Source organism: Larimichthys crocea, unplaced genomic scaffold, assembly GCF_000972845.2.
Source record: "Larimichthys crocea isolate SSNF unplaced genomic scaffold, L_crocea_2.0 scaffold539, whole genome shotgun sequence".
Lineage (NCBI taxonomy): Eukaryota > Metazoa > Chordata > Actinopteri > Sciaenidae > Larimichthys > Larimichthys crocea.
In genome coordinates, this window is record NW_020857047.1 from 1 (window position 1) to 132,081 (window position 132,081).

Genomic DNA, 132,081 nt, shown 5'->3' on the forward strand with positions numbered 1-132,081 from the left:
TCTGCCGTGGCGCCATTCCTATTCCTGACCTGCTCGTCCCTGGCAGGTTCCAACATCACACAAAAACAGAAACTTCACAACAACCCTCTACGGCGGGATCGAGGCGGAAAACAATCCCAATCCCCAACAATAATAACAAGCATAATTAACACAATTAAAATTAAAGTTACCTGTATCTTCAAGATGCTGTCAGTCAGTTCAGTCTCACCGTCAGTCAGCTCAGTCTGTTCACTGATATAACAGTGGACGTTAGACGTTAACTGCTCTTATCATATTGCAGATCATTATCGTATGCAGATAAATCGTATGCAGTATCGCAAAATTGTGCCCCTGGCTGGTGAAAAAAATACCATAATCATAATGGCTACACGGAGGAGTAGGTTGTTGTGTTGTCACTGGTTATACACAAACAACTTTGGCATACTCATATACTACAGTTGCACAGTGCGACTTGACGAATATTGTTCTTTCTACAACATGCGTGTATGTTTTTGTGTCATATGTTAACCTAGGTATTGTTTGTACTGCAGTTATTTACATGGGCTGCTGCTTTTTCTCATGACGGCTCCTTCCCCATAGGAAAAAGCTACAACAAGCTGAAGGGCCAGTTGTTACTGGCTGGCAGCCAGGAGACTCTGAAAGATCAGACAGATAGATAGACTATTGTTTTTAGAAAAGCGTTTCTTTTTAAAAGTCTTGTTTCAGTTGTTACTGCCTTACTTTGTCTTTGGCTGTACTTTGACAAGTAGTAATGTAAGTAGGCATGCATTCTCCAAAACGCAGTAGTACGCAATGACCTTCAGTGTAACTTTCTCACTGCCCTCCACTGGCTCCCCCTAAGTGTTATAGTGGATCTAAGCTTTTCATACTGTAGCCAGACTTACACCGACTGACACCCATCAGTGGGTAACTTCTCTCTTTCTCTTTTTCTGATGTTTCTGTGGGATTCTAGGATTGTTTATCCCCCTTGATGCTGTCGTCCTGGCTCCCCCTCACCGTAGCGTGTTCGTTTTTGCAGTTTGATAGTTTCCTATTTTTGTGTATTGTTGCTAGTTATTTCTAATGCGTCCACTGGACTGAGATCCGAACCTCAGTCTCTCGTGTCAAAGTCAGCAGCATACCACGGAGCTCTCCCGTGAGCTGTCATCACTGTCATCCCCCTCTTGCCCCAGTGTTTTTTCCTACTAGTCTTGTTGGGCGGTCTCAAACTCAGTTTACCTGGGGCCACGGAGGTTTAGAGTCTGGGGTGAGGCTGGCGTGCATCAAGTTCCTCCTACAATAAAATGGGTTTCAGGTTATTCTAAAAAACTTCACTTCACTTGAGTGTTTTCATACTATCGCATTTCTTTGGACCTGTATATTGACTGCGCGAGTGAGCGACAGAGACGAGCGTGGAGGACACCGGGCGATCACGGTACAGAACTGAAACGGGCGGTTAGGAAATGAAAAAGACGGAGATCACAGCAATCAGGATTGTCCAGGACCTCAGGACGGCTGAGGAGGGTCGGCATGTGTGGCTCCAGGGAGCGATGAGGAAAACTGTCACTGACACTGTCTGTGCAGATGAGGTTTTGACGTCACATGGAGCACAAAGTTAACTGCACAAGTGAACTTTTCAGGAGTCCAGCATGCTGAGCCAAAGATCCAGCCAGTGATGGACTTTCCTTCAGGGGGACCTGCCGTGTTTTCATTCTCTGGTTCTTCAGTCTGTTGGAGGGTAATTTCAACACCAAACACTCCAGTACACACATCGATTTGTGCTATTGTTGGAAAGAAGCAGACGCTAACATAAATGTACAGCCACAGTGAGGCTCTGTGAGGCTACAGAGAAAGCACGGCTTTCTCCCTTTCTCTACTTTTCACTGTTGTTCATGTTTGTTTCTGTTTCTTGTTTCCTTGCAGAGCAGTCACAGTTAATTTTTCACATCAACCAATCGTGGCCCTGGCTGGTGATGATGTCATTCTACCATGTCACCTTGAACCTCCCATGGTTCAGGTCAGAGTGGGGTGTGGATCAGAACTGATTTAGACCCAGATTACATCCATTTTCATGAAGATGGACGACGGTGTACTGGGATCAAAATCCATCTTTTAAGAATCGCACCGCTCTGTTTGTGGATGAACTGAAGAAACGGAAAACGCCTCCATGAAAATCTCAAAGTTGAAAATCTTCTGATACAGGAAAATATTTGTGTATCTTGAATTCACTGATGAAGGAAGTGTTCATCCAACTCACTGTTGGTAAGTCAGACTTGCTGCCACGAGCAGTTTGATACAAATCAGGTGGGACGTAGTTATAATTCCTCCTCTCTGGTCATCAGTGTCGTCTCCACGGCCCGTCATAGAGTTTGTCTCTCAATCAGAGCAGAGAGGTGGTTTTACAGTGTGAGGCTAAAGGCTGGTATCCAGAGCTGAGGTGTTCTGCTGGACGCTGAGGGCACCCTCCTCTCTGCTGGACATACAGAGACAGTCAGAGGTCCTGATGACCTCTATACTGTCAGCAGAAGATTGACTGTGGAGAAGAGCGACAGCTCTTCTCCACAGTCCAACAGAAGAACACAGAAGAACATCAACCAGACCAGAGAGACACACATCTATGTTCCAGGTTATAAAGAGTTCAAAAGAAATTCAACATATTGTTTCTGTTTTTTAACAGTTGAGGTCGAGTTTTCTATAAATATCATGCTGTTTGGTTTTTGTCATTTCAGCTCATTTCTTCAGGACCTTGATCCTCTCCATCACCATCATCATCATTATTGTTGGATTCTTGGGGGTGATGCTCAGATTATTATGGTTAAAAAAACAGGCCTGTACTTACTTAGGAGGAAGGAGACGGGAGGACCAGCAACCAGCATCAGATGTCGAGAAGACAAAAGATGAGACGCTGCTTTGAACATGGACTGAAACCTCCCAAAGTGACCAAAAACAACCAGGAGGTGGCAGAAAAGAACATCTCAGGAAATCTTTGAAAAACCTATCCACGCTGTTAATCCTGCATAACTTTAAGTCTTAAAATAATTTGAACAGGTCAGTTCTTTATAAATTCACCATCAGTTCTGCCTTCTGCTGTATTCTTCATGTTTAACTTTTTTCTATGCTATTTATTTTTATATTGTACTTTTCTTCTTATGGTATGGTGTATTTACCATACTCTGTTAAACCGCTGCTAAAGTGCTTACATGACCTTTGAGCTTGGATGGCTGTACATTTTCTGAATTTTAATGAACGTCATGTCCCAATTGTAAAAAATCTGGGGGTAAAAGTGGACGCAGATCTTAAATATGACAGCCAGATTAAAGCTGTGGTGAAGTCCAGCTTTTTTCAGTTAAGGCAGCTGGCAAAAATCAAACCAGTCCTTCAGAGACAGCACTTTGAGACAGTAGTCCACACCTTTGTGACCACTCGGCTGGATTACTGCACTTTATTTGGGGGTTAGTGGGTCCTCTATTAGTCGTCTTCAGCTGGTACAAAATGCTGCTGCACGTCTTTTAACTGGCACAAGCAAATATGAGCACATTTCACCTGTTTTAGCTTCACTGCACTGGCTGCCTGTCCATTTTAGGATTCATTTAAAAATGATTTTATTTGCTTTTAAAACCTTGAATGGCCTTGCCCCACCTTACCTCTCTGAGCTGCTGCACCCCTATACTCCTAGCTGATCTCTCAGGTCAGCTGACCAGCTGCTCCTGACACTGACTAAAGCTCGGCTTAAGCTCAGAGGGGATCGAGCGTTTGCCGTTGCAGCTCCAAAACTTTGGAATGAATTGCCGCTGTACATTAGACAGGCCGTCTCTCTGTTTCTTTTTAAAACCCACCTCTTCACATTGGCTTTTGACAACATGTAGAGTGTTGATTTATGTGTATACATGCACAGTTTTTTTATTTTGTTTATATTATGTCATTTATTGTGTTTTATCTTGTTGTGCAGCACTTTGGAAACCTTGTGTTTGCTAAAAAAAAGTGTTATATAAATAAAGTGGATTGGATATTTACCATACCTGACCTGATGTGTGTGTATATATGTGGAAATATTAAACAATTCTACATTTTCATGAGAGATGGGCTCTGAGGCTTCACTTTTTTATTCACCTTTAGATTTGTCACGTGCACTTGGGCTACTTTCATGATTTTATTAAGAATTATTATAAAGATTCAGGGCGTCCCGGTAACCATAGTAACTTTACACCTGAGCGGTGACCATAGCAACTGTTGTGACTACCAAAATAAACTTTATTAGTCACTAATGGTGGTTTGAGATTTGTTCTTCACTCGGTTTAGGCAAAACAAAATAATGTGCAAAGGTTTCTTCTGTTTTTGGGTGAGGTTCCCATTTGTTGCAAACATAAAGAAATGACAAAACAAAACATTACCATGTAGGTTGTTGGTGACTGGAACTTTGACGTGAAGCTGCTCCTACTCTTAACAGCCCATCTTGGAATACGGGATCCAACCTGTAGATGTCACTGTTGGTCTGCACAGATGATGCTCCTTTCTCCAAGAGAGACATTTCCTTTTGAAATCTTTGCTGTTGACAGAGACGAACAATTGCCAATTCTGCATTGTGTAAATCATCCCGGGTCAATGGTTGAACCTTTATCTTTGTGGTGCGGTTTTGCTGTCTTTTGTTCTCACTGCATGAATGCTCAGGAGTTGATTCACCTTGGTTTCCTCACTGCATGAATGCTCAGGAGTTGATTCACCTTGGTTTCTTAGCTCTTGAAGGAGATCTTTCAACTTCAAAAGCCAAGCAACTGAAGTTTTCCCCAATCTGAAAAGTAGTTGAGAAGTTTGTTCGTAGCATTGGATGCATCCTCAACAACACAAACATTAACCATGATGTCTTGTTTGACCTCAGGGTCATCCAAGGTGACAGCAGGTTTATTCACCTCCTGTTTTGGCCAATTCTTTTCATCAGTCAGCAGAAACTTAGGTCATCGCTCACGTTTTAGAAAATCATCAGCTGACAGTGCTCTTGAGGCCTCATCAGCAGGGTTCTGTTTAGATCCTATGTACCAGGGCACCAGAGTTCAGGCGAAGAGCTACTGACCTTTAACCTTTAACCACGTGTTCGCTTCATGAGCTCTCTGATGTCTGCTGCTTCAGGACGGATGATTTAATGGTTTGATGGATTCTGCAGCGGCTTCAAGAAATGATGCACAACACACAAACAAATGTACAGTGTGATGATGATTTGTTACACTTTATATGACAGTAGAAAAAGAGCGATTTGAGCCCTTATTGGACTTTAAGAGTACTCTTGATGTCTCTGTATCGGCTCAAACTGGATCTTTTTAATGTAATAAAACTTGTGTTGTGATTGTGAGCAAGTTTTACACACTGAACAAAACTAAATCAATAAAAATGTACATTTATATTTAAAGAATTAAAAACTCTCAGCCCACATTTGCAGCTTTTTGTGTGTCACTGATTTCTGACTGAACGGGCACAAATAAATAAAGGACACGTGTCACATTTTATTGCATTTTTTGTCAACAGTCACTGATGCACAGGACAAATACTGATTGACATACAGTACATTTATAAAAATATTTTAAAAAAATAGTATCAAATTCAGCAACAATACTTGATTATATAGTAAATGTAAAAAGTAGACTCCTACTGATAGTGTTTGGTTGATTAAAATACTTACTGGATACTGAAATGTCAAATTAACTTTCTGTGTGTGGAATGGTTTATCACTAAACTTCTCCCAAACAGTCGAACAATAAATTTGGACTGAAGGCTCAAACTTCTTCCTCTCCTTCGACCTCCTGCAGGGGAGTAATCAGTCGTCCTGTTTTGGCCTTTTTGATCATTAGGCGTGTACCGACAGGAGGAGGAGGAGCAGGAGGAGGAGGAGGAGGTAAGACTCGGATGAAATGTTTCCGCAGCAATAAAAAAGGCTGACAGAGGAATGTGCTGCGTGTGTGTGTGTGTGTGAGAGAGAGAGGGGGTGATGTGAGTTTTAGACTTTGGCTTTCTTGGTCGGAGGTTCAACGGGAGCGACGCGAGGACCAACAGCTGCCGGCGTGTAGGGGATTCGTGTTATGGGCACTTTCTTACCGATGGTCTCGATCTGCGGAAAGAAAATGCAGCATTATAATAGACAATATTACATATTTTTAGTGTGTGTCGAGTGTGTGTTGCGTGCTTCTTGTCTGCTCACCTGGAAGCCGATGTCCTGGAGGTGAGCGTGGAGGTGGTCCAGCACCCTGCGACCATCAAATATAAAAGCCGGCTTCAGCATCTTCTTGTAAATCTTTTCGTAGTCCAGCTCCTACGGTGGAATCAGAGAGCTATGATGAGACTTAAAAGGTTTTTTTAAAGTAATTTATTGATTAATAATTGTTGATATTAATTGATCGGGACCTTAAACATGTCCCACTCGGTGCAGATGACCAGTGCATGTGCACTCTGGCAGGCCTCATAAGGGTCGGAGGTCACAGTCACCAGCTCCGACACTGAAAAATACAAAACAAGTCCGTTAAGACAGACGTTCTCATCTCAACAAGTCATTTCACATTTTATAAAGACCGTTAAGAGTTATGAGGGACTGGGAATTATTTTTGTTATGCTGATTTCAGTGTTCAACAATCAGTTACTGAAGGACTTCTTGAACTTCTATCAAAGGCTGTGACTAAATTATTCCATCCATCCAGTTTCTTTACAATTTTTCCCCATCACTTGTGAACAAGACCCCGAGATACTTGAACTCCTACCTAAATTAGAAATGAATCTAATGTTCTCAGTAGAAAAATAATGAAAAAGCCAAAAACCAAACATCATAGAAGGCTCAGAAAATGTTATTTCTTGACGTTTTTCTGACTATAATTATCAGAAAAGTTGATTTTTCTGCAGGTTGTACTGGAACACAGGCCTTTCAGACAACATCACGTCACAACTTTCAAGTCCAGCCTTCGTCGCATGTCACCCCCACCTTATTTCCTGTAACTTTCTGCTGTGCTTTATGCATTAAAAAGACAGAAAAAAATCCCCTTTGCGAGCTTTCCAGAGCTGCATTTAAACCTTGCTAAAACACACACACACACACCTCTCTCTGGGTTGTCCTCCGAGATGTTGGGCTGGGAGAGGTCGTGAATGATTTGTTCTTTGAGGACTTTGGGGTCGTAGATGAACAGCTTGGCTCCCTCGTCCATCAGATATTTAGAGATGTAGATACTGGACGACTCTCTGGGAGTTGCACAACACAAACACGACTGATCAGGGCCATAGTTCAGGTTCATGTGATGTTTTACATGTGCAAAGATCAAACATGGCAGCTGAAAGGCCTCTTGAGCATATTTACAAATGATTAGAGATTCATGCTGTTGAAAACGGGTGGAATGTCTACAAGGGGCGGAGGAGAAGGGAACACAGAAGACATGAATTGAAACTGACCTCGTGTCTCCTGTGTCTTTCTTGAAGGAGAATCCCAGCAGAGCAATCTTTTTACCAGTGACCGTGTTGAACAGGCAGTCGATGATCCTGCAGGCAAACCGCCGCCGTTGATACTCGTTCATGTCTATCACCTGAGGCCATGACAAACAGATTAAAGGTGATTAAAGAGAGCAGTTACTTCAAAAAAAAAAAAAAGATATATGTTAGCTGCTTTGCGCCGTCTCACCTGCTGCCAGTACGAGGCGACCTCGGGCAGGTTGAGGGCCTCACACAGGTACACCAAATTCAGCACGTCCTTCTGAAAACAGCTTCCACCGAAACCTGACCAGGGTGTCAGAGAAGCAAAGAGTTAGATGGCGACACAACAGGATTAAAAACGTGCACAGAGGTTAACGTCAAACGCGTTTCTTACCCACGCTGGCTTTGAGGAACTTGCTGCCTATTCTCTGGTCCATACCGATCGCCTTGGCGACCTCCTCCACGTCGGCCCCGGTGGCCTCGCACAGAGCGCTGATACTGTTGATGCTGCTGATTCGCTGTGCCAGGAATGCGTTGGCCGCCTACAAACACACACAAATTTTTTATTTTTGGGATCTACAAAAAAATGTAAAGGCCACTCAAAGGAACACAACTAGGTTCAAGCTTCTTTCTTGGTCACGTAAGACACATGGGGTGCACGCTCCGCCTCGTGAGCTACTGGGGCGACCCATCAACACAATTTCTCAAATTTCATTCATAAAACATCCGAATTAACTAACTGAAACAATCATCAGCAGCTAAACTGATGAGTAGTTGCAGCTCTGCACTCACCAGTTTGGACAGCTCGGACGACCACGTGTTGGTGGTGATGATTCGTGCTTTGGGGACCCAGTGTTCATAGACGGCACACAGCGCCCTGATCGCCCTTTGACCTTCGGCTGTTTCGTCTCCACCAATCAGGACGCGGTCTGGCTCCTTCAGGTCCCGCACCGCTGTCCCCTCTGCAAGGAACTCCGGGTTGGACAGCACCTAAAAGCGTCGGCACGACTTTAGAAACTTACAGAACTAAAACATAAGAGTTTCACTGTAGTACAGTAATAATAATAATACAAACTTGTAGGTTGAGGCTGGGCTTGGTGTTGGCATCAAATATCCGTCTGATGCTCTCAGCAGCTCGAACGGGGACCGTGCTCTTCTCTGTGACGATCTTGTAGCCATCGGACACCTCGACGATCCGCCGAGCACACGCCTCAATAAACTTGAGGTCAGCGGCGCGACCCTTCCCCATCCCATAGGTCTTAGTCGGCGTGTTCACCTGCGGAGGACGATCATAATGAATGAATGTATGTTTGTGTCATAAATGTGTCTCGGCATGTGTGTGTGCAGGGGTTAATTATGGACTCACGGAGATAAAGACGAGATCTGCGTCCCGGATGGCTGAGTCGATGTCCGTAGAGAAAAACAAATTTGTCCCCCGGCATGATTCAACCACCTCTTTGAGCCCCGGCTGGAAGAAATGGGGAAAATAAGACGTGGAGGGTGTGTCAGCGAAAGTGTGCGACACACAAACGGTTGCGCAATGCCAGTAATTCGAGTTCTCAATGACTGGACACTTTTTTTTCTCCTGCTAGTCATGATGATGTAATACCCTGTGGTTGTTGTTGACGTACTGAAGTTGCGACACTGGGCAATCTGGAACCAATTTATATTTCAATCCCAAGATGGAGTAATGTTGTACCCAAAACAATGACTGGAACAGTTGCCTGGCTACGTCCCCTGCCCCCACCCACTGTTGCTAAGTTTAACTAATGAAGCTGAACACTCCTTCGAGATATCTGGCTCTCAGAAGTGAGATAAGAATGTAGGAGAGAAGACACTCTGACCCTTGTGAAACTCTAACACAAGTCAGGCTATTAGTCTTCTTTGAATAGATTCACATAGGATACCTCGTATATGGGCAGAGTGTCCGAGTTCCAGGCTTTGATACGCGACTCGTTGACGTCCACGACGGTCACGGTGATCTCCGGACACATGTGGGCGATCACGCTGCATGTCGGGCCTCCTACATAGCCGGCGCCGATGCAACAGATCCTCTTTATTTGAAACATCTGCAGACGTTTAGAGGGAGGACACAAGAGTACGGAGAGAGAGAGAGGAGGTAAAATAAATGAAGACAGATCAGCCCGACCAGTTTATCGCTCAAGAAAACCCAGATCCTAAACAATCGGTCTTTTAATTAACTAACCGACTGACATTTAAGCGAAACGCCCAACGTTTACTCAGATATGAGGATTTGCTTCACGTCTGAGACCTCACAGTTCACTTCAACCGCTTGATAATAAAGATATTATTCAGAAAAAGCACATTTCCACGCACGAACATGTCATCAGGAAACATATAAAATACATAAACATGTGCTAGAGCTGCAGACTGATTCAAAACCAGGCAGAAATATACTCTGGTGGTGTGGTGTAGTTTCACTAGGAGGGTTTAGGGTTGGCGACTATTCAATGATCATCAATGAATTCATTCATTCACCTCCTCTAGCTTCTCAGATACGTGGATTTGCTTCTACTTAGACTTACAGTGACTGTTAGTCTGATAAATTCACTGATAAATGAAGATATTAAATCAGTTTCAGTCCAATTATGCACTTTAAAAAACACATTTACACTCATTTGTTCATGCTAAAGTGTCTTAATAACTACAAATATCACCTCTACATAATCATCAATGAATCATTTCATTCATTTTGCCGCAACATTTACACGCTTCAGCTTCTCAGATACGTGGATTTGCTTCTACTTAGACTTACAGTGACTGTTAGGCTGATAAATTCACTGATAAATGACTATATTAAAATCAGTTTCAGTCCAATTATGCACTTTAAAAAACACATTTACACTCATTTGTTCACTCAGATATGAGGATTTTCTTCTTCTCTGACACCTCGGATGATGATAATTAAGATATTAATCAGCTGTAGCTCAATGCTTACACTTAAAAAACACATTTACACTTGTTTGTTCATGCTAAAGTGTGTCAGTAACTACAAATATCACCTCTACAGGCTGATTTACTACAGGCAGTAATCATAAATGAGTCATTTCATTCATTTTCAAGCAAAATGCCACAACATTTACACTCATTTGTTCACTCAGATACGAGGATTTGCTTCTTCTTAGACTTACAGTGACTGTTAGGCTGATAAATTCACTGATAAATGAAGATATTAAATCAGTTTCAGTCCAATTATGCACTTTAAAAAACACATTTACACTCATTTGTTCATGCTAAAGTGTCTTAATAACTACAAATATCACCTGTACAGGCTGATTTACTACAGGCAGAAATCATAAATGAGTCATTTCATTCATTTTCAAGCAAAATGCCACAACATTTACACGCTTCAGCTTCTCAGATATGAGGATTTTCTTCTTCTCTGACACCTGGGATGATGATAATTAAGATATTAATCAACATAAGTACATTCATCCTGTGCTGAGACGTGTTTTAAACGCCTCCTCGGTCTCTCTGTAACTCTTTAAATGTGTGTCTGGCTGCACCGGTCGGTCCGTCAGAGCCTGGGCTTGAAAATAAAAAGAGTCTTTCATGGAGACTCAGCCACGTCCCGACAAAACATGTCAGCTAAGCCCCGTCAGCTGTGTGTCACCGTCTGTAAAGCAGCACTGGACGTTAACGGAACCGTCTTTAGGTCGGTGTACCGCTTGATTTTAACGTTAAGTTCAGAGAGAGCTGCCGTTAGCTGCCGTTAGCTGCCGTTAGCTGCCGTTAGCGGCCGTTACCTCTGCCAGCTCGACGGTTGAAAGTTCAGGAAGATTTTCTGTTTCTTTAAGAGTCCAAACTGACGTCGACGTCGGTTCCGGATGAGCTGGTTCTGTTTCTTCAGTAAATTATAAACACTTTAAACTAACAGAGCCTCTCCGGACTACAACAACTCCTCCCGCTGCTGCCTCCTCCTCAGACTGAGCCGGAGCAGGAGGAGCAGGAGCCTCCTTCAACACCAGGAGCGGCCCAGGAGACTTCCCCTGCGAGACTTTCAGAGTAAAAGCATGTAATATAAACAGGTTTCCAAAATAAAAGACGTGGTGGTGTAAGTCTCACCCAGAGTAAAAGTAAAAAATCAGCCTTGTTACAACATTATAAATATGTATAGAAGATTCAAACATATTTTCTTATATTTCATATTGTGTATTTTATTTTTAGTCTATTTTGTGTTCTATGTTTCTTCTCAGGGCTTTTGTTTAGTCTCTGGGCATGGAATACATCACTGTGTCAGTGTGTGAGTGGCGTCGGGCGACACAGCTGCTGTCCTACATGACACCATGTCATTCACATGTGTCTGTCAGGGAAATGTGGAGAAATGTTTTCCGCCTCCCGTCGCTCTGGAGTCAGCCAGACAAACAGCCAACACCCAGATGACATCAGTTTAAAGAGAGAACGTCTTCCTTACCCACATAGATCCACCTGTGAAATAACAAGGGCAGGACAGGAGGGGATCTGAACAAAACAGGTTATCAGTCATGTGCAAGCTTTGTTTCATTGGGTCGTCTTCATGGTTGGTTAGACTTACCCCTAAAACACACAGCATGCGGAACGACTCCGGATCGACTGCGGCATCCGGAGGCCCTCCGCAACACAGAGCAGACCGTGCGGGGAAGGAAATAGGCTACAAAATACAAACTAAAACCCTGGATGATTTTCAAAATAAAATACTTGGGCGGCAGTAGCTCAGTCCATAGGGACCTGGTTTGGGTATGGAAGGTGGACTGGTAGCTGGAGAGGTGCAAGTTCACCTCCTGGGCACTGCCGAGGTGCCCCTGAGCAAGGCACCAACTGCTCGCCGGGCACTCCTCAGGGAGGCTGCCTATCACTCCACCCTCTCTCTCCACATTTTGCATGTCTATGCCCTTGTACTGCATGTGTGTGGGTGTGTGTCCGGGTTAAAATGCATGTAAAAAATTAAATAGAGTGAAAAAAAAATTTCCCCATCGAGGGATTAATAAAGTATATCTTCTTATTCTTCTTCTATTAACTTTTTCTTACATACACATACACTTGTATATACATACATGTAGTTATATCAAATATGTAGGTCCAACGAAAGCACCTGTTGAGTGTCATAAACAGAACAAAACCGAACAAACAAACATTACATATACACATCACGAACACTCACTTCTCATCCATGAAACATTTTATGCATAATTTAAGGGCTTAATACAGCTGCGGGTATTTGAACTCTTTAGTCCTGTTGTAAGGTTTACATGACTACTTATTCCTTCTCATTGTCATTAAATCAATGCCATTAACAAACATATTAAATGGTTTCCATATCTCTTCGAACATATCTTGCCTTCCTTTTCGCTTGTATGTCACTCTCTCCAAAGGAAAGGTTGCCAGCATCTGTTTCAACCAATACGTAACACTTGGTCTGTTTTTTTTTATTGTATTTCACGTCTTTATCTTATATTATGTCCAACATGTTTTGTTTTTTTAGGGATTGAAGTGTTTATTTCGAATATGCAAACAAAAATAAAAAGAAAGTAAGGCAAAACATTTAAACATAGAAATACATATTCGAAAATTAGTGAGAAGAAGAATAACTTATAAACTCCCACCCCTTCTCTTTAAATAATGAATGACAATACCAAGCTTCCTTGCAACTTGTTTAGATATACCTGATACTTATAGATAAATAAAATATATTCCTGACTTTGTACTACAAAAAAACAACATAGTATGAAACACAAATAAAACTAAAATGATGATTTCTTATATACAGTATGTGTTATGATGGCCTGCTTCTGTTTTCTTTCAGGTCTTCATCGTTGATTAATGTCTTTATAAGCTGTAAGCAGCTCTTGCTCTTGGTGCTCTTGGAGCTTTTAGTGCTCACTCACTCTGGTTTAGCTCTGGTTCATGTTACACCTAGTTTAAGTCAGCACATACTTTCATAGCACCCAACACCCACACTCACTACTGATTACTCACGTAACGCAGTATGGTTTGCTTAAGTTGAATTTAATGAATCATTTTTGGCTCACTTAAATTGTTTCTATGTGTACCTCTCTCTTTAAGCCGGGCATAACAGTGTCTTTTATGACTGGATAGGTTTTTCCCAGCCTTGTGGGCGAGCCTTTTATTGCTTAATAGAGTAGAAGCAGACCTAACAGCAGGCCATAAACAAATGCCTGAACAGCAGTCATTCATTAAGACGATTAGTTTTCACCGTGTCCGAGTCGTAAATCCAAAATTCTTCTCTCTGCAGAAACTTGTTTGAAGTCTTCGTGCTGGTAGGAACATGTTAGATCACATAAAATGTTAGGATGAAAACAAAACAAAAAGGTTTCACCAATTAAATTAAAAATGTTTAGTGTCAAAGAGATCACACAAAAAAACTTTTCAACAGTCAACACTAGTAGTTTAATTAAATTAGCCTTTTACATCCATATTTCTTCTTACTGCTGCTCCACATTCTGATGTATAACCTGGTGATAAGAGACCACACATTGTCACTGCAAGTAAATGAAACATAAACATTTTCTAAACCTACTGCAACAGTTCAGACGCATATAAAAATATAAACTCTACCAGAGCTGCTGCCTACAAAACCTGACAAAAATATACAATCTAACAGCTTCAATCGACTATCTTTAAAAAAAAAAAAACACACAGAATGTAACATACACACTCAGATATTCTCGTGGTGGCATGTTACATTTCAAATGTCATTTTCGAAACGGTATAGTTTTATTGGGAGGGCTCCATGGCGGAGGTGGACTGTCTCTGAGTATTGCTCTGATCCGTCTCTCTTCTTTTTGTCTCTTCTGTTCTAGATCTTTCCGTACCTGTTGGAAAAAACAAATAATAAGAGAGTTTAACTCTAGCAGATGCCTTCACTATAAACAGAGTCAGAGTTCACACTACATTAGTTTAGTACATCTACTTACCAGCCAGTTTTCATACAGCTCCAGAGACATTTTATCTCTCTCTTCCTTCATGTATTGTTCCTCCTCTTCTTTATCTTTCACCTCTTTACGCTCCATCTGGATTTTCTCATGGACCACATCTTTCTTCTTTTCCTGCCTTCATCGTTTTAAGAAAGAAAATGATGAGTGTTGATGATTTTCTGACTGAAATGGAGGTGATGAAACATCGTGCTCTGGCTGCCATCTAGTGGTCGATCATTTAGACAGCATTGTTCAGCGTTAAAAACCTTTATTTTGTAGAGGTTTGAATACTTCCTTTCAGAATAAAAGTACAGTAAGACAGTGTTGGCAGTCCTGCCACTCTCACCACTAAAAGTGAAAAACATATGAACTATCTATCAGCAGACTTTCGATGCACAGAGAGGTCGTGTTTAATCGCCTTTTGAATAAATAGTAATGAAAAACTCACCAGTTAGAAAAGGCAGATTTGCTGTCTCTCTTTCTTTCTTCCTCCTCTTCTTGCTTTTTTAACTTCAGCTTACGCTCAGCTTCTTTTTGCTTTCTAAACTTTTCTTTGAGGAGACGATCGTGCTCGGATTTCCATCTCTCAAACATCTGTAACGTTTATGAAACCATTAATTAACATTACGTCCTCCCACAGAAACTGCCTGTTAGAACACCGCTCAGTAAAACATCAGTGCACCTGCTGAGCAGATTGTCTTTTTTCCTCTTTCTCTTCAGTCGCTCTTTGCTGCTTTCTGATCACGTCTTGCATTTCTTTGGCTTTTGCTTTCAGACTCTCGGCTTTCTTTTCTTTCCAGGCCTCGTATGACGCAACAGCGTCTTCCTTTTTGGCTTCTTCTTCCTGTTTGTGTCATAAAAAGTTAGAATATATGTTGAAAATAACGTGTTTTCTTTACAGTGTTCTAAAGCAGTTGAAAAGATGACTCACCCTTTTCTTTTTCTCCTTCAGGAGATCCTCTTTCTTCTTCAGCAGCATGTTCTCTCTCAATTTTTCTTTCTTCTTTTGAAGCCATTCCTGTTAAAGGTACATGTCGGATGAGATTTTAGTTGACTGAGAATGAACTGTAGATACTCTGAAGCCCTCGACATGAATAATTAGTACAAAGAAAGGTTCATTACGACACTGACCTGGTAAACGGCAGCTCTGAGTGAATCTGCTGCTTGCGGCTGAGACTCCTGCAGAGAAACTTTACGATCCAGAACTTTGAGAGATCCCAAATACTTTGATTCCACTCTCCTGGAGCACGCGCTCTGAGATCTCGGCGTCATTTTGGAGTGAGAACTTGATGTCCTGATTTAAATGAAAATGACAGTCAGTGAAGTGACGGCCTGGTTTTATCTGATGCGTCTATTCTTGCAGCTCGTTTACCTACCTGGTATCAAATGATTTTTCATGGACATGAGAGAGCTGATCAGAGTGATCTCCTGAGTCTCGCTGTAAGAAAACAATAAACACATTAACTGATGTGTTACTTGGTAATAACAGTCACACCTGACTCCTGAATGACTTACATTAAGCTCTTCAAATGACGTGGAGTACTTTCTCTCCTGCTCTTTGCTGTCATCGGAAATAAAGCCATCTAAAACAACAAATAAGAGGATTCATGAGATAACGGTGCAGTAAAATAAAACAAGGTCATGGTGCCGAACCCTCAGTTATTACCTCTGGATCCAGAATCAACCGTGGACTTGGTGAAGTGCTGCGATTGTTCACTCTTGCTTGAATAGGATGTGTGATCTCTTTCTGTCCACTACATGATGAGACAGCATAACAAACATGTGCTATGATTAGAAAAAAACAGAATAACCGAGCATTAAAACACATGTTTGGACTGCAGCTCCTTACTGTGACGTTGCTGGATCTGTCAAAGGAGACAGGAATGGACGCAGAGGAAGTCTGAGGCCTGCTGAGATCCTGAGATTCAGCATCTTCATCTATCTTCTCCGTAGCGCTCAATCCGAGAGTCCTTTGCCTCGGTTTAGGCCTGGGAGGCTCCCTCTCAGCAGCATCATCTGAATAATAACAGTTAGTAAGTAGCATATAATGTGCCCGTTGAGATTTTTGCATGAAACTGTGTAAACAAACCGTCAGCTGCTGATAACTGTGGAGACTCGGATCTTTCTTCCAGAGCACAGTCGCTCTTCTCCTCTGGAGCTGGAGTATCAGACGGTAGAGGTAAAGGCATGTCCTGCAGAGTCTCTCCTGATGTTTGATATGACAGAGACTGACTTGTGCTCTCTCTCGTGAGCTCTCTTTGAGGATCTGTAGACTCTGCATCGCTGGTTTTAGATTGCACGTTATCTTCGCTGACATTCATTGAGTGTTGTGAGTTATAATCGTTGTGTCGATCTTTTGAAGAGTCAGGCGGCTCGTTTTCACGCGACTCTGACGCCGCGGTGTCCTCCGTGGGAGAGCTGATTCTTTGTGTTTTCAGGAATGAAACTCTCTTCGTCTTGCTGTGTTTGCCCTCGTCGTCTGAAATATCAAAGTCGTTGATTTTGGCTTTACTCTTCCCGGACTTTTTTCTTCTTGATTTGAGGAGTTCGTTCAAAAAATCTGCGAAATACAGAAAATGACAAGATAGATTAGAAACATTGAACTGTAACGATTCAACTAAACAACCTCCAACAAACTCCATCCTCTGAGGAAGAATGAGAGATGTGGATGAAAACTAACTCCAACTTTCCAACTCACAATGAATCTAATATGAAATGTTCTTCTGACTATTTGTGTCAATGTAACACCAGATTATGCTGAAAATCATCCACAACAATCACCACTATCTTTGGAGTAACATCATTAATATTCCTCTTCTATACAACATATTAACATTTTTCTTTTAAAATGTGTTTAGTACATATATTATATTTGTTTATTTATGTATCTTATATCTATTTTTTTGGGGGGGGGGTAATTTCCCTAAGGTAATATCTTTTCTCTTTTAAATGTGCTCTTGGTTCCAGGGGAGTTAGGGTAGGATCAGGGGTGGGTACAATGTGGGGTAATTGTTTGTAATGTTTTGTAAGTTCAGTACGTTTGTGTATATGTTTATATAAATGCAAAATTTAAAAAATGAACCTAACAAAAATGTGATAAAAAGAAAAGTAACTTGCACAAAAAGTGATACACAGGTGCTAAAAGTAAATAACCAACCTTCATCATTAAAAACAGACAGAGGTGATACAGATAAATATTACAATGTAAACAGAGTCATAACAGTCAGACATCTCACCATCTTCCTCTTCATTGAAGTCTTCAGAGTGTCTGTCCGTCTTTGGTTTGCTCGCCCTGGCAGAGACGGCAGCCTGAAGTTCATCCTACAACAACAACAACAACATCATCATCAACATCAACAACAACTTCAACAACATCAACAACAACATCAACAACAACATTAACAACAACATCAACAACATCATCATCATCATCATCATCATCATCATCATCAACAACAACTTCAACAACAACTTCAACAACAACAACATTAACAACAACATCAACAATAACAAGAACATCAACAACAATAACATTAACAACATCAACAACATCAACATCAACTTCAACAACATCAACAACAACAACATTAACATCAACAACAACAACAACAACATCATCATCATCATCTTCATCGTCATCAACAACAACTTCAACAACAACAACAACAACAACATTAACAACAACATCAACAATAACAAGAACATCAACAACAATAACATTAACAACAATAACATTAACAACAACAACAACAACAACATCATCATCATAAACATCAACAACAACTTCAACAACTTCAACAACAACAACATTAACAACAACATCAACAATAACAAGAACATCAACAACAATAACATTAACAACAACAACAACAACATCATCATCATAAACATCAACAACAACTTCAACAACATCAACAACATCATCATCAACATCAACAAGAACAACATAAACAATAACAAGAAAATCAACAACAACAACATTATCAACAACAACATCATCAACAACAACATCATCATCAACAACAACAACAACAACAACAACAATAACATCAACAACAACATCAACATCATTTCATGTCGACCTGATGCTCCATAACTAATCCCCTCACTCCGCTTGTCCTCTGACAAACAGGTTTTACCTGAAACTTCGTCCTCCTGGATGTTTTCGGGCTCCTCGTGTGCGCCAGAGTCCTGAAGTCTCGATCCGACATCCTTAAAAACTACAAACACGTCCTGAAGTCTCGATCCGACATCCTTAAAAACTACAAACACGTTAGCATGCTAACTAGCTGTCGGCTTAAGTTAACTGTAAAGAAGTAGCTTAGCTTCATTTACCTCGCTACCTATGCATTTACCATTATAGCACCATAACTACATGATCAGTGTGCGAGGTTTGATTACAACCTCGCTGTTTATTCTAGTTTTAACACATAAAACAAAGCTAATAACGCTACACGGCTACAATGAGCTAACGGGCTTGTTGACGGTAACCCAGGGAAACGAGTTCCGTTCACCACTGCGCATGCGCAGACGAGGCGCTCAAATTTCAAACATTCAGTTAAAAAAAAAGTTCAAAATAAAATAAAACACAAATATATACGAATAAATATTAATACTAAATACTTTTAGTGAGTATATATAGCATGAACATTTAAAAAAATAATCATTTATGTGCTTGTTTACCTTTTTAATTAAAAGTATTATTATGGAAGACAGGCATCTTATACACCAGGTGTGTTATATGTGTTAATTTTCAACAGAAATATAATTTTAAAATACTTAATCACAAGTTCAAATCCTTTAGTGGTCTTCAGCCAGGGGTCTGTGACCACTGGGTCCACGAATTCATAATTTTCACTAAAATAATTTGTGAGAATTTAAAAAAATATAAGCATTAATATGCAATAATCAGTTACTTTTGACAAAAACTATTTACAAAATAAATGATGCCACGATGCATGACCTATTTTATCAATCCTAAACACATACAGGCTAATAACTCAGTATATAAATAGGTCAATAAGGTGAAATAAAAGGTGAATAAAGTAAATATAAAAGTTATTATAGGCCAATGTGACACATTTTAAAAAAATGAATTACATGCGGGGGTCCCTGTTCTCTTTGTCTCTCATCTCATGTATGTCAGCATGTTTTTGTTTTAATTTAGTTCAAATCAGTCGATACTACTGATGCATTAAAATGTAAACAGTATTTTTTCACAGGTTTTGTATGTGAAATCTCACTCAACGGCTGTCTAATAAATGCAGAGGAGTAAAAAAATGTATAATATACGACTTTAAGATGAAGTTGAATGCACATACATCAACTTAAAATGGAAAAAAATCCCATTTAAATACAGTACGTGAGTAAATTACCTTCACCACTTGTTATGTACTTATTCCTTTACTGCATTTATACAGCTGGGGGTTCAGCTTAATCCACTTACTGAGGAGACTGAGGTACAACATTAAAAATCTATCACGCTGTGGTGCCGTCTAAAATATTCTGTGCAGTCGTCTGTTGACGTCATGACTTTCTTACTTCTTATCCACCTTGTGTACAAGTGAATTTCCCCGATATGGGATCATTAAAGTTTGTCTTATCTTATTTATAGAGTGAAACCCTGAAATACGTCTATGTGTTTGTGTTGGTAATAAATCACAGAGCGGCATTAAGACTGAATTCTTTTTATTTTTTGTTTTGTTATAGGAAAAGTGCATAGTTGAAGCCCTTTTTCTCTTAGACAGTAACAGTGTAAATCAAGGTCTCCCATGGTACCAGATAGTCCACTTGTTCATCTCAACAATCCAGTTTGGCTTCCACCCGGGAATTATCCAGAACTACTCGTGATTCACGTCACTATTTTCCTTCCTTAAATCTCCTGCCTGCCAACTCCCGAGCGAGAACAACAAAAATCTGAGGAGACATCTGTTGATGTGGAAATGAGCAGCCACTGAAGACTGTTGGGATGAACTCAGCGCGCAGTTGTGATCATATCCAGTTTCTTACACCATATATTCAAAGAGCCTTCAAATTTTTTACAACTAATTCGTGTAATTTCTGATACCGCAAGCACCCTGGAACATAAACCAAGACCCAGATATGCTACTAAAAAGCCATGTTTCTATAACAGGAGCATGAAAAACGATACGGTCAGCGACTAGAGAAACTGGAAACCTACTATCTTGCACTGCAATACAATAGCCAACAATTGAAAACTCGAGATTGTATCAACGATGGGTTGATGCTCCTCCTCTCCCGTCAAGGGTTTCTTTTTTATCTGTTCACTTATTGTATTTAATCTAGCTCGCAAATCTCATCATTTCGTTGTAAAATTATAAACTTATTTTGCAAAACTCTGGACCAAAAATCAACAAATCCTGTAAGAAAAGAAGCTTTAAGTGTGAATGCGAGAAAACTACAGAGATCCTGTTCCCAAGCTGTATTGCTGCTCTAAATAATGAGCTATAAATTCACATTGGCACTGTTTGAAGATGTTCATTTTCTTGTTACCGTAGAGAAGTCGCTGTGAAGTAGAAACTTTGGATGCTGTGATTCTCAGTAAGAAACGAAAAGGCCGTCCCGTCATGTTAACACCTTCAAAAAAAGGATCCAACAACTAAAGTGCTAGTAAAATATCATTCTACTAATAATCAATATACAATAATCATGTTTGTCTTTTAACCACAAAACAATTACAGTACAAGGGATCATCTCAATATGATTAAAACCTATGCTGCTTATGCTGAGTATATTGTTTTACAAAGATCACACCTATCTGACCCTCTTCACCGAGCTGAAATGTGAAACGGACTCTTTAACATCTGTCGCCGCCACCTTAAATCGCTTCTACTATAATAATCAAACCCACGGTTACATGAAGGGACAGACACGGAGTTAATATAAGGAGACGATTTGCTGGATGCAGGCCTGGATGTAAACACAGGAGATAAATATGCCGTGTTATTGCACGCCAAAATCCTTATTCAACCGTATAAATGTGATCAGTATGCTGGTTTTTATATGCGATTAAAATATCGTGTGATATGAAGAGTTTACTGGCACTGTTTAAGAGCTGGAAAGTGGAAAGAGTGGAATGTTTCTGAACTGAACCCGCCACCCTTCGTTACTCAGCAAGCACTCGGATAAGAAATTCAGCAGTGCACAAGGGAACTCTCTGCTACGCCTCCCTCCCTCCCTTCCTTCTTCTTCTTCTCTGTCTCCTCCACCCAGATAACACATTCCTTCATTATGAGCTCCCGTCTGAGCACCAGAACTGGGATCAGGGACTGACTCACAAAGATAACAGACCTCCTGCTTAAAGACAGAGCCCAGCTGATGTATCAACAAGCTGATGTCGTCAGCCAGTATCATTTGGTTTCATCACAGACGTATGTTACATATTCAGTAGTTATTTCTCTTAAATTCAACTTTAATCTTTGAGAAAGTGTCATGATCAAATCTTATCCTAATCTGTTTCTTTGTCAAAAACAACCTCTTGTTTACGTTGTGCGTGTTTTTTGTTTTTTCCTCTTTGTATCGGCCTCATCAATCCAGCTTCGTTTGGGCTCTAGTAACAGGAATCACAGACAAATCCACCCCAAAAACACAGTGGCATTAAAATGAGAGAGAAAAAAGCAGAAAGATATTTGAATGGAGGTCGACAGGGAGATGGCGCTGTCCTGGTCCCAGTAACTAGCTAGCTGTGCAGTTCCAGTTAGAGCAGGTGGGTGAGTGCTGCTTCTCCGGCTCCACTGCTAATCAATAGGTGGTGCTGGAGGCTCTCTTCTGTCGCTCTGCAAACAGAGACAAGAGCATATCAAGATATCACAGAATAAACATTTAGTTTCTGCTCTCTCGACGTATATGCAGGAACCCTGAAGTTATTTTAAAAATACCTGCTAAAACAAGTTCTTCATCAGCGACACACTTTAACTTACGTTTACTGTTAAATGTAAAATAGTAAACAGTTTTAGTTGGAACGCTGTGTCAGTGCCCATCGTCGTTTTGAGGTCAGCGGTAGATGATGAAGCGGCGGCCAATGTAGTAACCACCAGCTGCGGTGAAGGTGTGACTCGGACCAGATGTACAGTCGTGGTCAAAGGTTTACCTACACTTGTAAACAACATAATGTCATGGCTGTCTTGAGTTTACAGTTATTTCTACAACTCTCATTTTTCTCTGATAGAGTGATGGGAACCGATACTTAAAAAAACATTCATGAAGTTTGGTTCTTTTATGACTTTATTATGGGTCAACTGAAAATGTGACCAAATCTGCTGGGTCAAAAACATACATACAGCAATTTGTTAATATTTGGTTACATGTCTCTTGGCCATTTTTTGACTTTCTAAGTCACTAAAATTGCTAATTCATGTTGCTGTATGTATATTTTTGACCCAGCAGATTTGGTCACATTTTCAGTTGACCCATAATAAAGTCATAAAAGAACCAAACTTCATGAATGTTTTTTTAAGTATCGGTTCCCATCACTCTATCAGAGAAAAATGAGAGTTGTAGAAATAACTGTAAACTCAAGACAGCCATGACATTATGTTGTTTACAAGTGGTATGTAAACCTTGACCACGACTGTATAACACGTGTGTACGCACAAAAACATCTGTGCGTCTTTACCGTCATGAAATGACCTCACACAGAGTGGTGGTTTACTGAAGCATTACTTCCCTGTTCATCATACGAAGGTCAAAGTAACCTGAATAAAACACTTTTAATTTCCACATTAGCTGGATAGTTAAACACCCACAATGTTATCCAATCGGTCAGCGGGTCACTGATGTGGTTAACGTCTGTCCTTCTGAGAGGATGTCAATCTAGAGGGAAACACCTTAGTAATGATTAACTCACAACCTCTTGGACAATATAACACATAAAAAACAAGCTAAAAAAATATCTCCAGGGTTTTAATTGTTGCTAAATTGGATTTATCACCTTTTAGATAATCTTGTCAGACATGTAAACACCCGTTTGAAACAGGAAATACACACTGGCTAGGAAAAGTTCACAACAAAAGGAAAAATAATATTGCACAACAACAACAACAACAACAATAATAATAATAATAATAATACTAATAAACTGACAGCTGTCTCTGGTTATTACAGCTGATATTTAAAATGCACAAAGAGAACATAGAGGCTTATTGTTATAGTAAAAACACAGGTGTAAATAATGGCTGTATTCCATTTAGCTGCTTCAGTTCCAGGGCCCTGCGGCTGCTCATGCTGTCATAAACCATCATTAATAATGAGGAGTAACACCTGTGCTTCTCCTTTTCCTACTGTGCCACGTGAAAAAGTCTGGGGCTGTAAAAAGAATAAAATGTGATGACACGACGACAACATCATCGTCTAAAAGCAGAAAAGAAAAGAAACTATACAACACATGCGATAAGAGCTTCAGCAGCCTCTTTGGAGTGGTAATAAAAGATCTGTGATCGTTTAATTTTATGAGCTCACTCCCACAACATAAGCTAAATGCATATTTTTTAACCACCAACTATAAACGTAGGCACATTCTCAGCAATTCATCTCTGAAAAGAAAGAAGTGAACACTTCTATTAACTGGTATTCAGCACCACTAATAATGGCATTGCTTCTTTCTCTTGATTACTCATTTTTATTTCTTAATTTGGGGTTATAGTTTTCATCAGATTTGAATTTTATCTTCGGAAATGACCACACAGACACATTTTGAGTCAAATTAATGTCACGTTAAATGAAAGGCAGAGTGTGATTGGTACTGACATTGTGGGGTCCAGGGGATTTGCCTGTTGGGCGGGGACCCCTGAGACTGGATGGGCGAAACAGAAACAGGAGCAGAGCCAGCACCATCCATCCCATCAGAACCATGGGGAGCGTCAGGTCATCTCCTGCTCCGCCGCCGCCGCCGACTGATCCACCGGGACCCGGCACTGAAAGCAAACACAATAAACAACAACGTCTTTGCACTTCACACGCGTGATCGACAGACGTGCTTCTCATTTGAGAACATGCAGCCAATGGAAAAAAAGGTCTATTGTGGTCATACATACATTCCTGAGGGCAGTCTGTGTCTGTGCAGTAGGACTGAGATTGCCTGAGCTGAAAGAGAGATTACAGAAGGAACACAGTGGATGTAACAGAAGAGCAGAATGGGAGAAATATAAACTCACTGCTTACTGTTACCAACATTCATTCACATACAGATGCTGCGAGGCAGCCACCTGAGCTCTGCCCGGCTCCTAAAGTGTGTGCAGATACTTTAGTTAGTTTGGACAACACCCTTTTCCTCCTTTAAAGCAAAAAAAACAACCCCGAGCTCTGAGCCAACTGCAGCTCGCCATGCAAGTAACACCTGTGGACAAAGAGCCAATGAGGTGACCTGGAAACTGAGACAACATAATAACAAGCTGCGTTCGTTCTTTGAAAGTTAGTTTCTGTGCATTGTTTTTACAAAAACACCTTCTGTTGAGAGTATATTTAGAAGTCCGTGCACACTTGACAGCGCACGGTGCAACAGAGTGACTCGTCTTTGCCAGGCGGGACTCAAGATAAACACTGAGCAGGAACCAGGATACACTGCCAGTCGTCAGCTTTTCATTCCCCTTCCCTACACACACACACACACACTTGCCGGTTGTTTCTCACGTTAATCTCTTTGCTTCTTCCTCTCGACTTCAACAGGAGATATTTTTTTACTTGCATACTTTGAATACTGTCACCTGCCCTTGAATCTAATCTCGGTAAAAAAATCAGAACATTTGACGTCAAACTCGCTGAACCCGCTTGCACGGCTTACCAGGTTGAGGAGACGCCTCATAGCATACTCGTGGGTGCAGATGCACTCGCAAGGGTCAAAGCCTCCCTCTGCCATTTTTCCCCTCACCAAACGTCGTCCACCTGGGAGAACAGGAGGGGACAAAGTGCCGTGAGAGAAACCCAACGCTCCTCTTTCCTGTCCACACTGTGCTCTATTGTTGTTTCACACGCAGGTTTAAAAAGGGAGGAGACTGCTCGGTTAGGGACAGTCAGCACACTCTGTGGCTCGATTATCTCTGTGGTAATCTAGATGTTTGTTAAGAGTGAGGCCTGTCACAGTTATCTCTTTGTTTAAGCCCGGCTGGGCAAACTAATATAAATATTTTAAAAGAAAAATAGGTTATTGAAAGTAATCTAAAACTTTGTTACTGTAAATTGCCATATTTAAACAACAAATAGAATATTTTAATATAGTTAATTCTGGTGATTATCTTCATGGCACGCTTCTCTTTAATAACACTAATTCAGAGTGGCTTTATATGTTGAAAGTCAGTCAATAAATTGGTCCATGAATGCAAGAATTTAGCTAATTGGTACTAATTGCAAGTGTTGCAAGATTTATCGTCCTTAAAAGGAGACACAGGCTCACATGAATACACAGACCACAACATAACCACAAAATTAAACATTAAATAAATTTTTCCGCCCATAAAACTCTCAGTACATGGTGACCGGAGTACCTGAGGAGGCAGCTGGGGTCACAATGTTTGCATTAGTTGTCGGATACAGTCGAAATAAATGCACAGATGTCTGCTGCAGATATGTCCAGGGATATACCAGTTATATAAAGACACTGGTTTGATTGGCTCAATGTGAAGACATGCACAGAATTTACTGTCACTGTTGCAAACTGAGAGTCGATTCTGGTGACGTCCATGTGAAGTCTGGACTGGTTTATCTTTATGGTGCACTTGCCATAAAGACAAACCTCATAATTAACAACACTAATTATGAGTGTCATTCAAAGTAAAGAGCCTGGCAATTAACTGGTCCATAAATTATAATAAATACAGGATGTCTGCTACAGGTTATCAGAGCTGTCCTGGTCTATAAGATACTGAATTTTAGATTAGATTAGATTAGATTAGATTATACTTTATTCATCCCACCACGGGGAAGTTTACTTGTTACAGCAGCAGAGGAAAGAATTAGAAAAAAGTAAAAAAGGCAAAAAAATCAGACCGAAATATCTGTAACCTACAATAAACAGGAAAAACAATCAACCTTCAAAACAGACGAGTAATGAGGATAAAAGTGGCATGATATATAAAAAGAGTATTGTAATGTAAAGTGTGAGAAATATTACAAAAGAAAGTGACCATGATACAAATAATAAATATTATTGCAAGAGTAGTGACCATAATATAAATAATATTACAAAATAAAGTGAGCATAAAATAAATAATATTACAAAAGTAAGTGACCATGATATAAATAATAACTGCAAGACAGTATTGATATTTGATCGGCTGAATTTCAGAGATATGCACAGTTGTATGCACAAATAAACTGTTACTATTACAAACCATGCAGTGTATGAAGGTGCTTTCACTTGTCTTTTATGTTCACTGTCACTACTTCTATAAAAAACCTGTTCTGCATTTCTTGTTTATTTTCTTATTGCAATATATATTATGCAACAAACCCAATGTGGCCCTGCATGTCCATTTATTTGCATAGCTGTAGTTTGCACAAAGTAAATAAGATAGGTCGTGTTTTTTAAATGCTAAAATATAAACACACACTGTCACTGCATGTAAAGATGCACGTTAAATGCTCACTGTCTGCAGGAATATTTACATATAAACAAAGTGTTTCACTGTAGCTGCACCAAACGTTGAGTTTGCACATAAAACATTTTAACATTTAACTAACGTCAGACTTAGCTGGTTGCTAACCTGGCCTTATTTTTTATTTATTTATTTATTTTTAAATCGCCTGCCAACAACAAACATTTGATTCACAGACACATGAGACAGCGAACGGCATCGAAACGGGACTTACTCTGAGCGTTAAAGGTGTTAAAGAGCCGTTTTTAAGCGTGTTTTGAAGCGGCCTGGGCGTCTCTGCTGTCCTGCTAAGCTGCAGACATGTCAACCGACCGACCGACCGTCTGTGTTCGCCTCGACACACGTGAGCCAACCAGCTTCTTCACTAGTCATGCGGCGTTCGTGGACGAGCCGGTTCAAAAGAGCCGCACTGCAAGCATTTTCATTCTCTTGTCAATTCACCAGAGATGTATAAAGTACTGGAGTAAAGGAGTGGAGTAGAAGTACAAGTGCTATATCAAAGAACTGACTTGAGTAGAAGTTGAAGTGTTCTTTAAACACCATACTTAAGTAAAAGTACTAAAATATTCAAAATGTTTTGTACTTAAGTATTGCAAATAGAAGTATGTAAAAAATTGCTACTCAAGTACTGAAAGTAAAAGTACAAGTACTGTTGTTTATAGTATTTCAAATATTTATTAAGGCACAACTTCTAATGCAGAGATGTATAAAGTACTGGAGTAAAGGAGTGGAGTAGAAGTACAAGTGCTATATCAAAAAACTGACTTGAGTAGAAGTTGATGTGTTCTTTAAACACCATACTTAAGTAAAAGTACTAAAGTATTCAAAATGTTTTGTACTTAAGTATTGCAAGTAGAAGTATGTAAAAAATTGCTATTCAAGTACTGAAAGTAAAAGTACAAGTACTGTTGTTTATAGTATTTCAAATATTTATTAAGGCACAACTTCTAATGTTACAGTGTTACAATGTTCATGGTAGAGTTCTATGATTTCCCATGGTCTGTGAATGTGTCTGAATGAATGCGAGAGCGAGGGGGCGGGGGAGCAGGTGAGAGGGCGCGCCTGGGTGCGTCAGGTGTATGATGTACGGCGCACGAGCGAGATTGATGTGAGAGACCGGGACTGACAGTAACCGAGTCCTGTTACCAAACCGTTCAGCAATAAATGCAGGTTTGTTGAATATCGCCTCGTCATTCATCACGCGTCCGGCTGGACGCTACAATAGTAACGAGTAACGATTCAGCGCATGAAAAATGTATCCGAGTAAAAGTATTAAATTCTTCAAAAATATGTAGTGCAGTAAAAGTGGAAGTTGGGGAAGAGTACAGATACTGCATTTTAGTACTTAAGTACAGTACTTAAGTAGTTCCACTTCGTTACTATACATCTCTGCAATTCACAGATTTTTTTTGGTTTAAATATGATTACCAGTGAGGTGTCTGCGCAAAGATGCAAGACCTCCTTTGAATGGATGGATAAGGAGTCAGGTCAAAGGTTAAGCCTTTAGGTGGTCTTTCCTGGTAAGGGGATTTCTTTTGTCTATCTGGTCCTTTGACTTAAGTGACTTCATTGTATGTTTTGCCACGAGCTATTTTAATTGTATGTCATGGGGGGCACAAACTACCTATATAAGGGCTTGTCCTGCATAGGTCGGGAGAGTCTCTTATCATTCGGCCAGGAGCTCTCCAAGTAACGTTTTACTTGCTACGATGCTGAACTTGTTGTAATAAACTTGTAATAAACTGATGTTTACATCAAAAACACAGTAACAAGTTATGTTTTTTTGAAATTGTTTTTATAGGTGCATTCATTGGGCGTTTTCAGGGTTACCCTTTCACAAGGGTCTGTAAACCACCACATTTATAAAGGCTCCTGTCACTCTTCAGCTGTCTCTATCGAAAAATAAAGCTTGAAAAGGCCAAAAAATATCTTTAAAAAACAAAAGACAGTGCTAAATTTGGCTGAATTATGAAGTAGTAAAGTGAAGAGTCGAGTCGAATGATCCGACTCCCTAAAAAGAACCGAACTTCCCATCACCATTCTTCACCACTGACATCCGGGAACTTCAGGAGGAGGCGGGGGCAGGGAGGTGTGAGGGGGCAGATAGGGGCACGGGGCGCTTTAAACGATTCCTATTGGTCCAGAAGTTTGATGGGCAGGAATTTGAGCCAATCACAGTAAAGAAACGATGACACTCTGGATAGTAAACAAACTGCTCATCATACAGAGGCAGACAGACCCAAACATCTGTACAGCTGTGGAAACAAATATAACAAATACAGTTTACAGTATTATTTACATTTATTCAAATACAGTATAAATAAATAAAAATACATTTTAATATTTATTATTGTTTTGTCACATTTTAATTAATATTATGTTATTTATATTTATATATATGTTGTTTATATTTTTAGATTATTTTTTAATTTGGTTTATACAGTTACCAACTGTAGTCTTATACCAGGAGTCTTCAACCAGGGGTTCGTGACCCCTAGGGAGTCCGCAGAGGGACTGCAGGGGGTCCGCCAATTAATAAATGACAGGTTTCACTAAAATAATTTGTGAGATAAAAAATATATAACAAACAGCAGTAATAAGGTACTTTTGACAAAAAAGAAAAAATATATATTTACAAAATAAACGATTCCATTATGCATGCACCTTTTATCAATCATAAACACATACAGGCTAATAACTCAGTTAATAAGGTGAAATAAAAGGTGAATAAAGTAAATGTAAAAGTTATTATAGGCCAAGCTTATAGGACAGTCTCTGTTCTGTTTGTCTCTCGTCCAAGGGGTCCTTGTGCTGAAAAGGTTGAAGACCTCTGGTCTATACAGTTTCGTTTATTTTTAGCCTGTTCCAGCTGACTGGTCATCACAGGGAATGTGATAGACGTGTCTAACCAGTGTCTAGCATGATGGACTCACAACATCCAGAGATAAAATTTTAAAGTCATAAAAAGATCCATACTTGTCCATACTGCCATATTTATATTTATATTTATACAAATAATTCTGTTACTGTATACTGTTTATTCCAATTCCAATACAGCCATACTTACTATACTATTTATCTCCAGACTTGCCACTGTCTTTTCTATTCTCGGATGTCTTTTATCTTATATATCTATATTTTAATTTTATTTTTACATCTTTACTTATATCTTATATTTCATGTTTATTGCAGTTTGCACCGGGATAAGAGGGAAAAGCAATTTCAATTCTTTGTATGTCCTGTACATATAGCAGCATTGACAATAAAGTTGACTTGAGATATTTTCAGGTGATTATACACTAATAAAAACAGAATTTACATATTATATTAAATGTCTATCTTGTTCTGTTATACCTTTAAAAAGCCACTACAATAATTTAAAGCAACTTAAATGTCTAAAGGTTATGAAATATTCAGAGTGAGACAGTGTGTGAACTGTGAATTGTTGATGTGTCAGCAGCTTTAACAACAACAACAATGAAGTAAAAAGTGTATATAGTATAGTGTTTGCTTTAGTTAAGTTATTTTGATGTTTTGAACATTAGGTTATTGTAGCTTGTAGTATTGTAACTCTCATGTGATAGAGGTGAAAGGTCCTATTTAGATCCAGTGTCTAACAAAAACAACAACAACAGTGAAGTAAAATCCCAATGACACATCATATATAAGGTGTAGAAATCAGGTGTTAAATTTAACTTAAATATCAGTCTATGAAATAAACACAGTGTGTGAACTGTGAATAGTTGATGTGTCAGCAGCTTTCTTAATACAAATAAAAAACAAAAACAAAAACAACAACAGTGAAGTGAAATCCCAATGACACATCATATATAAGGTGTAGAAATCAGGTGTTAAATTTAACTTAGATGTCAGTTTATGAAATAAACACAGTGTGTGAACTGTAAATAGTTTATAAATAACTAAATCAATTCTAAATAGTCTCCACATTTGCATGTCTATAAGCCTTGTACTTGTACTGTTTGTGTGTTTGGGGTTAAAAGATGCATGTAAATAAAAACTGAGCCTCTTCTTCTCCATAGTTGATGTGTCAGCAGCTTTCTTAATACAAATAAACAACAACAACAGTGAAGTGAAATCCCAATGACACATCATATATAAGGTGAAGGAATCAGGTGTTAAATTTAACTTAAATGTCAGTTTATGAAATATTCAGGTGAGACATAGTATAGTATAGTATAGTATAGTATAGTATAGTATAGTATAGTATAGTATCGTGGTCCTATTTCGATCCAGTGTCCAACATGATGGACTTTTAAAGTCATAAAAAGATATTTTCAGGTGATTATACACTAATAAAAACACAATTGACATATTATATTAAATGTAACTACAATAAATTAAAGCAACTTGAATGTCAGATTATGAAATAAACTACAATAAATTAAAGCAACTTGAATGTCAGATTATGAAATATTCAGGTGAGACAGTGTGTGAACTGTGAATAGTTGATGTGTCAGCAGCTTTCTTAGTACAAATAAAAAACAAAAACAACAACAACAGTGAAGTAAAATCCCAATGACACATCATATATAAGGTTAAGGAATCAGGTGTTAAATTTAACTTAAACGTCAGTCTATGAAATAAACAGTGTGTGAACTGTGAATAGTTGATGTGTCAGCAGCTTTCTCAGTGTGTGAACTGTGAATAGTTGATGTGTCAGCAGCTTTCTTAATATAAAAACAAACAAAAACAACAACATGTAGGTGTAGAAATCAGGTGTGTTCATGACCTGATGAGAAGTTTTCCAAAGAACATGAACCAATGCAGCAGAACTTCCAGCCTCTTCCCCATTTAACCACCATGTGTGTGTGTGTGTGTGTGTGTGTGTGTGTGTGTGTGTGTGTATATGTTCTGGACTGACTGAGCTGCAGGCGTGAACAGTGAGGTGTAAAGAAGCGGTAGAGAAAGTGAAAGGAGTGTTTGATAAGTGTAAAAACACAAACACACACACAGGCAGGCAGGCAGGCATTCCTCCCCGGACACAGGCACAGACACAGGCCGACAGAGAGGCGGAGGCCCCGGGTCTTTGCTTCCAGGCAGCAGCAGCGGTTGAGCGGACGCAGCCATGGCGAACATCGCGGTGCAGAGGATCAAGCGGGAGTTCAAAGAAGTTCTCAAAAGCGAAGAGGTGCGTTATCAAACATCTGTTTTCTGTCCTGTCACTTTGTTTTAAAACTCGAGCTCACGTGTAAAAGTGTCAGGGCCTTTAAAAAAAAACAAACTTAGCGGCTAAAGATCAGAGTGTCAGGTCCGCCCTCTGCGCTCAGGTGCCGGGGGGCGTGTGAGCAGGAAACACCGGGGATGCGGCAGCTCCGGTCAAACGAGCAGGCCCGGGTTGTTGTTATTTAGATTTTTTTTAAAAACAAACCGATTATTTTACAAAAAAATCAAATTAAAAGGCGGATTAAAAACAATCTTACTGACAGTTAGCAGTGTTTCAGCTCGCTGATGTTATTTTGACATATCATCCACAGTTAGCACAGTTAGCATGTGTTGTTGTTGTTGTTCCCCTCTTAAACACCAGCTTCACTAATTAATTAAATTTAAAGTGTTGCTTTTATCACAGCAGGGTGTGTGTGTTTGTCCACCCCACCACCTGTCGTGTTGTTGTTATTGTGGGGTAACTTTTAGGCAGCTAAACGTGGTTAAATGTCGCTATTTCCCTGAAATAAATCAACTTTTTATGGGTTTTTTAAATAAAATAGATGATGTCAGTTGTTGTGTGTGTGGTTACATGTTTGTCATACTTGACAGAGACATGTTAGAGACAGCTGTGGACTCACTGTGTCTTCATTTGTCCCCCCCCTCTAAACACACAGACAAGTAAAAACCAGATAAAAGTAGATTTGGTGGACGAGAACTTCACAGAGCTGATGGGCGAGATCGCAGGTCCTCCAGACACACCTTACGAAGGTAACACCTCCTCTCACCTGCGCTGTGATCACCTCACGTTGCCGCAAGACTTTGTCACGCTTTAAAGTTCTTCTTTCTTTTCCAGGTGGCAGATATCAGCTTGAAATAAAAATCCCAGAAACTTATCCCTTTAACCCACCAAAGGTACGTGCTGCAGTGTCACACATGCAGACTGATGTCCTGGTTTAAACGTTGCTCTCATCCAGCTTTAGGGACCTCAGTGTTTGAGCTGATCTACTCTAATATACACTTATTGTATTAGGTATTGCTAGTACCGGGTTGGACCCCCTTTTTGCCTTCAGGACTGCCTTAATCCTTCGTGGTATCGATTCAACAAGGTGCTGGAAACATTCCTTTAAAGAGTTTGGTCCATATTGACCTGACAGCATCACGCAGTTGCTGCAGATTTATCGGCTGCACATCCATGATGCGAATCTCCCGTTTCCACCACATCCCAAAGTTGCTCTGTTGGATTGAGATCTGGTGACCGTGGAGGCCGTTTGAGTACAGTGAACTCATTGTCACGTTCAAGAAACCAGTCTGAGATGATACGAGCTTTATGACATCAGGAGATGGGTACGCTGTGGTTATAAAGGGACGGACGAGGTCAGCAGCGATACTCAGGAACGCTGTGGCGTTGCAACGATGCTCAATTGGTACCAGTGATGTGTGGGGTTGATCCAAATTTTTAATGATATTCAGGTCGCGGTCGGTCGGGTCGTTTGAAATAAAGATGCCGAGTAAAGTTTTGTAATTTATGTACAGGGTTCCCACGGGTGCTTGAATTCCTTGAAAATGCTTGAATTTCAATTCAGTGTTTTCAAGGTTGTGAAAATGCTTGAATTTTTTGTGAAGTGCTTGAAAATGCTTGAAATTTGTGTGATGTCTTATCTCAATAAACCAAGAGAAAACAAAAATGTTTCCTAAGCGGCTACGCGCTTGATCCGATACCTTTACATGCAGAACTCAGTTATCATACTCGCTTGGTGTTCTGCCGAGAAATACACCGCTCACAAGCTGAGAATACAAGCCAATTCACAATTAGTTAAAAATCAAAACAGTCAATCTACCACCATATGAAATAATGCTAATTAGATTATGCCATACAGTAGCACCGCTGCGCTTCCCATGACCATTATGGCAAACACAACTAGTAGGCTACCTATTTAAAGGTGCTGGAAAAATGGAAAAACTGGTGCTTGAAGGTGCTTGAAAAGTGCTTGAATTTGTTCATGAAAAAGGTGTGGGAACCCTGTATGTAGTAGACAAAATTTGCTGTGAAATACACAGACTTCATTGGCTGAATAACCGGCGCGAAGATGCCACGAGCGTGGCACGTGGGGCGGTCAGTGGCGTAGCGGGTTAAGCGGCCGCCCCGTGTGTGGAGGCTATAGTCCTCGCTGCAGCTGGCCCCGGTTCGAATCCCGCATCGGACGGCTAATTTACTGCGTGTCATTCCCCCTCTCCCTGCTTCCTGTCTATCTTCAGCTGTACTATCGATAAAGGCATAAAAGGCCAAAAAATAATCTTTAAAATGCGGGTCAGGAAGCGGGTTGGGTACAATATCTCACAATTATTTGCTGCGGTCCGAGTTCGGACGGTGCAGGTCGATCAAACATGGACCCACGCATCACTGATTGGTGCTAAGGGGCCCAAAGTGTGGCAAGAAAATATCCCCCACAGCATTACACCCCCACCACCAGCCTGAACCGTTGATACAAGGCAGGATGGATCCATGCTTTCATGTTGTCGACGCCAAATTCTGACCCTACCAGCCGAATGTCGCAGCAGAAATCGAGACTCATCAGACCAGGCGACGTTTTTCCAATCTTCTATTGTCCAGTTTTGGTGAGCCTGTGCGAACTGTAGCCTCAGTTGTAGCCTCAGTTTCCTGTTCTCAGCTGACAGGAGTGGCACCCGGTGTGATCTTCTGCTGCTGTAGCCCAACTGCCTCAAGGTTCGACGTGTTCAGAGATGTTCTTCTGCATACCTCGGTTGTAACGAGTGGTTATTTGAGTTACCGTTGCCTTTCTATCAGCTCGAACCAGTCTGGCCATTCTCCTCTGACCTCTGGCATCAACAAGGCATTTTCGCCAACACAGAACTGCCGCTCACTGGATATTTTCTCTTTTTCGGACCATTCTCTGTAAACCCTAGAGATGGTTGTGCGTGAAAAGTTTCCCAGCTGACTCATCCTGGGACAAGTCGCTTAGTTTAGTAGTGAAATATCGTGATTAAATGACACGTGGACAGCCGGCATGTTGAAGTGAAAGAGGAAGTCTCACACTGATGAAATCACCGGACTTTCTGAGACGCTGAGGAGTGAAAGACACACCTTCACGTCACGCGATCATAAATCTGGATACTTGTTTATACAGTAAATGTGATACAGTCATTTCACATCGCGATATTGATGTACAGTGTGTATAATGAAATATTAAAGTTTCTAAGTAATAATATAACCATATATTAATGTATTTGGTTTATTCCGTGAGTTTAATACTTAAAAAATCAAATTCTTTGTCACAATAATATAAAAATCTGATGCTGTCATGAAGCAGTGCTGCTCAATGACTCAAAGTCCCAACACGCTGAATATGAAAGAGAGTCTCACACTGATTACGCTGAGGAATGAAACACGCACCTGCACGCAGATGATCGTAAACCCGGATACTTTCTGACTCGTATGTGTGCAGAATATCTAAAAATATCTTCTAAATAAGTTCTTAGTCACGATGGGATGACCTCAACACTAAGATAAGAGAAACTATTGATCCCTCACCGGGGAGATTTCCAGTAAACAAGCTGGGTGAGATAAATACTCTCAACTGTCCTGGTGTGCGAGTGAAAGTAACGTGTCTGTAATTTGATTTCTTTATTTGTTGTTGTCACCTTTACTGCCGTTAATTAACACAGGCGATGTGGCTTCACCTTATTTCTACCTGTGCACTCGGTGGTGGACGTTAGACAGCGAGGCTGACGGGCTCCACTGTCTCGTCATCTCATAATGTTTTGTCACCGCGAGTCACGAATCAGAAAACCTCACGCTCAGCGTGACTCACGCGTCACAGTAAGAGCCTCCTCAGTGACTCAGCGGCAGTTTTAGAATAGATTTTAAAATTTTATTGTTTGTTTTTTGAAGCTCGTAACGGCTCAGCCCCCCGAGCTTCTTCATATCCACACCTGAACACCAGAACACTGAGATCCTCGAGTCAGCTGCTGCTGGTCGCCCCTGAATTAAAACTAAAAACCAAAGATGACCGAGACTTTGTGGCAGCGGCCCCTCGGCTCTGGAATAATTTTCCCTGGCACATCCGATCTGCTGAATCATTCGAGGTTTTTAAACCCTCCTTAAATTTTTATCTTAACCCGTTGTAATTATGGCACTTTATGTATTATATGTATATTGTTTGTATCCACCTGTACAGCACTTTGGTCAACCTCCGTTGTTTTTAAATGTGCTTTATAAGTAATGTTTGAGTTGAATGGAAAGTGTCTGCTACATTACGTCCTGCGACGACTTCATTGATCCACGGACGTTTCCTTGGCCGCGTGTTGTTCCCCGCTCTCTCGTCAGCTGTAGGTTGAAAGTTGAAAGGCGTCCAGAGTTACCGGCGAGTCCAAACCGGGTTCATTCACCGATGCTCCCTCTGTAGACTTGAAACATTTTAAAATAAACAGAGAGAGTGCAGGAATTTTAAAACGACTTCTGTATTTCCTGTAACTTTTGTGTCTTCTGCGGTCGTACACAGTGTGAAAAGTTTGAGAATCCACCCAGAGATGTTGAAGCGACCATGAACAGTCTGTATCGTCTTACTGTTTTTATTGCCGTCATGCAGCCCAACCCTTCCCAAATATCAAAACAAACTCCAAACCAGGACAGGAGTGCATGTAACGCAACGATCGTAACGCACGCTCTAACCTCTCTCACGTCGTCTGTGTCCCTCAGGTGCGTTTCATCACTAAGATCTGGCACCCTAACATCAGTTCAGTGACAGGAGCGATATGTCTGGACATTTTAAAAGACCAGTGGTGAGTGAGACTCGACTGTGACCTGCTGTCCTCCACGTTTCCACCGTCACTCCCACTTATCTGCTCCAACCTCTTTACTCTGTCTCACCCAGGGCAGCTGCTATGACCCTGCGGACGGTGCTGCTGTCTCTACAGGCCCTGCTCGCCGCAGCAGAACCAGACGATCCACAGGATGCAGTAGTAGCAAACCAGGTGAGAACAGACCGTCTCTCTCTCTCTGTCTGTCTTCACGTCACTCACTGAGCTTCCTCTCTCTCTCTTTTTCCATCCTCAGTATAAGCAGAACCAAGAAATGTTCAAACAGACTGCGAGGCTGTGGTCTCACATCTATGCAGGCGCTCCGGTCACCAGCCCCGACTACAAACACAAAATAGACAAACTCTGTGCCATGGGCTTCGACACGGTCAGAACCGCCGTCTGTTTGTGCTGTTCCATGTTTAAGATATTACACAACACCCACATGTAGTCATTCAGAAACAAGGTCCACTTGTAGAGGAGGGTGTATTTAGCATGTCCAGCTGTTGGAGAAGGAGGTCCACTCTGAAGAGCTGGAGGTTTGTGAAGGTAGAGAGGGACGAGGAAAGTTTGGATTGTGGGCAGGATGTTCTGGTGGCTCTTCTGTGGTCGTATCTTCAGGTTTTGGACTGTAAGAGATGCCACTTTGGCATTTTATAGACTAAATAAAACATTGTAGTCATTCTAGTCATTGTAGGGAACGAGGCAGAAAAGCTTCACCCTCGAGCGTCGCTAATTTTTCCAAATGTTTCCCTTTTTATGTGGCCTTCATTTTGTGCATGTGGCACGAAGTCTCTCTCTCTTGACAAATTTAAGGAATTTTAATTTTTCTAATAAAACACTGTGAAAAAAGTTCACTGCCCCTCTGAAGTCATTAAGGACAAAAATGTCCACTTTCCAAAGAAAAGAAAAAATGCTATAAAAACTTTACAAATTTATATTTTTTCTGCTTTTCTTTCTGCATAAATTTCTTGAAACAACTTCAGCCTTGCTCAGAACTACCAAACATTCAATCATTTTGAGGATTTGAACCCCTTTAAATGTCAGTTTGATCACTTTATATTTATGAAAAAAGGGAAACGTCTCATTGTTTGTGACACTAAGTCATAAACAGGCATGAAGTTTTAGGTTTTATGCAGAAGGAAAAAAAGTTTTGTAGCAGTTTTATTTTTTTGGACTGACGCACGAGGGTTGAAAAAGCTGCTCTGACTCATCCGTTCAGTTTGTATCGACTCAATATTTCACAAGTACTTTTATTTATTTATATGTTTTCTTCACACAGAATGCAGTAATAGCGGCCTTGTCTTCAAAATCCTGGGATGAGGAGACGGCGACAGAGCTGCTCCTCAGCAACTGAAACCCAGCCAGGTGTGAAGATCCCAAAACTCCCTTCATCATGCATCAGCTCCTTCTCCTCCTCCTCCCTTCTCCTCCCCCAACCAACCAACCATTGCCTTTTTTGTTTCGTTACACAGACGACACCCTCCTCCTCTCTCCCTCCCTTCATACTCACCACACTACAGCAGTCTGAGCCTTCTTTTATAGCAAAGTTTGTTCGGCTACAAACTCGACACCGGTAGCACCACGAGTCGCCAATATGCACACCACCCTGTTGCCTGTCTGACCTCCTCCCCTTCTCTCCACCTCCCTCCCCTTCTCTCCACGACATCTCTCCTTTTTTCTGCCTGCTAACTCTCAAAGTGTGTATCCTCGTAATAAGCCACCAAAAAAAAAATCGATCATACATCTCGTCTTCCATACCGGCTGTGAAACTTTTTGTTTTAATATTGCAAAGAATCAAAACGCCTGCCACTGCCTGGTGGATGTTCAAGTGTTAAAAAAAAAAGAACGTGAAGGACGTCCTGCACGCTGCTCTCACAGTTTAATCAACATTTATCAGTTTAAGACCTTTTATGTCAGATTATCCTCTTTTATGGACATTTAAATACGATAAAAGGTCGAGCTGGACTTAAAAACGCGTTGTGCACGAGCAGTGTGACGGACTTTTCCTGAGCAGTTTGATGAAGATGCTTCAATCATTTTGCAGAAGTTTGGATGTACATGTTTTTGTTTTTTTTTGGGGTCTGTAGAGTTAGAAACGATCACGCAGACATCCTGAAACATCTGCCCAGAAGGAAAAACTCTGTAAATAGACGCGTGTAAATTTGAAAATACAAAAACGGGGATATACTTTTTTTCTTACATGGCATTGTAAAACAAATTATTTTAAATATAAACTATGCCTAGTTTACAATTCTATGGAGAGATATCTTTTTAAGCTTTTGTGATGCCTCTGATTGATTGTGTTGTGTTTTTCGGGGGTGGCACAGCCAAAGTCCTCGCCCTGATGGCATCTGACGGTCATCACCACCATCCAAACCTCGTGTCTTTTATCGTCCCCCGCATGTTCGACGCTGCCTTTATTATTTTATTTGGCCAAATGATGTGGTGACGGTGGGGGGGCAAGCGACCTAAGCACACACACACGGTCTGGCGTGGTATCCACAGGGAACCAAAGTCTGAACACATTCGTCGGGCGCCCCTCCGAGAAGAAACGCGCGATTCTTGAACGTCTTTGAATGAGTTTATTTTTTTTTTGCGATGCTGTGGTTTTGTTTTTAAACTCCGGATTAGCTCGGCCTCTCAGTCCTGATGTTGATCATTAAGAGGGGGTGGAGCTTTGTCGCTCAATCACTGATTTAATCCAACAATCCAACAGGTGACAGACACGCTTTACCACCAGGTAAGAGGCTGGAACTCCTCTGAAGCAGGCCTGCACAGTGTGTTCACACGTGTTGATTGGAGGTACAGACTGTAAAGAAACACTCACACACGGCCTTTTCCCTTTTGACTACCTTACGCTTGCCCCTCCAGCCTCCTACCAACACAGTGGCATACTGCAGTACATTACACGGTACAGTACATGGAGTTATCGTGCGCCCTCTCTCTCTCTCTCTCTCTCCGCTGACACAGAGCCAAAAAAACAAAAATGTAAAAGTTCAGTCGGGGGGGTTGGAGGTCGAACGCGCACGTCATCTCCTTTACTTGTAAATAGTCGGGTTCTTGATTCAAAAGAGCCGTCTTGTCACTAGAGTGCACCATTGATGGCTGGATCTATATTTTGTAAGAAAAAGAAAGGACAAAAAAAGGATTCTTCCCCCCCCCGGTGTTCTCACGATGTACAATATTGCACGACGATGAAGCGTAAAAACAAAAAGAAAAGGAGCTGTTGCATCTCTCCGTTTCAACCGAGACTTATTTTTCCTCTTTTGTTTCCTTGGAAGTAAGCATCAGCAGTATATATATAAAAAAAAAAAGCATGGTTATTTATTGTGACAGTGTCATGTTTCTTTGATTAAAAAAGTAAAAAAATTAAGTCCAGAGTTTGTCGCCTCTTTCTTTGTTTGTGTGATGAAGACAAACGCACTGCATGGTTTTAACATCTAAAAGCATTTATTTTCTGGAAAAGAAATTAAATATGATCATGAAGAATACTACATCAAAAAAAAAAAAAAATTGTCGTCAACACAAACCCGCAAAAGATTTCCACTCACTCAATGCTTGAAAAGCACGCGTTACCCAACAAAATAACAAGTACAAAAAATATATAATTGTAAAAGATGAACAAAAACCTGAACACATACTGTACTTGTGTAGTAATATATCATTTATGCATTCCAAAGTGAAGTACTCAGCAGTAAAAAAACAACAAAACAAAACAAAAAAAAGCTCCGTTTCGAGGCCTCCGACCTCGGAGCACAGTCTCCAGAACTGTTTAACAGCTTTTTAAATCTGTCTGAATCAAAAAAGGCTCTCGAACGCGTCACAGGTGGAAGTTACAGAAGCCACCGCAGCGGTTTCCATCTGGCCTCGTGACGCTGTAACCGAGCTAAAGCATCTAAAACATACCAAAGTTAGAAACCTAAACGTTACCAAAGTTTATAAAATTTTTAGGTTGGCGGCACATCTTGTTTTTTTTTTGTTTTTTTTAATTATTATTATCACGCTATGATGTTCCCACATTTTTAACCATTTGATTCAATTTGGATATTTAAAAAGTTTAACGGCACATGGATATTTACAAAATACAACGGTGTTAAGTGAAAGTGGTGAGCTCAAAGTAAAAAAAACAAAGAGGAGGAGGAAGAGGTCAGGACACGTACGGTCAGATTTTTTCCCAGGGAATTTAATAAGCAACAATCATAACCAGATTAAAACGTTTGTAAAATGTCCATCCTGTTTTTTTTGTTTTTTCTTAAAAATGGCTCCACAAAAGAAGCAAAGAGCAACAAACACAAAGGAAAAAAAATAACATGTTTTTTTTTTTTTGGAGTAAGACCTACATACAAGGAGCTTCGAATCATGACTATAAAGGTGTTTAAAACCTTCTAGGATGTGTGTGTGTTTGTATACGTGTGTGTGTGTGTACGTGTGTTTTAAGAAAGGTCCATAATGTGTCCAGGAAAGCTTTTTTTTTTTAGAGTCAGAGGAGCGGTGTGCGTACAGGTCGGGAGGGTATAAAGGAAGAGTCTGGCCCATTTCTCTACAGTCTTGATTTCACCTTCACCGGTTTCCTCTTTACCTGCAAGACAACAAAGTTTGGACTCAGGTGAGAAGAACAAAAAGACGAGCGAGTCGACACAAAAACAAGACAAAGCGTCGTGTGATTATCTGTGGCTTGTTGGTTAAAGTTACATTCAGACAGACCGGGTACGCCGCCGTCATTAACAAGCTTCTAAAATCTGCCTGACTCACAAGTTACGCTGCAAATAGTGACGTTTAATTTGGTGTCCGATGGTTTGAGAGAGAGAGTGAGAGAGAGAACGGGTCTAGGGACACAGACAGTGAATGAGAGTGAGCGAGAGCGTGTAACACAAACAGACGCAGCGATTCACCGCAGTGCCTGATCCTGTCTGAACGTAGCTCGAGTCTTTTCAATGAAGGATTTCCTAAAACTTGTTGCAGACGTCAGTAGAAACTAAAGGAGAAGCTCAGAGAACTACAAACAGGTCGGTTAATACAGCAACACTAACGAACAATATACTGAAAGTGAATTATGCTGAATAAAAACGCTTCCTGAAAGTGACGCTGAGGTTTTGTGGGACACTGACTGGAAGTTCAGGGACGCTCCAGAGACGTGGTCTGTAGTTCCTTAAAAGAGGAGCTGAACTCATTAAAACATTACAACTACATTTCCCAAGATGCAACTCCTCACCCAAACAGCAAACATGATATCATGCATCGCATTTTAAAAACATCGTTTTCTCAGACCTCCTGTAGAGCCACATTAGACGTTACATTTCTGTTTTTAAAGTCACAATTTTAGAGGAATACTTCAATATTTTTTCCTTTCTTTCAGAAAATTGAAAAGTTCGATACCATGCACAATTCTTAAGCTAAAACTACTAAAACAGGATGTAGAATATAATCTAGATATAATTATTTGTGGTTTAAGGATGGATGTTCAGATATCTGTGCTCACTGACTTTATCTGGCAACTAGCTGTTAAACTGAAATGTCTGTAGATTTTTACAGTGAAAAACAAAAAACTGTAGAATATGGCATTAATATTACCGTGTTTAACCGTCTCTTGAATAAATGATACTTTATTCTGTATAAAAAAGGTTTTGAAACCTGACTGTGCTCATACTTCAGAGTAGTTTACGGTCTTTTACCGTCCTGGCTCCGTCGTTAACGAGCACCGAGTGAAGCAGACTTAGTCTCGTACTGTAGCGGCCTAACATTTGTTTAAGCAGCATCCTGGACTGAACCAACTCACTGCCAGCCCGCCTGCCTTGTCTCCACTGTTGGACTCTCCCTGCCTGCCAGAAGGAGCTCCCCTCCTGGTAGACTTGGTATCTCCCTGGGGGTATCGTTCTTTGTCCTCCCTGCCACAGTTAATAGCCTCTGGGCTGGACTCCAGCTCTAGCTCAGTGTTGCCCTCACTGTCCAGGAAAAGGGCAAATGTCCCTACAGCTCTCCCTGTCTCCTCTCCAGACTCCCACTCTATCACTTTTACACTCTCTCTGCTCACAAACGGCCACCTGAAGAGAAAAAAGTTCACATCTGAAGGACGATTAAGACTTTTTGAGACAGGGCAGCTCGTCTCTTTCCTCTCTCCACTCTCACCTCTGCAAGTCAATCTGTCTCTTTGTCCCTTCATCATTCTGCTGCTGCTGTTTTGACATCTTGATGTTGATCGAGTCTGCCGACGGGTTGGAGTTGGCGTCAGCCGCCCTCTTCCTGCCTCTGCCGGTAGCCGTACCCGCTGTTCCCTCTTTTTCAGCCGCCGCGGGGGCAGCGGCGGCCGTCTTGGGCTGGCGGCCACGCCGCTTGACAGGCGACGCTTCTGTCTCGGCGTCAGTGGTCGCGTTCTGACTCGGCTCGTCCTGAGAGAGACAGATGAGGAAGGTTCAGTCGTGATAACTCTCCTTAACGTCGCAGTTTGTGCAGTTAACGCTGACGCCTGGTCGTCTGAGCTTACCTTCTTGCCCTCGTCATTCTTGATGACCGGGTTCTCGTTGTTTTCCTGCGCTCGGCTCTCTGATGACTCGGTGGCAGCGTTGCTGTTAATACGAGACACACTAAAACATCACTCAGTGGAAGAAGCATTATTTTTATTTGTGCGTGTATAAAAGTGAGTGCGTGTACCTGTTCTTGTTGATGGCTGAGGAGGAGTTGGTGCTGGTGTTACTGGCTGTGTCTGAGGCTGTGGTGGTCTTGGTGAAGATCCTCCTCCCTGGTACCGTCAGAGTCTTGTTCACAGCTCCCAACACTGGAGCTGGTTTAGGCTGCACGAAGAAAAGGTGATCAGATAATCTGATTACAGTGTCGCTCCTTTAAATGAACACTGTTGGTGCTGCCGTTTGTGTGTTTTTACCTTTCCAGTGAGCAGCATTTGTCTCATCTCTGTCGTCAGATACTCTTTATCATTTTTAAAGTCCTGCTGAAAGAAATCACAGAAAAACTTTGATCAGTTAAATCACAAAAGTTATGATCGTGGCTTTAATCTCACAAGCATGTGCGCCCTAATTATCTGGTGTGTGTGTGTGTGTGTATTGCCTTGTCCTGTATGATGAAGAACTTGGAAGGGAGGACGGGATCTTTCGGAGAATCCAGGTGACACGCGGTGCTCTTGTTGGCGATAACGAAGAGAGCGACGTCACAGACGATATAAAGCTTCTGTAACGACACCACGAGACACACACTGTTAGATAATGTTTGATCTTCTCCTCTCTGGTTTCTTTACAGAAACTGAAAGGTTTGTCAGTTTAGTTTTTTTAGAGAGAGATGTGGCAGGCTTCAGGAGCAATTTGGGATTCAGTATCTCGCCTAAGGACACGTTGACACACAGACCGGAGGAGCCGGGGATCGACCTGTTCTACCTCCTGACTGCCCGTGCTGCGTGTTATCACTCCTCTACTTCTGCTGCTGTTTGTTTTTGTTTGCCACATTGAGTTAGTACCACACAGTTTGGTTTGCACCTCTGTTTTAAGCTCTGAAAGCTCAGAAAATAAAACGTCTTACTTAAACAGTTAAGGCACTCAATGTACAGTTGTGTTGCCAATAAGTAAAAATAAATAAATGTCAGTAATGCTCCATCATAAGACTGTGCTGAACACAAGAAGGCAAACTGTAGCAGAGCTTAAATCCTCAGTGTGTGTGTACCTCATTGGCCTTAGCATCTTCAGGACACTGTGCATCCTTGGTCTGTTTGATGTTCTCGACCATCTTCCTAAGAAAGGCGTGACTGTTGTTCTCGTTCTTGGTCATCAGCACTTCCAGCATGAACCACAGGCACCTGCACAGACACGAGCACAAGTACAATAAACATGCTGCACGTCGCAGCGTTGAGTCAAGAGTATAACGTACAAATCTTATATGATCACTCACTCTTTGATGTCTTTGAGCTGCTCGTATTCATGTGGTTTTGTGAAGTCTGGGTCGTGAGCCAGCAGGTGGATCATATAAGGAACGACGTACTCGGGAAGGAGGGAGACGAGTTTTTCTGTGGGAAGAGAGACAAAAACTTGTTTTAATGTCCAGAAGTTTGTTTCTGTTCAAACTGTTTTTATGATGCACGTCAGTGGAAATGCTGACGTGGTGAAATCAGGGTACTGATGAAGACAAAGCGGGACAAACCGAACAAACATAAAACGTGACTTCAGACGAAAAACATCAGATGAATGTGGAGCGACGGAGACGTAACCTTCCTCAAATTAACACATACAAACCTAAACGCTATATTTCCATCACAAGTGTAAGTGCTACCAACTCTTTGTGGATGGAAACAGGCGTTAATTCTCATTTTCTTGAGCAGATCTTCTGGAAATCACAGTTAAAATGTGCTGGATGAAAGCTTCTGTGACCTTTCATGGTCTAAACGAAGATTGTCATGAAAACGTGCATACCCTGAGCGAGTGGGTTCTGTTTGATGTACTCTCTGCGGACGGAGATGTTTTTGAGGAGGCACTGTCGGGCGTGGGCGCGGCGCTCCTTCACCGGGTCCTTGGCACACAGGGCGAAGACGGCCAGGTACTCCAGGGGCAGCATCAGTTTGACGAGGGCCAAGTGCAACTTCTGAGCGAAGATCTGACGAACCTGGTAGCACTCGTCCTGCACGCAAAGAGGAATCAGCTTAGTGGAGTTGGCACGTAAACATTAAGTTTTTGACTCATCGTTGTAGGAAAAGGTGTTACTAATAACATTAATGGTGGAGTGAGCTGGCACAAAACCACGACCTCGAAGCAGCTAAATGGAATTCAGCCATCGTTAATTTTTATCATGTGCTTCTCCTCTTGAGACAAACTGTCCTCTGTTAAAAAAGCCTGTAAAAAGAAGTGACGTCGGGGGTGTGAGACTGACATTGATAACGAGGCCGCAGAGCTGAAACTGTTCAGGCGTGATGATGTCATGGTAACAGGGCTCCTGGGCCAACTTCATGATGGCTCCGCCCGCCGCCAGCCTCAGACGAGACATGTCGGACTTGCTGCGAGGAGAGAGAGATGACAGACGTGTGAGAAGGATCGACCATCGGAAGATGAAAAATGAAAATACAAGTAGCAGATATGTTCCCCTTAATCTGTAATTAAGTTAAAATAGCTTGACCGTGTCCGTTAACCTCGACCTACCTGATCTTCTTCTGCTCCGTGAGGTCTCCCTCGCTGACCAGCATGGCCGACAGCAGCCGCAGGGTGGAGTTCGCAGACTTGGATTGGTTGTTCTTCATTCCTAGTAACCAACGCACTAGCAGCTTGATGGCCTGCACCTGTGGGAGCAGGAGGAGCATGAATACGTAGGCAGTGAGCTCTCCATCTTTATTACAAACATATTGAACTGAACCTCTTACCTTAGCTAGGACTTCAGGTGAAACTTCCTCATCGGTGGTCCACAGCTTCCCGTTCTTGTTCCCCACCGACTGGAGACACAAAGAGACGTCACAGTCACACCCTCGCTCTCCTTTATTACATATGTATGTCTGTTTTAGTACGCAGTTTGAGCTCTACGCACCCTGTCGTTCATGAGCAGGTCCTTGACGATGAAGTTGGCTACGATGGACTTCATTGGTGAAGCAAACTGATCTGGAGCCAGCATGGAGATGTGACCGAGGGACACGAGAGGGGTGATGAGCTGCTCCGGAACGTCTGCGTTCAGACTACGTGACAGAGGCTGAAGAAGACGCACGATTCAGGTTAAAAATCAATGAAAACAAACAAGTTGTTGTAAGTCACGAGGTGGTGCCGTACCTCAAAGATCTGTGCCAGCTGCACTTCCTTGTTGTTAAAGATGGCGTGGATACAGTGAACAGCCTGCTTGGCCTGGTGTGGCGTTCCTCGCTTGGCTTTCTGATGCAGGATGGGAATCAGAGTCCTGATGGACACATAAAAACAGACATTAGGAAGACTTACACAATCATTAAATCCAGATCTGAACCACTGACACGTGGCAGACGCAGCCTCCCTTCGTTGTGCAGTACAGTTCTCATATTTGACTGAGAAACTGTCCAATCATCTCATCTCTTACGATCGTATCTGTTGTAGCTCCGTCTCGATCTTCTGCCCGGTGTTCCTGAAGATCTGGATGGCTGCCTCGGCCACTTTTTCATCCTCCATCTTCAAACACTGGAGCAGTGACTCGTAGGTTTCTGCAGAGTGGAACGCCGTGGGGTGGGTGAACGACAGGACCTACAAGGAGGGAAACGGTGTGGAATGATTGGTTTCATCAAAAAGCATGCTGAAGCTCATTAAATACTAATCACACACTCGTTATTTTGGGTACGCTCGCTCCGTGTTTTGTACCTTGAGTAGCTCCAGGCCGGAGCGGATGGCTGTATCAGGGGTTACGCCCTCCTCATCGTCGTCAGCCGTGCCTTCAATGGACTTGTTCAGCAGCTTCACCAGAGCACTGCAAGAAAACATGATGCATTACAATCAAATAATCTGATTTTATGCGTGTCACATGACAAACTGACACACGTTTAGCTATCCGAGGACATAGAATCAAATACTAAACATGTAAACAATTATTAAACTGCATAACTGAAGTAGTAGAAGTCACTGAGTTCATGTGTTTCCTCTGTCATGGTGTTTTTCCATAAAGCAGAAAGGGTTAAACCTGTTCCCTCTCTGAGGCGTGCAGGTACGCCTCACCACCACTAGGTGTCTCAGTGAATGAGGAAAGCCTGTTAATGTTATTACACAATGACACAGGGAGCTTCATGTGTGTGTCTGTGTATCAGGCAGATAGTGGAACACAGACTGCTGGCTGGTCTCATGACTTCCTCGTTGTACAAGACGACACTTAAAATCAACCAGAACAAGATTTATGATCCGGTTTCATCCCTTTAATTAACATTTACTCATCTGTTCTTTAAAATAATCCAACCTTGGACACGTGTTTGTTCATTTGTTGGTTTGTTTCTGACCTGATGGCCTCGGAGTCGATGTGGACGGGGGCGATGCGCTCCAGCAGGAATTTTACCATCTCTAGGAACGGGTTGGTGGGCTGTTTGGGGAATGTCAGCTTCCGTGTGATCTCTCTCTGCACGGGGTACAAACAGCACACAGTCAATACCAACAACGTTCTTGGATCTGTGCTCATACATTTGCATGTCACACTGACGTTTGTAACAGTCTACATGACACAAAAAAATAGCTTTGCAGGATGTTTTTCTCTATTGATCTGTATCTGTAAACACTTTCTGATAGTAAAAAAATGTCATTTTTATGTGGCTGCACCCGAAAACATTCAAATTAACTATTTGCAGCAACGACTACAACTTCCTTCTCTCTCTAAAAAGTCACACTGAGCAAACACTCTCAGGTTTAAAGCTGCCTTAAGCGATTTTTGACTGCTGCAGTGCCTCCTCGAAAACAAGCCCACAGCATTGTGGTCTTTTATAGCCAATGTGTTAACACTTGTGTGCATGTGTTAAAAAGATAAAGAGAGAGGAGGATACTGGCAGTCTCGTCTGAGTGTCTTCTCACCACGCAGATCTCAGCCTGTTTGCAGGAGCACGTCGGACTGATGAGCATCTCCAGCTGGACTCGGAGCTTCTCGTCCTCGCCGAGAACCTGGTTGAACTTCTTCATGAAGTCCTGAGCTTTCCCGGCATCCGGCAGGTTTTCTGTGAACATGAAGCAGAGTTACATTAGCATGTCAGTGACGTCGAGTGTGGTTGAAGGAACAGCAGGGTGCGCAGGTTGCTTACTGGCAATGCTCATCAGCTTCCCAAACATGGCTGTGTTATTGGCCTCAGACTATCAGGGTAAAGAAAGAGAGACGTTTGCATCAGAACACACGGAGGAGGCGATTAGTTTTGTATTAAGTGTGGGTGTGTGTCAACTCACCACCGGCAGCTTGTGGAGGTCCAGCAGCTCTTTGACGAGGCTCCTGAGCATGTTCTGACACTTCCACATCTCATTCAGGGCCCTGAAAACAAACACCAGGGAAGCAGGTGAGAGGAGAGGAGGCAAAAACACAAGCGGAGATCAATATTCTGTCCATGAGATAATGTATTATATATCTATTACTGTTTATTTTCATGAAGCATGTAAAGACGTGTGTGCGTAAGCAAACATAAAGGTCAGGACCCGTGTGTACTATCTAAAAATGTGTGGGTGTGTTGTTGCTCAAAAGAGTCAATACTGCAGGTTTACTGACTTGACGGCGTTTGTGTCCAGGCACGCGTACAGGTAGTACAGACACTTCATCTTCTCCTCGGTGTCGAGGCTGTGAGGGACCATGTACTGAGCGAAGATCTTCTCTACTAACAACCTGTAGACAGGAGGGCAGAGGTTGTGAGTTAAGCAGATGAATTTTACAGTAATCCACCTCAGAAAAGTTTCATCTCTCCAACTAATACCATCATGACAGGCGTTACAAATACAGTCGACCCTGTTCAGCAACAGCCCGCTCACATAGAAGGCAGATTCATTCTACACTGTAAAATTTGTCTGTAGATTTTATGGTGAGAAACTGCCAAGCCATGGAGTTGCAACAAAAGTTATCCCGCTACAGAAACAGACTAAGTCTGTTTCAACTGTTACTAAAAGGCCGTAAAATATGCCATGAAGTATGACTGTGTTTTATTGTATAGTCATATTTCAAAACCTTTATTTAGACGCCATTTTAAGGGAATTTACAGAATAAAGTACTTTATATTAGAGACTTAATTATACAGTAAAACACAATATTTAATCGTTTTAGAGACTTAATTATACAGTAAAACACAATATTTAATCGTTTTTCACTGTAAAATCATTTTAAATATGGAATAAAACGCTAATCATATATATGAAATCAACAGTACCAATATCCTTTTACTGTAATATTAGAAAAGGTTATACCGTGTTTATTTATTACGGTAAAATTCTGTCAAAGACAGCTGCCAGTTGTTTACTGTATTAACAGTTAATGCCACATTTTAGCTCATAACGAATCACGGATGAACGCGAGCTACCTGCATGAAAGTGGCGACGCATCAGGCTAAAAACGTTTTTTAAAATACATTCCAGCATAGTGATTTGATAGTATATGTTCTTTAGGAGGTCTGGATGGAATTACTGCAAGTATATTTCAAAAGATCTGTGCTGCCATCACTAGACTCTCGTCTATTCATCCATTTTAAATGTAGTTAGTTGGTTTTATTGTCAGTTTCGCTCTCTACTTAAGTCGTGTTACCAAAGACTGAAATAAAAACAGCTGTTTTACATTCAATGTGAATCTATAACTTTCTGTCCTCACTTGTCGTCGATGCTGTTCTGATAGTAGATGTGCAGAAGTTTGTCTTTGATCCAGCTGATCTTCTGGGCCGACTCCTTCCCGGCCTCGTGGTGCAGACAGTACTTCTTATAAAGCTGAGCCAGGCCCATCATGGCCTCCTTACGCACACGCCACTGTACGGAGAGAAGAGGGAGGAAGAACAGATCAGGGAGGACAGATTAAAGATGAGGAAAGTCAAACTGCATTTCTGCTGATGCACCGTGAGTGCACACTTGTCTCACCCTCTTGTCTAAAGTCCTTTCCCGTACGAAGCCCAACAGCTGGTCGTTGACCAAGTTGAGGTCTTTCTTCCCGGCGTTGATGATGGTGACGATGACATCGTGACGGATGGCTTCCTCTGGGTCGTGGGAACGCACCTTCAGATACTCTGATTGGATGATAAGGAGAAAAATGTGTGACCCAAAGGAAGAGGCAGGAAAAACTAGAAAATCTAGAAGATAAACGAGCAAAAGGTGCACCTGTCAGGTCTCTGGCCAGGTCGGGGTGATTCATGAGGCAGTGGCTGGCAAACTTTACACACTCTAGCCTGACTGGAACGTGGATGTCGTTGAACCTGGGGAAAAAACATCAGATTTACATAATGAAATCAACTGAATTAGGCATCATACTGTTGCAAATCATCTTCAGGACTTTACAACCACTAGTCTCAAGACTCCAGGGAGAAATTTTTGACAATGATAGGTTTTTGTGTGATGTTTTTAAAATATATACATCAAAAAATACTATTTGATATTCACAGAAGCAGTCGGAGTGCTTCACTCTCAAATGATGCTGCATGTTTTAAGCCAGGCATCCTGTTAATAAACAGGAACTTTATTTCCTCAGCAGCACCAAACACAATACGCAATCATCTAACTCCATTAGGCTGCAACCTGAGAATCAAGACGGACTCAGCGCTGCAGCAAATGCTTAGCACACGTTTTTTTTTAAGACAAGATGATTGTTGCATAAACTATTAATCAAGGACTACTGGAAAATCTGAAAATCATGAACCACCAATCACTTTTCTTTGAGTTAGTCTGTCTGCATTGAACTGGATCACCTCAAAGCATCACTTTGTGTTTGTGTGTTTGTGTAACTCACCGTCCTAAGAAGCACTGCCACAGCGGTCTGTTCTGTGAGGCCAGCTCTGAGTCTTTGGCCCCAAACAACTTAGCTAGCAACCGCACAACAGCTAGACGCTCCTCGCCGTCGTTGCTCTGCGAAACGAAACAAAGTTTTGAAAAAGTGCCACTGCCACCAGGAATCTTATGTTTTTATGGGCATTTGAATATTATTAATTAGCTCTTCAGCAGAATCAGAAAAAACAAACTGATAATTACATTTATTATTATTATTATTCAGCTACAGTATCATCGGCGTCCTTTAATGCGTCATGATGGTGCAGCCCAGGAAGCCAACAGTACCATGTGATTTTATAGTGTTTAAAATCATACACGTGAGGTTTATTGACTCGGAGCATGAATGGTTGTTTGTCTCTATGCGTGACAGCCTGACAATTTAAATATGTTAAAATTTACATTAGTTTTCACTTCCCTTTTTTGCGTTCCCGCATTTTCTATTTAAAAGGTGTCTGAGGTTGTCTAAAGGTTTATTACACACATGACGATGGACATGATCATACTGAGAGGTAAAACCAACTCGACGCCAAACTGTTGTGTTTGGAAATCCGTCAGTTTGTCCATTAACCACCAACAAGCTCATAAATTTCACACCATCTAGTATGTCAATGATTTGAACGCGGCGTCAAGAGGAACTAATCTGTGATCTGAGGTGACGTGTGCTGTCAGTCGTGCGTGTCGTGTTAACCTTCAGTTTGAATTCCAGCTGTGGCATGACAGAAGTGAGCAGCATGGGGTCGATGGCGAACAGTTCCTGGATGAGATCAAAGACGTGCTCTGATAGGTCGCTGACTGATGACTTGCCCATCACTAAAACCTGATTGAAGAACTGAGGAAGCAGATAAACACTCAGTTAAATTCATGTAATCTGTGTCGACAGAACACGCTGGTAAATTATTTAGATGCTACTCACGTTCGCGATGCACGTCTCTATGGTCTGCACGGTCCTCTTCAGCAGAGTCTTGGCAAGGTCGTACGCTTGCTTGTTCAGATTCTGTCCAAAAGGAAAGTCAAACACAGAACAGTTAGTTCAACTGACGACGAAGATCTTACTCAAAATCACACTGATACACTGAACCTTCAAGCTTTGGGGAGTTTCCAATATGACAGCAGCTGACGAGCGGTTGAGAAATATGCACGGCTCGTTGTTTGAAGAAGAAGAAGAAGAAGAAGCTGTTTTTACTCCAAAAAGACGCTATTCATCATAGTTTGGATAAAAATAATAAATAAGGATCCTCTTGTGGTGAGGACAGCTCAGAGGTTTCCATTAATAGAAATCAAAGCTGCTGATTTCACACACATCTTTTCGTATCATTACACCCGGTGAGTTTCTAATATTTCTCTTATATAATGAATATAAGAATGTGTCTGTGTGTTTCCCACCTTGTGTGCAGGGATGAGGTTGATGAGGATGGTATCCAGCAGCTCCTGTGTGACGCCGTCTCCCTCCATGATGATGGAGCTCATCAGGTCCATCATGTGCATCTGCACCTTCTGGTTGTGGCTGTTACTGTGGAGACAGAGAGAAAGAGAGAGACAGGGACATTATGATCTCAAGTGTTACCTGAAGAAAGAACTACAAATATAAAGAATGATTATTCATTGTACTGTCCTCTACACAAGGTTAGAATGGATCTTTGTCATAACTGGGATCATATCTATCAGCCTGCATGTTTATAGGTCAGACAATCATGTTAAAAGGGATCTGTATCTATACGTGTTTCAGATTTGAAGGCTGCCAGCAGGACTGAGCTGGAATATAAAGGAGGGGTCTGATAAATTGTGATATTTCGGGATGTAGAGGGAAGGAAAACAATGTGAAGGTTTGAGATATGAGGAGATTTTACACAAAAGGCTGAAACAGCATGTCACGGCTGCAGCGGACTCGTCTATGATTAACTTTTTGCTTGTAGTGTTTTACTGTGTATGCAGAGGCTAGGTGTGTGGTCGCATGCCACTGATTGGACCAAGCTGAGGTGGTGTGGGCACCACTGTCTTTTTGTTATACTGATCATTAATCAATAAAATAAATAACAGCAGTTAAACAAGAAACTTACTTGATGACTGAGAAGAGTGTTTTAAAAAGCTGGATGAAGATCTCATTGCAGTCCTCCAGTTCGAAGCAAATGTTGTACGACTTCACCCACGCCAGGTTCTATTAAAACACAAAGAATAGATTTATAATCAATTATCAGCAGCTTGTTGTCTCTTGAACCAAAATCAGCTTGGTCAGTTGCTCACCTCCAGCAGGTAGAAGTATCTGTTGAACTGAGGGCTTTTGGTGTCTTCCAGTCCCTTTAGCTGTCTGGTGATGAACAGGAAGATGTCCTGGAGAGGAGAAAGGAAAGAAGCACTTGAGCGTGTGATTTAATTTGTTTTTACGTTAGCGTTGGTGAGCTCTCAACATACCAGATTTGATCAGACAAAGCAGTGACAAAGAATAATCAGATAACATTACAGCTCTCAAAGTGATGTTACAGCTCAATGGCTCTTCACTAAATTTAACAACGTTTCTAACTCTTATATTAATTGTTGACATTTAACATTGAGAGTTTTTAATCACATTTTTAATGGATGAGCCTGAATGAATTTAAGACTTGGAGAGGCAGCTCTCTGACATATTATGTGAAAGATAATAGAATAGATTAGCGGGCTAGTGAATGTTTTTTGTCAAGTAATCGTCAGTCAAACACAGTATTACCGTAATTAAGAACGTACAGAGCAAGTGTCAAATGTCCTGAAGTATAGACATCTAACGCAACTACATGTTGCATAACGAATAACCCAGGACTCGTGCGTAGGAGCCACTCTGAGGGACTCGAGATAAAAAGGTGATAAGACAGAAAGTTTGTCTCTTCTTGGTCACTTCCGCCTCTTTCAAACAATTTGAGAAAGAAGCAGAAATCTCTTTTTGGCTGCAGACTGACCTGTGATGACGGGTCACAAATAAAATAATAGTATAGACAACCAAACACATGCCAACAGCTTGTTTTTTTCAGCTGAGAAGCTTGGACTGGTTCTGAATATTATTCTTCTGAGTACTGTGCTTAGTCGTTCCTAACCTTGAGTTTGTCGTGGGAGGTGTAGGGCGCCTCGGGAGCGTAGATCCTGAAGATGTCAGCCAGACAGCAGGCCACCAGTAGCCGCACGTCTTTGTTGGGGTTCCTGAGGAAGAACTCTGAGGCGAGGTGGAGCGCCAGGGCGAGATACTGCTGCTTCTCCTCTTCTGAGTCTTGATCCATGTCCATGTAGGTTTTCACCACCATCTGTAAAACAGAGCGACAAGGGAGGAGGGTGAGAGGGGAACATCTTGGGCAGGCTGAGGCGATGTGAATGTTTGACAGCTCTGCATTTAGAAAATATACTCTGCATCACAGCTTTTATAGGTTTTCTATAGTGCAGTGTGACAACATTATCCACTGAGTGAAGCATCCATCAGCGTGGAGCTGTTGTGCCAGAAGGTTCGGACAGGATTTGGACGGCCTCTTAAAATAGGCCGCTCCTGCAAGCTGCTATTAGAGGCCAACAATGCTCGCTGTCACTAATTGTAACTCTGCGTTTCTGCTTCATTATTTCGTGTGTGCCACACAAACTGTGTTTTAACAAAGCACACAATAACAACGCTACAAACGTGACAAATTAAAAAGAGGCTAAATTGGGAAACCTAACGAATGTACATGCTTCCAATTAAAGAGTTTAACATCCAATCATGCTCTGCACACTGTATAAAACATGCCGAGCGGGCCCAGTTGATTCTGATTTCATGTTGAGACGGCAAAAGGAAAACATCTGAGAGAGGGTTCATTGTCGGGGCAGGAGCTTCAGACACAAAGACTGCTCAACCGGCTCGTGTTTCAATAAGAACAGAGACTGGAGTGATCTCTGCATTTAGATCAATGGGTGAGACGTCAATAAAAAAGGGTCGGACGTTCTCGACGGTGCACATTTGATGACTGTGACGCTCGCAAGGAAAAACAGAAGAGTAACTCTGCCTCAGGTGACGGAGAACGTCAATGCGGGACGTGATCAGACTGTCAGCAACAACAAACACATAGTGAGGAGGAATGCATATACCATTCAGTGGATGCACAGCGATGTGGAAAGGAGTGATATGATCAGATGAGTCATCCTTCAACATATTCTCCACACGTAGGGGGGAGTATATGTGTGGCATGCACTACGGCTGCATGGTGGTTTGTGAGAGAGAACATTCACAGACAGTGAATGAGAGTGAGTGAGCACCAGCCTTCATAAAACCGGTTACATTCAGCACAAACAGACAACCCTCCTTAGCTGTGCAGCCTAAGGGCGACACAGGGTTGTGCAGCAGTGAGGGGCTGAGGTGTGTGTCTATATGTGCTGAATGTAACTGATTTTATTTTGCTTTATGGAGGCCGGCGCTCGCTCACTCTCATGCTGCTGACCAAAGCTCCCTCACTCTCTCAAACCATCGGACACAAACCAAATAAAACATCTTTGTGTCTCCATTTTGCAGCGTAAATTGCGAGTCAGACTCAGATTTAGAAGCTGGAACATGAGATAAACAAAGCCAGAACAGAGTTTAGTACATGAATCCACCTGGATAGTCTGTTTCGACGGTGGAGGTTTTGCCCGATCTGAGAGGACAAATGCTGGGGAGCTGAGACAGTGTTGTGCCAGAACTGGAGCTGGGCAAGTGGGGCATGTAACTGGGCTCTGCAGCCTCTATGGACATGGACTGACAGGGACAATGATAGAAGAAGCTAAGAAGATCGTCCGACAAGAGTAAATCTGGGACTGACTGAGTCGTTGGTGAGAGCTTCTGAAAGACAGACGCCGAGCTGGGCTGACTGCTGTTGGACTAGTCCTAGTCAGTAATATTAGCTGGCTAATTTGGGTAGAACAAATACACGTGTGCAGCTGTCCATATTTACCACAGTGGTATTTCTACATAATGTCGTAAGATCTGTTTCTCTGTTGAACACACACAGTCTTATCAAACATCTCAGGTCTCATGGACAGCCTCTATGACACTGCTTTAAACTACCACTTCCTCTTCGAGAGTGATGAGTGAGAGTGTGTGTGTGTGTGTTTATGAGTGAGGTGAAGTAGAGCAACGGCGCTCACTACACAGCCAGGCAGCCAGCGGGGATGGGGGATGGGCCAACAGCTCCAACAGACTGCAGAGCACCACACTCACTCCTACACACACAGACTAACACACACACTTGCCCCAACCCTCAGCCGTTCTTAGCTGAACCCAGCCGGTGAAGTGAGTGTGTGGGCCTGTAGAGCTGTGGCGTACGTCTCTGCATCCTCAATTTATTATGGTTTATTTGTACAAAATATGAACTCTGAAAAATGTGTATCATGTTTCCAAACGGCTGAGACTCATGTTAAATGTTTAACCGTGGAGTTCATGCAAGCGGCTCTGATAACAACTAATAAACTGAAAACTGAAAACCATTTCCTCCTTGTGGTGTGGTGATCAGAGTTGTAGTTGCTGTGATGGCTTTCTCATAAAATGAACTGCAGCACAGACCTTCAAACTTACTGATCTGTTGCTCAAAGTGGACTAACTGGATTGTATTTGAACCCACCAACACAAGACCCCGTGTGCTCTGTCTGGTCTAAACACCTTGTTTGAGGAAAAGCAACGTGCGAAGTGAGAAGCAAGGTATCATTTGTTTTATTTGCAGACGACACCAATATTTTCTGTTCTGGGGGAAGTTTGCAGCCGTTTTTGGAGGTCGCCTCGACAGAAATGAGCAAATTAAAAATCTGGTTTGACACAAACTATCATTAAATTAAAATAAAACTGAACCTACGCTGTTTGGAAAAGCCAAAACAAGTACAAGAAATTATAGACAGTGTTATTTTAGAAGGAGTCTATAAAAATAAATTTCTTGGGGTGATATACCACAAAATCCGCTGATACCTCATAAAATATATATACTAGCAAAGATTTTGAGGAGTGTTGCAGTTAAAGAAAAAAAAAACTTTCTGGATCATAAAGCATTGTACAAACTGTACTGTTCACTTGACTCCACAAACTTCCTGGTAATATATAAAAAATGTTCTTAGACAGCAAGCGAGGTAATAAAAAGAGGGAAATTTAGCCTGAAGTAACATTGTGTTGGTACTAATCTCAAAAGTATGTGCATGTCCGTCTGTTTGGACTGGAGGACAATGAGTACAATGATGTTCAAAGACATTGTACACCAGTAAACATGCTAGTGATTATATAGTTTTTATGATTGGATAGTTTTGTTTATGTAGAAGGAGCTCAGAGGAACATAGTGGTTAAGTTGTGAACCATCAGTTACAACAACCAAAGTTGGTTTACGTGAATTTATTCATTGAGTATTGATGCAGGATGTTACTCAAAGGTTTCTGAAGCGCCACTTTGAATCTCTAAATCTGTGGCGCTGGCCACCGTCATGTTGGCCGTGCTGTCTTTTTCGCCTCTCGGTTAATTTAAAAACCGGCAAAGACCTGAGGCGGATCGAATAACGCCTGGTTGCTCAAACAAAATTTATCCTCAGTACAGTTGTCATTAAAATTAGCTACAGAGACCAAAACTGTTTTTTGTACCAGGCTGTAAACATGTTTATTTCTGCTGTGAAGTTGGACATTTGAACATGGGGACTTATGGAGGCTGACTCACTTCTGGAGCCAGCCTCAAGTGGCGTTTGAGGAGCTGCAGTTTTTGGCACTTCTGCATTGGCTTCACTTCACAGACACGGAGGTTGCTGCTTTTTTCTCTTTTTGGTTATGAAACGTTAATTTATGTTGATTACTGAAAGGTGGTTGTTCATGTACAACGTATTTATTGGTCATTTATTTAAAATATACATCTCTCCACAAAAGTCTATGAGTAGTTCTCCATTTTGGAAAACATATTTAATCATTTTCTCGAGGTAAATAAGAAGATTGATACCACTTTCATGTCTCTGTTCAGTAAATCTGGAGCTACAGCTGCCTGCAGCCTCCTCTAAAGTTCACTAACTAACCTGAGTTATATATTGTGTCTTTCATCCACATAAAAACCAAGAGGGAAAGGCTTTAAAAGGGGATTTCATGGGGTAATATTTCTTGGCCGTAAGCCTCCCGGCGTCTGTGCTGGTTGCCTAGCAACATCGCGGTGACGACAACCAGCCGCCGGCTGTAGCTTTCATATTTACTACACAGACATGAGAGCGGTATCGATCTTCACGTCTAACTTTCAAGCTGGCGTGAGGGTATTCATCAGCCAAATTATTCCCTCAGCTGAAGGAACTTTTTTTTTTGTCTCTCTGAGAAATCGATGTGATGTGAAACTGTGTGAGTCATCTCCACAAAACACAGTCAGATCAAACAGATGTTGTGTCCTGTGTGTCCTCGTCCTTGGTTCTGACTGCCTTTTCTTTGACACATCAAAAGAGTACAGTCTGTGCTGGTGAAAATACTTCCCGGCCACCGGCCACACAGAGTTTTCTATTATCCTTTCAAAACCATAAACACCCTCATTTGTCCCATTTCAACAGCAGTGTGATCTCTGAGGACAGTGTGACGTTAACGGTTCATATCTGTGTGAACAGCTAAAATAATTTTTATTGCTTTACAGCACCGTTATGATGCATGCTCACAGACCAACTATTTGATTACAATACAAGCAGGTGTGCAAAAACCTGGTGCAGAGTCCTGAAGATAGATATGCAAAGAGCTTTAATCTAACAGCAGTGAGAGCAACGGAGACGAAATATACAAAAATAGCAGAAATAAGCAACATGAAACAGAACTAATTTCTTTTAATAAAAGTTACAGTCTGTGGCTTTTGAAGCAAAATGGACTGCAGACTAAATCGGCTGCACGTTGGTTTGTGTTTGTCGTTTGTTGATGCTGGAGCTCAGTTTTCCGCGTCTCTAACATTAGCCTCTGGGTACAAAGTATTTATGTATTTATATATGTACTTCACATTCGTCTTTCAGAACTATTAATCAAGTTATTAAATCCAAAATGTGCCCAAAGGCTGAAGATGAACTACAAGATATCTCAGTGCGTGTGTGTGCTGTCTGGGAGCTCGTGGATGAGTTCCTCTTGTTAATAATGATGTACAAGAATAAAAACATGTATGGCGTTTGTTAACTTCCTATTGTAATCACCATTTTGATTTGAGCTGACCTTCCTAGAAAAGTCCCTACAGCGTCCGTGATATTATTAAGTGTAACCGAAGACCTTCTCCTGAAAGTAAATGCACCCCTTGCACTTTAAATTCAACTTCAACTGTGATTCACTGCCAGATGAAATGCCTGTCTCACATGCGTTTAGCCTTTAATGCCTCGCTGACACAGACTCCTACACATCCAGCGTCCTGCAGCACATAAAGTAGAGCCTACCTATGTCGAGAAAAAAAAGGGGAGTGAACAGAATCGTGTTTCTGATAAAAGCCAAGCAAAAATCCCCAAGCAAAAATCCGGGACAAACCAACCGCTCCATACAACAACTCATACTAAAAATCCAGATGCAGGCCAGGGCGAGACGGTGCTATATCACCTCCCCGAAATCCTGCAACGGCCCATGCACAATAAGATTTTGACCTACAATAGGCCAAATTATAGAAAGACTTATAATGGAGGCTGACTTTGGATGAAAATGACTGAATAACCGAGACATCAGCCGTATAAAATAAGCTGTCTGTTGGCGAACTGCCCTTCTGGCAGAACAACTCAAATCTTAAATCTCTTCCACCAAGCGGCTAGATTACTGCTCATGCAATTAGCGTCGGCCTCTCCAACTCTCAGCAGTACACAGCAGAGGTTAAATGGATCCATAAACATCTGTCTTGCACAGTCAACAACATACCATTCAGCAAATTTATCCAGCCTGTCGATGCCAAGGGTTGTGTGCTTTATGGTCACAATACTGCTCTATAAATAGTATCGCGTTTCGTTCTTAGATGTCAGGAAACCATTTCGGTATTAGTGTAGTGAACAATCTAATGTGATTAAGAAGAGTCACGGGATCCCTGTAAACACACAAGCCAACTTTGGATATGCTGTGTGTTTAAAGGAAGGGTGGATATCAGGACGCAGTGTGACAGTTTAACGCCTGTATTTTAAGCAGTTGTAATCAATACTTTGATAGTAAATGTATCAAATGACACTGTGAAAACAATGACATTGGGAAAGGCGCTCCACAGAGAAGGATCATCTGAATCTGCAGCTCTCCTCAACTTTATTGACAGTTTCTACTCATTATTTAGTGTTCCGGCCTACCACTTCACTCCCATAGCGTTGTTTTTAGCCACAACAAGACTTTATATTTTAAAAAACAACTTAAGAACACCAAACAGTAGACAGACCAAGTGTCAACCTCCATGGCTGTGAAGTGAAGCCAATGTGGCAGTGCCAAAAACTCCAGAAGTGAGTCAGTCTCCATAAGTCCCCATGTTAAAATATTCAGCTTCACAGCAGAAATAAACATGTTTACAGCCTGGTACAAAAAACAGTTTTGGTCTCTATAGCTAATTTCTCCATTCATGACAACTCTACTGTACTTATTTTATGTTATTGTGTTGTAAAGGGTTGGGTCGTTTTTTAGTCAGAAGATGACGTTACATTACGATCCTGCGTAGTAACGTTACAGAGGTTTGGAGTGAAGAGGTTTTTTAGTGAAGACTCAGCACTGAAGCTCCCTTCCTTTCTTGAGTTAACGCAGCCAATGAGGTATGCAGAGTTATATTTACATTATGCTGACAGCTGTTTGATGTACTCAAAGTTCAGGTGATAGTTTAATCAGCCAGCAAATGAAGATTGTGTGAGATATTTTATGTTTGTGAAATATATATTTAATGCTTTGTATCACATGAAACTCAATTTATGATTTGAGTGTTTTAATTATCTAGTTCTCACGGCACGACTCACCATACCGATGTGCAAATAAATGCCTGTGCAACAAAGGAAAGTCCAGTTCAAACTATATTAAGGCTTAAAGTTATATTGAATTAACAGTGTGGCCGCTTTGAATGACAGAGAGGTGACGTTACAGATGACCCGTTTTGAGCACCCAGGCTTCAATTGGCTCACTGATCCACGTCATTGATGATTTTTAGAGTAGCCGGGACGCAGAAGAAGCAGGACTACCAACATGCTGTGGCACACTCTGAGCTTAAAAACAGCTCTTTATAAACCTGTGGGTGACGTCACGCATACGCTCTCCAGTCTTAGTAAATAGTCATGTAGCAGCTAAAGAGCTGGATAAGTCCCTTGGGGCATTGGAAGAGACCAAACACAGAGCTAAAAGAGAATGAATATTTGACCTACATTCATCAGGAACATGATTCACACACTGATAATGTTGCCCTGTAACTGCTGTGTAAATAATCTGTTTGTAAAGGTCCTTGTATGTCAGTGTTGTGTTAATAACTTGTTCTGCTGCCCAGGAATGAAATCGATAAAAGATCGACAATTTCTTTAAAAAAGAATGACTAAATGTAAACATGAGTCACTATTTTGTTCCCTTTGGAGTTAAAGTAACTTCAGCCTGTTTTTCTCGGGATCAAATCTTGAGGCGACGAGATGAACAATGACATCTGCTATGTGTGGTGCCATGCTCAAGTTCAACAACATCTTAATGCTTGTGGTTGTGATGGCATGACTTTATAAACAAACATAAAACAACAAGGCAGAGGATTGAGGAGAAACTGCTATAAGTGAAGGGAAAGACTGATATAGTTCTCATTGCCATTTTTTCTATTTTATTTCATTTATACCTTGCAGTTATTATTGATATCATGGTCACTTTACATTACAATACTCTTTATATATCATGCCACTTTTATCCTCAGTACTTGTCTGCTTGAAGGTTGATCGTTTTCCGTGTTTATTGTTGTAGGTTATAGATATTTCTGTCTGTTTATCGTGTTTTTTTTCTCTTGCCTTTTCTACTTTTTTCTAATTCTGTAGTGTATGCTACACTTTCCTCTGCTGCTGTAATAAGTACACTTCCCCCGTGGTGGGATGAATAAAGTATATCTAATCTAATCTAATAAATAATCTGTTTGTAAAGGTCCTCGTATGTCAGTGTTGTGTTAATAATTTGTTCTGCTGCCTAGGAGTCAAATCAATAAAAGAAATCGACAGTTTCTATGAAAAAGAATGACTAAATGTGAACATGAGTCACTGTTTTGTTCCCTCTGGAGTTAAAGTAACTTCAGCCTGTTTTTTTGTAATTTCCCAGCTTGGGATAAATAAAGTATCTCTATCTATCTTTCTTGGGATCAAACCTTGAGGCGATGAGATGCACAATGACATCTGCTGTGTGTGTGTGTGTGTGTGTGGTGCCACGCTCAAGTTCAACAACATCTTAATGCTGTGGTTGTGATGGCATGACTTTATAAACAAATAAACATAAGGAGGATTGAGGAGAAACTGCTATAAGTGATATACAGGGTTCCCACACCTTTTTCATGAACAAATTCAAGCACTTTTCAAGCACCTTCAAGCACCAGTTTTTCCATTTTTCCAGCACCTTTAAATAGGTAGCCTACTAGTTGTGTTTGCCATGATGGTCATGGGAAGCGCAGCGGTGCCACTGTATGGCATAATAATATGGGTCTAATTAGCATTATTTCATATGGTGGTAGATTGACTGTTTAACTAATTGTGAATTGGCTTGTATTCTCAGCTTGTGAGCGGTGTATTGTGTAACTACCATAGCGCAATAACAGTGACAAATAGACATCACACAAATTTCAAGCATTTTTTAAGCACTTCACAAAAAAATTCAAGCATTTTCAAGCACTTCACAAAAAAATTCAAGCATTTTCACAACCTTGAAAACGCTGAATTGAAATTCAAGCATTTTCAAGGAATTCAAGCACCCGTGGGAACCCTTGGTATAGTTCACAAAGTTAGGATGTTTCTGATAAATCAGGTTTTTAGGGATTAACCTCATCAACATACCTTCAACCGTTTGACCACCTCATCGTTGCTGATTTTGTCCGTAATCTCCTTCACTCCAGGCGGATAGGTGATCTTCCCGTCCCCCGCCGCCGGTTTCTGCTGTTGCGGGAACTCCATGCTCCTTGTTGATGTTTGTAACGGTCCACACGGTCTTCTACTGGCCTCTATGGGTCAGAAAACAAAAGTTCAACACCAAAAACCCATGCTACCACACTTAACCGATAAAAAAAAAACTCGTTTTTAAAGCATCCTATGCTCGCTAAAATCAACAACACCTGTACCTGTACGTTCAACCACATTATAACAGTTTAAACTTTCAGGACGGAGAGGCCAAACACTGAAGCAGAAATGTGGATATTATTCAGCTTTTTTCACATGCTTCCCGTGTTTTAAAAAAAATGTCTCATCAAACATCGCATCGGCTACAGAAACAAGCCCAACGGCTACTCCGGTAACGGCTACTCCACCAACGGCTACTTCACGCGCCAACTCTTTTTAAAAAAAAAACACAGCACGAGAGCAGCCGGTTTGTGTGTGTATGTGTGTGTATGTGTGTGTGTGTCTACTACTGTCATACAGGTTATCAAATTAGCTTTAGCTTTAGCTACAGTGCAGACATCATTGGCTAACTTCCCTTCCCGCAAAATGCTAAGCAGCTAGCAGCTAAAGGTGGCTAATACGCGCTAGCCGCGCCGGCTAACACGGCTAGCCGTGGCTAGCACGCAGTTAGCCGGCGCGGCTAAGCTGCTAGGCCGCAAACTATTCAGGTACCCATCACATCTCTGCCCCCTTCTCTCAAAAAGCTTACAGAACAATCACAGAGGAAGTGAAGTATCCCTGTCTATCCACGCCTGGCCGGTTCAAGTTCCTGTGGTTTACAACAAATGCAACTACTTTGTTAAGTTTAAAAACGAGGCTAATTTACTTGTTACTGTCTTTTTTCCCAACTTCAACGCATCGCTTCGCCGCTAGTTTCACAGGCTGAAGAAGGGCTGCTGCTGCCGTCGCCCTCCTCTCTCTCTCTCAAACACACACACACCACCACCACCACTACTAACTTGCCCCCAACGGAGGGTTTTAGAGCAGCCTAACAAATGCAAACAAACACACAACTACGACTTAAAACAGCAGCACATTTGCCAAGCGTCCCCCCCGTTAGTATTTACCTCTCAAGTGGGCCGTTTTAATTCATTAGTCTGACACAGGTTGGGTTTTAGTTTTCGGCACAAAGCTCTCTGTCCGTTCAGTCTGTGCTATCTGTGTGTGTGTGTGTGTGTGTGTGAAGCCTGAGTGCACAGCGCCCCACCTCGGTCTCACAGCAGTACTGCACCAAATACATGGCGGGAGTCAGTCAAGACACAAACAGCTTCACACACACACACTCAAATCACTTTCAGTCTTTCTTCCCATCCGCACTGTGAGTTTATCTCATTATTTATCCTATTTTATATCTAGCTGAGCATGAGCGTTTAATGTAATAAATATACAGGGTTCCCACGGGTGCTTGAATTCCTTGAAAATGCTTGAATTTCAATTCAGTGTTTTCAAGGTTGTGAAAATGCTTGAAATTTGTGTGATGTCTATTTGTCACTGTTATTGCGCTATGGTAGTTACACAATACACCGCTCACAAGCTGAGAATACAAGCCAATTCACAATTAGTTAAAAATCAAAACAGTCAATCTACCACCATATGAAATAATGCTAATTAGACCCATATCATTATTATGCCATACAGTGGCACCGCTGCGCTTCCCATGACCATCATGGCAAACACAACTAGTAGGCTACCTATTTAAAGGTGCTGGAAAAATGGAAAAACTGGTGCTTGAAGGTGCTTGAAAAGTGCTTGAATTTGTTCATGAAAAAGGTGTGGGAACCCTGAATATATTTGTCTCACATTTGTCGTTTTTGTGTCACTTATATGGAGAAAACAAGTGTAAATATAGCCTACTAGTACTACAGTAGAATAATAATAATAATAAATACATTTTATTTCATAGGCGCCTTTCTGTCACCCAAGGACACCTTACAATAACTGAGAGTAGACAGCAAATAACAGCAAACAGACAAAAAGAACCATAAAGGTATATCAAATTACAAGAATGCAACATTAAAAAAACAGGTTAAAATAGGAGAATGCAATTGAACCAGATGGAAAAGGCGATTTTAAACAGGTGGGTTTTAAGTGCAGACTCAAATTGTGAAAGTGAGAATGGATTTTACATAATTATCAATACAGTTGTAATATTGCAATATTTTTTAAAGCTAAAGTGGTGGTCTCTCTACACCAATATGAGGTTTAATATTGCTATTTTATCTTCTTATTCCCATCACAACCATCTCTACTAGTACTACTACTGCTAAAATTGCAATAAATACTAATTCAGCACATACTCTATGCGTTATGAATGGAGAGAGTAGTGACACCCGGTGGTCAACTAGTAAATAACAATGGGAAAAAGTGATTAAACTCTACCCATTTTGTTATTATGTTGTTGTTTCAGTACAATTAAATTTCAATTTTTTTAGTTTCATTTTTTGAAAATGTATATAGCAACGAGTCATAACAGAAGTTATCTTATGGCTTTCCATATAGAGCAGACCTCTATCTCTTTATAATATTATATGGAGAAGATTGCACAATGCACATTATGTTGCACAGAGTTTATGTGCATATTCTATCTATCTATCTATCTATCTATCTATCTATCTATCTATCTATCTATCTATCTATCTATCTATCTATCTATCTATCTATCTATCTATAAATAACCTGGAGCAAAACCTGAATCATTGGTGACCGGCGGCCACCTGCCAAAACCAGTTGAGTTAAGAGAGGGAGAAGTTGCGAGAGGCGAGGGGAGAGAATAAATAGATAAAGAGAGCGCTAGAGACAGATGCACAGTAGTATTAATAATGATAATAATATCAGTGGTATTTGTAGTGGACGTCAAGCACGTTAAGCATGACTTAATCACTTTAATTGGCCAGGTATGTGCACACATGTAAGGAATTTGGCTCTGGTTTTACACTGGTCTCAATGTATATACACAGACATTAAAAAAACAGTAAAACAAGAGAGCAGAGTGCAAAGGATGTTAAAATAAATACAATGTATAGCAGGTTGCTTTATGTACATGTGGTAGGCGGATGTGACAGTGTATACAGGATGAACAGCATGAGTAGACTGCGTGTGAGTGATGATGCTTAAATGTTTTAAAGGCCAAAGCTGAATTTAAACAGTGAGAATAAATAATTTACAGATACAGTGGAAGTTATTTGCACAGGGATCGTTCCTGACACTGTGTCTGGTGTTAACTGTACAACAGAGTGATGGCCTGTGGGAAGAAACTGGAGCTGAAGTTTGCTTTGGCCAAGTTTCAGGTACAGAATCAACAAGGAAATGGTGAAGGTGTCACAGTATTGGTCACATCTCACCTAACCCAAGCACATGGGTATGTAATTGAATCATGCTTTGAATTTTAAAGGTCCCATGTTCCATACTTTTCTGGTGTTTTATTTGAAGTTTTGAGAATATACTTGTAGTTATAAGTACCAAAAACCATCTTAAAATAGTTTTTCATTTCCTCTCTCACTCTTCTCTCTGGAGTTTGAGGAAGAATAGTGCCTTTTGTTGTGTTTTTGTCTCTGATTGTCTGCACAGCCAAGCCTTGATTGGCTGTATCCCGGGTGTATCCTACCCAGACAGTGAATCTGGATTGGCCGTGCTGGAGGCGTGGCTGAAGGTGGTGAACTTGTGAAATTACAAACTTACAGAAGTCCTGATGACTCATTTAAAGGCACAGTTTCCTGAATACGAGCTGCGTGCATTTCTATGTAGTAATTATGTAGTACCCAGACATCCTTTAGAATAATAATACTACTTTGCTGAGGCCTTTCTGTATGGAGTTTGCATGTTCTCCCCGTGTCTGCATCACTTCTCTCAGGAAACTTTGGCTCCATGGTTCAAAGATATGCAGTTAACAGGTTAGTTGGTGACTCTAAATTGCCTCTCGCCTAATGTCAGCTGGGATCAACTCCAGCACCTGCAACCCTGATAAGGATATAATAACAATAACATTAATACGAATAATAATGGAAATCTCACTTTCTACAATATGTAACCTTTAAATCACAATATTGTTCATGTGACTAATCAATCAGACTTTATTCATACAGCACTTTTCATGCTTCTCTTACAAAAGCACAATAAAAACTGTGGAAGCACCATCTCATCATCTTGCAGTGAGGAAACACTGGAGGGTGATTAAAGACACATTAAACTAAACTAAACTCACATAAAAATAAAATATAACCCATTAAAAATGCAGAATGGTAAAATAGTAAAACTAAATTGTAAAAATTGCTTGATAAAATTGAATAAAAGTATCTCGGCTGCCCTCAGGTCTTCAGGGAGGCTGTTCCACAGACGTGGACCACAGTGAGAAAATGACGCCTCAACATGGGTTTTCATTCTGCCTCAACATCTGTGCTGGGACTGAATGAAAATCCTCATTGGGTAGCTGACTGTGTCTGTATTCTGTGATAGGCTAGTCACAGCGCCCCTCTCCTACACACATACAGATGTATTGTGTTGCACTCTACTCACTTACACACAGAATAGCTCTCTGTCTCTCCCTCAGTCACTCAGGTTCGTTAACGTTTAGGGTTTCTTCAGCTTCAGGTTTGTTTTTACTTCAGTTTGTACTTACTTATTAACCAGTAGAGTTCTGGTAAACCTGGGTTCGTTTAGACGTGGTGCTTGGTAGAATGCGACTCACGTTGCGTCTCTGCCTGTCGGACACACACTCTCTCTCGCTCTATCTCTCTTTCTCTCTCTCTCTCAGTGCCGGTCCTGGCCACATATGCGCCCTGGGCGAGATAATTCATATGGTTAACAGATACAGATAATGCTGTTATAAGATTCTAAATGCAGGACTTTTACTCATAGCTGAATATTTTTCATTATTATATTACTTTTACTGCATTAAAACAGTTTGATCCACAGATGTGCAGGGAGGCCATGTGAGGCAGCCTTTTATTTTGAAGTTGACTGCCGAACTGAGTTCCGGTGGTTAAGCTCGGCTCGGCTCGGCTCGGCTCGGCTCAGTAAGTTTGTATTTCGTGCTGTATTCCGCCGCTTGGAGTGCTGTTAGATATCGTAGCCTTGAGTTGTGGCACTTTGGTTTACTCTACCCGACTCCAGTGGCATGTCTTCGGCTGCGGACCACCTTCTTGTAGCCTCGGAGCTACTCGGTTAGCTCCGTGTGGCCGCCGATGAGAGCAGCCGCTCGGGCTACAGCCACGGAATGCCCCGGAGAAAGAAGAACGGCCAGAGCCCGGCCAGGGTGCCCGGCGGCGGGCCACCAGAGGGGGGAAGCCTCGGTCACAGCGCGGGTTACCGACTACTACCTCAGGGATTTGACGGCGCAATGGCGAGCAGCTCCGTCAAAGAGGAAATCGTGACAAGCATGCAGGAGATGTTCTCACACCTGGACCCTGAAGTTATTTACATCGTGCTGTCCGAGTGTGACTTTAAAGGTAGAGCTAAAAAAAAACAAGAAACCTGCTGTGTGACTCAGTTAGCTGATGGCCTGTTGTGACATTACTTTACAGTGAAAGCCCCATGTGTGTTATGATGACCCTCTCCCACCTGTTGTACCTGTTTACCTGAGCTCCAGCCCCCCAACACATGTGGTGGAAGACAGATGCTGTCTCAGTAAATGAGAATTAAAAAGCAGACTTTTGTTTAGATTAATCACATGGCTGGCTGGTGTGATCAGTACAGGCACAAAGAAATCAGATCTCCACTGTCATGTGAACTGGGAGTAATTCCCATTACACACACCTGGATTTAAAAGTATTACAGCAGTTGTGTTGTTGTTGTTGTTGTTGTTGTTGTAGTAATATGAAATGTAATGCATGGTTGTTGGTTGGTTGTGTTTGTAGCATTGCTGTGGCGTGTTTTGTTTTGTTTATTCTTATTTGATCACACACAGGTGGTAGATGGATTATGATAAATCTGTGCGTTGCTACAATTTAAATTTTTTTTTAATTTTGAGCACGAGGGTTTCTTGGTTCGAACCTCGGCCGGGAACTTTCTGTGTGGAGTTTTTGCATGATATTTTTTATTGAAGCCATTTTTCATGTATGCAGAAAAGAATCAGAGTCACTTTATTTTACAGGTGCACACACACACAAGGAATTTGACTCACTGTGCTCTCAATCGTACATACAGGTATAGACATAAGTATAGTTAAAAGACAAGGGACGTGACAGGTAAGCACATCAAACATAAAAACATAAAAATAACTATATACATAAAAGATATATTTGCATAAATATTGATATGTGTAACTAACAAAAAAGAAAAGAAAGGATCAAACAGCCCCCAAACTCAACTCAGCTCAACCCTGGTACGCTGAAAATAAACATTTGAATGAGTTCACGCCTGGTGATATCTGAAAAGCAAAATAAAATATAATCAAGTGATGTATGAGGTCCCAGGAGCTGGTTTTATACTGACGTACTAGGTGATGTGATGATGGTAGTAAGGCCAGAACAAAGCCACACAGCTTCTCTTCTCACTCTGAATACGTTTCTTTTTTAAAGAGTGCTGTAGGATGTTAAGTCATTTATTGTCTCTGAGATGGAGGAAGCAATGGTTTCCAATTCAAAATACACTTCTACCCACAAGTAATATGAAATATTTTGCATGTTCTCCAGCGTGGGTTCTCTCCAGGCTCGCTCCCACAGTCCAAAGACGTTAACAGGTTAATTAGTGACTCTAAATTGCCTGTGAGTGTGATTGTTTGTCTCTACGTGGCCTGTGATGAACTGCCGACTTATCCTGCCAGAGTCAGCTGGGATAGGCTCCGGCCCCTCCGTGACCCTGATGAAGATAAGCGGTTACAGATAATGGATTATTTTTTTTTTGCATTGTTCTGTGTGAGTTCATCATGCTGGAAATCATTAAATCATGAGTTGTCATGGTTACAGACTCACTCTCGTTTTGTTTTCTGTCTGTGTCCTAGTTGAAAATGCGATGGACTCTCTCTTGGAGCTGTCCAGAGCTGCTGAAGTTGAAGCCCCCACACTTCCTCCTCCTCCTGTCTCTGGCTTTGAGCGCACAGCCGCTGCCCTGCTCAGCCCACGCCACTTTTCTGAACCTAGACCCGACACAGACTCCTCCAGAACACAGCAGCAGGAGCTGCTGCCCTCCTCTCCTCCCTCTGCCAACCTCCTGACAGAAGAGCTCGACCTGCTAGTCGATCAGGAGCTACAGACACTAACTACGCAGCGAGATGTTAAGGAGGCACGCCACACCAGCCAGTATTTATCCTCTTTTCCTCCTCCACCACCGTTCCCACAGCAGGTCCTCCCTGAGCTGCTTCAGACCAGCATGCAGCCTGGATCTAGAGGGCCCTCTGGTGCCCTGGAGGAGCATATTTCTGGGACTTCCTCTCCTCTTGACGAGCTCAGCACTTGGGAAGACGACACCGCTGGGCAGGAGCAGCAGCAGCAGCAGCAGCAGCAGTCGATGGTGGATCTTAAACATCTGATGGCAGAAACGCCTGCAGACAAGCCGAAACCTCCTTTGGACCTGGCAGCTTCAGGGCGTCCCTCGGCTTTTCAGGTGTATAAAAAGCAAGAGCCGTCACACACTCTTTCAGACACGCTGCCTTCTAAAGGGATAGTCGGAGGAGCGAGATCTAAGATGGTGAATCAGGAGCAGCTTGGCTACACGCCACCACCCTGGAACCTGCAGGCACCGGTCTTTTCCCCCCGTATCCATGGAAACCAGGGGCCAACATTCATAACCCCCGTGGCTCCAAACTGGTCCAGCCAACCCTGGCTGAGTCAGGGCCCTGTAGGCCAGGCCCCTCTCAAACCTTCTGCTATTATTCCCAAGTCCTGGGCCATGCCTGCTCCTCGGCCTCCTGCCCAGTCCAGCAGGCTTCGTCTGGAAGGGAAGGTCCTCGTGCTGCTGCGTGGTGCTCCTGGATCTGGCAAGTCAACCTTGGCAAGGTAAGAATGTTTGGATACTCCAACACTAATGCACTTTGCTCTCTAGTAGCGTATGCTGCTCAGATAGTTACAGCCAGCAGTGTGGAGGCTTGGTTGTACGCCAGTAATACCAGAATAAAACTCAACCATCAACTGGAGCTCATTTGGCTTGCAAACTTTATTTTTAACAAGCCAAGAAATCACAGGCACGCTTGTTCGCTCTTGTTTCGCCGGCTTGTTATTGAGCCTTTGACACGCGAGGCATTGCATGGCCAGGCACCCTTCACCACAGTGAGAGGCCGCGGGTTATTAGAGTGGAGACTTCTGGCTGTGCCAAGGTCATAGATGAAAAGTAAAACTGGTAACACTTTGGCTGTCGAAAGAGCCTCCTGGGAAATATCAGAGAAGGCGAATGAGTGAAAAACGTCCTTCTTTTCTCCATGTTGTTGATCAGCTGCTGGTTTTGTTATTGTGTATGTTCCTCCGTGACCTTGTATAAAACAATAATAAAAAAAGATACTTCAGCATGTTCCCTTTGGTTGTTGTAGAATAAAAAATATTAGCTGTTTATTTAGTTTCACTTTCCTACTTTTCTATTATGTTCATTTAGCACAGTAACCTGTGTTAAACCCAAATTCACAACAGCCTAACTATGTAATTTATTGTCTTACATACATAACAACAAGCATATCGAAGAATTAGGAATTAGTTTGAGATATTTTGTGAACGAGTTTGATTTGGGCGTGGTTATACTTCTGTGAACTAATCCTAAAAAGAGTCCACGTCAGTTGTCAAGCTGCTTTGAAGCCAGCCGTGCCAAAAGAAAAACCAGCTTTGCTGCATTTAGTTTGATAAATAAACTCATAAGCTATCCAGGAAGGAAATATTCTTACGCTTGGTTTCCTTATTAAACAGAAAAACTTCCATGTTAAACTCATGATAACTGTTCCAACAATCACCAGCTCTGGTTTGCTTGACATAAATCCTCAATTCACAGAGTGATATGTGAGAATATTCTGGTAAAAATACTGTTTTTGTTAAAGGAAGGTGGTTTGGTGTCTTCATAGAGAGAGTGTTGATAACGGCCTCACTTCCCCGTAACACAGAGCTGTGTGTCGGCATCGTAAAGTGGTGAAAGTATTCAAAATAAGGCGAAACACTTGAACTGATGTTGATCGTTTTTGGTGGCTAGAATAGTTTTGTTTCTCCTCCGTCCACAGCGGTACGCTGCTTAGCTTTGACTAAACTGAAAGTTGTGAAAGTTTATTTTTTACTCAACTCTCGTTGATGCTTAACGAGACACAATAAGCCACATTTCCAGAAGCTTTAATGTCAACATTACAACCTGTGTGTGTGCAGCCAGCCATGAGATGATTAACCACAAAAGAGATACATTTAAAACAGCCACTGTTGCTCATGAGTCATGGGCGTTTACTACAGTTATCACAATCTGTCTTTACCTGTGTGTGTGTTTGTGTGTGTCTGCAGAGCCTTTGTCGAGCATAATCCAGGTGGAGTTAAACTGAGCACCGATGACTATTTCACTCGTCATGGGGAATATTGGTTTGACCCCTCAGCTCTGGGGGAGGCCCACGAGTGGAACCATCAACGAGGTAAACACAAACACACACACACAGTTTTATAATTAATTGATACATATGTAAATTCTGATTTTAAGTACTGTTTTTCTTTTTGTTCCTTATAGCCAAAGAGGCTTTTGAAAGAGGCGCTAACCCAATCATCATCGACAACACCAACTTGCAGGGCTGGGAGATGAGACCCTATGTGGTTCAGGTCAGTCAGCTCGCCTCTCGAATGGACTGAAACGATTCTGCCGCAGCCCTAATTTCTCTGGAGATAAGGCTCACAAAACATCTAATTAATGCTCCTATATTGAGCCTGTATTGGTCCTCTATCTGTCTTAGGCGCTGAAACATGGATACAAGATTCTGTTCCGAGAGCCGGACACTTGGTGGAAGAACAAACCCAGAGAACTGGAGAGGTGAGAGAGATAGAGGAAATACTCCAGCTTCTGTTTTTAACGTACAGCGTCGACTAAATGATTTTTGTTTGCACATAAATCCACTGTTGTATCTTGATTCTGTTTTATGTGCAGACGCACCAAACATAAAGTGCCGGTGGACAAAATCCGACGCATGCTCGACGGATACGAGCGCTACGTCACTATCCAGTCCATCATGGGTTCACAGCGCCCTCCTCTGGAGAACAGAGGCTCACAGTGAGTGCTGGTGTTCTGCAGTTTTGGAGTAACTGTAACTAAATAATTATGAAGTATTACAATAGTCAGCTGTGCAGGTATATTGCATTTAAAGACATTGTCACTTAGTTTCAAGCCACACAGCATGTGTTGATAAAGGAGGAATTTATGCATAATCAACATTTTACAGCTGAAATGCAGAGGAATTGACAATTAGACAAACTGTCAACTAGGGACATGGACAAGATTTTTATTGACAACTGATGAAACTTGAGTTATTTAAAACAATCATTTCATTATTTGTCGTTTCACTGCACCGAGCCCTTGAAAAAATTTATTTCATTTGACATATAGTCAAATAAAGGTGAAATTGACATCTAAAAGTTAAGTTTTAAGTTAGTTTCATCAGTTTATATCAGTGATGCACGGGTCCATGTTTGATCGACATGCACCGACCGACGTTTTAAACTAACCCGCCCGAACTCGGACCGCAGCAAATAATTGTGAAATATTGTACCCAACCCGCTCCCTGACCCGCATTTTAAAAAGTAGTCTATACTTTCTCTACCACCTGTAGAGCTCGTGGCATCTTCGCGCCAGTTATTCAGCCAATAAAGTCTGTGTATTTCACAAAAAATTTTGTCTACTACATAAATTACAAAACTTTACTCGGCATCTTTATTTGAAATGACCCGACCAACCGCGACCCGAATATCATATTGCTTGGTGACTCGTGACCGCGGGGCACCCGCTCAATTTGGATCAACCCATCACTGGTTTATATTACCTGATATAAAAAGAATTGTGCTTAAAATAAAGGAACATGTACATTTATGCACATCTAATAAACATGAATGCTTAATCAGGCATGATGTTGTTGTGCACACATTGTCAGTTATGTTGTTTCCACCTTTCGTATGTCTCTTGTTTCCTCCAGGCTGGTGTCTTCTGGAGCTCCTTGTCCTGACCTTGTCGGTCCGCCTGGATTGACAGATGGATGTAAGAAGTCTCAGCTGTTTTCCTCCCTCCCTGATGTGTCATCTATTGGTCGTTCTAGTGAGGTGGGACAGTCGGAGGACGGCGCCCACAAATCTACAGAGTCTCTCAATTTCCAACCGACTCAAAGACTCACGGAAAACCCTGAAGTGTCCAACAGGGACGATGACATTGATTTGGGGGATCTGGATTCAGAGTTGGACGCTCAGTTAGAGCTGAATCATCCAATAGGAGATCAGAGAATACCCGACTGTATCGTAGAATCAGTGATGAATGAAGATCACCGCGGGGAGGAAGTGCCCGTGGCTTTCTCCGAGTCTATCGGACAGAGAGTGAGGAGAGAGAGGCCGAGCAGGAGGTCTGCTTTTGACAGGCTGCAGCCTGCAGATCTGGTGAAAGATACTAACCCATCAGAGAGTGAGGCGAAGGAGAAAGAAAAGACAAAGGAAGAGGATGAGGGTGGAGAGAAGGGGATGTTGGATTTTGTAGGAGATTGGCCGTCTGAAGGGTCCCTCGGGCAGCGTCAGGTGAGGAGAAGAGAGCGCCACAAAGAAGGAAACAGCAAGGAAGCTGAAGGCGTGTCTCAAGAAGACAAACACACAAAAGAGTTTCAGAAGCTTCTCGATCTGATTCAGACAGGCGTGCCTCCCGATTGTACCGGCTCTTCCTGCTCGTCCTCCTTTTCCCTAATCTCTGAAGAGGAAGTGGAGAAAGAAGAGGAGGCGGGTGGCAGGTTTGAGGAATCTAGTGAGAAGAGGGAAGAAAGCATGAGCAGGGTTAACAGCGCCAGAGGTGAATTACCTGACTGTGTGTTAGACTGGAAGGCAGCTGAATCTTGCAAGATCAGGGAATTGAGAATTGATGACTGGGAGGGACTTAAAACTGAAAATAAAGCGAGTGCTACCACAGGAGATGATACGCTGGAGACCGTGGAGCTGAAATCAACCGACCCAACAGATCCCCACACAACTGTAGAGGCAAACGTATGCCATGATGGAGCGGGAAGCCTTGACGTTGAAGTTGAGGTTGGTACAGAGCCTTGTTCTGGTCCTGCTGACGTGGACGTGAATGACTGCACGGAGAATGAGTCGAAAGCTGAGGCTGAGATCAGTGAAGCGTGTCAGAGTCCTGTGTGCGAGGGCTCTGTGGAGGCAGAGAGCGGTGCTTTCAGTGGAGGCAGTCAGGAGAGGAAGCAGCGTCAGGGTCGCAGATCGGGGAAACAGTGCAAACTTGCCCTCACGTTTACGCAAAACCGCCCCGCTTCTCCACCAAATACTTTCGAAAGTCCCAACACCGCTGCCGAACCCCTCAACAGCACTCAGAATACCATTAGCGCAGACGTTGAACCTAACTTAAATACTAAAACCAGCCTTAGCCTTGAACCAAATCTTGACCTGTTAACAGAGACACACCTGCAGCCTCCTTCCCCCTGTCCTCTGGCAGATGAAGGCTTCTCCACCCAGACAGAACCTCAAGACTTCGCCCTTCTTTGGCGTCTGAATCGTCAAGACGGCGCCGATAACGCAGCTGTCACAGGTGACGTTAAAGTCCTGTCCGGCGACTCCTCTCGCTTCGTACCGGAGCTGTCCTCTGTCGTGTCTGCAGCTGTTGCGGTTAATGCGTCTGGACACAGAGAGGTGCCCTACCGGGTGGTGCACGAGAAGGGCACACAGGTGGAGGAGAAAGAGTTCGGGGTAACTCAAGACCGACTCGAGAGCCTGCGCATCCTCAGCCGCCATTTTAAACTGGTTAGTTTCGATACGTTGGAAGATCTGTATGACAAATGCTATCAGGACCTAGAATGGACCACCAACCTCTTGCTGGACTCTGGAGAGAGGTTCTTCAGAGACGAGGATGGTGTTGAAGAGGATCTTGCCATCACACCCGTTTTGTGTGGAGCTTTAGGCAAAGCTGAAGACACAACGGCAAGTCCTGATGTGTCAGACGGGCATCACTCTGAAGATCGGCCAACAGGGATCGAGGAGGGGACTCAGCAGTCAACCTCTGGGACCGTGAACGGGTCAGATCAGAACTCAAATAAGGCTGATGCGAGAAGTTTCGGAGATGCGGCTCATTCTGACACAGCCGCACAAACAGACCTCAGTCTTCCTCAAGCAGACCGAGGTGGTGACGCCGAACACAAAGTGGCATCCGAAGCTGACCTAATAGGCGGCGCTTGGGGTGGCAGCTCTGACGACGGAGTGATAATCGAAGAGTCGAGAGTCGAGAGCGAGGAGGAGATGGCTAGCATGGACACGGCCAACCAGCTGCTGCTGGCTGAGCTGGACAAGATGGAGAGGGAGGAGAGAGCTGAAAGGAGACTCGTGGAGGAGAGAAGGAGCCGACACCTGGACATCCAGAGTGTGGAGCTGAAACTACCCACTGAGGTGGCACTACAGCTGACTGAGCTGTTTGGACCTGTCGGAGTAGACCCAGGTAACTAACACACAGGTTGCTAAATCTAATCCCACAACAAAAACATCATTATTTGTGGTGGAGTAGGTTGTAACGTGGGAACGCATTGTATCATTCTCTCGATGTAGTAAAACCTGATCTCTGCTTATACACCGATCAGCCATATCATTGTGTTATCATTGTGTGGGTCCAAAAAACAGCCCTGACCCTTCGATGCATGGACTTCATTAGACCTCTGAAGGTGTGCTGTGGTATCTGGCACCAAGATGTTAGCTGCAAATCATTTAAGTCCTGTAGATCTGAACGCACTTTGTTTGGAACATATTGAAGCATTTAGGCTTCATGAGTTGTTGAACAATAAATCTTTTTTTTCTGGTGCTCAGAACCGACATAAACGTTTCTGTCCTCGTCTGTTCAGGTTCATGCTCCACTGATGACTACGCAGTGCAGATGGACCTGAACCTGGCTAAACTGCTCCATCAGAAATGGAAGGAAACCATCCAGGTGAGTTCGTTAAAGCACCTTTTAATCTATATTATAATTGTAATGATTTATCAAAGTGTGAAAGGGGTCGCTTGGAGTGATGAATCCGCAGCTCCTCTGGCCTTCAGGCAGCTTCATAGTGTGTTTCAGTTCATTGTAACTCATTGTAACGTGACTCTGGTTGAGACTCTGGTGCCCTCAAGTGGCCAAAAAACATCAGTTATTGCAGGTTTAATGACTAACGGTGATATTTTACCATCATATATATTATCCATGAAGTTATTAATCTACACTGATAATCTAATCTACTATGAGGGAGTCAAAGTGGGTTTATGTAAATGTTTCTTTTTTTACAGGAAAGGCAGAGACAAGCAACTCTTTCTTTTCATTTGCTTCAGGAAAGTAAGTGCACGTTTACACACATCACAGAGATAAACACAAGCTTTTACTTGAATATACCGGATGGAAACTTAAAGAAATAAATGTGTCATTATAAAAATAAAAGTCCACTGAAATAAATAAAAACATTTTTTAAATAAAAACATTTATTTATTGAACTTCACTGACTTATATTTATATTTACATGTATTGATATGTTTATTGCCTTATTTATGTATTCTGTAATCCTGTTTGTTTGTTTATTTATTTATTTGTATCGACTAAAATGTCATTCCATCATTTCCTCATGTTGTTATCACGACCGCTGATTGTTGACCTTTGAATGTTTAGGCTCAGTACACTGGGGTGACTCACAGTCTAACAAATCTGGTCCACGGACACAGCCGGCACATTTCCTGATCAGCGCTGACGGTTACTCGTCAATGGACAGCCAATCAGAGGCCAGCAGTCAGCTGCCATTCATGGACCACTGGAACGTGTCCCGGCCTCACATCTCTCTCAGAGACATCATAAAGGAGGAGCAGGCTTTGCAGGAGAACGTGGAGAAGGTAACGGACACGTGTTCCACCTGCAGACTTCAGTGTTTTCTGTCACGCCGACATCTTGGACAATAACATCCTCGCTTGTTCTTTCAGACCAGACAAAATCGTGCAGAGCTGGACCGACGTGACGGAGCCACCCTGTTGAAAGAGAACCAACTGTACGCCCTCTTCCCCAACATTGACAGACATTTCCTCCAGGACATCTTCAGAGACAACAAGTGAGAAACTTTGAATCAGATCTGTTTCCATCCTAAAGTTCATAATGTGAAGGCGCTGACTATCTTGTGTTTCTCGTTGCGTAGTTACAGCCTGACACAGACAGAGTTGTTTCTTCGCTCTATACTGGACGAGGAGCCCGTCAAGACGGTGGTCGCTCCGGAGGCGCCTCGGCTCGACCACCAGAGAGCAGCCAGCAAGGAGAGAGAAAAGGTATCCACGAACACAGAGAGAGAGAGGAACAAACACATGGATTTCACATTTGTAACACGAGTGTTGGGTAGGCTCATGTATTATACATCTTGACCTCTGTGTCCTTATTTGTTTTCCTCAACGCTCCCTTTTAGCAAAAGTTTGTCTGCAATACATCACAACTGACCTGTTCCACTCATATTTAGCCGTTTGTGTCACTTCTCTTGTCAGAGGCAGAAGCCCCCTGAGGCGATCGTACCCAACTATCAGGACACGGAGGACCCAGAGTACGAGGACTTCAGGGCCGAGGCCAGCCTGCACAGGAGCCGACAGCTCGAGAGCTTCTCCAAGGCTGCCGAGGCCTACAAGCAAGGACGCAAAGATGTGGCTTCGTTTTATGCACAACAGGTGAGGAGCTAAATGTTTTAATTCAGCTTTTCTCTCTATTCAATTCTCTGCTCACAGTACATTAATTTGTTTGTCTCTGTCGTAGGGACAACTGCACGGAAAGCGGATGCATGAGGCCAATCGGCGCGCAGCGGTTCAGATTTTTGAGAGGCGCAACTCATCGCTGCTGCCCAGTAACATCCTGGATCTTCACGGGCTGCATGTTGATGAAGCGCTGGAGCATCTTGCGCAGGTCTTAGAGGACAAAACCACAGGTAATGAACAGCATACTGTACTGCGTGAACTCAGTATGAGTGCAGAAGGAGGGAGGGACATTTTTGACATCTTATTACTAGACTATAAATCTTCATTCCAGCTTGATTACATGTCTCTCTGGAATGTGTGTAACAGGTGAAACATTTCTAGGTACGGGCTCAGCTGTGTGTTACTAAATGCTGATTAGGATAGTCCAGGCTACAGTAACAAATGAAGCACATATGTTTTATTTGGCCTTGTCTCGTCTCGCATGTAAAAAACCAAGCGAGGCTGGCTCCAGAAGTGAGTCAGTCTCCATAAGTCCCCATGTCCAAATGTCCAACTTCACAGCAGAAATAAACATGTCTACAGCCTGGTACAAAAAACAGTTTTGGTCTCTGTAATTGAATTTATATACAACTCACCTGTTCACATTATATTAAAGCTTAAAGTTATGCAGGATTAAGAGCGTGCACGCTTTGATTGACTGTGTCGTTACAGGAGGCTTGTTTTAGCAACCAGGCTTCATTCAGCCCGCCTCCATATTTAGATCCGCAACAGCTCTTCAGAAACTCTAATTCAAAAACACCCGATACACTTAGGGAATTTTTGCCGATCGTTTTGCGTGAGTTTTATGTCTTTAATGAGATGAAAGTAGAGAGATGACAGGAAATGATATGACATGTGTAACGGGCATCAATATATCGAAAAATATAAACTCTAAAATCGTGCTTACACCCTCGATAAGAGAGATGATCGATGTGACAAAGCACAGAAATTACCATAAAGTATAAAGGTAACACCAAATAAGAAAATATTTCATGTTTTACTGAATGTATATAAATGCAGAGCCCTCTGTCTGCTTCTACGAGAGTTTCTCCTGGATTCTCACATGCATAAGAATTGCTCACTTTTATTGTATTTTGCAGGATCAATGTGTCTAATACATGTTAGCAGTTCAAAATCATGTTTATAATCAACTCTCAATCAGTGTTAAGTGTGTTTTTACAACAGCTTAAAGGGGGCCCGGTGTCTCTAGGACCTGAACAGAACACCAGGGTCCAGCTGTGAGTCTGAATCTGTTACTGAGCTTTGTTGGGTGGGTTTGTAAAACAGTGTTGCAACATTACATCTAACATCTAACACGTACGCTTGCAGGAGTTGTGTGTTCCTGCCCTCCTCGAAGTGTGTGCTCTCTGCCTCTGTTAACTGTGTGTGTGTGTGTGTGTTCTCCTCTGGCCTCTTTCTGTGTAGACTGTGAGCAGGGTCTATGTCGACCTCAACTCTCTGTCATCACAGGAAGAGGGAACCACAGCCTGGGGGGCGTGGCCCGCATCCGCCCCGCCGTTATAGACTACCTCACCAGCAAACACTACAGGTACACACACACACACACATATGTACACACACACACACACATGCACACACGTGTTCATCCTCACCCACCTTTTCTCCTATCTCTGTATCTCGCAGGTTCACTGAGCCAAAGCCAGGTCTCGTGTTAGTCTCTTTGAAGTGACATGAACTTTGGTTTATTGGATTCAAGCTGCTCCGGAGGACAACACACACAACACTCTCTTTTTAGACTCCTGCAACGCCACACACACACACACACACACACACACACACACCGTTAATACAGTGTGAATTCAGTATGATGCACTCCTCTTTTCTTACATCTGTCAGTTATTTTTGGTACTTTTGTTTTGTACTTGTACTCTCTCTTTTTCTTAATCAGCCACTACACATTTAATTTAATCTTAAACTTGGTCAAATTGAGGTTAATTTTAGTCTTAATTCAGATCTTAATACAAGGTTTAAAAAAAAAAAGGTAGCTGAATTGGTGTGAAACACATATAAGATATTTTTATGCATCTGTATAGCTTGAACATTTGTATATTTTTATATTTAAAAAGTATTTTATACTGCTGTGTATTTGATTCATCTATATGTCATTTTAAAGAGTATGAACATAAGGTATTCAAACATTGACTAATCTGAATATGTGCAAAGATTTTATGGAACTTTAATTGGATCAGCTTGGAGGACGATCTCAAGGCATCTTTGTGTTTTAATCTGACGCTTATTCTGCATGTAATGCCACACAAACGCGTTGAAGGAAGAGAGTTTTCCCTGTTAAAGTGAGCTGAAGCTCTCCAGACGATCAAAAGGCCGTTAAATAGTTAAACCACCCTTCACTGTGAGTCCTGCTGCAGCCCGTCTCCTTTGTCTAGCAGCTGTACGTCCTTGAGTCTTAACCAAGCTTAGCTGCTAATGTATTGATATTTAAACTCAGGTAAGATTCAACAATGTTTTCTTTTTCGAGGCCAGTCAATTTTCCAACTTTTCTTTTCTTTTCTTTTTTAAACACATTGTGCCAAATGTCGTAGCAGGTGTAATCCTCAGGTTGTTACACGACTTTTGTAGGTTTAAAGCCGCTTCTGTTTTTCTATCTGCAGGATATTTTTCTGATCTTTTACTGACTGTACAGAGCGAGAACACATTAATTGTAAAGAGAAATTTGTATTTTTTTGTATTGTATTTTATCTATTTGTTGAAATGGTTTTTACAGAGAATGTTGTATTATTGAATAAAATCGTAGATGTTTCCATCCTAAGACTTTGTGTGCGGGTGAACGTTTTTTTGTCTTGCTTTTGAACAACAATCTGTAATATGTTGACCAATTTGGATACATAGTGAACATGTGTGGCATCATTTGAGGACTTCCTCTACAAAAGGGTTACACAACGTTTTATAAACATGAGCAGTAGTACTCCCAAAGCTTCAGGATTCAGTGTGTTTAACATTTAATACATTTCTACATACATGTACACATTTATATACCATATATTGTGTGTATAATCCGTACAATCAGGGTCATCTTGAATTGGAGGTGGTCGTTTTACCACAAGTGTAAAGTTAGATGTTTTTAAAAAAAAAATCTTTTATCTGGGCCAGCTGTGTCAGACAAAATGTTACAAATCCACAGCAGAAAAAAAAAAAGCACCCGTACGTATCTCGGAGCACAGCTGCAGTGGGGGAGGCGAGCAGCAGAAACACCTCCAGACTCATCGAGCGGATGTGTTTTACTTTTCTTTTCTGTCGTTGCTCCGACACTTCACTTCACCAGCCTCGGCTGTTACACGGCTGCCAGAATACTTCACCTCCTCATCTGTTTCTGTCCCAGACTAATACAGACTTGAGCTGTTTTTAGTGTATCCACTAATTTAAAGTTGTATTATAGTTAATATCGAACCTTTTGTGGAGTTTAAAGACTTTTTTTTTTTTTGTCTGAGCTGTGAAGTCTTCAAAGGCGGCAGCCTGCATCCGCCCGTTAAAGATTGAGAAGACTGACAAGAAAGGTAAATTGTCTTTTTCTTTGTCCTCGTTTGTGTTGTCTTGATATCTATATATAGATATGTTCTGTTGCTGAGGCCTTCTTTGTTCATGTTTTATTCATAAGTATCAATAAACATTTAAATATTCTGTTTGGAAATGTAATAAGACTCCGTAATGTGACCAAAAACCTAAATTTTAAACTTTAAAATGAGAAAGTGAGGCCTGTAGCATGTGTTTCATCTCTCACTAGGACAAAAACCTAATTATGAATGCGTAAAATAACGTTTTTATGTAAACTACATGCACATGCACTAAGGGTTTGATTCAGTTTCTCTTACTTAATTTATTTATGAATTAAAGCTCTGAATGTTTAAAAGTAAGACTTCCTCTTGTGAGATCATTCAGAAAGTTCAATTGTGGAAAAAACACACTGAATCAAGTGTCCCATGTACGCTGTGGAGATGGAGGTCTTTCCATTTAGATGACTGTGTGTGAGTGTGTGTGTCATGGCAGGTGGTTTTGAGGTTATGACTTGTTACCTCTCGTATTTTAATATAACTGTCAAACTTTTTAGTTTAATGCACCAGGCGTAATCAGAAACGACGAGCAGATTCAGTTCATCATATTAGAAAAACATCAATGTTAACGTCTGTCAAACAATGACCCTCAGAGACGTCTTCATACATTGTCAGATGTTCGTTTATGGCAGAATTGGGACTGATTATGAGGGTGATTCATTGGAGTAAATGGAGACAGACAGGTCATAAGTACGAGATAATACAGCGACCATGGATAAGTTGTAAGTGAGCCCCTGTTAGAGCCTTCAGGATCAAGCTGTGAATTCTGGGTCACACCCAAACACACGAAAATCTACTTCCGCCTTCAACCAGCACTTTGTTTTACATTAAATACTTTATACTTTCTCTGTAAATACAAACGATGAATGTTACAAAAACCGACGTAGGTTTTTGTCTGTCACATTCAGTCCTCTAGCAGAACGCTAACTTAAATATTGTTTAAGCAGATATTTATGATGTAAACGTATTCTAGTAAGACCCATGCTGCCGTCGTCCTCCATGATAGAGGCTACATGTTGTATGAGAGGAATACGTCAGTGTAGATGACGTTAAATGAGCTTTTTGCTGAAGCGTATCGGCGTCTAACCGATCCGTCTTTTAAAAAAAAGTACTAGTACATGTGTCGTAACACATCCTCTGTTCGTCTCTCTTCCTCAGTAGATTCCCCGTCCTCAACTCTGAGAAGTTAGATCTGTTTCGACAGAATGACGGCCTTCAAGATCGTCCAAGAGAAAGACCAGGACCTGAACCGATCGAGGCCCGAGCCAAGAGGGTGAGACGAGCTGAGAGGGCACAAAATGAAGTGTGTATAAAGGTCACTGCTTCTGCTCTATATGCTCTATATGAGAGAGACATTTTTAAGGTCAACAAGGCCACTGAAGTCTTCAGGATTGGAGTTACCACGAGTTACGGGATACCAATCGCCTGCTATGAAAACTACCAACTGTATGCTGATCCCTACCTCCTGAACCACCCCTGAGAAGTTTTTTAACCAAACCACAAACGTCTAGAGGAGTAAGACTGTCAGACCAACCATGAACGGCCTGACGGAGATGTCGGTGAAGTGCGTCCTGGTCGGGGACAGCGCAGTTGGCAAGACGGCCCTGCTGGTCCGCTTCACCTCAGAGACTTTCCCGGACACCTACAAGCCCACAGTGTTTGAGAACACAGGGGTGGAGGTGTACATGGACGGGGTTCAGATCAGCCTGGGGCTGTGGGATACGGCGGGCAACGACAACTTTCGACAGATCCGACCGAGATCTTACCAGCACGCCGACGTTGTTCTCATTTGCTACTCCGTGGCCAACCCGAACTCGCTGGCCAACGTCCAACATAAGTGGATCGCTGAGGTTCGAGAGTACCTGCCCAAGGTGCCGGTGTTGGTCGTGGCCACCCAGACGGATCTGCGGGAGTTTGGGGCGTATCGGGGGAACTGTATCACAGCGGCTGAGGGCAGACAAGTGGCTCATGAAGTCCACGCTAAAGGCTATCTAGAGTGCTCATCCTTGAGCAACCGCGGCGTCCAACAGGTGTTTGAGTATGCGGTGCGGATGGCCGTGAACCAGGCCAAAAAGCAGGCCAGGCGACGCATGTTCAGCATGAACCAGTGCAAGGTCTTTTGACCCTTGACCTTGACTTGGCGGGCACCTGACCATTCGTAAAACGACTTTTCCAATAAGACGGCTTGTCTTAGCGTGCTGTTCAAACTCAGAGAGGGGTGGAGGTACAAGAATCCACGTTTCTTACGTACATAAGGTTATTTTTCACTAACGGGGTGCCCTGGCCTCCCCTAAACTCAAACCTTGTTTAGAAATGAGATTACGGTGATTTAATCAAGACCCTAACAGACACCTCATGCAGATATACACAGGTGGAAGCTGTGTAGCTTTGTGTGACTGAGGTGGAGACATAAAGTTCATGTTTGATTCTTGTTTTGTAAGTGAACCGCAGTGCATCACACGGAGGAATTTCAAACATCATCAGATTATGAACTTTTTGCTGTGAAAGGACTTTTTTTTTGATTGAAAGCATTTGAAGCTTTAATACATGACACAACATATAATTTCTCAAAGAGGGAAGTATCCTAATATCTCAGTTTGTGGTTGGATCAGCAAATAAACTTTTGAATTCCAGCGTATGATAAATAAAACGTGCCTTTTACTACCATGAAAGAAATGACGCAACCAAGTCATTTTTTTTTACAGTATGATTTCCACACGTGTCAGAAACAAACAAGTCTACTCTCGTGCTCCTAAAACTTTTATTAATATGAATTAAGTAAATAATGGTGAGTGCATGTTGGCATTTGTCTGGGCTGCATCGGGCCCTACATACAAAATATTATCCATTATTCCTGTAGAGAAGAAAACATTTCATTAGACGAGACCAGGAAATAAACTGTCAGTAGGTCAAAGGGTAGACAAACATGTCTGCTGGTTTCTCTACGTTAAATGTGTATTTTATATATATAAATCTGTCAAATCTATTTAAAACATGACTGTTTTTGTATTGTTTGAAATGTTTACTCAGACACCGGCTGTATTAAAATCACTGAGGGTTGGTAGAAGATCCAAACATGTACGAAAGAAATTACTAGAACAAAGTAAAGGGACATTTTAACCGGTACAGTGGATTACTTGTGCATTGTATTATTATTTCTAAAACCTATAAGACGAATATTAATACACGACCTGTGTTGCTACCTGTGTGTCTTACAAACTGTCCCTGTTGTTACTTTCCATGAATTAAAACTAAGGATTTAACATTGGCAGAGTATTGTTTTATTTATATCTGTATTGTTTTTTTTGTTTGTTTGTTTTTTACCCCTGACTCAATATAATATCTAAAACTGGAAAAATCATTTAATAATCTGGAAAAGTTTAAAATATATCCAGTCATTTTTATTCAATATAATATTCAGTATATCTTTTTAAAGGAGTTTACGTTGGATTTGAATATAAGCGTGCGTTTATAATGAAAGCACTCTTGATGAACTCTGTCCAATAAACTCTATAAGAATCATAAAAGTCAGAATTTAAACACTTTGCGTATGAACATCCGGTGTACTTCATACTATATGTATTGTCTCATATATTTTGGCCACGTTCAAACAGATTTTATGTATGTGCTATCAAAAACATATACAGTATGGGATATTAAGCTACCATTTGTCAGATGTATGTATGAAATCTGTACGATAATACGCACTAACACATACAAATCTGTACATTTTCGCAAAATATTATTCTAACTGTGAGCTGTTCTTTCAGACATATGTGTTGTATGTCTGTATATACGTCATTCATGCTTAATAGGATGGCAAAACATGACAATAACAGTTGCAGACTTTATAAAAATATAATTTTCTCTGTGAAAAAGACGCAAATATTGCAAGAAACAGCTCAGTCATTGAGAACAACGCATAATTATCACACAGACACACGATAGATAAGAGGTAATTATATCATCGTCAAGTCAGTTTTATTTGTTTTAACCCAAATCACAAACTTACCTTAGATAGCTTTAAGACCTGCATATGGTCTATCCTCAGTATCTACAGTATATATGTCTGTAAACGCGTCATACGTCGGTCTGTATGTCTGTTCAGGGGTTTGAATATACACAAGGAAATAAAGTCTGTGTGACAGAACTAGATTTATTGTAGCTGAACCAATGAAAAGCTCAAAAAATGACGACCAGGAACAGAAAAGGAAAACGCTCGAGCTGTTGCACATTTGTCTGCCTTGTGTGGTGTTCAAAGCTGCTGAGGATGAGAGACACAAAACAGGCTTTTCAAGGATACGCTGAAAAACAGCTAACCACATCCCAGCACACACACACACACACACATTGTACAGTCAAACTTACACACAGCGACTACGAGTTACTCTGTCATTTCTCAGTTGTCTTATACAATAACTCGTTCAAGTCTCTTACACATTACATACACACAGTCACACTCATATTTAAAGGTCATGACATACACAGGAACCTCAGACCACCTGAACACAGTGTGGACTTTATGAGACACTTGACAAAAATCCCCAAACTTCCCAGAGCACGATGAAACATCTAAGTATCGGATATATAATAAGCTGTAATAGTACCTAAAATAATTACAATTATATTGTCTTTTTGTTCATTTAGGACAGTTCTACTGAACTCGAGGGTCGCCAAGAAGTTTGTTGAGTAAAATAAAATAAGATATTGTGGTGAGCGGTGCAGAGGGAGACAGGAAGCTGCTTTCAGCGATGTCGGCCTTTTAATGAAATCCAACACACTCAAAAAACACTATACCATGAGGTACATGTGTTTTTATACATCTTAACATATATTCCTATCTGTCACTGCTCTGTTAGGCCTGAATCAGACTGTTGCTGCTGCTTGTTTTAATAAATCTAAAAGCAAAGATTCAAACTAAACTTACATTGGTTGTTGCGTTTGTGAGCAAAGAAACTGTGAAAAGTTGAGAACCTTTGGTTTAGGACGCTGAAGGCTGTGCCGCACCACTTTATTCACTTTTGTTGAGTTTAATCGCATGATCAGAAGTCAGTCGTCGTTTAAATGCTTTCGGTAACACTGTTGGTAATAGCTGAGTTACAAGTGACAAAGAGAAACGCTTCACTTTGAGAGCTGAACATTGTCTGACTGCCTGCTGTGGCCAGATCTCTCATCTCTCGTTAAGCTCGCTCTCCCACAACTACCACAATGCCATATCCCTCTCTCTCTCTCTCTCTCTCTCTCTCTCTGTCTCTGTCTATCTCTCTGTCTCTCTTTACATCACTCTCCCACACTCACACACACACACTGTACACAGATACAGAAGTGCTCTCAGCGGAGCCACTTCACAGTCAGTGGGTAGCGGTTGTTCTGACTTCTCGAGGGCCTCTGATGTGTTATCCAGGGAGCTGTTTTCACAGCAGACATTTTGACATGTCAGCAGAGGAATACACGTCGAACTAATGATTAATTATTTCATTCAGGTGTTCATTGACGAGGCCTAGAGGTGCAGCTAAATGGAACAGAGCCGTCGTTAATGTCATCAGCCTCGTTTAAACATTTTTCTGCTAATTATGTATCAACCAATCCCACCTCAACCGCAGCGATGGAAGGTAACTAAGTACTAAACTAGACTTTATTGATCCCACACAAGGGAAATTCTCTTGGTGCAGCATTAGAACGCAAGGTGGATAAGAAAAGTGCTCAAATAAATAAAATAAAATAAAATAAGATATGCACAGAAATAATTGTACTGTACACACACAATATATAACATATAACAGGAAGTGTTGTCACAAAAAGATGGTTTAGATTTTACAGACGGAGGTAACTGTACAGTGTAAATAAATAAATAAATTAATATAATGAAGGACTTGGACTCCCTTGAATATTCATCATATATATATATATATATATATATATATATTAATATATATATATATTTAAATATATATATATATATCATCATACTTATATATATTTCAAATATAAGCTTTGCAGATTCAGAGCGATAATAATAAAATAACTAATTTAATTATAATTTATTATTTATAACAGGATAAGATGAAAACTTTATAGATCACTGGGATACTTTTGATATTTAAATATATTCTGATTATAAGAGTTTTATAATAGGTTATAATAGATTTGTATCTTTTTATACACACTAGTACTGCAACTTTTACTTCAGTAAAATCTGCATACTTCTAAAGTATGAACAGTAAATCTAATTAACTCTTTAAAGACTGGAGTTTCTATTATTGTCAATAAATCAGACTAACGTGTTCGTCCGTCTCTCGACACTGTCTCACCTTCTTATCCTGTCTGTCTTACAGTCTGCAGAGTTCACTGTAACATCGGCGGACATTTTGACGATGGTAAGACCTCTGTGTGTGTGTGTGTGTGTGTGTGTGTGTGTGTGTGTGACAGCACATTACATGACCCTGACACTGAAGCCTTCATTAACTTTATTATTTACACCGTTTCCTACGACGACATGCCAGAAAGTCTTAATACTCTGTCACCCTGAAGACCTCACGGCAGCAGATAATGTTAATATTTTTTAAAAAGCAAACCCAAAACTGATGTTTTTATTATACATATCATTACATTATTATTACTGTTATTTATTTATTTAGTTTAACATGTTTTTCTACATTTATTTCTGTCCTAAATTTAAACTTTTAATGTGTTTTATTATCATTATCATTCATTTATCTTATTTTTATTCATTTATTTGGTATTTTCTCACCCCCCACAAAAAAAGATAAATAGTGTTTCATTAGTTTTATAAAGCAGGTGGAGTTTGTTGTGTGAAACACTGTCAGTTTCCTAAGCGGCAGCCAAAGAACTCCAAACTATATGTTTGACTCTGTGTTCAATTAGACAATAACTGTTACTCTATATAAATCCATACCTCACTCACTCAGTGTACGTAAAATAACTTCTACGTCTGCATTGTTCACAAGATGTTGCTGATTTCTGAGGCGATCACACACACACACACACACACACACACACACACACACACACACACACACACACTTCCTTAGCTGTCACTGTCATTGTCTGTCCTCATGTCTGTCTGTCTTTGTCTCACTGTCTCACCTCCTAAAGCTGGCCCACTCTGTTTCCTTTTCGGCCCCCTGTTTACTGCAAGAACACATCAGGGGTTGTACGCCATCATTATTATTCACAAGCCCACCGTGTCTCTCTTTCTACATTATATACATTATATTATTTTCAATGTTCAGTGGGCAAAATACACTAAAATACCCCGTCAGGCTGCTGACTCTTTATTTAACCCTGCAGATGATGTCGATTAGAAATGGTTACAGAGGCTTCTGTTTAAGTCTCATTCTGGTAGCTGTGGCAGCATTTCACACTTTCTTCCTTTTTACACACACACACACGCACACACACACACACACACACACACAGGAAACACCTGTCCTATGCGAGCTCAGTACCACAGAAACTCAGTGACACATTAACACAGCTCATCACCATGTGCAGTGTTCTGCAGTAAACGTGTAAAACATTGTCAGTAACATTCGATGTCGACTGACGTAATAATTTAAGATTTACTGTCAGCTACAAGCTCGTTTCTCAGGATTTTAACACAGCCGCAACGTAACAAAGCGAAAATTCAACATCTGGTATCCTAAAGCTTGAATATTTTAATATATTAACACAACAAACCAGCAGCTCTCCTGCCATTGAGAGAGAGAGTCTTACTCTCTAACCTCTCTACTGTCTTTTTAAACTTTAAAAATGATTTAAGATTTGAGGACAAATACGTGGCTGAAACAGCCACTCACACACGTTTCTTCTTCCCTTTTACTTCACCTACATACACCTACCTTCACCCGATCATCTCTATTCTCACACGTAGACTTTGGAGACATTTCTGAGCTCTCGTCCAACACAAAAACAGATTAAATATTTAAACACACGATGAGAATCTGAGCTAGTTTTTCTATTCTTTCATAAAACAACACTCTTGCACACACATACAGGCGCACAACTCCCTCTACTGCTTATAAAGAACAAAGAAAAAAAAACATGGATTCGATCCAGCACTGGACGTGGACATAAACTTTTTAAGGCAATAACAAAAAGTATGAATAGCATGAACACAAACAATTCATGCTTCAGTTTATGCATGAAACTGAAGCATGAAACAGGATAAAAAAATAACAAAATCCACATGTTAGGATACATTAAACCGTAAAAATGTCACGGCTGCTGGCCAATTTTAAGGATGGACTGGTTGGCTTCTATTTCTGGGTACCTACTCGTATCTCTGATCTAAAACCAGTGTGCAGCTTTCCTGTCCTGATGTTAAAGATTCCTGACACCTGATCCTGGACCTGTGTGAAGTTCATTACAATGTAGCATGTATGACATGTGTCTCCATCCTCACTCCCACGTGTGTGTGTGTGTGTGTGTGTGTGTGCGTTTTCATCTTAAATGACCTGAGCATATGTAAGAAAGTGTCACTGTATGTGTGTGACTGACACATGTCATTAGCCGTGTAACGCAGTATGGTTCAGTGTGTATGTGTATGCGTGTGTGTGTGTTGTGTGTCGTACAGCTGGTTGTGATCATGTACACAAGTGGACGGAGCTGCAGGCGTCACATTACACCCACTGCCTGTGTGCTATGTGATACTGCAGTGTACCTGTGTGTGTACCTGTGTGTGTGTGTTTGTGTGAGTGATACGCCCAGGTCCTGTTCCAGAGCAGCGATCACAGACACACACTCACACTCACACACACACACACACACTATAACAGAGGCAAACTGCGACTAACAGCTAGTGAAGCATTCAGAGCTTCTGACAGGATGTAAGAATTTTCTGTGCTCTCAGCTCGCTCGGCCTCAGCAGAGAGAGGAGAATGGAGGTCAGAATAAAGTGACGCTCTGGATTGTGGACCCGGGCTGCCTCGGCGACTGTTTTTCCTGAATAATTGATCCCTCGGCTTGTGACTGGTTGAAAATGAGGAAGGCATCGCTGATGATTTGGATCAGCCTTTTGGTGCAAGGTCAGTTCTGCATGGATGGATCAGTTCATATCTGACTGATGCACAAAGTTTGTTTTGTCTTTGTAAAAACCTGTTTCTGCTCTCCCCCCTGATGTTTTCCTCACACCTCTAACCTTTGCTGTTGCACCCTCTGCTCTGCCTCAGTGTCCCACGGCGCTCAGGGTCAGTATGCCCGCAAACTTCTGAATGATCTGATGGAGGGCTACTCCAACGCTCTGAGACCTGTGGAGGACACAGACAAAGCGCTCAATGTGTCTCTGCAGATCACCCTGTCACAGATCAAAGATATGGTGAGTGGAGAGGAAACTCAAATACGCTTCATTACCCAGAGATATAAAACCATAACCACAAAAGAACCCCTTCAGACGGATCTTTACATTTTCCAACAGTGGTTAACAACAACACACACAGTATATACTGCACCGCCTTGTTCCAACACTTCAATTTAAGCTATAGGACGCCTACATACATATATTTAAACCCATGACACCATATATATGCACTGTCATATGGAAACATGCTGGATGTTTACAGATACATGCAGTATTGTGCTTTGTCTGTTTTGTACCTGTGGCTGCGTCAGAGTTAAAATGTTTACGGTAATCATAGAAAGACGGAGATTAAGATCTGTTGTTGTTGTCGTGATTTATGTCCTACATCTGACTGCCACATATTCAAGATTCAAACAGTACTGTTGATACCGCGTGCCATAAAGAAGAATCATCAGAACAAGATTGTAAATACAGAAACTAGATATACAGTGAAGTAACAAATCACACTGAGGTGAAGAGGCCAAGACTGACAGAACCACATAATGATGATTTGATAATAGTATATGCTGTATGGAATATACTGTAAATTAACACCAAGAAGGTTTCTGGTTTGAATCCCCCAGTCGGTGTTGAGTCTGCAAGTCCAAAGATACGCCGTTAAAAGGTTAACTAGTGCCTCTAAAATTGATGAACTACGACCTGGACGGCGTGTACCCGATGTACTTTCGCTCGGTGTCAGCTGGGACCGGCTCCCCTGTGACCCTGATAAGGATAAGCTGATGGAAAGAGGAGTAGATGGGAGAGTTTTACTATATATAGATGTAGTTATAGCTGTTTGTCCCGTGCAACCAAGTCAGCACTGCGTTTTTCATAAAGCAGGAGAAAGATTAGAAGATTAGAAAGACTCTTGGGTTTCGTTAGATCCTCTCTGACCTAGTTTGTTACTCAAGCTTTCAGTTACAAATATTCAGTCTCCATTCCCGAGCTGTGATATCACCTCCAAGTCCACAAAAGACAATGTGTGATGCTTCTCACAGGCTGTGCAGTACACAGGGGCTCATGAGCTGACTTGTAAATCAGTGGAGTGCCCCTTTAATTTTTTGCTTTACAGAGGAAAAATGTGTCTCTCTGCCTTCAGTTTTCTGTTCCTGCACAGACCACCAGAGGTCAGCACTGAGCATCACTGTACTGAACTCACTCTGTCTGTGTCTAAATGTGTTTGTGTGTGCAGGATGAGAGGAACCAGGTGCTAACCACGTACCTGTGGATCAGGCAGGTCTGGCATGATGCGTACCTGAAGTGGGACAAGGAGGAGTACGATGACCTTGAGATGATCAACATCCCCAGTGACCTGGTTTGGAAACCAGACATCGTCCTCTACAACAAGTCAGTAACAAGAGACAGATAGAAAACATGTTCCCATGATGCAGCAGAGTGTGTGTGTCTACAAATGTGTCCTTTGCTGTGTGTGTGTGTGCAGAGCAGACGAGGAGTCTGCAGGTGAATCCAGCACTAATGTGAAGCTGCGTTATAATGGAGAGATCGTCTGGGACTCTCCAGCGATCACAAAGAGCACATGTGTGGTGGACGTCTCCTACTTCCCCTTCGACTGGCAGCAGTGCAACCTGACCTTCGGCTCCTGGACCTACAACGGCAACCAGGTGTGTGGGCGGAGGACGAATGAGACGGAATCACACCTTTGATTTTGTTTGGATCAGTTCAGATTCTCACTCGGCCATCTCATCTCATCTCATTTTCTTTTTTGAACTTTCGCCATCAACGTCCCTTTGGTCCCTTTTTGCCTCTGTCATATTGTCCATAGAGGTGCCGAGCTCCTGTTCTAGCACAACACTGGCTCCTGGCTCATTTTTTCCCCCCATAAAATATGATCCAGTTTCACCAAAATCAGTGAAATAGTTTGTGACTCAGTGCTTTAACGCTTTACGCACTTCTCCCAACTCAGAACTCGAAGTTAAATAGTGTGAGAACAGAACAACATAAAACACTTGTCAACTATTAATAAATACTTAAAGCAGCTCAATAATTTTACACGAAGAACCTAAGCTCCCCTCAGCTTTACTGAGTTTTAGTTTCATGTTTAGCTCTCTGACCTTCACTCTCACTCTCACTATGTTGTTTTTGGGCTGTCATTGAAACACCTCTACTGTGCACTACATGCCCAGCACCAAACAACAGACAGACACAGTTAGAGATGTCACCATAGTCGAGCATAAACCAGCCAAAAAGAGAGAGAGAGATATCTTCCTCACTCAGGAGTTGGTAGAGATCAGAAACAGATTTAAAAGAGGGTGAATATCAGACTTACCTTCATCAGGTGGACACAAACACAACTGCTTTCACCATATAAATGACATGTTAAAGGTCCAGTGGGTCAGATTTAGGAGGGTTTATTCACAGAATATGGCAGAAATGTTTCCATTAGTGTAAATTCACCTGAAAATAAGAATGTTTATGTTTTCCTTAGAATGAGACTTGTATATCTATTATGTCTGTTCCTCCAGTTCCTTCGACCTTAACAAGGGCAGATAGATAAAGGTTAAAAGTCGTCTGTTAATCACAGCTTCATGTCCATGTGTGTCCTCCTCAGGTGGACATCAGTCTGGGCATGGACAGTGGTGACCTGTCTGACTTTGTGGAGAACGTGGAGTGGGAATGTCACGGCATGCCGGCGGTTAGAAACGTCATGATGTACGGCTGCTGCTCCGACCCTTACACGGAAATCACCTACACGTTGCTCCTGAAGCGCCGCTCCTCGTTCTACATCTTTAACCTGCTCCTGCCGTGCTTCCTCATCTCGTTCCTGGCCCCGCTGGGCTTCTACCTGCCGGCAGACTCCGGGGAGAAGGTTTCCCTCGGGGTCACGGTGCTGCTGGCGCTCACCGTGTTCCAGTTGTTGGTGGCTGAGAGCATGCCTCCTGCAGAAAGCATGCCCTACATAGGTTTGGATCATTCTTGGTTCTTTTCTACTTAAACTATTGAGGTTCATCTCTACACAGAAATAAGATAATAGATGAAAAGTTATTAATCAAGTCAACTTTATGAAATACTGTGGCTAGATTTGAACTATTTTGTACATTTGACAAGCAGTGGTGCAATGTAACCAAGTTTATAAGTATTTTCATTTCATTCCACTTTCTGCTTTCCTTGATTTCAGGAGGAAATTATCTGAACTAGTTCATTTACTAACTAATTACTTCATGAATTCAAATGTTCGCACACAAACCATAGAAACAGTTTGTAAAATAATATTTTAGTTTCGTTTTAAATTAATCTACCGAGCAGTTCATGCAAGCACAGCTGCAAATATCAAAGCTGCAGCCTCACAAATACTTTTGATTTGTTGCTTTTCCTATTTTATTAAGTCTTTAAAGTGTTTTGCCTCCGGGTAACTGTGATGACATTCTCACAATCGATCGATTAATGGATAAAATAATCAGCTCCATAGTGATAAATAATTAATAGTTAATATTACCTCCACCTCAACAAAACAATAAAATCCTGCATTTACTAATGCAGGATTAATAAAAATCTAATTGTCACAGTTTACTGATTATAATTGTGCGTAAAACTTCCTTCACCACTGTTTTTTTCTTCCATAGAAACTCCTAGAGTCAAAATTTGATCTGTGTTTCCAGATCATTGCAGATTAATGTTAAACCTCGTAGTCTACAAATTAGGACTGCTGTGTATGTTTCTTCATAGGGAAGTACTACATAGCCACCATGACTATGATCACAGCCTCCACCTCTCTCACCATCTTCATCATGAACATTCATTTCTGTGGTGCTGAGGCCAAGCCGGTCCCTCAGTGGGCTAAGGTGCTCATCATAGACTACATGTCTAAGATCTTCTTCGTCTACGAGGTGGGGGAGAACTGCACCACCCCGGAGAGTGAGAGAACCCCACTGTACCCCGATGAACCCATGGGCGGGAAAAGCAGCTTCCTGGATGACCGTTTCCATGATTACGACAGCGACCCGTACAAGTACAGCAACGGCCACGGCGCGCACCATCAGAAAAACCAGGCGAACGGCAACGTCAACCATCACCATTACAACAACCACAACAACCACGTTTCCAGACTGGAGAGGGGTGAAGGGAAGCGGGAGTCCATGCAACGCTACCACCACATCAGGAGGGATGAACTGGACTATCAGGCCTCACCTCATGCACGAAACCTCCAGCACCTGAATGGAGGGCTGAAGGAGCAGCTCCTCTTCCCCGCAGAGAAAATTCAAATCCAATCCTGCCCATGCTGCTGCCCCTGCAGCCAACATAAACAGGTGCATCACCGCAAGCGCTGCTCACTTTACCTTCCTATCTGATTACTTTTGTTCTTCTAAAGTTTCGCTTCACTTGCTCTGTCCTTCTCTTCCTCAGGTGGTGAAGAACATCCAGTTCATCGCCAACTGCTTCCGCGAGCAGAGAGCTACCTGCGTGAAGGTGGCAGAGTGGAAGAAGGTGGCCAAGGTGATGGATAGGTTTTTCATGTGGATCTTCTTCGTCATGGTCTTCCTCATGAGCATCCTCATTATCGCCAAGGCATCCTGACAGCCTCATCCCTCCCATCATCTTTTTACCAACGCTCATCCTCCTGTCACTGCTGGACCTCAAGACTCTCCTCATTTTTACTTTGACGCAACTAAAGACACAAATGTATGTGGTGTGTCAGTATAGTGTGTGTGTGCGTGTGTGTGTGTGTGAGTGTGTGTTGACATAAAGAGGACAAGGTCACTGCACACAAATCATCCGTTTAAATTCATCACAGCCTCGCGGTTAGTTAACGTCAGGTGTGCTTGCTGTGTGACGAAGCAGCGCAGCGGTAAGACAATCCAGACCTCGTCTCGAACATGCATGGACTCTCCATTATTGATGAGCTAACAGCCATAGGCATTACGTTACTTACATTACGTTTAGGGCAACCAAGATGAGGCTGTTTTGCAGAGTCACTTATGGAACAACTTGACGTGGGGGCAGAGGCACGTTCCTTCCTGTAAAGACATTAAAACCAGGCGAACTGATGTCGTTTTAATCTGCACATATTAAGAATTTGGGTTTATGTAAGTGGTGTGAATGTTTCTAAAACGATGCCTCGCTTTTTAACAATACTCAGACTTTAAATCCTACCTCCAGAACTTTGCTCCAATAAGAAAGGTTTTACTCACTGTCCCAGCAGTTTACATTATGATACAAATCTAATTTGTTTTACATGATGTATGTACACATTTTGCAGAACTGTCCATTTCTGATTTGTTTGGGTTTTTTTTTTTTTTTTTTTGCATATAAAATCTCTTTTCGTTCTTAATCTTTCTGTACTTTTTCCTGTACATACACAAAGTTATTCCCTCAATCTGTTTGGGAAATATACATATGTGTATATATTATATATGAGCTACTATGAGGACACTCACACGGGGAGACAGCAGGAACAGGCGAGTGAATGAACCTGGTTTAGTTTTCATTCACTCAAGAGCCTTTAGAGGGCAGATCGGCTATAATCATAGAGGATTTAGTTACTGACTGACTGACTCCAGGCATAAAACATTGAACATCTAAGCACATGTATTTATAAAGTTCCTAACAGACAGCTTAATGATACCGAATGATGCCAAATACATAAAATATATCGTCTTAATGTGCTACAAGGAGCAACATATAATTTACTGTTTAATTACAGCCGTGTTTTCAAAGATATTATTTTGGAAGTAAATAGATTAAGAATAAATTAGTTCTCTCACAAGTGAACCTTATTTTTCTATTCAAAATACATCCAGAACTATGAAATGGAAGGATGATAACCAAAATAAAACAAAACATGTTTGTGCTCTTATTGTGATATTTATCATTTCTAGTTCACTAAGAAATAACATCAGTCTAGAAGTATATTTCACACTCGAGCTGAAGTTATATCTTATTTTTAAAGAAGTAGCAGCATGAGGCAGTTAACATACATTAAACATTCATTAAAATTAATTTATACTACAATAAACACATCTGCATTTAAATTAAACCTCTTCAAAAAGATTAAGCGTGCAAAGAAATTAAAACTGTGCTAAGAAGTTTTTAAATGAAACCTGTTTTTACACATTTTTACAAATAAAAAATTATATAAAAGTAAAAACTGAATTTTTTTTATAGAAATAAAAAATAGAAGTAGAAATATAGATTAAAAATATATGCAATTAAATTGTAGACAGTGAATGAAAGGCATTCAACAGCCTGCCTGACACACTGAATGTTTCTTTAAGTAAGATTCAACTTAATAAGTAACAAATTAGAAAAGAAATCTAACTCTTAATTAAAATATTTACTCTGTCTGGAGTCTCATGATGAACATCGTGATCAAAACAATCAATAACTCGTCTAGCTTATTGATCCCTGGTGGTTCCTAAACAACTACTTTCAAGATAAAGAGGACCCGACAAACAAAAGACCAGCTGGACTTTGCTCGTCCCCCTCTTCACTTTACAGGATCTCAGCCTTCTTCCATCCATTTCATCTTTTTACCTCAGCTGGACCACGACCTCCTGCTGGAGTTTGCTTACTCAGAGATAAGATTGGAGTGTGTCTCAGAGACAGACTATCGGCCCACACTTTCTTCAGACTGATACTTGAGACACAGTGATGACGACGGTTAGAGGTCAGAGGGGTTTAACATGTCATCGAGCCCGACACGCCCACAGGGTTTGGATCTATAAAGTGATGTGGCATTCTCTTTAGTTTTCACTTCATGGAGGAGAGACACCGCAAACAGCATGTCCTCTATAAGCAAGCAACTGTCTTCCATCAGCTGTGCAGGTATGTTGGGATCTGTCTTTTTCCTTCCTTCTTTCCCTCCTTCTTTTATAACCTTTCTCCTTTTTTTATCTCTTCAGGCAGGAAGCCTCCTTCCTCCTCCACTGAGATCAGACTGGTTTTGCTGGGGAAGACTGGCAGCGGGAAAAGCTCCACCGCCAACACCATCCTGGGCCGTAAGGTCTTTGACTCAAAGGTCGGCAGCTCCTCCGCCACACAGCGTTGCCACAGGGCATATGGAGAGTTTCGCGGGCGACACTTGGTGCTCCTGGACACTCCGGGGCTGCTGGACACTCATCAGTCTCCACAGGAGGTGCAGAGGGAGTTGAGGAGGAGCGTTAGCCTCCTGTATCCCGGACCTCATGTGTTCCTTCTTGTTATTCAGATTGGGAGGTTCACTCAGGAGGATAAGGAGGCTTTGCGGCAGATCAAACAGGCAATGGGTTCCCACTCTTTGAGCTTCTCTTTGGTGGTTTTCACCCATGGAGATCGTCTGGGAGAAGAGAAATCCGTGAAGCATTGTCTGATAGACGAGTGCACGGATCTGGCCCAGCTGGTGGCCGGATGTGGTGGCAGGTACTGCGTCTTCAACAACCAGAGCTCCAAGAACAAGGAGCAGGTGTCCGAGCTCCTCACCTTAGTGGACAGCGTGATGCAAGCAAACAAAGGATGCTGTTACGGCAGCAAGATGCTCCAGAAAGCAGAGGAGGATCTGGCTCAGGAGCTGCAGGAGGAGAGGAGGCTCATGGAGGAGAAGGAGGAGCTGTTGAAGAAGAAGCACGAGGCAGCAGTAAGAGAGTCACATGAGAAAGAGTTGGAGATGGTGCAGCAAAAAAGCAACCGGGAGATGGAGGAGCTGAAGAAAAAGCTGGAGCTGGAGAAGGAGAAGGAGGAGAAACTGGCAAGAGATTTGGAGGTGGCCTTCAGACGTGGGATAGAGGAGAAGGAGAAGAAGGAGAAGGAGAGGAAGATACAAGAGATGGTGAGAGTGATGGAGATCCGTAGAGAGGAGGAGCAAAGGAGGGAAGCTCTTCAAGAAGAGCTTGACAAAGCTACTAAAATGCTGGAGGAGCAGGCTGAGCGGGAGGAGAAAATGAGGAGAACAATAGAGGAGAAACTCCAAAGGGACAGAGCGGAAAATGAAAAGAAAGAACGCGAGAGGGAAGTCCAGCAAATACAGAAAGAGCAGGCCATCAGGCAGAGGGAGGAGATGAAGAGAGACGCTCTACAGAGAGAGCTGGAGAAACTCACCGAGAGCTTGGAGGAGCAGAGCAGGATGGAGGAGGAGAGGAAGAAACAAATGGAGGACGTGCTGAGGCGTGAGAGGGACGAGAACCAGAGAGAGAGGGACATACAGATGGAGAATCAGAGAGCGGAGAAAAGGAGAACGGCGGCCCTCAAGCAGGAGTTGAAGCTCATCCAAATGAAAATCGAGGAGCATAAAACGAGCGAGGAAAACCTCAAGAGACAGCTGGAGGAGAACCTGAGGAGGGAGAGGGAAAGGTGTGGCAAAGAGATGTTTACGCTGAAGAAGCAGTGTGACGAGGAGAGATCAGAGCTACCTGAGACGTCGAGGAAGGAGAGGTCTGCAGAGAGCACGCTGACAACTGTGACCGGATACGTCCAGGAAATGAGTCTGCTGGGGCTGAACACAGCTTTAGAGACTGTTGGAACGCCCTGCAGCATTCAATAGAAGAGTTATACGTTTATTATGTATCTTTTTTTTTTGTGACAAACTTTTTATTGAACAATTTAAACACTATATTACAAACAAAAGTGCCATTGCCTTGCCAATAAGGACTTTTTAAGGAGCAAGCAGTTATGTCAGAGCGTCCCAGGCCTGCACAGTAGATGCTCGTGCTTTATTTATGACAGCCAATGACCTTTCTAAAATAGCAATTCTTAGCCATTCTTTAACCATGAATGTATTATAGCCTTCTTAGCTGCAGTCAATCCTGCAAATATAACTTTCCTCTGTGCCAGTCTGGTGTTGCCGCTAAGAACAGAGTCATCATTGAACAGAAGTAGGGGGGGATGCATATTTTCAAGGCAACTATTCACCTTGGACCAAAGGCCAGACACAGAGGGACACTCCCAAAAAATATGAAGGTATGTGCCAACAATGTTCTGATCACATTTTGTACGGTTCGGATCATCTGTCAGTTTCACTGTGAAGCGTCTGCGTCTGTAAACCTGTAATGAATAAGTTGATGTGCTGGATTCTTTGATGAGATGGGAAGATATGTTGGTCCAAATATTGTCCCAGTCCAGATGATAACCCTGACCCTCAAGTTCACGGTTCCAAGAACTGATCACTCCCAAAGGTTTGACACCTTTAGAGAGCAGTTCATTGTAGATAACGGACAGTAATCCAACGGATGAGAGGGCAAAGGTGAATCCCCTGGAACGCCATGAGCACGGATTGCAGATCTCAACTGGAAATACAAGAACCAAAGAAAACCCAGGGAGAGAACAACGTTCTTTAAGCTCTTGGAGTGAAATCAAACCGTTTCTGTCAAAGAGATCTTGGAGAATGTGAATTATTTTTCATGCATATGTGACCTGAACTACTTGATGACTTTTAGATTCAACCGCTAACTCGCGGTTAGAAAAAGAAAAAGGACATTCATGCCCACGTGAAAGCGGTTTCATTTCAACAAATGGATGTAATTCTAATGTGTCCTAAATCAGCAAATGCATAAAAATAGTACAAACTCTAAAAAAAACTGACGGCAGATAATCTGATTATCTGCCTCTGTCTGCATCATCTAAATCTGTATTCAAAACAAACACCCTGTTGACATTAATAAAGATCAAATATTGCTTGAGTGCTATTTCAGTGTTCCTCACCGACGCTCAGCCGACTTCAGCTGGTGCCATCTGGTTCTGTACCCGGCCAGAGAGTCTGCTTTTATCCACAGCAGCACATCCTGTGTGTTTATATGTGCGTGGGGTATTAAACTCAGAGTGCACGTGGCGGTATGTTGTCTGAGCGATGCTGCAATGATGTAATACTGTTACAACATACTGCCTGTGAGAGTGAGATGAATTAGAGACACTGTGCAGATCTGGACTTACAGCGAGCTTCTGGAAAAACAAAGCATAATTTGTAATCAGAGAACGTATTAATTAAAGCAATATCACACGAGAGGGAGTGCTATTATATTTGATATCAGCACGGCTGTGAATCGGTCATAGTTAACCACAGCCGTGCTGATATTCAGTATAACATCACAACCTGTGTGTTATTGCTTTTATACAACAGTTATATATAACATTACATAACATTTATTGGAAATTTATTAAGATTATCAGTTTGCTTCATTCCTGTGGTCATCTAACACTAAAAGAGACTGGTAAGTGAGTTCTTGAGGCAACTAAATCCAAAATGTTGCTTGTACGAAAATGTAGTTTACGTTTATGGATAATATTGATGCCAAATGAACAAGAACACGGTCATATAGTCATATATATATGTATATACATACATATGTATATACATATATATATGACTATATGCTTAAAGGGAGTTTGGTGTAACCTTTCCTCGGCCAGTGCAGGAAAGTTACAAATATATTTTTCAACATTTTGTCAACACTATAGAAACATTAGATAGCTGTTATGTATGATGAGGTCGTCTGCTGTTAGTCATTTGTTTGTTTATTGGTTGTGTATTGATTACAGACAGGCTTATCAGCTCATGTGTTCAGTTTAGGACCGAATGCAGCAAACGGTTGAAGATGACATTAGTCATTAGGACACCTGTGAAGCGGAGGTCTCACTAGTGTTCAACACCTCTTGTCCAATCAAATTACCTGAATAGTTACACAGTGTTTAAACTCCACACTTGGTTTCTTAAAGCATCCTCTCCTCCGTGGATTGCGTGTTTGACCGGGGCTCAGTTGCTGATTCAGCCCCTCTCTCTCTCTCAGCAGTCAGCCGACCTTGTCAGTGTCAGTGGAAGGACTGGCTGTCTGAAGGGCGGAGGTGTTTGTGGGGAGCTGAGTGCAAGACGCCGGTTATTGTAGCAGTAAAATAGGTGTTTAATCCAAACAGCAAAGTCATGTCACTTTATAGAGTGGATTAGATTTAAGATGAAAGTGTAATATGCTCTTTATAGGTTAGATTAAAGAGGTGGGGTTACATTTACAAGTCTTGTCCTCCAGAGGAACATCATGTATATACTGGTTTGTTAAACAAGTTACTGACCCCAAATGAATAGTATTACAATAAATAATAACAAATAATACAATTATTAATTCACCAACAAAGACCGTGATAATATGGATATAGATTTAGACAGGTGTATTGCATATTGTTGATGAAGGTGAACCAAGTGTAGGAGGGATGAGAGGTCAAATGGCTGAAACCTGTTTGAAGACATTTGTAGGTTCAAATGAAGATATATTATGTTGCATGGATCAGATTAAAAAAAAAGAAATTCATAATAAATAAGTGATAGATGAAGCCAAGTGTGAAGTCAAGTCTGCAAGTCAAGTTTATTTATACAAATCCTCAACAGGAAAACAACATGAGAATGTAAAGTCAAAGAAAACAGCAGCAGCAGTCATAAAACAGCTTTCCATTCTTGGCCATCACTTCTACTGCAAAAATGTGCAACACACATTATCGTATAAGATGCAGCACTTGATTCAAAAGTATATAGATTAGATTGCATTATTTGTAATCCAATATTTTATGTTTGTTGTGGAAAAATTGCTGAAGTCAAAGGTCAATGGTGAGGTCAGGAGAGAAGAAAGTGTTCAGGAGCCTCTGATGTCTTATGCTGTATTATTTATTGACGCTTGGCCAAGGAGAATTAGAGACACTCTCAAAGTTCATCAGAAGTGCCTGAGTCGGTCTCACATTCTGACGAACTCGTGATGGTGGATAAACTTTAAACTAAAAGATAACACCCCAAATACTACACGCCCAGAATTAGTCAAAGAGAATGTCTTTACCCATGGAGGTGTTGTTGTCAGAATATTCTAGTCTGGAGACACAGATGTCTGTTTACGCAGATTGGGACATCAACAACAAGCTATCTATTAAGACTAGGAAGGCAGCAACAGGCCTCTTTGACCCTGTCCACCACAGTGTTGAGATATGGTGACACCTAGTCAAAGACAAACAATTAATACTGCTGAGGACCTCAGGGCCCACACGTGACCATGTGCAGCCTAAGAATAGAAAATTCCAGAACAATGTTACTAATTACAAACCAACCCTGGTCCACAAAAATAAGCTGAACAAGTCAAGTATGTTGGTAGTGATTTCACCTTCATGTGCTTGATTTATTTAAACATACATGTAAATGTAAAACACTTTGTATCTCTGTTCTAAACGTAGCTATACGAATGAAAATGACTGATTTTTGTACTCTGCACTAACTCATTGACATCTCAGCCTGTTGGGAGGATAAATGGGACCAAACGATGGAAACAGTGCGATAATTTTAATGCTCAATGAGTGTAAATCAGACACAGAGATCTCTTGGCGTGTTTTTCTTTTCTCAGATGGCAAACTTCTCTCATCCGTGCGCGTCTCTGCTGTCAGCAGCTGGTGGTGCATGAGGTCTCCAGTAAATCGGCTGTGCGCTCAGAGCAGCCACACAGATCAGTCCGGCTGGAGCGGGACGCGCGCTCTCCACTCGGAGCGACTCTTTTTTTTTCCTCCTTTCCTGTTCACGGAGGTTTTTCTGGTCTTTGTGGTTTGACATATGGCCGAGCTCAGGACCTGGCAATGAATAACACAACCGCCAGCCGGGAGGAGTTACCGGCGCACCGAGCTCTAACGGGCTGCGTCCTGGCGCTGCTCATCGTTTGGACGCTTTTAGGCAACTTCACGGTGTGCGCAGCCGTTTTTAGCTACCGGCACCTGCGCGCCAAGGTAACCAACATCTTCATCGTGTCCTTGGCGCTGTCTGACCTCCTGGTCGCCGTACTGGTGATGCCGTGGAAAGCTGTGGCTGAAGTGGCGGGCTTCTGGCCGTTTGGAGGATTCTGTAAGACCTGGCTGGCCTGCGACATCATGTGCTCCACGGCCTCCATCCTCAACCTGTGCGTCATTAGTGTGGACCGATACTGGGCCATCTCCAGCCCTTTCCGCTATGAGAGGTGTATGAACAAGAAGGTGGCCTCTGTTATGATCGGCGTGACCTGGACAGTCTCCGTGGTCATCTCCTTCGTCCCGGTGCAGCTGAACTGGCACCGGGCGGAGATCGGTGATCCGGTTTCGGAGGATTTTACGCTTCACGGTAAGAGTGTTGATGGGAGCTGTGACTCCAGCCTGAGCCGCACGTACGCCATCTCATCCTCCCTCATCAGCTTCTACATCCCCGTGGCCATCATGATTGGCACATACACCCGCATCTACCGGATAGCCCAGATGCAGATCCGGATGATATCCTCCTTGGAGCGTGCGGCGGAGCACGCGCAGAGTTGCCGCTTGGATGTACCTGAAGAGTTTTCTCACCTGTGCACGGAAATCAGTGCCAACGCATACGAGAATCACACGCGTCTTCATCCCGATTCTCAGCGCTCTAATCAGTCACACAGGGAGCTCAAAGTGTCCATCAGAAAAGAGACCAAAGTCCTCAAAACCCTGAGCATCATCATGGGTGTTTTTGTCTGCTGCTGGTTGCCATTCTTTGTCCTGAACTGCGCTCTGCCTTTCTGTCCAGGACCAGAGTCCGCAGGGATCCAGAGGGGCCCTTACTGCGTGAGCGAGAAAACCTTCGATGTCTTCGTGTGGATCGGCTGGAGCAACTCATCCCTGAACCCGATCATCTACGCGTTCAACGCGGACTTCAGAGACGCCTTCTTGCGCTTGTTGCGCTGCCGCGGACGAGGCTGCTGCGCCGCGGTGAGCGCAGCGGTGGAGACCGCGATGGCGAGCAACGAGGCCGGACACGTGAAGCAGGGCAGCCCGCCGAACGTGAAGCTGAGCGTGTCGTGCTCCGTGAAAACCCGGGGGAGTGAGGACAGCGGGAACACGACGGTGACTGTGTTGTGTCACAGGGGTACGACCTCGGAGCAGGTGACGGACACTGAGGAAAGTAAAGACAGACTGACGCAGATACCAATAGGCCTATAATTAAGACAATGTATGAAATCCTAAACAGACTATGCAAAGAACTGGACAGTGAGCACATCAAACCCCAAAAAGAAGCATTGAATTTACACCCAAGGTCAGTCAAACATCCATGTGGACAATAAATGGAGGCACAAAATATCACACACACACACAAACACACACTCCTCGTTTCTTTTAGGACAGCATGTGTGTTTTCATGAGTTTTCTGTGGCTTCATCTTTACTCACATGGATGTTGAACCAACAAATGTAAAACTCAATGTGAGGACTACCTCTTCTTTTCCTCACCAGGACAAATACAGATCCAGATCTGGGTAAATAAAGTGAGGCTCAACGGGCAAGATTAAGAGAAGAGAGATGTTGGATGGGTTTTTAAAGTTATTTATTCTGTAAATCAAGTTAACAATAACCTCAAAAGAAAAAGAAGTGATTTGATTTTGGCAGACGTCTGTCAGGTTGGTCATAATCCTGATTCTTAAATTGACTTCTCAGATGAATTATAGCAGGAAACAAGTTTTACTTGAAAATCACTGACATACATTCACCGGTGAGTGTGGACATCTTTTTTTTGTTTGTTTGTTTTTTGCCTTGAGGCTTCCACTCAAAGCCACGATGGACAAAGAGATATCAGAGGTCAGGATTTCTCACAATCTCTAGAAATGGGATTATGTAACTGACTCACATTAGCACTCGTCAGCTGGGCTTCTTGGTGGATGCACTGTGCACTCTGTCCACCATCCTCCTCCCCCCTCCACTCTCTCCTCTCTCTCTCTCTCGTGAAAGAAACAAACATAAATAATTTGTAAAGGTTGTTCCTGTGTAAGATGCCCTGACCGGTGAGAACACAGAAGCTTTTATGGTGACAACCTTTAAAAAACAAACAAAAAACAAACACAAGATGTGGTTATTGTGTGCGCAGTGAGGTTTGATGCAGGAACAGGGACGATAAAATTAGCTGCGTGTGATTAATTTTCTACAGATTAACATCTGTTCATTTTTCTTTAATGAGACTTCCTTGTTGGCGTTAAATATGAAAGCGTGTGTTACAACCTCAAGAGCCTTAATGGAGCCAGCAAGAATTATGAATCCATCCTGAGCTGCAGATATGTCCTTGGTGGTTTTAAAAAAATATTATTATTTTGGAAAATAAACTTTTTTTTTTCTTTCTTGCAAAGAGTTGGATGCAATGTTATGTAGAAGTTTGTATTTTCTACAGCTTAGCTAAGCATAAACTTGGAGCAGGCCAACGACGGTATAAAGAACGGACAGCGTATGCGTGATGTCACCCACAGATTTCTGAAGAGACGTTTTGAAGCTCAGAATAGCACGTTGGCAGTAATGCTTCTTCCGCCTCATCGGCAGACCCGAGGCGGCCCGAATGACGCCTGGTTGCTCAAACAATCCATCTGTAACGGCACCAACCTGTCAGTCAAAGTATCCACGCTCTTAATCCTGCATAACTTTAAGCCTTAATATAATGTGAACAGGTGAGTTGTATATAAATTCACCCTCAGTACAGTTGTCATGAATGGGGAAATTAGCTACAGAGACCAAAACTGTTTTTTGTACCAGGCTGTAAACATGTTTATTTCTGCTGTGAAGTTGGACATTTGGACATGGGGACTTATGGAGACTGACTCACTTCTGGAGCCAGCCTCAAGTGGATGTTCGCAGAACTGCAGTTTCTGGCACTTTCACATTGGCTACAGAGACTGTTGCTTGGTTTTTGTCTTTTTTTGATTAGCTGGAAGGTGACAGAGGCCAGATAACCACCGCACCGAGCTTGTAAAAGCTCTTCAGAAACCCGCGGGTGACGTCACGGATACGACGTCCATCTCTGAATCATATTTCACCCAAAAACAATTCCTTTGAAGGAAACCACAGAATATCGACCAGTGCAACAACTGCAGGCCTCACTTCCAATTTCACTGAAAATGTACACGGTTAACACATTGTATTATCTCTATTAGGCACCAGCGATAACACGTTTGTGTGTGTGTATATACTGATTGTACAGGAGTGAGAAAACACAGAGGTGGCACGGTATAATTGTTTCCAGAGGGGAAGTGTGTGCAGCCTCATGGTAGTCACTGTGTAATGGGGCTTGTAACCTACATAGCACATCCATCAGCTGTAGGCATCTCCAACTGTACGTAAGAACACCATACCAAAGATGATTAATAAAACAAAGGCCGGATAAATTTTTTAAAATGTGTCTCCCATTTACAGTGGTTGCATGTAGGTTGCTAAGTGAGAAAAGTCATTTCAGGGCCCGACTGGAGTGCAGTTCAGAGAGAAGTACGAGGGGTCGATTCTCTGAGGAATGATAAAGTGATTACTTCTATTAACGCTGACTGACTGTCCTTGTTTCATTCTCATGTCGCACTAAAAGGAGCTCATTGCATTAACGAGTCTCTGAGGGTAGCTGTGTTCGCCTGGGGAAACTTTTAATAGGCCGCACCTGCCCACCTTGAATGTGCGAGAGTTAAGAGAGCCCTGGAGGCTGCAGAGACGAGGAGTTTCAGAAGGAGCTGTTAATCGATTTCATGTAGCCAACGTACTGTAACTACAGCTCTGAAGCCTCAGCATACAGGGATTTCCAAGTGAAGGTTTTTAACAAATTATTTATGCATTTATCCCAAAACAGTAATACCAATGACAGAAGATCTTAACTGTGTCTCAATTTGGATACTTCTGTTAGTACACCCCTATATGTAGTACACTGTACGCACAGTACCGAAACTGAAAATGATGATTGCAGCTTTGCAATTTTGCCACTTCTTCTTTGCCGAATTACAACCAGGCGGAACATTAGCACCAATATATGACTGCCAAAATATAAATATAAAACATATCTACAACTTCCATTTGTAGATGTCGTATATTCAGTGGTGATGCAGTCGAAGTTGTATATAACGAATTTATTACAATAAGTTTAGTATCGTAACAAGTAAAACGTTACTTGGAGAGCCCCTGGCCGAATGAAGAGACTCTCCTGATCTATGCAGGACAAGCCCTTATATACGATGGAGGTTATGCCCCCAAGACATGCAATCAGAATAACTCAAGTCAGAGGGACAGATAGATAAGAGAAATTCCTTTCCCAGGATACCCCACCTATGGGCCTTAACCTTTGACCTGACCTCTTATCTATCCGGTTAAAAGAAACCATATCCTACATCACATCTTAAACATCAACACATCTGACAGCGGCATCTAGATAGTGGCTCTTTGGCATGCTTTATCCAAATAACCTCAGCGTCAGGATGGATCAAGATAACAGCTAGTGACCAAAACAAGTATCTTGATGTAAACCATACGTATATAATAGTATGAGCATTAGTATGTGACGATGCATCTATGTGCAGATTGCAGTATTCACCACGATCGCTTCAGATCCAGCAGCTCCCTTGGCCGTCATTTTCACAATGCCGGTGGTCCTACCGCTTCAACCACTGAGGGTGAGAACCGTCCAGCGTTCCACACTAACCTTTTGACTGTAATTGACTGTAGTGCACCATCCAGGTCCTGCATTTTGACATGAATGACAGTTTGAACGTCCTCAAAATAGCAAGTGCAAGTGTGGAGGTGCATGAATTGAGACACAGTACTTGTACTACTACAGACTGCTGTCTGTCTCCAACCATCACCAAAGCAGCGATGTGTGTTCACACTGTTTATTAAGTCAATGGTGCACTCATGACGGTCAAGAAGTTGAATGTGGAACGGTGGGCGCTTCTTGCCCTCAATGGATAAGGTAGCTGCTGGTGTTTGTGGTGAGTTTGTATATTGCCAAGTTGTATGTATGTTTTATATTTTATTTTTTGGCAGACAGATGTTAGCGCTAATGCTCTGTACGACTGCAATACGGCAAGTAGAAGAAAGAGAAGAAGCTGTAAAATGTTGTGATCGTTGTTTAACAGGAGTCACTAGGGAAACAAATAGAATCCAACCCCCCATTTACAACACTGTCATACTGCTTCTACCTTTTTACCTGATAGAAAACTATTCACATGGCCAGGAGGTACACTAATAAAGTAAATCTAATCAAAGGTTATTTGAGCCACTTTCACAAATTTGTTCTGGCAGCCAGTCACAGGAGTGCACTATGTTACATTTAAGTGTGTCTCGTGATACGCTAGCAGCAGTTCTCAACCTTTTCCCACTTGTGACCTTATAAAATGAAGCAGTGGTTAGTTGTGACCCCTCGTCACAGGTTGAAGGTCAATGAGCTGCTAGCTGTTCAACCAAAGACTCGAACTGACTGCGTCATTGGAAGCAGTAAAACTAATAAATATTTAACAAGAAAAGAAGAAACTGGAGAAAAAACACCTAAAATCTTGTGTAGCAGATCATCATTTTTTTGGATCCTGATGATTTTGCAACCGCTCAGATTTATCATGCAACCTCTCTTCCAATATTTTTGACATGTGACTGTTTACCATTCACATGTTGTTCCTTTGTATACCATGAATGACCTCGTGAGCCCTGTGATTTATCTTGTAGACCCATCTCGAGATTGAAACCCCCCCCGCTTGAGCAAACATGTTTCTGCACATTCATGCTGATTCATCTCTACACCAGTGGTGGAAGAAGTATTCAGATCCTTTGCTTATGTGGAAGTACCCATACCACACACTACAAGTAACACTCCTGCATTGAAAACCTTACTTAAGACAAAGTATGTAAGTGTATGTTGCATTTTACTGCTGCAGATGTTTAAGGTTCTGCTAATTTAAACCACTTCATGTACTGTTAATCTGCAGCAATGCATCACGGTCTATAAGATCATGTAGTGTCGCTGTTGCATATCTTAAAAAGTCAATTTTTCCTGAGCTCAAAGAAACAGAATTTCACTAAGTTGTATGAGAGGATTTGAGTTCATTAACACAAAAAGGTGTATTTGTGAAAGTACACTTCACGAGAAATAAAAAAAATCACATTGTTATCAATTAAACAAGATTCAATCTTCCTCTTTAACAATGCTGCATTTATCAATAAAACAGTTTCCAAGTCCAAGAATACAAGACGACGGAAAACAGTGGAATGCTCCGTTCGGGTTGGAACCGAGTTACTGCCCCAAGCGAAAGAGTTCGAGTATCTCAAGTCTTGTTCAGAAGTGATGGGAAAATGGAGCGTGAGATGAACGGATGGCCGTTGTGGGGAAGAGGGAGCTGAGCCGGAAGGCAGAGCTCTCAGTATCGCTGTTTATCTACGTTCTAACCCCTCACCTATGGTCATGAGCTTTGGGTAGTGACCAAAAGAAACATTGCATTGTTTCCTGCAGAGGGGAGATGTCCCTTGTCCATGCTTTATCAAAGAACACATTCAGTCAGATTCAGTCCTGACAATCGTTTCTATAAACACACAACTCTTATATAAATTAATTAACCTTTTATATCCTTTATGTTTACGAAGGCTCAGAGCAAGAGAACTGCTCGTGTGTTTTATTCATGAGTGTGGGCGTTCCAAGTCAATGAATCTGAACGTTTCCGGCAGAAAAATGAATTAGGTCAGATAAGATTAGCAAACCGGACAACAGTGGGAAGGAGAAAGGCGAGGCAGGAGGAGGGAGAGAAAGTGCATGAGAGTGAACTATAGACTATGAATAAAAGAGGACAGGAGAAGGTTCAGGAAAAGGTTACAGTGAAACCTAAAATAAGAAGTTAACTGTATTTCTTTGATTCAGATCTTAGTTCTGGACTTCATATCAGAAAAATAACTAGCTTTTTATCATCTTCAATCATTTCTCTCTCAGACCAACACTAATGTATGTTTTATTACCTGCAGAATTACTATTGTAATGCTCTGTCACAGTTATTTCAGAATTCAGCTGCACCAAAAAGAGAGCACACATTACACCAGTTTTAAAGTCTCTGCACTGGATATCTGTCTGCTTCATTATAAATTTTAAGATCCTTTTATTCGTTTATAAATCTAATTAATCATCTTTTTTTATTTATCAGCCTATGAATCCTCGTGAATTCGCAGGTCTTCTGCTCGGTCTGTTGTAATGGACGTTGCAAACTAGTCACATTGTCACTTGGTACTGCTACTGAAATTGCACAGTTTTAACATTTGGCCTAGTTACAGTAGGTGCTATTTAACTGATGAATAGTAATTATAAGATTTTAAATAAGATTTTAAATCATTTTGATGTTTGTTGTGTAATAACGTCAGTCTGTTCTTGCACTATGTAACTTTTATGATCTGGATACAATCACCCACGAGAATGTTAGCTCAGTCTGTTAGCCGGCCTACCCAGACTGTGAGTTCAGAGCACCTGGTGAGTGTTAGTGTCCGTACCACAGGCGTTTTTTTGAAGGAGGAGATTTCAGGCCCGGGGCGTGAGGGAACGCTGACGGGGAGCGGAGTCAATGTCGTGCCAGAACCGGAGCCGGGCAGTGTAACTGGGCTCGGCAGCTTCTATGAACATAAGAACAGAGGAAAGAAGACAGAATAGGACGTTAAAAGATGAACCTGAGTGAGAAAATCAAAGTTGTCAACTCGCTTGTTTTCGGTCATAAGTAATGTAATCAGAACAAATACTCAAATACAGCTGTCCATATTTACCACAGTGGGATTACACTGCGCTAAATTCGCAAAAATACCAATTTATACACCATACACATCAAGTAATCTTCAAGCTCATATTCAAGTTATCAAGTTTATTTTATAATATTTGACATGTAAAATGGACAAAGACAGAAGTTATGGGTTAAAGGCCATTAGTTACCATGTGTACTACATTTACGTTGATGATATATACTGTGCTCTGTGGTCTGTGTAGTCTATAGTTTTGTTGTATTAAATTAATAAAATGTTTGTTAGAACAACACATTGTAGGCCTACCTGTGTTTAGAAGTCATATGTATTCGAAAAATTGTGTTGAGCTTACATACAATACAGTCGCTTTAAATGGTTTAAATTAAGGAAGTTAGAGAGAGATGGAAAACACAGGGGGACGGACAGGAAGAAGCCGCAATTATTTATGAAAAGACTTTATTAATAAGAAGTAAATAACTCTAGCAGACGGCCACGTGAGGTCGGTGCAGCTGGGAGTGCACAGCTGGCTGCCGCTTCTTATTCCTGCTGCTGCGTGAATCGGTTGAATTATTAGTGCGAGGCGTCAGGAAACCTGCCACCCTGCTCTCATGGTGTCCTTCTAACCTCTAAAAATAGATCAGACACACACACACACACACACACACACAGAAACACACACACACACACACACACACACACATATACACACACAGAAAGAATAGTCATGGCTGTGTCTCACCGGTCAGGAAATGACCCTGATACATACAGTACACGAGGACGGTGAAATCCAGTGGCAGAAATCAGATGCTACATTTACTTATATAAAGTTGTACTTGAGGATTTGAGTTCAAGAAACACAAAAAGTTTAATTTGTGAAAGAAAAAACACATTGTTATTAATTAAAAAAGATGTAAAACTGCATCATTAACAACGTGTCAGTGCAGCATTTATCAATAAAACAGTTTCTCAGTCCAAGAATATAAGATGAAAACGGAAAGACTCCCTTGTTACTGCCCCAAGCACCAAGGCAGTTCAAGTATCTCAGGGTCTTTGGTGCAGCGTTGGCAGTATTCTGTATGTTGTGGCTACGTCCATCTACATTCCAACCTTCACTTTTACTCATGAGCTTTGGTGAGCGAAAGAATGAGATCGCAGATACAAGCGGCCAGAATGAGCTTCTTTCGCAGGTTGGCCGGGCTCAAGCCTTAGAGATGAGGGTGAGGAGCTCAAACATCTGCTCCTTCACGCTGAAAGGAGTCAGCTGAGGGCGCCTTCATCTGGAGGTGTTCCAAGCAGGAGACCCTGGGGCAGATCCAGAACCCGCTGGAAAGAAAAGAAGAGAGCAATGTGTTATAATTTATGAAGTGAATGCATCATCAATATGCAAATATAGGAATACTGATGTTCCTTAGACAGTTAACACAAAAGGGTTATTATTAGGGCTGTCAAGCTATTTAAAAACAATTTAATTAATTATAGGCTCTGTGATTAATTATTATATTTTTTTTTTCTGTGAAAAGCATCCAAACATATTCAAACATGCTTCAAATCAAACTGAGTTTAGTAGCTGAATAAAAACAATGAGAAATAGACATTTTAAACATGAAAGTGCAAAATGTTTTATATGAAAAAAATAAATAAAATTAAAACAGTTTTCACTGTTCATGTACTTTTTTTCCCAACATCTTATGTGGCATCTTTAATGTTTGAATACATGTGATATGTTTTTGATTTTTTTCACAGAGATGTTCCACGATATAGTTTTACTTTTGGTGGTTTTCATGTCAGTGGATCATGTTTCAACTGGTAATTCTACAGGTAATACATATTATTTATTAGGCACACCAATATACATTTCTACTCATACTACTAAAATCTGGAGAAATTAAGGAGCAGGTCCACCTTTGCTGCAAGGAGCTGTAAAGAGATCGAGGACAAATATGGTGCACAACTACAAGGATAATATTTCCAGATGGGTTGTACTACCTGACCAGGAAACCTCTTTGAGCTCTTCAAGGTAACTTACCTCAGGTTAAAATGGATGGATTAATGGCTAATGACTAGGCTATGAATCACCTACCATGAAATCCATCACAATCACAGGCCCTGTTTCAAATACATTCAAACTGGTAGACAACAAAAAGCAATTGCCCTCTTGGCAAAATGCTTGATCTTACCAAACTGGAAGGTGAGGAGGCCCTCTTGCTTTCCAAGTGATAGGTGGCTAGAGGATTTCCTCCATCCCTCAAGCATGGAAAAACCCACCAACATCCTCAGGGACTTAGACCAAGATACAATGAGCTATTTGTAAAAAGGGCTGACACGTGTTTGTCAAACTATTAGTCAGAACAAGATAACAGAAGTAACACAATAAAAATGGTGAAATATTAATCGATTCGCTCTTTGAGCCTTGAGATATCATGAACAAGGACATACAGTATATCGTTGTTAGGAACCACAACAAATCTCACAGCAATCAACATAAGTGGGAAATATTTTAGATTAGACAGAATATCAACTGTGTTGGCTTCATCGGTTCATAGATGAGAAACTGGAGGTTCTTCCTATGGGAGACAGTCTCAGACCTTTACATGCTTCTTTGCCTTTCCTCTTCTAATTGCAGCACCCTGATCCAACTGTGTATAGCATATGATATTTGGGAATTATCTGAACGGGAAAGTTTGTGACTCCTCACAGCAAAATGCTTGATCTTGGTGAACAGGAAGGTGATGAGGTCCTCTTGCTTTCCAAGGGATAGGTGGCTGGAGGACTTCGGAGCATGGAAAATGCCACCAACACCCTCAGAGACTTAGACCAATATACAAGCGAGCTATGGGATACCATAAGATCTTTTCCTAAACTCACAAGAACGCATGTTTTAAGAAGTGATTTAACACATACTTCCCTTTATAATAAGCTCTCACAGCACGCTTGCCAGCATCAGATCTGCAAAGTCTTCTATCTACATGAATTCATCTATTTAGTATCACCTGCATGTGAGCTGACAATTCATGCACACCTCAATCAAAGACTGTTATTTACAGACTCAACAATTCCAATCTGAGAAAGCACTTGGACACAGTGGCAAAGAAAAACGTCCTTTAGGAGATAATAGAAGACCTTTGGATTATTATTATGGCTACATTATGACTATTTGTTCAGTCTTTTTCCAGTAAATGATACAACAAGATGTTGAAATATCTATTAATTGAACTTTGAGCCTCAAGATAAGGCATATATATTTATATATATATATAGCTGTGAAGATGAAGAACCACAACAAATCAACACAGCGATCAGCACAGGTAGGAAAAACTTGCTGTTAAATCTCAGTGTTGCACTTATGATGAATGTTACTTACTGGATTATTAAAAAATGATGCTGATGCTGTCAGAAAGTCTTTAATCTTTGTTTAATGTTTAAATCTGTTTAATATGATTCCTTTCACAGACATGTTAGACTACACACTGTTTTTGTCTTTGGTGGTTTTGGTGTCGGTGGAACATGCTTCTATGGCATCTGCTCCTCTACAAATAGGTAAACTACAACACAAACATACAAGACATTTCCTACATGTGCTCATTCACTGTGCAGCATTTTATTCATTTATTTTCTTTATTTTCAGTAAATGAAGAGCTCACCCACACAGAAGCCATCAGGGATGTTGAGACACCTCTGAACCTCACCAGGACAAACTTTGAACGTTTGGACCACCTGAGCAACAGATCCAGATATGTTGCAAGGAGCTGTAAAGAGATCATGGACAGATATGGTGAACGAGAAGGTAAGAAGGCTGGAGGTGTTGTATGGGGTGCCGTTTGTAAAGCGTCTCGCTCTGAAAATAACAGCAACATTTTGTCACATTTAGCTAAAAACAATGTTTAAAAAACTGGTTTGAATTTTTGCACATTTAGAACAATATTTGTGAACTTAGAGATATTTTAAATATTTAAATCCAAATGTTAAATGTAAAATCTAAATGCTAAATCTAAATCTAAATGCCAAATCTAAATCTAAATGCTAAATCTAAATCTAAATGTTAAATCTAAATGTAAAATCTAAATCTAAATGTTAAATCTAAATCTAAATGTTAAATCTAAATGTTAAATATACATCTAAATGTTAAATCTAAATGTTAAATATAAATCTAAATGTTAAATATACATCTAAATGTTAAATCTAAATGTTAAATATAAATCTAAATCTAAATGTTAAATCTAAATGTTAAATATACATCTAAATGTTAAATCTAAATGTTGAAGATATGTTTTTGGGTGAACCTAAATATTTGAGATAAAAAAGGCAAATTCAATGCTTGTAACAACAGGAAGTGCAAATAAAAGCTCGAGGGGTCAGAGCGTGTTTTTATATAATAAAACTTTCTCTTAAAAAAAAACCTAAACTCTCCAACTAATATCTTAATCCGGGAAAGGGAACTTCCTCTTTTTTATCTTGGACAAATGGATTTATATCGCGTGATAAGAAAGGGGTTTTTAAATGTTTTTTAAAAACTTTATAAAAAAAACTTGTTTTGTTTTTAGCTAAATGTGACAAAAAGGGTGCGTGTTATTTTTCAGAGCGAGACGCTTTTATTAAATAAACCATTAACAAACGGCAAAAACAAAAAAACCAAAAAATTAACAAACGGCAAAAAACCACCAGCAAAAAACAAAACCACATAAACAATGTAATTCTTGGTGCAATGGAAAATTCAGTCTAATTAATTCAATGTCGCAATGCAAGCTCGAGCACAGAAGAAATATTTGGCATAAAACTCAACCTCAACGGTAGTGTTTCACTCAGTAAAACACCAGTTAATATTTCCAGATGGGTGTGTACTTCCTCCCTTTCCCTGGGACCAACGCTGCTAATGGCTGGTCGATCAGACTTTCTTCTTGTACAATGACCAACAGATGGAGGCGGCTGGACGCGGGTGGCGAGCGTTCCAACGAGAACAGCATTTAGTGGAGGGTTGCCAGTGGGTGATTGATCGCTGTCGAGAGCCAAGCAGGAGGCAGGGCAAAAAAAAAAAAAAGAAAAAAATGCTGACCCTGCCAGATGGAGACGGGAACTCTGTCCAACAAGAAACATCAATTTTTTGGAACTTGCACCAGAAAGGAAAGCCACCGCGGATGATTTTAAGGTGCACACAGAAGTATTGCCTCTTGTAGGCAACTGACACACATTGCTGAATTGGGTATCCTATCAAGAATTTTACAGACGAAACTTTTATTTATTTATTATTATTACTATTTCCTAAAGATTTTGTACCTTTTTATTCGAAAACCAACGATTAGATCATGACAATAGTGTAGTGCAAACTTCACAGACTCCATTTACTAGCTATAGTAGCAGAAACATTCTGTGTGGCACTGTCCCAACAACTTCCATTGGAGCACGGGAACCTGGCAGCCATCGTCCCGCTACCACACTACAACAACTCGTGCGCAACAGAGGCCCAGCTGTTCCCCATTGTTATACCATGGATACAAAGAGTCCCACCAAGATGTGTTAAAATTGAAATATGATATGGACCCAAATCAAGAAGAGAGCTTCATGTAACAAGAGTTGAATGGATCCATACAGGTCTTTTCACTGTCATCGATGGAAGTGGATATCATTCTGATTATGGTCCATTCAACAAATTAGTCACGTGCCATCCACACGTTAAAGATATTTTCCCCATTGGCTTCTGAGTTCTGTTACTATCTGTTGTGGGTCCGCTGGCGTCGCCCCACGCCCCATCCTCGGACCTTTGTTCCTGTTTCCCCTCGTGTTACCCGCTACCACCCGTGCCTGCTTATCCCGGTCGCAGGTAGTCTTTGGACAACTCTCCCTGTTTTTTTTCTCTCTATTTGAAAGCGGGGAGTTTGAACCAGGTTTCAAAATCACATTCAGAGCAATAAACTTACAACTGCCCTCCTGGCTATCTGCGCCGGGTCAAACACCCGACCACTGGATGCAACACACTGAAACCGTGAGTTTACTCCTCCATCATCCCACTTCTGTCTTCTTCTTCTTCTTCTTGTGTTCCGTTCAGACAAAGAGCAATACTACTTACAAATACACTAACATATATTATTACGGTCATTATTACTACCAAGATATCTATACTGTAATCCATTTTTACGCAATCATTCAGTAATTGCATTGTCCATATTTATCAGTCATTGTACATATGTTTTGTGTTAATTTGTCCTGTCCGGACAGCCCAGTCACGTCTGTCCGTCCTGGGAGAAAGGGATCCCCCTCTGTGGCTCTTCCTGAGGTTTCTTCGTTCCACTCCAACATCCACCCACCACAACCAAAACCAACACCTTTTTCCCTGTTAAGGTTTTTGTGGGCACGGTTTTCCTCACAAACACTTCAATCGAACCGAGGGGCTAAGGACAGAGTGTGTCAACTCTACTTTATAGCTAGTCTCTCTGACGCTCCTAATTCCCGGTACAACTTCGCTGCTGCTCCGTTACTCCCTGTACAGATTGTAAGAGAAGAAAAGCCACTGAAGGAAATGGACTTACTTTGTGACGTTTGGGCTTATACAAATAAATTGATTTATTTGGAGTTTGATAATACAACGTTTAATAAACTCTCCTTTTTTATGTGTGTTCCTACAGGAACTGTTAGGAGGGTGGGATATTTCCCTCAACACCATGAACAGTGTGGGACTTTCACGTTCACGGCATTTGTGACTACATGGGAAAAAAAACCACTGGTGGGTGTCAAAAATACGCAGGGCTGGAGCTCTTCCATCCAAAGAGATAACTGAGGAACTGAGCTGCGGTGTTAACTGTTCCTAAATTCTACGTTCTAAAAAAACCGCTGAGAGGATTAGTTTTCACGATTCACATGTACAAAACCATTGTAAGCAGGGAACACATACAATAAAATACATTTTAAAAAACAAATTCCCATACAGCATAACCAACAAAAACAAACCATCATACAAGCGAAAACAATCCCATACAATACAAGAATACAAGCGACGAGGCCCGCTCCCCTGCCTCTCCCTCGCTCACCGCCTACTCATCCTCTCCTCATTCCCCCCGCTCCCACCCCCCTCCTACCCTCCCGCCCTCCTTGCTTTCCCACAGGAACGGAGGGGGCTGGAGATTTCCTTTTCTCTGAAAACATGAAAGTCCACCATGGAAAACCACCAACACTCAATCTTCAGGGACTTAGGACCAAGGTAACACAGCGAACTGGGGAGTAAACCATGAGTATCTTTCCTGAACTCACAAGAAGCAATTGTATGAGTCAGTTCTCCACGTGCTTGCTTGCGCCAATCCCACATAAGATCTCCATTAACACAAACCCTCTGCGTATATAAATTCAGCAAACGTTGCTGTTTATAAATCACCTGCATGGTGAGCTGACGAGTTCCCGTGCCTCTTTTTAAATCAGTATGATCTTTGTATGGATGTGGACCTGTAATAAAAGAGAAGTAAAAATGCAGGACAGGGGCCGACAATTGTTTGTCAATACTTATTTATAGAACAAAGATAATCCCAATGCAGTTCAGTTGTCTTTAAGTATTAGCAAAATATAACCGAAGTTATCTCAAGGTGACTAGTTTCTTCATAGAGCAGGTCTAGTCTGGGGCTATTAATTTATTTACAATTCACATCAAAAATTCTCACCACGCAGGAAGCAACTTGGTGACATGTGGGCAAACGAAACTTCCCTTTAAAGAAGATAACAAAGACCTTTGGATTATTAGGGCTTTTGGTTCAGTTGGTTCCATACTTAGTGATACTATTAAACATACATAAACATGTGGATGGAAACATGAACTAACTTGCACTTTGAGCCTTTAAAAAAGACATTATTGTGTGACAAATCTCACGAGAAACCACAGTAGAAAATTTTGCACAAAAATAGTGACAGCGGTGAGGAATGACAAATGTGTTATCTAGGTCTGTTATGAATTTGAGTTTCCTGTGTCACACTGGTAATCATACTCATTTTAAGAGTGTCATATGATTTTAATTCTTAATTTTTGTTTAATTTTACTGTTAAATAGGATTCCTTATTTCAGGACATTTATGACTACACATGGTTTGTTGTTCTTTGGTGTTTGGTGTCGGTGGAACATGCTTCTTTGGACTGCTCCTCTACAATAGCGGTCAAACACAAACAACAATACATACAAGACATTTCCTACATGTGCTCATTCACTGTCAGTCATTTTAATTCATTTATTTTCTTTAATTTTTTCAGTAAAGAAAGCTCACCCACGCAGAAGCCATCAGGGATTGGTGTAGTTCTACTACATTCTGAACCTCACCAGGTACAAACTTTGACAGTTTGGAACAACCTAGCAACAGATATCCAGATATGTTGCACATGAGCTGTAAGAGATCATGGGACAGTATGAGATGAACGAGAAGGTAAGAAGACATAAACAAGTGCACTAGTCTGGTAAATCAAAACAAAGCCGTGTTTTTTAACCTCATTAACACTAAGTAATAAATAGGTCCAGATGGGTTGTACTTCCTGATGAACCCACTCACTGCCTAATGGCATGGTCGATCAACTTCTTGGACATGACCCCACCACACCAAAACACGCCCCAGAACCAATACCGACCCAAACACACCGTGGAGGCGGCTGGGACGCTGGTGGCCGAGCGTCCACCACGATAACACACCAACAAAAAAGCCATTATGGAGGGTGACAACGTGGGTGATGCTGTCTGGTCGAGCCAGCAGGCAACAATGCTAACCGCCAGATGGAGGACGGAACTGGTCCAACAGAAACACACATTTGGAACTCTGGAACTGCAGAGGGCGCAACCGTGGATGTTTTAAGGTGCACACAAAGTATTGCCTGTTGTAAGCCACTGACACACATTTGCTGATTGGGTATTATATAGATTTTAAAGAGAACTTTTATTTTATTTCCAACTATTAATATATTATTACTATTTCTAAGAATTGTACGTTTTAAACATTACAACAACAAAGGTGACTTGAAAATAAAGAATGTAATATAGCACAGGGGATAACTCCTTCACTGTGGAGAGTAATAATTGTCTTCACATCATTGTATTAGTCATTGTGTAGTTAGTCGAATGGGATCTAACCAGGATTAGAGTCATGACAATACTGTGTCACCGTCACAGACGCCAGGTTACTATGATATAGTAGGCAGAAAAGACATGTACTGGTGTGGCACGTGATCCCAACAACGTCCCAGTGGAGCACTGGAACCTGGCAGCCATCCTCCGCTACCACACTAGCAACCGCTTCCTCCGCCTGTATGGAGGAAACCTCTTTGAGCTCTTCAAGGTAACTTTGTATTTTTTTGTGTGTTCAGTGCAAACAAACCTGCATGTCTGTGCTCTCATGATGATATTTTATAATTCTTCCAGCGATATCCAGTGAGATACAATGTTGGCTCATGCAGCGACAGAGGCCCAGCTGTTCCCATTGTGTATGACCATGGAGACAGAGAGTCCACCAAGATGTTATATGGACCCAATTCAAGAGGTAAGAGCTAGGGAGTTAGGGAGTGAGACAGCCACGTCCTTTGACCTTGGTTACTATAGTAATGATAACAGTGGTGCCTGATTTTCAAGGTATTACCAAGGCAGTCTTTGAAAAACTCATCATCTTGTTTCTGTTCATCTGAAAGCGGAGTTTGAACCAGGTTTCATCACATTCAGACCAATAAACTATGAACGTGCAGCCATGGCTATCTGCTCCGGGGTCAAACCGACTGGATGCCAGTCTGATGCCGTGAGTTTGAATCCATCATCACACTTCTGCTTTTAGTTAGAGATGGGAAATTATACACAGTGCAATTTTATGTGTGTCTATTATGTGTGTCTACAGTACTGTATAGGAGGAGGTGGATATTTCCCTCAACACCGTGAACAGTGTGGGGACTTCACATCATTTGACTGGGACAGACTGGGAATGGATAAAGGCTGGAGCGCTTCCAAAGAGATGAGAGAGGCTGCTGCGTTACTGTTCTACCGCTGAGAGTATTATTTTTCATGTACATTGTAAAGTCAGTGAATCACACATGAAATACATTTTAAACAAATTCAAATGATTGTAAACTTAAAGTAAAATATAATAGAATTAGTTAGGTCAGTGAATGAATGCAGCATATGAATGAGGTTCGAGTTTTGTCATAAAGAATTAATATTACATTAAACAGTGATTTGTAATTTAGCTGCACTCCAGAAGATGAACTGTATATTCAAATAAAACATCAAGTCTGTGTGTGCTGGGTTGTTTTGTGTCTCCTGTGTTGGAACCTTGTAGTAATGATGCATGCACACTTCTGGTTAACGGACCACACATTTAAATAAAACTTTTTGCATTATAAAAGTTTTTTAAAACTTGAAGGTGACGAGGCCCTCTTGCTTTCCAAGTGATAGGAGGCTGGAGAATTTCCTCCACCTAAAGCATGGAAAAGTCCACCAACATCCTCAGGGACTTAGACCAAGGTACAAGCGAACTATGGGATACCATGAGATCTTTCCTGAACTCACAAGAACACATTGTATGATCAGTTCTCCCAGTGTGCTTGCCAATTCCACATAAGATCTCCACTGAACCTGAAAAGCCCTCTGCGTATATAAATTCATCAAACTATCTGTTTATAATCACCTGCATGTGAGCCGATGAGTTCCCGCTCCTCTTTGTTATCGTTATTATCTTGTTATGGTTGTGGATCCTGTAATAAAAGAAGACAGTAAAAATGCAGACAGGGCCGACAATTGTTTGTCAAACTATTAGTTAGAACAAGATAATCCAATTTCAGTTCAGTTTTATTAATATAGCACAAAATCATAACAGAGGTTATCTCATGATAGTTTCCATATAGAGCAGGTCTAGTCTGTGGGCTTTATAATTTTATTTACAGATTCAACAATTCTCACCACGAGGAAGCACTTGGTGACAGTGGCAAAGAAAAACTTCCTTTAAGAGATAACACAAGACCTTTGGATCATCATGGCTATTTTTCAGTGCTGTTCCAGTAAGTTATACTATAAAAATAATAAAAATGTGGATGAAATATTGACCAACTTGCACTTTGAGCCTTAAAAAAGACATATATTGTTGTGAACCACAAGAAATCTCACAGCGATCAACACAGGTAGGAAAGAGATTTTATGCTACAAAAATAGGTGCCATGGGTTTGGGGAAATGACAAGTGCTGTTTAATCATAGTGTTACTGTTATGATGAATGTTTCTGTCTCCACACCTCTGGGATAATATACTCTGTACTAAGAGGTGCATATGTTTCTTTAATGTTTAAATCTGTTTAATATGATTCCTTTCACAGACATGTTAGACCACACACTGTTTTTGTCTTTGGTGGTTTTGGTGTCGGTGGAACATGCTTCTTTGGCACCTGCTCCTCTACAAATAGGTAAACTACAACACAGCCATTCAAGACATTTCCTACATGTGCTCATTCACTGTGCGTCATTTTATTCATTTATTTTCTTTATTTTCAGTAAATGAAGAGCTCACCCACGCAGAAGCCATCAGGGATGTTGAGACACCTCTGAACCTCACCAGGACAAACTTTGAACGTTTGGAGAACCTGAGCAACAGATCCAGATATGTTGCAAGGAGCTGTAAAGAGATCATGGACAGATATGATGAACGAGAAGGTAAGAAGGCTGGAGGTGTTGCTCTATGCATTACTCTGACATTAAACAATGTATTTCTTGTGCAATGGAAAATTCAGTCTAATTAATTAAATGTGCTGCATTCAGCTCGAGCACTGAAGAAATAATTTGGCATAAAACTCAACACTCAACTGTATTTTCACTCTTTCACACCAAGTATAATATTTCCAGATGGGTTGTACTTCCTGACCACTGCTAATGGCATGGTCTATCAGACTTTCTGTGACATGACCACCGCTGGAGGCGGCTGGACGCTGGTGGCGAGCGTCCACGAGAACAACCCTTCTGGAAGGTGCACAGTGGGTGATCGCTGGTCGAGCCAGCAGGGCAACAATGCTGACCTGCCAGATGGAGATGGGAACTGGTCCAACAGAAACATGTTTGGAACTGCAGAGGGTGCCACCTCGGATGATTTTAAGGTGCACACAGAAGTATTGCCTATTTGTTTTTTTCCATATAGCACATGTGGATTTGTCTCTATTGGAACTTTGACTCAATGGTGGTACAACAGGAAACAGAAGTGGATCATTTAGTAACTTTATGGCCTCATTATCTTGGAATCTTGTGAACCAAATTGCCATCTATCCAATAGTTTTCATCAAAATCAGTGAAATAGTTGTTGTCGTTGGTTGTTGGTGTTGCCTTAGCGCCACAGAGTGTTACGTTCTTTTGGTGATCGTACCCGGAGCACAAAGTTACATAGTACAAGAACAGACCTACAAATGACAGAGACACCATTTCAGATTTGAAATCTATGATGACCATACTGTGTGCACCTTCACAGACTCCAGGTTACTATGATATAGTAGCAGAAGACATGTCTGTGTGGCACGTTCCCAACAACTTCCCAGTGGAGCACTGGAACCTGGCAGCCATCCTCCGCTACCACACTAGCAACCGCTTCCTCCGCCTGTATGGAGGAAACCTCTTTGAGCTCTTCAAGGTAACTTTGTATTTCATGTGTGTTCAGTGCAAATAAATAGTAAAAAGTATTCACAAGTGAACCTGCATGTCCGTGCTCTCGCGAAGATATTGTGTCATTCTTCCAGCGATATCCAGTGAGATACAACGTTGGCTCGTGCAGCAACCGAGGCCCAGCTGTTCCCATTGTGTATGACCATGGAGACAGAGAGTCCACCAAGATGTTTTATGGACCCAAATCAAGAGGTAAGAGATAGCGAGTTAGGGAGTGAGACAGCCTCGTCCTTTGACCTTGGTTACTATAGTAATGATAACAATGGTGCCTGATTTTCAAGGTATTACCAAGTCAGTCTTTGAAAAACTCATCATCTTGTTTCTGTTCTTCTGATAGCGGAGTCTGAGCCAGGTTTCATCACATTCAGACCAATAAACAACGAACGTGCAGCCATGGCTATCTGCTCCGGGGTCAAACCGACCACTGGATGCAACACTGAACACGTGAGTCTGAATCCACATCACACTTCTGCTTTTAGTTAGAGATGGGAAATAATTTAAATGTGCAATTTTATGTGTGTCTACAGTACTGTATAGGAGGAGGTGGATATTTCCACCCTGTCCAGTGTGGAGACTTCCCGTCATTTGAATATGACTCTCTGGGAGAAACGCAAGGCTGGAGTGCTTCCAAAGAGATGATTGAGGCTGCTGTGTTACTGTTCTACCGCTGAGAGGATTATTTTTCATGTACATTGTAAAGTCAGTAAATCACACATGAAATACATTTTAAACAAATTCAAATGATTGTAAACTTAAAGTAAAATATCACATTAGTTATGAATGAGAATGAGTTTGTCATAAATAATTAATATTACATTAAACAGTGATTTGTAATCAAGCTGCACTCCAGAAGATGAACTGTATATTCAAATAAAACATCAAGTCTGTGTGTGCTGGGTTATTTTGTGTCTCCTGTGTTGGAACCTTGTAATAATGATGCATGTACACTTTTGGTTAACAGACCACATATTTAAATAAAACGTTTTGCATTATGAAAGTTTTTTTAAACTGGAAAATGCCACCAACATCCTCAGAGACTTAGACCAAGATACAAGCGAGCTATGGGAGACCATAAGATCCTAAGCTCTCACAGCACGCTTGCTAGTTCTGCATGTTTCTACCAAGCTGTATTCTCCCTGCCTACAGCATCAGATCTGCAAAGTCTTCTGTCTACATGAATTCATCTGTTTAGAATCACCTGCATGTGAGCTGACAAGTCATGCACACCTCAATCAAAGACTGTTATTTACAGACTCAACAATTCCAATCTGAGAAAGCACTTGGGCACAGTGGCAATGAAAAACGTCCTTTAAGAGATAATAGAAGACCTTTGGATTATTATATCTGCACTAGCCAACCATTGTACTCTCATGGATTATCGCTTGGAACCAGACCAAATTCATACACCTGAATGTTTGCTCGATATCCCTCCTTAACCTTTTTTTTGTTGTTTGTTTTGCATCAAACACTGAGAATACAAAGTTACCTTGACGCGCTCAAAGAGGTTTCCTCCCTACAGGCGGAGGAAAGGAAAGGGGAGGAAAGCGGTGGTTGCTGGTTCTAGGTGGTAGCGGAGGGATGGCTCAGGTTCCCGTGCTCCAGTGGGAAGTTGTTGGGAACGGCCACACAGGACATGCTCTGCTACTATATCATCGTAACCTGGAGTTGTGAAGTGCACCAGTATTGTCAGACTCTAATCGTGGTTTAGATCACATTTCGACTACCTAACCAATGACTATACAATATGAGACAATGTAATCTCCACAGTCAGCCAAGGCGTTATCCCCCATTGTGTTAAAAAAACCTGTTGAAAAAAGTACAATTCTTAGAAATAGTGCATAATATTAATAGTTTCTACAATAAATAAAAGTTTTCTTTAAAATTCTTGATATGATACCCAATTTCAGCAATGTGTGTCAGTGGCCTTACAAGAGGCAAATACTTCGTGTGCACCTTAAAATCATTCCGAGGGTGGCGCCCTCCCTCTGCAGTAGTTCCCAATCGTGTTTCTGTTGGACCAGTTCCCGTTTCTCCAATTCTGGCGGTTAGCATTGTTTGCCCTGCTGGCTCGACACCAGCGATCTTTCCCCCACTGTGCACCCTCCACATGGCTATTTCTGGACGCTCCCCCACCAGCGTTTCCAGCCGCTCCAGCGGTGGTCATGGTCAGATACTTGATAGGGCCCATGCCATTAGCCTTGGGGTCAGAAGTACAACCCATTCTTTTTTGAACTTATACTTGGTGTGAAAGAGTGAAAATACCGTTGCTGTGGTTTTATGCCAACGAGGATTTTTCTGTGCGCCGAGCTGAATGCAGCACATGAAGTTAAATAGACTGAATTTCCATGCACAAGAAATACATGTTTAATGTCAGGGTAATGCATAGAGCAACACCTCCAGCATCCTACTTCTCGTTCATCCCATATCGTCATGATCTCTTAAGCTCCTTGGCAACATATCTGTGACTGTTGTCAGGTTCTTCCCAATGTTTCAAAGTTTGTCCTGTGTGAGGTTCAGAGGTGTCCCTCAACATCCCTGATGGCTTCTGGTGTGTTGAGCTCCTCATTTACTGAAAAATAAGAAAATAAATGAATAAATGCTGCACCGTGAATGAGCAATATGTAGGAATGGAAATGTCTTGATATAGTATCCTAGTTAGTGACCTATTGTAGAGGCGCAGGTGCCAATAAGAAGCAGGTTTTCCACCGACACCAAAACCACCAAAGACAAAACAGTGGTGTAGTCTAACAATGTCTGTAAAAGGAATCATATAAACAGATTTAAACATTAAAGAAAACATAGTGCACCTCCTTAGTACAAGAGTAATTATCCCAAGGTTTGGAGAACAAGAAACATTCATATAACCAGTAAACACTAGATTATGTGAAACAGCACTTGTCATTTCCCCAAAACCCATGGCACCTATGTTTGTAGCATAAAAAATCTCTTTCCTTCCTACCTGTGTTGAATCGCTGTGAGATTTCTTGTGGTTCACAACCTATAGATATGTCTTTTTTAAGGCTCAAAGTGCCAAAGTGTGTCATTATTTCATCCACATTTTATTAATTTTTTTTAATAGTATAACTTACTGGAAAGCATGAATCGGAAAAATAGCACTAATAATCAAAGGTCTTGCTGTTTCTTAAAGGAAGTTTTTTTTCTTTGGGCACTGTACCAAGTGCTTCCTCGCTGTGTGAAATTGTTGAATCTGGTAAATGTAATAAATTATAAAGCCCACAGACTAGACCTTGTCTATATGGAAACTAGCATGAGATCACCTCTGTTATACTTTGCTGCATATTAATAAAACTGAACTGAAATTGATTATTTGTCTGTATGATGCAAACAATTGGTCGGCCCTGCGATTTTTACTGTCTTCTTTTATTACAGATCCAACACCATAACAAGATACAAAGATAACAAGAGGGAGCGGGAACTTCGTCAGCTCACAGAGCTGTGATTATAACGATCGTTTGATGAAATTTATATACCAGAGGGGTCTTCAGGTTTTCAATGGAGATCTTATGTGGACACTGGCAAGCACACTGGAGACCCTGATCAACACTGTGTTCTGTGAGTTCAGGACGTCCTCATTGTTATCCCCAGTTCGCTTGTACCTTGGTCCAAGTCCCTGAAGATGTTGGTGACTTTTCCATGCTTAGATGAGGAAATCTCCCGCAACTATAAACTTGAAAGCAAGAGGGCCTCCATCAACCTTCACGTTAAAAAAAAAAACTTTCATTAATGCAAAAAGTTTTTTTAAAAATGTGTGGTCGTTTTTAACCAGAAGTGTGCATGCAATCATACTACAAAGGTTCCAAACAGGAGACAAACACAACCCAGCACACATAGACTTGAGTTTTATTTGATATACAGTTCATTTCTTCTGGAGTGCAGCTTAATGACAAATCATGTTTAATGTAATATACTTTCTTTATGACAAACTTGAACCTCATTCATACGCTGCATTCATGCCCTGGACCTAACTAATTCTTATGATATTTTACTTCAAGTTTACCAATCATTTGAATTGTTTAAAATGTTTTCATGTGATTCAGTGACTTTACACTGTAATTTGAAAATTCACCTCCAGGGTTAGAACAAGTATATTGAATTAGATCGAGTCGAATAGAACAGTACAAGCAGCCTCTCTCATCCTCTTTTTGGGAAGCGCTCCCAGCCTTGACTCAACCCAGTCTGTCCCAGTCAAAATGACGGAACCCCCCCACACTGTTCAGGGTTCAGCAAAATATCCACCTCCTCCTATACCGTACGTAGACACACAAAAAATTGCATGTTTGTGATCATTTTTTTTCCCCTTTCTCTATAAAGCAGATAGCAGAGGACGTGTGATGTGATTCAAACTCCACGGCAATCAGACTGGCCTCCAGTCGGTTTTGACGCCGGAAGCAGATTCGCCCTGGCTTGCCCGTTCATGGGTTTATTATTGGTCTGATGTGCTGACACCTGGTTCAAACTCCGCTTTCAGATGAACAGAACACAAGATTGATGAGTTTCAAGAGACTGCCTGGTAATACCTTGAAATCAGGCAACACCTTGGTTATCCTTCTATAGTACAGGGTCAAAGGAACGGGGGCTGTCTCACCCATCCCTCGCTTAGCCTTACCTCTTGGTTTGGGTCCATATTAACATCTTGGTGACTCTCTGCTCCATGGTCATACACAATGGGAACAGCTGGGGCCTCTGTCGCTGCCTGAGCCAATATTGTATTCACGGGATATCGCTGGAAGTAAAGGAATTCTTAAAACTATCATATGAGGCACAGACATGCAGGTTTGTTTGCATGAACACACAAAACATACAAAGTTACCTGAAGAGCTCAAAGAGGTTTCCTCATACAGGCTGAGGAATAGCGGGGTGCTAGTGTGGTTGCGGAGGATGGCTGCCAGGTTCCAGTGCTCCAGTGGGACGTGTTGGGAACGTGCCACACAGACATGTCTTGCTATATATCATAGTTACCCTTGCGTCTGTGAAGGTGCACCACACTTTGTCATGCCTCTAATCGTGGTTTTAAATCACATTTCGACTAACTAACAATGACTAAACAATGATGAAGCGACATGATAATCTCCCCAGTCAAGAGTACCCCTGTGCTATATTACAATTCTTTAAGGCAAAACCTTGTGATGTAAAAAGAACAATCTTAGAAAAAAGTAATAATAAAAAACATAAATTCTTTAAAATTTTCTTTATATAAAAAATACCCAATTCAGCATGTGCTGTCAGTGGCCTACAAGAGGCAATATTCTTGTGCACCTTAACATTATCCGAGGTGGGCCCTCTGCAGTTCCAAACGTGTTTCTGTTGGACCAGTTCCCTGTCTTCCATCTGGCCGGTAGCCTTTTTGCCCTGCTGGCTCGACCCGTCGATCCCCCCACTGCACCCTCCTAATGGGGTTCTCGGGACGCTCGCCACCAGCGTCCAAGCCGCCCCAGCGGTTGGTCATGTCACAGTGAAAGTCGATTGATTAGCCCATGCCATTTAGCCGTGGTCAGGGAATAACCAACCCATCTGGGAATATTATATGCGTTTAATGAATGAAAATAAATACGTTGAGTGTTGAGTTTTAGCCAAATTTTTCTTCCGGACTCGACGAATGCCGACTTTGAATTAATTTGACTGAATTTTCCATTGCACAAGAATACTTGTATTTAATTGGTGCCGGTGTAAAGCGTCGCTCTGAAAAACGCAACATTTTCTTCACATTTCGCTTAAAACAATGTTTAAACAACACATTAAAAACCCTCTTATCACGATCTCATGTCCAAGAGTCATTTGATATATTTAACATTTAGATTTATATTAACATTTAGATTTAACATTTAAATTTAGATTTAACATTAGCTTTAAACATTAGATTATATTTATATTAACATTTATATTTCCCATTAATTTATTTAGATTTAACCATTTAGATTATAATTTTAATTTAGATTTTAAACATTTTGATTTAGATTTAGATTTTACATTTAAAACATTTGGCTTAATAATTAAAAATATCTCTAATTCACAATTTAATGTTCTAAATGTGCAAAACAAAGTGACTCTCAAAGATTTAATAAATAATTAAACAGCTTTTTTAAAACATTGTTTTTAGCTAAAATGTGACCAAAATGTGCTGTTATTTTCAGAGCGATACGCTTTTACAAACGCATTCCCATACAAAACACCTCCGCCTTCTTACTCTCGTTAATATCTTTCCATGATTCTTTACAGCTCCTTGCAAACATATCTGGATTTCTGTTGCTCAGGTTTCCCAAACGTTCAAAGTTTGTTCCTGGTGAGGTTCCGAGGTGTCTCACATCTGATGGCTTTCTAAATGGGTGAGTGAGTTCTCATTTACTGAAAAATAAATGAAATTAAAATGCTGGCACAGTGAATGAAGACATGTAGGAAATGTCTTGAATGTTTTGTTTGTAGTTTAACTATTGTAGAGGAGGCAGATGCCAAAAGAAAACATGTTCCCACCGACACTCAAAACCCCAAAGACAAACAACCGTGTGTAGTCTAAATTGTTGTGAAAGGAATATCTGTTATTAACAGCAATTTAAACTTTCAACAAAGATTTAAAAACATTCTGACGGGCATCAGCATTTATTTTTTAATAATCGAGACAATCTTAAGTGTTACAAGTAAAAAACATCAAGTGTAACCACTAGATTTTAAACAGCACAAAAAAGTTTCCTACCTGTGCTGATCGCTGGTTGATTTGTTGTGTTCTTCTTCTATCTTCACAGCTATATATTATATAAAATAATATATACATATCTTGATTGCTTCAAAGTTCAACTTATAGAATATTTCAACATTCTTATGTATAACTTACTGGAAAAAAGACTGACACACATAGCCATAAATC

General features: G+C 41.5%; 12 protein-coding genes and 1 pseudogene across 23 annotated transcripts in view; 9 read left to right on the forward strand and 4 right to left on the reverse strand.

The window, feature by feature from the left end:
• Positions 1-5,454: 5,454 nt before the first annotated feature.
• ugdh (UDP-glucose 6-dehydrogenase) lies at positions 5,455-11,410 on the reverse strand. Its single transcript, XM_010750616.3, has 12 exons — positions 11,184-11,410; positions 9,324-9,485; positions 8,783-8,884; positions 8,492-8,692; positions 8,209-8,406; positions 7,811-7,958; positions 7,625-7,719; positions 7,399-7,529; positions 7,052-7,191; positions 6,370-6,461; positions 6,167-6,277; positions 5,455-6,076 (listed from the first exon to the last, which is right to left on the reverse strand). Exons 2-12 carry the CDS (start codon positions 9,483-9,485, stop codon positions 5,966-5,968), a joined length of 1,491 nt encoding a protein of 496 aa, XP_010748918.3. The 5' UTR covers positions 11,184-11,410; the 3' UTR covers positions 5,455-5,965.
• Positions 11,411-13,795: 2,385 nt separating this feature from the next.
• map9 (microtubule-associated protein 9) lies at positions 13,796-18,872 on the reverse strand. Of its 3 annotated transcripts, none has more exons than XM_027276739.1 (14): positions 18,491-18,872; positions 17,588-17,672; positions 16,441-16,911; positions 16,201-16,367; positions 16,018-16,105; positions 15,867-15,934; positions 15,728-15,789; positions 15,483-15,645; positions 15,283-15,369; positions 15,034-15,195; positions 14,800-14,945; positions 14,352-14,487; positions 14,089-14,249; positions 13,796-13,889 (listed from the first exon to the last, which is right to left on the reverse strand). In XM_027276739.1, exons 1-13 carry the CDS (start codon positions 18,560-18,562, stop codon positions 14,130-14,132), a joined length of 1,827 nt encoding a protein of 608 aa, XP_027132540.1. In that variant the 5' UTR covers positions 18,563-18,872; the 3' UTR covers positions 13,796-13,889; positions 14,089-14,129. The 3 variants fall into 3 exon arrangements, with proteins under 3 accessions (XP_027132540.1, XP_027132541.1, XP_010748917.2); XM_027276740.1 differs by having other exon boundaries at positions 13,809-14,249; positions 18,491-18,613; positions 18,687-18,872; XM_010750615.3 differs by having other exon boundaries at positions 13,809-14,249.
• Positions 18,873-20,022: 1,150 nt separating this feature from the next.
• smim14 (small integral membrane protein 14) lies at positions 20,023-27,326 on the reverse strand. The gene is made up of 5 exons (XM_010750614.3): positions 27,174-27,326; positions 25,150-25,250; positions 24,404-24,452; positions 24,117-24,283; positions 20,023-22,147 (listed from the first exon to the last, which is right to left on the reverse strand). Exons 2-5 carry the CDS (start codon positions 25,222-25,224, stop codon positions 22,109-22,111), a joined length of 330 nt encoding a protein of 109 aa, XP_010748916.1. The 5' UTR covers positions 25,225-25,250; positions 27,174-27,326; the 3' UTR covers positions 20,023-22,108.
• Positions 27,327-31,795: 4,469 nt separating this feature from the next.
• ube2kb (ubiquitin-conjugating enzyme E2Kb (UBC1 homolog, yeast)) lies at positions 31,796-40,544 on the forward strand. Its single transcript, XM_010750613.3, has 7 exons — positions 31,796-32,108; positions 32,800-32,893; positions 32,979-33,037; positions 36,843-36,925; positions 37,018-37,117; positions 37,200-37,328; positions 38,223-40,544. The coding sequence occupies exons 1-7, from the start codon at positions 32,046-32,048 to the stop codon at positions 38,295-38,297; spliced, it is 603 nt and encodes a 200-aa protein (XP_010748915.1). The 5' UTR covers positions 31,796-32,045; the 3' UTR covers positions 38,298-40,544.
• A 390-nt stretch (positions 40,545-40,934) lies between these two features.
• On the reverse strand, positions 40,935-64,583 carry pds5a (PDS5 cohesin associated factor A). Of its 7 annotated transcripts, none has more exons than XM_027276746.1 (34): positions 64,436-64,583; positions 63,270-63,433; positions 54,408-54,611; positions 53,587-53,673; positions 53,403-53,500; positions 52,729-52,855; positions 52,259-52,339; positions 52,034-52,174; positions 51,308-51,423; positions 50,683-50,777; positions 50,446-50,591; positions 50,186-50,337; positions 49,103-49,216; positions 48,790-48,871; positions 48,651-48,699; positions 48,427-48,566; positions 47,865-47,980; positions 47,239-47,344; positions 46,964-47,124; positions 46,687-46,810; positions 46,451-46,609; positions 46,290-46,358; positions 46,072-46,208; positions 45,806-45,929; positions 45,352-45,556; positions 44,834-44,948; positions 44,609-44,741; positions 44,003-44,122; positions 43,821-43,883; positions 43,592-43,731; positions 43,425-43,524; positions 43,070-43,329; positions 42,720-42,984; positions 40,935-41,522 (listed from the first exon to the last, which is right to left on the reverse strand). In XM_027276746.1, exons 2-34 carry the CDS (start codon positions 63,384-63,386, stop codon positions 41,484-41,486), a joined length of 4,185 nt encoding a protein of 1,394 aa, XP_027132547.1. In that variant the 5' UTR covers positions 63,387-63,433; positions 64,436-64,583; the 3' UTR covers positions 40,935-41,483. The 7 variants fall into 7 exon arrangements, with proteins under 7 accessions (XP_027132547.1, XP_027132548.1, XP_027132543.1 ...); XM_027276747.1 differs by having other exon boundaries at positions 43,425-43,506; positions 43,821-43,886; XM_027276742.1 differs by having other exon boundaries at positions 43,821-43,886.
• A 3,733-nt stretch (positions 64,584-68,316) lies between these two features.
• n4bp2 (NEDD4 binding protein 2) lies at positions 68,317-81,080 on the forward strand. The gene is made up of 16 exons (XM_027276751.1): positions 68,317-68,812; positions 70,306-71,299; positions 72,767-72,891; positions 72,984-73,072; positions 73,204-73,280; positions 73,395-73,517; positions 74,434-76,928; positions 77,326-77,411; positions 77,747-77,792; positions 78,120-78,337; positions 78,425-78,549; positions 78,634-78,760; positions 78,971-79,147; positions 79,233-79,401; positions 80,636-80,759; positions 80,855-81,080. The coding sequence occupies exons 1-16, from the start codon at positions 68,581-68,583 to the stop codon at positions 80,898-80,900; spliced, it is 5,253 nt and encodes a 1,750-aa protein (XP_027132552.1). The 5' UTR covers positions 68,317-68,580; the 3' UTR covers positions 80,901-81,080.
• Positions 81,081-82,468: 1,388 nt separating this feature from the next.
• Positions 82,469-86,082, forward strand: rhoh (ras homolog family member H). 2 transcript variants are annotated; one of them, XM_019266186.2, is made up of 2 exons: positions 82,469-82,743; positions 83,956-86,082. In XM_019266186.2, the coding sequence occupies exon 2, from the start codon at positions 84,333-84,335 to the stop codon at positions 84,918-84,920; it is 588 nt and encodes a 195-aa protein (XP_019121731.1). In that variant the 5' UTR covers positions 82,469-82,743; positions 83,956-84,332; the 3' UTR covers positions 84,921-86,082. The 2 variants fall into 2 exon arrangements, with proteins under 2 accessions (XP_019121731.1, XP_010748914.1); XM_010750612.3 differs by having other exon boundaries at positions 83,959-86,082.
• Positions 86,083-89,077: 2,995 nt separating this feature from the next.
• On the forward strand, positions 89,078-97,425 carry chrna9a (cholinergic receptor, nicotinic, alpha 9a). 2 transcript variants are annotated; one of them, XM_027276752.1, is made up of 8 exons: positions 89,078-89,174; positions 91,670-91,844; positions 91,989-92,134; positions 93,348-93,502; positions 93,597-93,777; positions 94,725-95,076; positions 95,840-96,420; positions 96,518-97,425. In XM_027276752.1, exons 2-8 carry the CDS (start codon positions 91,799-91,801, stop codon positions 96,686-96,688), a joined length of 1,632 nt encoding a protein of 543 aa, XP_027132553.1. In that variant the 5' UTR covers positions 89,078-89,174; positions 91,670-91,798; the 3' UTR covers positions 96,689-97,425. The 2 variants fall into 2 exon arrangements, with proteins under 2 accessions (XP_027132553.1, XP_019121740.1); XM_019266195.2 differs by lacking the exon at positions 89,078-89,174 and having other exon boundaries at positions 91,585-91,844.
• Positions 97,426-98,451: 1,026 nt separating this feature from the next.
• On the forward strand, positions 98,452-101,995 carry LOC104934850 (GTPase IMAP family member 4). Its single transcript, XM_010750610.3, has 2 exons — positions 98,452-98,935; positions 99,013-101,995. The coding sequence occupies exons 1-2, from the start codon at positions 98,893-98,895 to the stop codon at positions 100,623-100,625; spliced, it is 1,656 nt and encodes a 551-aa protein (XP_010748912.3). The 5' UTR covers positions 98,452-98,892; the 3' UTR covers positions 100,626-101,995.
• Positions 101,996-104,254: 2,259 nt separating this feature from the next.
• LOC109140193 (D(1) dopamine receptor) lies at positions 104,255-106,174 on the forward strand. The gene has a single exon (XM_019266189.2). It carries the CDS (start codon positions 104,675-104,677, stop codon positions 106,025-106,027), a length of 1,353 nt encoding a protein of 450 aa, XP_019121734.1. The 5' UTR covers positions 104,255-104,674; the 3' UTR covers positions 106,028-106,174.
• Positions 106,175-115,971: 9,797 nt separating this feature from the next.
• Positions 115,972-126,019, forward strand: LOC104923171 (intelectin). 2 transcript variants are annotated; one of them, XM_019276335.2, is made up of 8 exons: positions 123,675-123,684; positions 123,875-123,961; positions 124,050-124,208; positions 124,398-124,645; positions 125,011-125,169; positions 125,276-125,393; positions 125,539-125,645; positions 125,729-126,015. In XM_019276335.2, exons 2-8 carry the CDS (start codon positions 123,877-123,879, stop codon positions 125,870-125,872), a joined length of 1,020 nt encoding a protein of 339 aa, XP_019131880.2. In that variant the 5' UTR covers positions 123,675-123,684; positions 123,875-123,876; the 3' UTR covers positions 125,873-126,015. The 2 variants fall into 2 exon arrangements, with proteins under 2 accessions (XP_027132542.1, XP_019131880.2); XM_027276741.1 differs by lacking the exons at positions 123,675-123,684; positions 123,875-123,961; positions 124,050-124,208 and adding exons at positions 115,972-116,109; positions 116,198-116,356 and having other exon boundaries at positions 125,729-126,019.
• Positions 119,718-122,853, forward strand: LOC109142475 (intelectin-like; annotated as a pseudogene).
• A 1,289-nt stretch (positions 126,020-127,308) lies between the features above and the next one.
• The window catches only part of LOC113745231 (intelectin-like), a 7,004-nt gene continuing 2,231 nt past the window's right edge, over positions 127,309-132,081 (forward strand). Inside the window, exons 1-2 of the mRNA XM_027276749.1 lie at positions 127,309-127,366; positions 130,562-130,659. Of these exons, the coding sequence (XP_027132550.1) occupies positions 127,309-127,366; positions 130,562-130,659 (156 nt within the window). The remainder of the gene's footprint in view (positions 127,367-130,561; positions 130,660-132,081) is intronic.

Bases quoted from the DNA above. Each gene is read 5' to 3' on its own strand.
- ugdh (XM_010750616.3), bottom strand. From the start codon at position 9,485: ATGTTTCAAATAAAGAGGATCTGTTGCATCGGCGCCGGCTATGTAGGA. The intron at 7,720-7,810 runs GTAAGAAACGCG...CACCCTGGTCAG, and splicing joins GTTCCTCAAAGCCAGCGTGG to GTTTCGGTGGAAGCTGTTTT. The intron at 6,462-7,051 runs GTGTGTGTGTGT...TGTATTTTTCAG, and splicing joins GGAGGACAACCCAGAGAGAG to TGTCGGAGCTGGTGACTGTG.
- map9 (XM_027276739.1), bottom strand. From the start codon at position 18,562: ATGTCGGATCGAGACTTCAGGACTCTGGCGCACACGAGGAGCCCGAAA. The intron at 15,935-16,017 runs GTAATAACTGAG...TTGTTGTTTTAG, and splicing joins GGTTGATTCTGGATCCAGAG to ATGGCTTTATTTCCGATGAC. The intron at 15,196-15,282 runs GTGAGTCATCTT...TGACACAAACAG, and splicing joins TGAAGGAGAAAAAGAAAAGG to GAAGAAGAAGCCAAAAAGGA.
- smim14 (XM_010750614.3), bottom strand. From the start codon at position 25,224: ATGGCAGAGGGAGGCTTTGACCCTTGCGAGTGCATCTGCACCCACGAG. The intron at 24,453-25,149 runs GTAAGCCGTGCA...TCTCTCTTTCAG, and splicing joins TGAGGCGTCTCCTCAACCTG to CTCAGGCAATCTCAGTCCTA. The intron at 24,284-24,403 runs GTATGTATGACC...GTTTGCTTTCAG, and splicing joins CACAGACTGCCCTCAGGAAT to TGCCGGGTCCCGGTGGATCA.
- ube2kb (XM_010750613.3), top strand. From the start codon at position 32,046: ATGGCGAACATCGCGGTGCAGAGGATCAAGCGGGAGTTCAAAGAAGTT. The intron at 32,109-32,799 runs GTGCGTTATCAA...CTAAACACACAG, and splicing joins AAGTTCTCAAAAGCGAAGAG to ACAAGTAAAAACCAGATAAA. The intron at 37,329-38,222 runs GTCAGAACCGCC...TTCTTCACACAG, and splicing joins GTGCCATGGGCTTCGACACG to AATGCAGTAATAGCGGCCTT.
- pds5a (XM_027276742.1), bottom strand. From the start codon at position 63,386: ATGGAGTTCCCGCAACAGCAGAAACCGGCGGCGGGGGACGGGAAGATC. The intron at 52,175-52,258 runs GTGAGTAGCATC...CTGCTTCCTCAG, and splicing joins TAGAGACGTGCATCGCGAAC to TTCTTCAATCAGGTTTTAGT. The intron at 48,700-48,789 runs GTGAGTTGACAC...TTACCCTGATAG, and splicing joins ACCTCCACAAGCTGCCGGTG to TCTGAGGCCAATAACACAGC.
- n4bp2 (XM_027276751.1), top strand. From the start codon at position 68,581: ATGCCCCGGAGAAAGAAGAACGGCCAGAGCCCGGCCAGGGTGCCCGGC. The intron at 73,073-73,203 runs GTCAGTCAGCTC...TATCTGTCTTAG, and splicing joins TGAGACCCTATGTGGTTCAG to GCGCTGAAACATGGATACAA. The intron at 78,338-78,424 runs GTAACGGACACG...TTGTTCTTTCAG, and splicing joins TGCAGGAGAACGTGGAGAAG to ACCAGACAAAATCGTGCAGA.
- rhoh (XM_019266186.2), top strand. From the start codon at position 84,333: ATGAACGGCCTGACGGAGATGTCGGTGAAGTGCGTCCTGGTCGGGGAC.
- chrna9a (XM_027276752.1), top strand. From the start codon at position 91,799: ATGAGGAAGGCATCGCTGATGATTTGGATCAGCCTTTTGGTGCAAG. The intron at 95,077-95,839 runs GTTTGGATCATT...GTTTCTTCATAG, and splicing joins AGAAAGCATGCCCTACATAG to GGAAGTACTACATAGCCACC. The intron at 96,421-96,517 runs GTGCATCACCGC...TCTCTTCCTCAG, and splicing joins CCTGCAGCCAACATAAACAG to GTGGTGAAGAACATCCAGTT.
- LOC104934850 (XM_010750610.3), top strand. From the start codon at position 98,893: ATGTCCTCTATAAGCAAGCAACTGTCTTCCATCAGCTGTGCAG. The intron at 98,936-99,012 runs GTATGTTGGGAT...TTATCTCTTCAG, and splicing joins GTCTTCCATCAGCTGTGCAG to GCAGGAAGCCTCCTTCCTCC.
- LOC109140193 (XM_019266189.2), top strand. From the start codon at position 104,675: ATGAATAACACAACCGCCAGCCGGGAGGAGTTACCGGCGCACCGAGCT.
- LOC104923171 (XM_027276741.1), top strand. From the start codon at position 116,007: ATGATTCCTTTCACAGACATGTTAGACTACACACTGTTTTTGTCTTTG. The intron at 125,394-125,538 runs GTAAGAGATAGC...TTCTTCTGATAG, and splicing joins TTATGGACCCAAATCAAGAG to CGGAGTCTGAGCCAGGTTTC. The intron at 125,646-125,728 runs GTGAGTCTGAAT...GTGTGTCTACAG, and splicing joins CTGGATGCAACACTGAACAC to TACTGTATAGGAGGAGGTGG.